The sequence below is a fragment of the Rhinoderma darwinii genome, chromosome 3 (genome assembly GCF_050947455.1).
Source record: "Rhinoderma darwinii isolate aRhiDar2 chromosome 3, aRhiDar2.hap1, whole genome shotgun sequence".
Taxonomy (NCBI): Eukaryota; Metazoa; Chordata; class Amphibia; order Anura; family Rhinodermatidae; genus Rhinoderma; species Rhinoderma darwinii.
The window spans coordinates 304,880,177-305,008,011 of record NC_134689.1 but is presented as its reverse complement, the minus strand read 5'-3'; the positions used below and the strand labels follow the sequence as shown (position 1 = coordinate 305,008,011).

General features: G+C 44.9%; 1 protein-coding gene across 3 annotated transcripts; it reads right to left on the bottom strand.

Moving 5' to 3' along the window:
- Window positions 1-28,300: 28,300 nt before the first annotated feature.
- RLBP1 (retinaldehyde binding protein 1) lies at window positions 28,301-89,195 on the bottom strand. Of its 3 annotated transcripts, none has more exons than XM_075855274.1 (8): window positions 89,120-89,195; window positions 86,205-86,244; window positions 85,210-85,338; window positions 80,197-80,401; window positions 42,439-42,617; window positions 41,586-41,744; window positions 36,755-36,865; window positions 28,301-28,633 (listed from the first exon to the last, which is right to left on the bottom strand). In XM_075855274.1, exons 2-8 carry the CDS (start codon window positions 86,214-86,216, stop codon window positions 28,475-28,477), a joined length of 954 nt encoding a protein of 317 aa, XP_075711389.1. In that variant the 5' UTR covers window positions 86,217-86,244; window positions 89,120-89,195; the 3' UTR covers window positions 28,301-28,474. The 3 variants fall into 3 exon arrangements, with proteins under 3 accessions (XP_075711389.1, XP_075711388.1, XP_075711390.1); XM_075855273.1 differs by lacking the exon at window positions 89,120-89,195 and adding an exon at window positions 88,318-88,405; XM_075855275.1 differs by lacking the exon at window positions 89,120-89,195 and adding an exon at window positions 88,128-88,211.
- Between the last annotated feature and the right edge of the window lie 38,640 nt (window positions 89,196-127,835).

Here is a 127,835-nt window from a genome sequence, read left to right as displayed (position 1 = left end):
TCCATGGCGGATCAGGTCAACACTCCCTTCTGCAATGTCCTATATGACCTATGTGTACAGCAGATACTCATCTGACTCACAGAACTCTTGCCACTCCAGCCAGACCAATCGTCCCGCTCTCGGTACTTCTCGTTGGGCCTGCGTTGCCTCCTCCATTCTCTGGAGCAATAAAATCTCTTGAAACCACTCCGTGATCGTTGGTGCGCTACTAGTTTTCCATAACCGTGGAATCACTGTGCGGGCTGCGATCACCAGAAAGCTAATCAGAGTTTTTGAGTATATTTTAACCGCTCCAGGGAACATGGAAAGAAGTTATACCTCCGGGGTGTTAGGGACTACTTGACTCGTGATTTTTTGTATAAGGTCTACCATAGCTACCCAGAATGGCTGAAGTACCAGGCATTCCCACCAGATGTGCAGCATAGTTCCCCCCGCTCTACCACACCGCCAACACTCATCCGGGACCGCCGGATAGAAGGAATGAAGCACTGCTTGGACCCTATACCAGCGCGACAAGATCTTATAGTTCGTTTCTTGTGCCTTGCATGAGATGGAGAAACTATGGCACAACTTGAAGGCTTTGGCCCAGTCCGCCGGCGAAGGTGGCGACTTAAGTTCTCTTTCCCACCCCTTCACAAAGGACGGTGGATCCCCATTATGTAGTTCCTGAAAACATTTATATAGAAGGGAAATAGCCCGTGGAGGGGGAGAGTCAGCAACACATAGCTGCTCTATCGCTGTTAGGTCTCTGTGCAAAGATAGCCTTTCCCTGCTAGTGTTATAAAAGTGCTGGAGACGCAGAAAGTTCCAACGCCCCCCCCAACGATCTCTCTGGCTCCGGGACAAGCGCCTCAAAGGACTTCAACCCCTTGTCCGCCAGTACATGACGAAACAACAGTTGTGAAGGCCTAGCCGAGAAGGGTAGGAAGGTAGGTAGCCTACCCGGCGGGAAGTCTGCATTATGGGATATCGCCACCAACGGGCCATCCGGAGGAATCCCTATGGCCAGATTACGATAGCGTTTATACGCGAGTACCACTTGTCCCGCCACCAGAGGAAGTCCATCAATCTCCCTCCCCTTAAAGTATCTCCCCCGGAGTCATGGGAGAATTGTGAGAGGAACCGGCGCCAGTTGGTTCTCCAACCTCACCCACAATTTAGAGTCCGCATGGTGGAACCAATCTAGGATCCTAGCACTTACTGCCGCAAAATAGTAGGCCAAACAGTCAGGCAATCCCAACCACCCTTTCTGTTTGCTCTTGAACAGAGTAGTTCTCGCTATTCGCGGTGGTCTGCCTCGCCACACAAACCTGGCCAGTGCTTTGTTTAGCTGTAGAAAGAAACCCCTGGGCAAGACACACGGGACCGTCTGAAAAATGTACATTAATCGTGGCAAAATGTTCATCTTTATCACGCTTATTCTACCTAACCACGAAAACTCCTTCGGCTCCCATTTGTCTAAATCGGCTTGAAGTGTTTGAAGGATAGGCATAAAATTAAGAGAGTAGGAGTCCGCATGAACCACCGGTATCCTAACCCCAAGATATTTCAACGAACCCGTTTGCCATGAAAAGGGATAATTGCTACGCACCTGCTGGGCGACCTCCCCTGGCAAAGATATATTCATAACCTCGCTCTTAGACATATTCACCTTATAGTTACTATAATAGCTATATATTTGAATGGCTTTCATCAGGGACGGCAATGTGATGTGCGGGCTTGTAATATAAAACAATAAGTCTTCAGCAAATGCTGACACCTTAAAATGCATCTCCCCAACTTGCACCCCTTGAATGTCAGCGTTACGTCGCACTGCTACCAATAAATGTTCCATCACCACCGCAAACAGCAGGGGCGACAGTGGGCAGCCCTGTCTAGTCCCATTACCTATCCTAAACGGCGCAGACAGTGAACCATTAACTCGAACCCGCGCCTGTGGATGATTATAGAGGGCCATGATACGTGTCAACATTAGGCGACCTACCCCCATCTGACTCAGAGCCGCCTCCAGAAACCCCCAATCCACCCGGTCAAAGGCCTTCTCTGCGTCCAGCGACAGAAGCATGCAGGGCATTCTATTCTTCGTCACATGATGCAGCAAAGAGAAGGTCTTTAGCGTGTTGTCTCTGGCTTCACGTTGTGGGGTAAAACCCACCTGGTCCGGGTGAATCAGGGATCCCAGATACCCAGCTAGTCTATTCTCTATCAACTTAGCGTACATCTTTGCGTCTGTGTTAATGAGCGAGATTGGTCTATAGTTCGCGCAATGTTGCGCATCTCTACCCCCCTTTGGTATGACCGTGATATGAGCCTGTAAGAAAGAGTCGGGGAACTTCACCTGATCTGAGATGGAATGAAACGAATCTTGCAGCGGCGACACCAGGTCCTCTGCCAGGGATTTATAAAAACCCGCTGTGTACCCATCAGAACCCGGGCTCTTCCCTGTCGGCAATGCTCTAATCACCTGTAATATCTCCTCTCTGAATGGCGCATCTAGGCCCACCACCTCGTCTGAAGACAACTGTGGCAGCGCTGTGTCCCTGAGATATTCCGATAACGAGGGTGGTGTGTCGGGCGGGCCATACCCCGAGTGATGGGGGGCAGGTTATACAGCGAGGCATAGTACTCGCAGAAGGCCGACGCTATATCCTCCGTTTTAAATGCCAAATCCCTTGCTAAGTTTCAAATCGATGGAATGAAGGACGCCGGGGCAGCAATGCCCTTGCCAAAGCTCTCCCCGCTTTATTACCCCACTCGTAATAATAGCGGGAACCCACCTGAAGGAGCATAGCACATTGTTTGTCTAGCAACAGTTGGACCTCGTGTCGAGTTTTGGTCAATTCCTAAGCGTGTTCTCCTGTAGCGTCTGCTTATGCTGGGTTTCTAGGGACTGTACTTTTACTAACAGTTCCTGAAGCTTCGTTCCCCTTTCCCTCTTAAGGCGAGCTCCATGTTTGATGAGAACACCCCTAAGAACGCATTTCAGCGCTTCCCATTTTATCGCTGACGCCGTGTCATCCCCAGCGTGGTCTCCCCTAAAATTCTCCACCGTCTATTTCAATTCTGCTTTACATACTGTGTCCTGCAGCAGAGATTCATTCAACCGCCAAGTACAGTCACCGCGACGCTGCCGTGAAAAGCGCAATGCACAAGACACCGGAGCGTGGTCAGATAAAAGTATACTGCCGATAGAGGACGCTGTCACAAAGGACAGTAGGCTATGATGAATCATTACGTAATCTATCCTACTATAGGAGTTATGGGCGAACGAGTAAAAAGTGAAGTCCCTATCGTCCGGGTGGGTCAGCCTCCATACATCGCAAAGCCGCATATCCCTAAGCCTCTTCCTCAATTTGTTCAACTTATTGTATGCCAGGGAAGTATGCCCAGAGGACGTGTCAAGCAACGGGTTAATGGCCAGATTAAAGTCCCCACACAGGATAGGCGCTCCTGACGAGAACTCGCTCAGAGCTGCCAACATTTTTACAAAGAAAGGAACCTGGTAAGTGTTGGGGGCGTAAACATTGGCTATCGTGACCGTGTGGACCCCCACCTCACACTTCAGAAACAGAAAACGCGCCTCTTCATCAAGGCATGTGTCTATCACCTTTCCCTGGAATGACTTATGTAGAAAGATAGACACCCCCCTAGTCTTGCCCTGTGGATTACAACAGTGGTATCCCACCGGATAATACCTGATCCGACCTGAAGTAGGTTTCCTGCACACAAAGCACTTGGGTCCTCTGTTTGTGTGAAGCATACAAGATCTGTTACCTCTTCTCCGGAATATTAAATCCCTTCACGTTCAGGGATGAGATGGTGAAATCAGCCATTATCCCTGAAGTCAAAGGAACTCCAGATGCATCTGTTCACAAAGTACCTGCATTCGCCAGAAACTGCCGCCATGCCCACCGCCCTGTCCAAGATACCACGGACCTCGCACTCCGTCCAAGTATACATTGCATTACTACAGCATTGCCTAAAAAGTAGAAAATGGATGGTAAGAGAAAAGAAAAAACAGTAAACACATGACAAGTAAAACATCCTGTCACCGCACTATACTAAGTTGTGCCCCTCGGCACTTAAATCACTGGTTAGAACCAGTCCAGTCGCAGCGATAAACCTATGTGGGGGTTACAGAGGTCTACCGAAGACTATTACCCTGATACTTGGTAACAACAAATATAGAGACCTCGCTCACTTCCACTTCCTTTCATATCCACCCCTGCTGAAGTACTTACATAAAGGGACAGACTCTTTATTTGCTCATAGAGAACCAAGAAGGGTGGATCCAGCGTTGCTGTGAATAAAAAGGAACTTGTTCCAAGTTTAATGGTATTGTTTAAAATAGGATTGTTAGGGATCTGCCAGGTACTACGTCTAGGTATACTCCTGGGATTAATCAATCCACACCTGAGGCCAGACCTGTTCGACTGACACCATCTCCCACCAACCAGGGTGGCAGGCTCAGGAGTGGGAGAGCCTATCGCGGCCTGGTCAGTCGGAGTTAGCTCCGCCCCCTGTCCTTTATTACCTGCCGTGTTCTCTTCCTCAGTGCTTGTAATTCTTCTGGATTCCTGGCCTCACTGCTGCTTGCTCCAGCCTGCTTCTTCCGTGCTTCTGCCTTGCTGCAGTTCCGCTTAACCTGCTTTGCTTTGCCCCTGGCTTGCTTCCTTCTCCGTGCTCACTTTGGTATACTCCACTTCATCCTGGTCCTGACTACTCATTCACCGCTCCGTTTCCTCGCGGCATTCCGTGGCTACTGCCCCTTCCCTTGCGTGTTCCCTGTTTGTTCTCCCGTGCACTTAGACAGCGTAGGGACCGCCGCCCAGTTGTACCCCGTCGCCTAGGGCGGGTCGTTGCAAGTAGGCAGGGACAGGGCGGTGGGTAGATTAGGGCTCACTTTCCCTTCAACTCCTTCCTGCCATTACATAATTACAAGCCCCTACCTAGTCTACCATTTCTCCTACGCTGACGCTATCATGGACCCCCTTGAGACCCTGACCCAGCAGATGCAGGGCCTCTCCCTACAGGTCCAGGCCCTGGCCCAGAGGGTTACCAGGGTGACGCGGCCTTAGTAGTACCCCTCACCTCTCCTCTAGAACCCGACCTCAAGTTACCTGACCGGTTCTCAGGGGACCGTAAGACATTTCTCTCCTTCCAGGAGAGTTGCAGACTGTATTTCCGCCTAAAACCCCACTCCTCAGGTTCCGAGAACCAGCGGGTGGGTATCATCATATCCCGACTCCAGGAAGGGCCCCAAGAGTGGGCCTTCTCCTTGGCTCCTGACGCCCCTGAACTTTCCTCTGTTGATCGTTTTTTCTCTGCCCTCAGACTCATTTACGACGAGACTGACAGGACTGCTTTAGCCGAGAGTCAGCTGGTGACCTTACGTCAGGGTAGGAGACCGGTTGAGGAATACTGTTCTGATTTTAGAAAGTGGTGCGTAGCTTCTCGGTGGAACGATCCGGCCCTAAGGTGCCAGTTTAGGTTAGGATTATCTGACGCCCTGAAGGATCTGCTGGTTAGTTACCCCTCTTCTGACTCCCTTGACCAGGTTATGGCCCTAGCAGTACGACTTGACCGACGTCTCAGGGAACGTCAGCTTGAACGCTTCAATGTGCTCCCCTCTGACTTTTCTGCGATCCCCCCCGAGGTCCCGTCTCCTCGCCCCTCCACGGAGGACTCGGAGGTACCTATGCAACTCGGGGCCTCCATGTCCCCTCGACAACGTAGGGAGTTTCGCAGAATGAATGGTCTCTGCTTCTACTGTGGGGACGACAAGCATCTACTGAACACCTGTCCCAGGCGCAAGAATAAGAAGCCGGAAAACTTCCGCGCCTAAGTGATCATCAGGGAGGTCACTTGGGCGCACAGGTATTTCCCGTTAATGTGAAACGCAATAAAATTTTGCTTCCCTTTCAGGTCTCGTTTGCTGGCCGGTCTGCCACGGGCAGTGCTTTCGTGGATTGTGGCTCATCTGCTAATATCATGTCTGTGGAATTTGCTATGTCTCTAAAGATGCCTTTTATTGATTTACCTTATCCTATCCCTGTAGTAGGTATCGACTCAACTCCCCTTGCTAATGGTTATTTTACTCAGCATACTCCTGTTTTTGAACTCCTGGTTGGCTCCATGCATTTGGAGCAGTGCTCTGTACTGGTGATCCAGGGATTATCGTCTGATCTGGTATTAGGTCTTCCCTGGTTGCAGTTGCATAATCCCACGTTTGATTGGAATACTGGGGAGCTTACCAAATGGGGTAATGAATGTCTTATGTCATGTCTTTCTGTTAACTCTATTTCTCCCCGGGAGGAGGTAAGCAAGCTTCCTGAGTTTGTTCAGGACTTCGCCGATGTGTTTTCTAAGGAGGCCTCCGAGGTGTTGCCCCCCCATAGAGATTACGATTGCGCCATCGATTTGGTGCCTGGTGCCAAGCTTCCTAAGGGTAGGATATTTAATCTTTCATGTCCTGAACGTGAAGCTATGAGGGTGTATATCCAAGAATGCCTGGCCAAGGGTTTCATTCGCCCCTCGACTTCTCCTGTAGGTGCTGGCTTCTTCTTCGTGGGGAAGAAGGATGGTGGTCTTAGGCCGTGCATTGATTATCGTAACCTGAATAAGGTCACCGTAAGGAACCAGTACCCACTTCCTTTGATTCCGGATCTTTTTAATCAGGTTCAGGGAGCCCAATGGTTTTCTAAGTTCGATCTACGGGGGGCATATAACCTTATCCGCATCAAAGAGGGGGATGAGTGGAAAACTGCGTTCAACACACCCGAGGGTCATTTCGAATACCTGGTCATGCCCTTTGGGTTGTGTAATGCCCCTGCTGTCTTCCAGAATTTTATTAATGAAATCCTGAGAGATTACCTGGGTAATTTTCTTGTTGTGTACCTTGATGACATACTGGTGTTTTCCAAGGACTGGTCCTCCCACGTGGAGCATGTCAGGAAGGTGCTCCAGGTCCTTCGGGAGAATAATCTGTTTGCTAAGACTGAAAAATGTGTCTTTGGGGTACAGGAGATACCATTTTTAGGGCAAATCCTCACTCCTCATGAATTCCGCATGGACCCTGCCAAGGTTCAGGCTGTGGCGGAATGGGTCCAACCTGCCTCCCTTAAGGCGTTAGAGTGTTTTTTAGGGTTCGCCAACTATTACAGGAGATTTATTGCCAACTTCTCGGTCGTCGCTAAGCCTCTTACGGACCTTACTCGCAAGGGTGCTGATGTCCTCCATTGGCCCCCTGAGGCCGTCCAGGCCTTTGAGACCCTCAAGAAGTGCTTTATCTCGGCCCCCGTGCTGATTCAGCCCAACCAAGAGGAGCCATTTATTGTGGAGGTTGACGCATCCGAGGTGGGAGTGGGGGCCGTCTTATCCCAGGGTACCAGCTCCCTCACCCATCTCCGCCCCTGTGCTTACTTCTCTAGGAAGTTTTCGCCCACGGAGAGTAACTATGATATTGGCAACCGCGAACTTCTAGCCATTAAATGGGCTTTTGAAGAGTGGCGGCACTTCCTGGAGGGGGCCAGACACCAGGTAACGGTCCTTACGGATCACAAGAATCTGGTTTTCCTAGAATCGGCCCGGAGGCTTAATCCTAGACAAGCTCGGTGGGCACTATTCTTTACCAGATTTAATTTCTTGGTTACCTATAGGGCTGGGTCCAAGAATATTAAGGCTGATGCTCTGTCACGTAGTTTCATGGCCAATCCTCCTTCCGAGAAGGATCCTGCTTGTATTTTACCCCCTGGTATAATCGTTTCTGCCACGGATTCTGATTTAGCTTCTGATATCGCGGCTGATCAGGGTGCAGCTCCCGGGAACGTCCCTGGGGACAAACTGTTTGTTCCCCTGCAATACCGGCTAAGGGTACTCAGGGAAAACCATGACTCCGCTCTATCTGGTCATCCTGGCATCTTGGGCACCAAACACCTCATTACCAGAAACTATTGGTGGCTTGGGTTGCCTAAAGACGTTAGGGCTTACGTCGCCGCTTGTGAGGTTTGCGCTAGGTCCAAAACCCCTAGGTCCTGACCTGCGGGCCTACTACGTTCCTTGCCCATTCCCCAGAGACCTTGGACCCATATCTCCATGGATTTTATCACCGATTTGCCTCCATCTCAGGGCAAGTCGGTGGTGTGGGTGGTAGTAGACCGCTTCAGCAAGATGTGCCACTTTGTGCCCCTTAAGAAGCTACCTAACGCCAAGACGTTAGCTTCTTTGTTTGTGAAACACATCCTGCGTCTCCATGGGGCCCCAGTCAATATCGTTTCTGACAGAGGGGTACAATTTGTTTCCTTATTTTGGAGAGCTTTTTGTAAAAAGTTGGAGATTGATCTGTCCTTCTCCTCCGCCTTCCATCCCGAAACTAATGGCCAAACGGAAAGGACTAACCAATCCCTGGAACAATATTTAAGGTGTTTCATCTCTGACTGTCAATTCGATTGGGTCTCATTCCTTCCCCTTGCTGAATTTTCCCTGAATAACCGGGTCAGTAACTCGTCAGGGGTCTCCCCGTTTTTCTGTAATTTCGGGTTTAACCCAAGGTTCTCCTCCGTTTCCCCTGGTTGTTCCAATAATCCTGAGGTAGAGGATGTTCATCGGGAACTGTGCACTGTCTGGGCCCAGGTTCAGAAGAACCTTAGAGGCGTCCCAGAGCGCACAAAAGATTCAGGCGGATAGTAGATGTTCTGCTAACCCCCGGTTTGTCGTCGGGGATTTGGTCTGGTTGTCGTCCAGGAACTTGCGCCTTAAGGTCCCGTCCAGGAAGTTTGCTCCCCGATTTATTGGACCTTATAAGATCATTGAAGTCCTCAACCCTGTATCCTTCCGTCTGGAGCTGCCCCCATCCTTTCGCATACATGACGTCTTCCATGCCTCCCTCCTTAAACGCTGCTCCCCGTCCTGGTCCCCCTCGAGGAAACCTCCTGTTCCCGTTCTCACCCCTGAGGGGGTGGAATTCGAGGTGGCCAAGATTATGGACAGTAGGATGGTCCAGGGCTCCCTCCAGTACCTGGTCCATTGGAGAGGATACGGGCCGGAGGAGAGGACTTGGGTACCTGCCCGTGATGTTCACGCTGGGGTATTGATCAGGAGGTTTCACCTTCTCTTCCCTACTAAACCGTGTCCTCTTAGTAAGGGTCCGGTGGCCCCTCATAAAAGGGGGAGTACTGTTAGGGATCTGCCAGGTACTACGTCTAGGTATACTCCTGGGATTAATCAATCCACACCTGAGGCCAGACCTGTTCGACTGACACCATCTCCCACCAACCAGGGTGGCAGGCTCAGGAGTGGGAGAGCCTATCGCGGCCTGGTCAGTCGGAGTTAGCTCCGCCCCCTGTCCTTTATTACCTGCCGTGTTCTCTTCCTCAGTGCTTGTAATTCTTCTGGATTCCTGGCCTCACTGCTGCTTGCTCCAGCCTGCTTCTGCCGTGCTTCTGCCTTGCTGCAGTTCCGCTTAACCTGCTTTGCTTTGCCCCTGGCTTGCTTCCTTCTCCGCGCTCACTTTGGTATACTCCACTTCATCCTGGTCCTGACTACTCATTCACCGCTCCGTTTCCTCGCGGCGTTCCGTGGCTACTGCCCCTTCCCTTGCGTGTTCCCTGTTTGTTCTCCCGTGCACTTAGACAGCGTAGGGACCGCCGCCCAGTTGTACCCCGTTGCCTAGGGCGGGTCGTTGCAAGTAGGCAGGGACAGGGCGGTGTGTAGATTAGGGCTCACTTTCCCTTCACCTCCTTCCTGCAATTACAAGGATCAACCAAGATGATGTCCTAGAGTGCGAGGAGAGGTTTGAAGAAAATAGAGGAAGCCTACGCGTTTCAGACGCTTCCTGCGTCCTTAATCATGGCTAGGATTTATTTGCTCACCTGAAAAAAACAAAAAACAATGGGAACTCTAACTCACTGGCATAATCCCACTCCGGGCATTGGCTAATCGCTCCTGACCCTAATTCTGCAAATGATGTCTATACCCGGGTTCTATATCCCCTCATCAGTAAAGCATAAAGCATAGCATTACAATACCCAGACAAGCGAACTTAGCGGGTTTGGGGTTCCCCGCCTCGGTGAGCACCTGTAAAACAACGGGATTAAAGACACATCAGAAAAATCACATCACATCACTTCACCGCTCCCAAAATCCGGGCGGGGACCCTCTCGGACGCCTGTGCGGTCTTTGCGGCAATGGCGATCCTTCTCTCTCTCGTCTCCAAGGCGCGGCCCGTCCAGGCCCCGGCGCCCCCGGTCTTTGTGCCACCTCTAGTTGGAAGGCCTCCCAATGCGGTAGGGGGATATCAGGCAATCTCAGGGCCTTCAGAAATCCCGGAAGTTCCGCATGTGTATGTAACGAGACAGTTCTGTCCTCCACTCTCACATGCAGGGAAAGGGGAATCCCCATCTATACGCCATCCCCCGCTGCTGCAACACCGAAAGTAAAGGACGCATCATCCCACGCTGCCGCATGGTGCGTCTCGCCAGATCCGGAAACAGGAGTATCTTGGCCCCGTCGAAGTCAATCTCCGCCTTCAACCTCGCCTTTTGCAGAATCTTTTATTTTAGGCCGTAGTAGTGTATACGGCAGATGACATCTCGTGGTCTCGTCGCAACCGCACTTTGTGGTCTCAAGGCCCTGTGAGCTCGGTCAATCTCGATACAAGTGTCCACTGGACATTTCAGTAGGGTGTTAAAGATCCCCGTCAGCGTCGGCATTAGGTCAGACGTTTTAGTTGCTTCTGGCAGGCCTCTCAGGCGTATATTGTTTCTCCTGTTCCTATTTTCGAGATCATCCAGCTGCCCTTGTAGTTGTCGCTGTTGTGAGCCTGAGACTCTCTGTGCCTCCGTGATCTGTTGAATAGTGTCTGACACCGAATCTTTCCAAGCTTCCAGTGCCCCCACCTGAGCTCGTAGGGTCGTTACTTCTGTTTGAACCACATGTAGATCTTTGCGCCACGCTACTTTCAAGTCAGCTGCCATCTCCTCCATATCCCTTTTAGAGGGAAGAAGCGCCAAGAGGGCTTGCAATTCCGGGTGACCCCTGAGTGTCTGTGCTGCCCGGTCCGGCGGCGGTAAATCTCCCCACAAACTGCTTCCTCCAGAGGAGAGTGGGGAGTCATTCTCTCCCACTCTTACCCTATGTCCCCATCTCTTGCAGGTCTCCGGGGTTTTCCCCCGCTCTTCTGAGGAGTAATCCTCCCCCTCCTCTTCCCCAGGCGTTGCCGTGGTCTGACCTGGCTCCAGCTCGTGCCTCTTCGCCTGGCTCATCGTTGGGGCCACTTCTGTCAGGTCCCTCCAGGTGATCTGCATCAGGCTATCTGCCGACACACTTCCTCTCCCCTCCTCGGCCTGTGTCTCAAGTGCTGCTGCTACACTCCGGTCCCGGCCGCCATCTTGAGCCCACCACGAAGAGCCGGTAGATACAGGTAAGTGGCTGCCTCTGCTCTCGCCCATGCACCACTCCACCGTCTCCTCCTCCCTCCTCTGCCTCGGCTGCTCCGCACCTTGGGCCTGTTCTCTTCCCGGGGAAGCCCCGACATCCGCCATCGCTGGCAGCAGCTCACCTCGGTCCCGGGCGACGCCATCTTGGAGCCGCCTCGTGGTCCGGGGCACATCGGCCAAGGGCGCCCGCACTCCTCCTCTCTCCTGTCTGTCTCCCTTAGTCAGGGGGTCGGGGACCCCTTCCTCCGTCCTCTCTGTCTCCTGCGCAATCAGCGCTTGCAGACTCCGAGCTAATTGCGTGGGGCTGCTCACCCCTCTTCCCGCCGCCGGATCTCTCAGGGGCGGTGTATCAGCTCCTTCGGAGCCGGAATCTCCGGCTGCCAGCGGCTGAAAAAAGTTAGAAATCGGGGTATCTGTACCCCCATGCGTCTGGGTACCCCGTGGGGTCTTTTTGGAGCGAGTTTTCCCCATTATTCTGCCCGGTCTGTCTCTTATTTGCTCAGGCTGCTGGAGAGCTCACTCACACACGTCTGCTCTCCAGCTCGTCCAGCCACGCCCCCGTCTACTCTTTTCTTTTGATCCTATTTTGTCTCATGTTGCTCTTCATACTGAGAGACATATAAAGAATTCTTATATATGTGTTCCAGGAGATCAGCCATGTTAAATCTCCTCACAATCCTGTGTCTGTCTGTAAGACAATTGGCTGCAGCAGGAGCCTGTGCCCTGTCTGCAGTAGGGCACAGGGGTCATTAAGCCCCACCCCTTTGCTAAACCCAATCCCTTAGCAGAAAATAGACAGATCAGCAGGAAATTAACTCCTTTGTTCTCTGCAGGATTTCTACAAGACTATTTGTTTCAGTAACATGCAGAAGATTTTGCAGACTGACAAACAGAGGGGGAAAGTTTATCTGCGGTTTATTTTTTTAATTATTTCTAGGTTTAGTGTTCCTTTAACTAGTGGCTGCTTGTCACTCACATAGCTGGATCCTGACTATAGAAGAAACTGGTAAGAAGCCTAAAAAAAGAAATCTTTCAAAACTAAAAAGTTTGTTAGCTGTTAGCACTAATTTTTTGGGGGTTAAGCTAAGAAACTGGAGAGATAAGGGAAATATGAAGACAGCCAGTGGCGTAACTACTGCTGTAGCAGCCATAGTGGCTCGCGGCATGAGGGGGCTCGTGCTGCCCGCCGGCATGCGCCACCCAGGTCGGTGATGCGGCTAGCAGCCGCTATGGCTGCTACAGCGGTAGAGACGCCACATTCAATAGTATCTGCGTCCTTAGGATGCAGAAGGTATTGAACACTATGACAGAGCAGGGAGGTATCTCCCTGCTCTGCCATTTAATAGGCTACAGGCTGTTCGGCCTGTATTAGGCCTATCAGGCGCAGGGACAGGATCCCTGTGCAGGCTGGCGTGATGATGTCATTGGATCACGCCAGCCTACACAAGGATCCCGTCAGCATTGTGGGGCAGCTCCGTTTGTTGTGGGAACGGGGCCTAGGTGAGTATAATTTTTATGTTTTATTTGTTTGTGGGGCGCTATCTACATGGGAGAGTTGGGGGCTGTATGGCACTATCTACAAGGGGGAGCTGGGGGCACGGTCTAGAAGGGGGAGGTGGGGGGCTGTCAAGCACTAGCTACAAGGGAAGGTGTGGGGCACTATCTACAAGTGGGGCTGTATGGCACTGTCTACAAAGGGGGAGGGGGCACTGTCTACAGGGGGGCTGTGTGCACTGTCTACAAGGTGGGCTGTATGGCAGAATCTACAGGGGGCTGTATGGTACAATCTACAGTGGGGCTGTTTGGCACTATCTACAGGTGGGCTGTATGGCACTATTTACAGGGGTGCTGTATGGCACTATCTACAGGGGGGCTGTATGGTACAATCTACAGGGTGGCTATTTGGCACAATCTACAGGGGTGCTGTATGGCACGATCTGCAGGGTGACTGTATTGCACAATCTACACGGGGGCTGTATGGCAGTATCTACAGGGGGCTCTATGGCAGAATCTACAGGAGGGCTGTATGGCAGAATCTACAGGTGGGCTGTATGTCTACAGGTGGCTGTATCGCAGAATCTACAGGTGGGCTGTATGCCACTATTTACAGGGGTGCTGTATGGCACTATCTACAGGGGGGCTGTATGGTACAATCTACAGGGTGGCTGTATGGCACAATCTGCAGGTGGGACTGTATCGCACAATCTACAGGGGGGCTGTATCGCACATTCTACAGGGGGGCTTTATCGCACAATCTACAGGGGGCTGTATGGCACAATCTACAAGGGGCCAGTATGGCATAATCTACAGGGGGCTGTATGGCACTATCTACAGGTGGCTGTATGGCAGTATCTACTGGGGGCTGTATAGCAGAATCTACAGGGGGTCTGTATGGCACAATTTACAGGGGGCACTATCTACAATGGGGGCTGTGTGTGGCACCCAGGGGAAGGGGGGTGTAATGGCCGGAAGGAGGTGAAGGGAAAGTGAGCCCTAATCTACCCACCGCCCTGTCCCTGCCTACTTGCAACGACTCGCCCTAGGCGACGAGGTACAACTGGGCGGCGGTCCCTACGCTGTCTAAGTGCACAGGAAAACAAACAGGGAACATGCAAGGGAAGGGGCAGTAGCCACGGAACGCCACGAGGAAACGGAGCGGCGAACGGACAGTCAGGACCAGGACGAAGTGAGTACACCCAAGCGGGCAAGGAGACAGAAGCAAGCCAGGGGCAAAGCAAAGCAGGTCAAGCAGAACTGCAGCAAGGCAGAAGCACGGCAGAAGCAGGCTGGAGCAAGCAGCAGTGGGGCCAGGAATCCAAAAGAATTACAAGCACTGAGGGAGAGAACAGGGCAGGTAATAAAGGACAGGGGGCGGAGCTAACTCCGACAGACCAGGCCGCGATAGGCTCTCCCACTCCTGAGCCTGCCACCCTGGTTGGTGGGAGATGGTGTCAGTCGAACAGGTCTGGCCTCAGGTGTGGATTGATTAATCCCAGGAGTATACCTAGATGAAGTACCTGGCAGATCCCTAACAGTACTCCCCCTTTTATGAGGGGCCACCGGACCCTTACTAAGGGGACCCGGTTTAGTGGGGAAGAGAAGGTGGAACCTCCTGATCAATACCCCAGCGTGAACATCACGGGCAGGTACCCAAGTCCTCTCCTCCGGCCCGTATCCTCTCCAATGGACCAGGTACTGGAGGGAGCCCTGGACCATCCTACTGTCCATAATCTTGGCCACTTCGAATTCCACCCCCTCAGGGGTGAGAACGGGAACAGGAGGTATCCTCGAGGGGGACCAGGACGGGGAGCAGCGTTTAAGGAGGGAGGCATGGAAGACGTCATGTATGCGAAATGATGGAGGGAGCTCCAGACGGAAGGATACAGGGTTGAGGACTTCAATGATCTTATAAGGTCCAATAAATCGGGGAGCAAACTTCCTGGACGGGACCTTAAGGCGCAAGTTCCTGGACGACAACCAGACCAAATCCCCGACGACAAACCGGGGGTTAGCAGAACGTCTACTATCCGCCTGAATCTTTTGTGCGCTCTGGGACGCCTCTAGGTTCTTCTGAACCTGGGCCCAGACGGTGCACAGTTCCCGATGAACATCCTCTACCTCAGGATTATTGGAACAACCAGGGGAGACGGAGGAGAATCTTGGGTTAAACCCGAAATTACAGAAAAACGGGGAGACCCCTGACGAGTTACTGACCCGGTTATTCAAGGAAAATTCAGCAAGGGGAAGGAATGAGACCCAATCGAATTGACAGTCAGAGATGAAACACCTTAAATATTGTTCCAGGGATTGGTTGGTCCTTTCCGTTTGGCCATTAGTTTCGGGATGGAAGGCGGAGGAGAAGGACAGATCAATCTCCAACTTTTTACAAAAAGCTCTCCAAAATAAGGAAACAAATTGTACCCCTCTGTCAGAAACGATATTGACTGGGGCCCCATGGAGACGCAGGATGTGTTTCACAAACAAAGAAGCTAACGTCTTGGCGTTAGGTAGCTTCTTAAGGGGCACAAAGTGGCACATCTTGCTGAAGCGGTCGACTACCACCCACACCACCGACTTGCCCTGAGATGGAGGCAAATCGGTGATAAAATCCATGGAGATATGGGTCCAAGGTCTCTGGGGAATGGGCAAGGAACGTAGTAGGACCGCAGGTCGGGACCTAGGGGTTTTGGACCTAGCGCAAACCTCACAAGCGGCGACGTAAGCCCTAACGTCTTTAGGCAACCCAGGCCACCAATAGTTTCTGGTAATGAGGTGTTTGGTGCCCAAGATGCCAGGATGACCAGATAGAGCAGAGTCATGGTTTTCCCTGAGTACCCTCAGCCGGTATTGCAGGGGAACAAACAGTTTGTCCCCAGGGACGTTCCCGGGAGCTGCACCCTGATCAGCCGCGATATCAGAAGCTAAATCAGAATCCGTGGCAGAGACGATTATACCAGGGGGTAAAATACAAGCAGGATCCTTCTCAGAAGGAGGATTGGCCATGAAACTACGTGACAGAGCATCAGCCTTAATATTCTTGGACCCAGCCCTATAGGTAACCAAGAAATTAAATCTGGTAAAGAATAGTGCCCACCGAGCTTGTCTAGGATTAAGCCTCCGGGCCGATTCTAGGAAAACCAGATTCTTGTGATCCGTAAGGACCGTTACCTGGTGTCTGGCCCCCTCCAGGAAGTGCCGCCACTCCTCAAAAGCCCATTTAATGGCTAGAAGTTCGCGGTTGCCAATATCATAGTTACTCTCCGTGGGCGAAAACTTCCTAGAGAAGTAAGCACAGGGGCGGAGATGGGTGAGGGAGCTGGTACCCTGGGACAAGACGGCCCCCACTCCCACCTCGGAAGCGTCAACCTCCACAATAAATGGCTCCTCTTGGTTGGGCTGAATCAGCACGGGGGCCGAGATAAAGCACTTCTTGAGGGTCTCAAAGGCCTGGACGGCCTCAGGGGGCCAATGGAGGACATCAGCACCCTTGCGGGTAAGGTCCGTAAGAGGCTTAGCGACGACCGAGAAGTTGGCAATAAATCTCCTGTAATAGTTGGCGAACCCTAAAAAACACTGTAACGCCTTAAGGGAGGCAGGTTGGACCCATTCCGCCACAGCCTGAACCTTGGCAGGGTCCATGCGGAATTCATGAGGAGTGAGGATTTGCCCTAAAAATGGTATCTCCTGTACCCCAAAGACACATTTTTCAGTCTTAGCAAACAGATTATTCTCCCGAAGGACCTGGAGCACCTTCCTGACATGCTCCACGTGGGAGGACCAGTCCTTGGAAAACACCAGTATGTCATCAAGGTACACAACAAGAAAATTACCCAGGTACTCTCTCAGGATTTCATTAATAAAATTCTGGAAGACAGCGGGGGCATTACACAACCCAAAGGGCATGACCAGGTATTTGAAATGACCCTCGGGTGTGTTGAACGCAGTTTTCCACTCATCCCCCTCTTTGATGCGGATAAGGTTATATGCCCCCCGTAGATCGAACTTAGAAAACCATTGGGCTCCCTGAACCTGATTAAAAAGATCCGGAATCAAAGGAAGTGGGTACTGGTTCCTTACGGTGACCTTATTCAGGTTACGATAATCAATGCACGGCCTAAGACCACCATCCTTCTTCCCCACGAAGAAGAAGCCAGCACCTACAGGAGAAGTCGAGGGGCGAATGAAACCCTTGGCCAGGCATTCTTGGATATATTCCCTCATAGCTTTACGTTCAGGACATGAAAGATTAAATATCCTCCCCTTAGGAAGCTTGGCACCAGGCACCAAATCGATAGCGCAATCGTAATCTCTATGGGGGGGCAACACCTCGGAGGCCTCCTTAGAAAACACATCGGCGAAGTCCTGTACAAACTCAGGAAGCGTGTTTACCTCCTCCCGGGGAGAAATAGAGTTAACAGAAAGACATGACATAAGACATTCATTACCCCATTTGGTGAGATCCCCAGTATTCCAATCAAACGTGGGATTATGCAACTGCAACCAGGGAAGGCCTAAAACCAGATCAGACGATAATCCCTGCATCACCAGTACAGAGCACTGCTCCAAATGCATGGAGCCAACAAGGAGTTCAAAAACAGGAGTATGCTGAGTAAAGTAACCATTAGCAAGGGGAGTTGAGTCGATTCCTACTACAGGGATAGGATAAGGTAAATCAATACAAGGCATCTTTAGAGACATAGCAAATTCCGCAGACATGATATTAGCAGATGACCCTGAATCCACGAAAGCACTGCCCGTGGCAGCCCGGCCAGCAAACGAGACCTGAAAGGGAAGCAAAATTTTATTGCGTTTCACATTAACGGGAAATACCTGTGCGCCCAAGTGACCTCCCCGATGATCACTTAGGCGCAGAAGTTTTCCGGCTTCTTATTCTTGCGCCTGGGACAGGTGTTCAGTAGATGCTTGTCGTCCCCACAGTAGAAGCAGAGACCATTCATTCTGCGAAACTCCCTACGTTGTCGAGGGGACATGGAGGCCCCGAGTTGCGTAGGTACCTCCGAGTCCTCCGTGGAGGGGCGAGGAGACGGGACCTCGGGGGGGATCGCAGAAAAGTCAGAGGGGAGCACACTGAAGCGTTCTAGCTGACGTTCCCTGAGACGTCGGTCAAGTCGTACTGCTAGGGCCATAACCTGGTCAAGGGAGTCAGACGAGGGGTAGCTAACCAGCAGATCCTTCAGGGCGTCAGATAATCCTAACCTAAACTGGCACCTTAGGGCCGGATCGTTCCACTGAGAAGCTACGCACCACTTCCTAAAATCAGAACAGTATTCCTCAACCGGTCTCCTACCCTGACGTAAGGTCACCAGCTGACTCTCGGCTAAAGCAGTCCTGTCAGTCTCGTCGTAAATGAGTCCGAGGGCAGAGAAAAAACGATCAACAGAGGAAAGTTCAGGGGCGTCAGGAGCCAAGGAGAAGGCCCACTCTTGGGGCCCTTCCTGGAGTCGGGATATGATGATACCCACCCGCTGGTTCTCGGAACCTGAGGAGTGGGGCTTTAGGCGGAAATACAGTCTGCAACTCTCCCGGAAGGAGAGAAACGTCTTACGGTCCCCTGAGAACCGGTCAGGTAACTTGAGGTCGGGTTCTAGAGGTGAGGTGAGGGGTACTACTAAAGCAGCGTCACCCTGATTGACCCTTTGGGCCAGGGCCTGGACCTGTAGGGAGAGGCCCTGCATCTGCTGGGCCAGGGTCTCAAGGGGGTCCATGATAGCGTCAGCGTAGGAGAAATGGTAGACTAGGTAAGGGCTTGTAATTATGTAATGGCCGGAAGGAGGTGAAGGGAAAGTGAGCCCTAATCTACCCACCGCCCTGTCCCTGCCTACTTGCAACGACTCGCCCTAGGCGACGAGGTACAACTGGGCGGCGGTCCCTACGCTGTCTAAGTGCACAGGAAAACAAACAGGGAACATGCAAGGGAAGGGGCAGTAGCCACGGAACGCCACGAGGAAACGGAGCGGCGAACGGACAGTCAGGACCAGGACGAAGTGAGTACACCCAAGCGGGCAAGGAGACAGAAGCAAGCCAGGGGCAAAGCAAAGCAGGTCAAGCAGAACTGCAGCAAGGCAGAAGCACGGCAGAAGCAGGCTGGAGCAAGCAGCAGTGGGGCCAGGAATCCAAAAGAATTACAAGCACTGAGGGAGAGAACAGGGCAGGTAATAAAGGACAGGGGGCGGAGCTAACTCCGACAGACCAGGCCGCGATAGGCTCTCCCACTCCTGAGCCTGCCACCCTGGTTGGTGGGAGATGGTGTCAGTCGAACAGGTCTGGCCTCAGGTGTGGATTGATTAATCCCAGGAGTATACCTAGATGAAGTACCTGGCAGATCCCTAACAGGGGGAGTGCAAAGTTTGCTATGCGGCCCAGTCTTTCTTAGTTATGCCCCTGAAAACAGCCATGCCCAGACCACTGACTTTTTCTGGGGTAAATTCTTCTATTCTACATCAGGTCACAGCATTAAAGCAAAGGATACAGATACACCATTAATAAGATCCCATACCATACAGGTCCTGCAGCTAAAGAAAAAAAACCTACCGATGGCATTGGCAGACAAGGATGAGAAGGTAAGACAAACAGACGGTGGCAACTGATGCCTGTGGAGTGTAGGCTCCATGACAACATCAACCATCTAAATGCCTTATGTCATCACATATAGGTCTACAAGCAATGGCCGTAGAAACTGGAGACTCTGTGTGCAAAATGATGCTGCTGGATGACCGAGATGCTCAGAAGATAATAACTCTGCGCCTTCTGGAGAATGGGCTAGAAGATGTACAGCTAAAATTGCAGAATGCAGAGCGTCTGTCAGAAAATCATAATTTTGGCAACATTTCAGCCACAAGCTGAAAGATCTTAAAGAGGCTCTGTCATCAGATTATAAGTGTCCTATCTCCTACATAATGTGATCGGCGCTGTAGTGTAGATAACAACAGTGGTTTTTATTTTGAAAAATGATCATTTTTTAGCAAGTTATGAGCAATTTTAGATTTATGCTAATGAATTTTTCAATAGACAACTGGGCGTGTTTTTACTTTTTACCAACTGGGCGTTGTACAGAGGAGTGTATGTCGTTGACCAATCAGTGACCAATCAGCGTCATACACTTCTCATTGTTCCAGCCCAGCTTCTTTCACTGCACAATCACACCGTCCTGTGGATCATGCTGGGCTGGAACAATGAGAAGTGTATGACGCTGATTGGTCACTGATTGGTCAGCGTCATACACTCCTCTGTACAACGCCCAGTTGGTAAAAAGTAAAAACATGCCCAGTTGTCTATTGAGAAACTCATTAGCATAAATCTAAAATTGCTCATAACTTGCTCAAAAACGTTCGTTTTTCAAAATAAAAACGACTGTTGTTATCTACATTACAGCGCCAATCAGATTATGTAGGAGATAGGGCACTTATAATGTGGTGACAGAGCCTCTTTAAGATCCTAAATATGGACACAGCCCAGGTAAAACATAACCTGGAGCAGTACTATTAGGGTATGTTCACACGTAGTCAACAAAAACGTCTGAAAATCCAGAGCTGTTTTCAAGGGAAAACAGACCCTGCTTTTCAGACGTTTTTTTACCAACTCGCATTTTTCGCGGCGTTTTCACGCCGTTTTCGCGGCGTTTTTTACGTCCGTTTTTGGAGCTGTTTTCATTGGAGTCTATGAGAAAACAGCTCCAAAAACGTCCAAAGAAGTGTCCTGCACTTCTTTTGACGAGGCTGTATTTTTACGCGTCGTCGTTTGACAGCTGTCAAACGACGACGCGTAAATAACAGGTCGTCTGCACAGTACGTCGGCAAACCCATTCAAATGTATGGGCAGATGTTTGCCGACGTATTTGAGACGTATTTCCAGACGTAAAACGAGGCAAAATACGCCTCGTATACGTCTGAAATTTGGCCGTGTGAACATACCCTAAGTGTGACTATTATGTGACTGAAAATCAGCAAGCCCATTCATGTGTCACATACATTTTTTCTACTAATCTGCCATCTCCGATTATACCCATACAGCTAAATCAGTTGGAAGGAAAGTATCCGATATAATTCTAAGCATCAGGCCAACAGGAGACACCTAGCAGTCAATATCGATATCGAGGAGGTCCCAAATTCACAAGATCAAAACCATAGTATCTGGTGACCATGGAAAAACAGAGGCCTCGAGTGTAATAGAAAAATGGTAAGCGGTGGAACACTTCATTTCCTGGGAAAAAGAAGAGCATCCCTGAAAGGACTTGAACCAAATTTTTCATTTACCATACATAATTGCTTATTTTTTAGTGTAAACAAATATAAGCTACTCTTGTCTTGCTCTCTGGATATGTCGCCTTGTTGTTGTCACTCTGGTTTTGACCCCTGGCCTGGACTTATGACTCTGCATCTGTTTCTCCCTCTGGATTTGTTGTTTCCAGTTGATCTCCTGGTTCATACCCACAGCTCCGTCTGACTACTCTTTTGTGTCCACATCGCCAATCAGTGACTAATCTGAGGACCGTGACCTGGGGATCTGACTGGTTAAGTACAAACTCTATTTCACTGAATATCACCTATCTAATCGGACAGGTATATAGACCCATAAATGCACATTACTTCACCGATAACGGCCCACATAAAAATTATGTTTTACTATATATCAAACAATAAAAACTAGATATAAATCACCCGTATAGTCAATAAAGTGATATACAGTACATTTGACTAAGTATCAGGGACATAGAGAATAAATACACAATTTGCTATGTAGCCCCTTACCATCCTCAGATGGACTTCTTTATCTTCACTGGGTAATTGATGTTTCCAACCAGTATTCCATTCGCAAAAGTAGATTCCAGAATTAATTTATTAACAGCTACTGGTATAGATCTCAGGACATCACTAGAGTTCTCACTAAACCACTTCAAAGACACTACCTGCTTAACCCTACTGCAGTTTCGCTTAACGTAGCACCCACCCTGAAAGTTGCGGCCCTGCAAACTGTCCCTCACTAATGCCCTATATCACCTTAAGCGACAAAAATAAACAAAACAGTGGTTAAATCATGTAAACAAGTGTTAAATAATACCGTGAACAATAAAATATCCCTATATGTCCTATATACTGTTTCATGTGGGGATATCAAAGCACAGGTTCAAAGCTATATGCAAGTTGTAGCTTATGTCTTACCCGCGTGACCTCCAAACCTGAGTGTGAATCCTACTTTTATGTGGGCCCTTGTCGGGGCAGTATAGAGTACAAACTTCCTTACCAGTGTCCCTGGTGAAGAACGGGAGGATCTCTGCACCTCAATTTAGTCAGACTAATTACAGAAACAAGGTTCTACTTTTTAAGGTACGTCTAACAGCCAGATTTCTTAGTACCAAGAAGTATTCATGGTATTGGTGCCCACAGGTTACCACCATGTCTCTAACAGTCTCTCCCCTGTGCCAATCTGTGTTGCATTTAACCATAGTGCTTTGAAGACATTGTATTAGGAAACGAAAAAAGAGGAGCAATTCGGACATCAGGCTGAAAACGACATGTTGGGCTATATCAATAAAAGGTGCCCACATCACCTCAATAACACAGTTTCTGAGCACAGTGCAATACTTTTATCTCAAGATGTGTAACAATATTAGACAATATTAGACACTGTACACATCTTTGGTTGACAGTAGCAGTCTTTATGTGACCGTTCTGATTTTTAGACTGTGGTCAGACAGAGCTCTGACCTAAATAGGGTGCCTCTAAGCAGAATTTGGGTATTTGTAAATGCCCATTTAGGCTAAGTTCATACAGGGCGGATTCGCTGCTTAAAAACACACAGCGTATCCGCCCTGTGCGCCGCAGGGAATTCCGGACGAAAAACCGCATTAAATTGTGGTGCAGCTTTTCAGCCAGAAGGTCCACTGCGGAAATCCTGCACTCGAAAAAAAAAAAGGATACTTAACATGGCAACGCGTCCCTCCGACGTCCGGACTTTCTGCAGCACTAGGATGACGTTTCATCCCATGTGACCGCTGCAGCCAATCACAGGCTGCAGCGGTCACATGGGATGAAACGTCATCCTAGTAGGCCGGCCTGGATGAAGAAACACAGAATTCTGGGTAAGTATAATTCTTTTTTTTCTGCGTTGCATTTTTTTTCGGTGGAATCACTGATTTTCCGTCACAAAAAATGCAACATCTGCTATTTGTTTCGAATTTTACCTCTCCATTGAATTCAAGGGAGAAAACCTGCAACAAACAAGCAAATTCAATTGACATGCTGCAGGTTAAAAGACTGCACCGCAGGTCAATTTTGGAGTGTTTTTTCCGCTCAGCATTTACGCAGCGTGTGTATAAAATTTGTTAAAATCTCACCCACTTTGCTGCTGTATTATGATGCGAATTTTCGTTGCGTAAAATCCGCAGTATTTACTCTACGTGTGAACTGACCCTTACAAGGAACAATTTTTCAAACCACCAGCAAACAACTGGGGTCTTAAAAATCTGTCTGAGTATCTAATGGACATTTCCATAATAGCAATTATAGAAGGGAAGTTTGCTCTCCCCGCCGAGAAGCGTCACTATTGCTTAGCTGCGGGTTCTCTGAAGCTACTAGGCTTGATATCTGTGCTGAGATTATAGAAAATAGATTTGAAGTTACCATTTATAGTGCAGATTTTTTTCCTCATTTAAATTCTGGCATGAATATTGTATACACATTAGAAAATGGTTCAACACCATAAATCACTGGGATCAGTTAAATTTTTTTATGTTTTACGCAATAACTTAACATTTGAAGTGTTTTTAAACTTTTCACTCAATTTACACTTTTCCACACTGAACGCCAGATTTCCATGGTTCCTTGAAAAACATAATAGAATGCCTGACTTTTTCTGTATGTACCACACCTGATTAATTGATCATCTTTCTACTAATGTCCACACCAAAGTGTTTCATTTAGTTTATTTTTATTTGTAGACTCCCTAAAAGTTGTCATGTAAGTGGAATTTACCCAGAATTCCCCCCACCTTGTTCATAATTCTGTTTCTTTCACATTGCCTGCACATTACCTAAGGACACGGAGCATCATATATAAGCATTCTATTGCACAGACATAAGAAGATGCCCATCCCCCACAAGTTGTCCTATTTAACCTTTATGATTTTTTCCATGTGTATATAATTTAAAGCAACTGTACAATGTGTCTGTAAAATATCTAGTGAATTTTAAAATAAACAAAAACACATGGAACTAGGCTGCCACTTAACTAGTTTAGACTTAGAGTACAAGTGTCAAAAGTTTTTCTAGAAAAAATATATTAAATATGTTTTAGATGCAATACCTCAACCAGTTAGTATCAGCTTATTCCTATCTTGTACAACAATAGGATGTCGCCATCTACATTTAAGTGGCGCAGTCTTTATTCTCTTAAAGTTATGACATTTTTTAGTGTAGATGTTGCCCAGGGCTGGATTAAGGTTGGTCGAGACTAAAACATTTAGTGGGGTGCCACCATCTCACCTCTGGAACACAGACTCCACCTGACCCCCTAGCACAGTAATATGTAGCAGAGGTGGCCATGAATACATGTGGGCCTCTCTACTGAAGTTTTTTGGGAGTTATAGAGACAGTCGAGCCAGTGACACCTAGAACATTTGGCCACCTTTTCACCCTTTCTCGGCTGGATAGGTTCGCTGAATGGCCATCAGAGGACCTCCATTTTTTGTGCCCACAATACAATGGCCTGCTGTTCATATTTATATAGCATTAATATGATATCCTCAAAAATAATGATGCCACACAGATGGCTCAAAAAATGTATAGTTACACCACAAAAAAAAGTGGAACATAGAATAGGATTAAAAATACAAAAAAGGCCATACTCACGAATTGGGCAGGTATAAGCCCAGCAGGACGCAGCCAGGTCAAAAATGCTGCTGAAGGAAAGTGCTCAGGTGTGTTAAATAATAATAGCCACTGCCACTAACCTTGAGGGGAGTGGCGTGTGGGGCATGGATATAAATGTGTAGTGCAGAAAATAAATACAGTGAGTAATACACAAGTGATAATAATGTATACCGAATATAGGGGGCAGTAGTGCATAGCTGCCCAATTTGTGAGTACGGCCTTTTTTGTGTTTTCAAAAAATAATAGTGTCAAACACATACTATCCCAATAGTGCTACACATTGTGCCCACAATAACAGTGCCACACATGCATGGTGGAGGCCCTCAGGCACACGACCCTTGCGCCCTACCTATATTTCGGCCCTGATGGAATCTATGAACAACTTGTACTAAATTTTAAGCATGTTTGTGTGGTATTTAATAAGCGGCTTATTCAATCATATGTCTTTGGTCACTCATTTGTGATACGTACAGGACAGCCCACACAGTTTCACAGACTTCTGAGAAAAAAACAAAACAAAAGCCAATACATACAGTAAATTGAAAGACTTTATTTCAAGAATGAGCCCATACAAAACTTAAAATCTTGACTATTCTCTAATATACAGATCTAATAAGTAGTTGAGTTCGAATTACAGTGTTTGGTTGAATGAGATCACCAGGGTAAAGTTAATAATCATACATGTCAGACACATACTTCTAATAAAGGCTGATGTAAGCCCTTGTATATGTATGCTGTAACACAATAATCTGATTGGCCGGATTCATTTTGTACAAACACTGTCATCCAGCTTAAGAAACACCCAGCACTTACATCACTGCTAATAACACTAAATGAAAACCAGAATCTATTATCTGCTACAGTATGGATGTGCATGGAAAGCATTAAGATTATAAACTAGGCTATAAGATTGAAACCATTATATGTCACAGCTGCTACTTCTCTCCTTTATATTACTTGATGTGAAACAGATGACTGCGGAACCTCTTCAAACCTGTCCCTTATAGCACCGGTCATTCCACAAAGCCAAGTGATTCATCTACTGTCACAGGCGTGCAATAAACACTCTCATAACTTTCATATGAGGAAGTCTGGAGCTCATTAAATCTACTGATTTAGTCACACGTCATGACTGTCCGCATGAGTCGTAGCTAGACTTTGCTTCACCCGGGGCAAAGATGCCATTTTCTGCCCTAGCCCTGTATCTGAATACCCTGTCCAAGGCATTATGGCTTGTTGGCCCCCCTTAGGACCCACCTAGCTATGCGGGTCAGCATATGACAATATAAGACTAAGGCAAGTAACCTAAATAAACTTTGGCCCTTTTTTGTGTTTTTGCTGAATCCTGCATAATGTACATATCTTTTTATATGAACTTTATATGTAATACACAAATGATAATGAAATATGCAAAAACAATGCCTGGTAAAAAACACCTTTATACGACTTGGTTCACTTTGTCTCACTCCATCTTTTTGTACCACATAGAGGTAATAGAACCCAGGCCAAAGGAAAGATTTCATGATGTTATGCTTCTATTCCATTTTTGGTGAAAAAGATGGATGGGAGGATCCCAAAAAAGCGTGAGGCCTCATGCACATGGCTGTAGTTTCGCGAGCAGCCTGCAATCACTGACAATGCACACAAAAGATGCATTGCATTCATTTTAATGGTGAGAGACCGCAATTGCGGACCGTAAAATGTTTTTAGGGCCCACAATTGCGGCCCCTACACGGTCCATGCAAACAACAGTCATGTGTATGGGCCCATAGAAATAAATGGGTCCGCAATTCATCCACACTTTTGCGGATGAATTGCAGACGCAAAAACACGTTCTGATATTTTCATTTATGTGGAGGACCATGAACTGGGCTCTTGAGATATCCAAGCTAACAGCCAAAGGAGCACAGTGCTTGTAAGAGGGCCATAAACACCATCATTCTGGCAGTGATGGGGGACACGAAGCTTATGGATTCCCACAGTTGATATATTCTTAATGACATATGAGAATACATGTATATGTGAACTTTTATTGTGATAGCAAGTTCTCATGTCATTATTGGTAAGCTGTTGAGTATTTTATAGGATAATACCACATTTTAACAAATAGTGGAAGTCATGTGGGATTTTTATGACGTGTACAAAGGTACCTGGACACCGTTTTTGACCCATAAAGGGGAATTTCATATTCAATTGCATGTACCATAAATGTCTGATTGGTGGGGGTATGAACGCTCGCACCCCAATTGATTGGCAGGATGATCATGGGGGTTGATCATAAGGGTCCCAACAGTCAGACCCCGTATGATGAATATGCCATAAATTTCATTGCTAAAATATCTCTTTAAAATAATCTCATAAGTCTAACATCACTTAAAATGTATAGGAAAAGATGTATTATATATATGTGTGTGTGTGTATATATATATATATATATATATATATATATATATATATACAGGGTGGGCCATTTATATGGATACACCTAAATAAAATGGGAATGGTTGGTGATATTAACTTCCTGTTTGTGGCACATTAGTATATGGGAGGGGGGAAACTTTTCAAGCTGGGTGTTGACCATGGCGGACATTTTGAAGTCGGCCATTTTGTATCCAACTTTAGTTTTTTCAATGGGAAGAGGGTCATGTGACACAAACTTATCGAGAATTTCACAAGAAAAACAATGGTGTGCTTGGTTTTAATGTTACTTTATTCTTTCATGAGTTATTTACACGTTTCTGACCACTTATAAAATGTGTTCAAAGTGCTGCCCATTGTGTTGGATTGTCAATGCAACCCTCTTCTCCCACTCTTCACACACTGATAGCAACACCGCAGAAGAAATGCTAGCACAGGCTTCCAGTATCCGTAGTTTCAGTTGCTGCACATCTCGTATCTTCACAGCATAGACAATTGCCTTCAGATGACCCCAAAGATAAAAGTCTAAGGGGGTCAGATCGGGAGGCATTTCTTCTGCGGTGTTGCTATCAGTGTGTGAAGAGTGGGAGAAGAGGGTTGCATTGACAATCCAACACAATGGGCAGCACTTTGAACACATTTTATAAGTGGTCAGAAACTTGTAAATAACTCATGAAAGAATAAAGTAACGGTAAAACCAAGCACACCATTGTTTTTCTTGTGAAATTCTCGATAAGTTTGATGTGTCACATAACCCTCTTCCCATTGAAAAAACTAAAGTTGGATACAAAATGGCCGACTTCAAAATGGCCGCCATGGTCAACACCCAGCTTGAAAAGTTTCCCCCCTCCCATATACTAATGTGCCACAAACAGGAAGTTAATATCACCAACCATTCCCATTTTATTTAGGTGTATCCATATTAATGGCCCACCCTATATGTGTGTGTATATATATATATGTATGTGTGTATATATATATATATATATATATATATATATATATATAGTTATATATATATATATATATATATATATATATATATATATACTGTATAGGTTGATAGATATGATATATAGATCTGATAATTACATGGATATCTTAGATACCATATGTGCTTTGATGTTTTGTATTGTTTATTTGGGGATTTATGATCACTAACAGTAGGAGACATAACAGATTTACAGCTTTTGTACTAACTTTTTCATACATATGGTAAATTGTATAATTGTTTCTAAAGAGCTGTGTCTTCTGATTCATTTCTTTGACCAAAGAGCTTGTCCGCTATTATTCGTCCATCATATTTTGGCAAGTTTCCTCCAAAGTCGACTGGCAGGATGTCAGCATCGATTTCCTTATTAAAACTCTCAAGGTCCTCTCCGTGTACAAAAACCTGGTTAGAAATTACATTCCAAAATTAAAAAAGCTAAAGATCCTAAAGTTTAGTCCAAGTGCCAAGGCAGGAACAGGATCAATGTGCTGTTTGGTTAGTTACAAGGAAAATATACTAGGAATAAGTAATGACATTATTTCCAGACCCTTCAGATGATCACCAGGGTCTGAGCTACAAGACAGTGACTTAGGGACGAACATTCATATGTCAATCACAGTTATCATGATTTAGTAGATTTCGACTGTAGTATTATTAGCCATCAGACTGGGGCAGTATATGTGGCAATATTGTACCAGTACATTTCATATAACTTACAGTTTCATGTTTTGTCTACTATTATTGACAACAATGACAGAAAGGAACTCCGTTATATTAAAAAGAGGGTGGGCACTGGAGCCGGCGTGTAGTAGTGCCGTCAGTGCTCTGTAGTTGTAGTCGATAGCTGCAGAGCACTAACTGAGCGAGGGTGGGGTTTTGACATATGCTCGTGCTGCTTCAGGGGTATGGAGCAATGGTTATTTTTCCTGAAGGGGAGAGACCATACAGGCAGTATAGTGTAGAGAGAGAGGAGATTACCTGAAGCAAAGGGAGGAGGGAAAGATCACACACAGAGAGCAGTGTAGAGGGAGCGATGAGAGAACACACACACACACACACACACACACACACACACACACACACACACACACACACACACACACACACACACACACACACACACACACACACACACACACACACACACACACACACACACACACACACACACACACACACACACACACACACACACACACACACACACACACACACACACACACACACACACACTGGCGTAGCTATAGGGGTCGCAGCGGTCGCAATTGCGACCGGGCCCAGAAGCCAGGGGGGCCCACGGCCCCCCGCACCACATCAATAAAAAGTTACTATAGTAACTCGGGCCGCGGGTCCCTGTTACTATAGTAACATACTTTACTTACCTTCCTGGTTCCGGATCGCAGCGGAGGTCCTGACGTCAGGCGCTGTGCGCAGCGCATGACGTCACAGCGCTATGCCGCCGCGCACAGCATCGAGACTACAGAACTCCCGCCGCGGCCGAAGAGGAAGGTAAGGTTTGCCCTGACTGGCGGGGTCCGACTCCCGGGACCCGCCAATCAGCTGTTTTGAAGGGGCCGCAGCACTCGTACGAGAGCTGCTCCCCTTCATTCCTGTCACTTCATTCCGGTCACACTGTGAATCGGTGTCGGCGATTCACAGTGTGAGCGAGTAGTGAAATGAAGGGGAAGCAGCTCTCGTACGAGTGCTGCGGCCCCTTCAAAACAGCTGATTTGCGGGTCCCGGGCGACACATCAGCTATTGATGGCCTATCCTGTGGATAGGCCATCAATGTTTAGTGACTGCACAACCCCTAAGCCTACGATGTATCAGGCTTAGGGGGCCCATGAGACAGGATCACAGATTGTGTGATCCTGTCTGCTGGGCCCTGTATCTAAGCCAATCACATGGTAGGCTTAGATACATGGCCCATGCGTGATCCTGTCTGCTGGGCCCTGTATCTAAGCCTACCACACTGTAGGTTTAGATACAGGGCCCCAGCACACAGTAATCTTATACTGTATAAGATTACTGTCTGCTGGACCCTGTATCTAAGCCTACCTTGTGGTAGGCTTAGATACAGGGTCCCACAGACAGTATCACACATGGGCCCTGTATCTAAGCCTTAGGGTATGTGCACAGACACTAATTACGTCCGTAATTGACGGACGTATTTCGGCCGCAAGTACTGGACCGAACACAGTGCAGGGAGCCGGGCTCCTAGCATCATAGTTATGTACGATGCTAGGAGTCCCTGGCTCGCTGCAGGACAACTGTCCCATACTGTAAACATGTTTTCAGTACGGGACAGTTGTTCGGCAGCGAGGCAGGGACTCCTAGCGTCGTACATAAGTACGACGCTAGGAGCCCGGCTCCCTGCACTGTGTTCGGTCCAGTACTTGCGGCCGAAATACGTCCGTCAATTACGGACGTAATTAGTGTGTGTGCACATACCCTAACACGTGTTACTAATCATTTTTTGTGTGTTTTCTTACAGGTTCGGTCGTTGGACTACGGCGGATTCCAGGACTACTTCGATGACAGCTTTTTTTTTATTAATAAAATGGTTAATGAGGGTTGTGTGTTTTGTTTTTTTTATTTCAATAAAATATTTTTTCTATGTCTTTGTGTTTTTTTTTTAAACTATATTAGTACTGCCTTAGTAATGGCCGCCGGGTGATTGACAGCATCCATTGCTAAGGCGGGGCTTAGTGTTAGCGGATGCAGAGGCTAACACTAACCCCCTTTATTACCCCGGTACCCACCGCCACCAGGGGTGCTGGGAAGAGCCGGGTACGATCCAGTACCTGACCATCTGTAGTGATTGTCGGCCACTGGGGTGGCCGCAGGCTGGTATTATCAGGAGGGGAAAGGCCAAAAACAGTGGCCCTTCCCATCCTGGTGATGCTGCCTGCTGCTGCTTTATTGTATCTGGCTGGTTATGAAAATGGGGGGGACCCCACGTCATTTAAAAAAAAAAAAAATAATAATTGGAAAGAACGATTTCGGGTCCCCCCCAATTTTCATAACCAGCCAGATACAACACAGCAGCAGCAGGCAGCATTACAAGGGTGGGAAGGGCCACTGTTTTTGGCCTTCCCCAGCCTAATACTACCAGCCTGCGGCCACCCCGATGCCTGCCCGTCACTACAGATGGTCGGGTACTGGTTCATACCCGGCTCTTCCCAGTACCCCTGGTGGCGGTGGGTACCGGGGTAATAATGGGGGTTAGTGTAGCCTCTGCACCGGCTAACATTAAGCCTCGCCTTAGTAATGGAGGTTGTCAATCAGCCAGCGGCCATTATTACTAAGGCGGTGATAATAAAGTTTAAAAAGATACAAGCACATAGAAAAATATTTTATTGAAATAAAAAAAACAACCCTCATTAACCATTTTATTGAGAATAAAAAAAACGCCGTCATTGAAGTCCTCGTATCCGAAGTCCAACAACCGAACCTGTAAAAAAAACACAAAAATAATCAGTAACACATAAAGAAGCAAAATTATTATTCTTACCTATCCTGGGTCCAGCGCTGGAGACGCAATGTCAGCGAGCTGAGCCCTGTATCTAATCCAATCATGTGTGATACAGTCTGCTGAGCTGTGTATCTAATCCAATCATGTATGATACTGTCTGCTGGGCCCTATATCTAATCCGATCATGTGTGATACTGTCTGCTGAGCCACTGTATCTAATCCTATCATGTGTGATACTGTCTGCTGAGCCACTGTATCTAATCCTATCATGTGTGATACTGTCTGCTGGGCCACTGTATCTAATCCTATCATGTGTGATACTGCCTTCTGAGCCACTGTATCTAATCCTATCATGTGTGATACTGTCTGCTCAGCCACTGTATCTAATCCTATCCATAGTTTATAGGGTCGTAGTGCTATAGATATGCTATGCTGTCTCATATACACACTTTTTTTTGGGGCGGACACATATGTATTGGGGCTATTTCCCGGACATTTTAAGCCCTGAGGGTATGTTCACACGGCAGCATCTGTTACGGCTGAAATTACTGTGCTCTTTTCAGGAGAAAACAGCACCGTAATTTCAGCCGTAATGGCAAGTGCAGGCGTCTTTTGCTGCGTCCATTACGGAAGTAATTGAAGCTGGTTTTCCATGGAGTCCATGGAAAACGGCTCCATTTACGTCTGAAGAAGTGACAGGCACTTTTTTACGCGCCGCCTTTTGACAGCGACGCGTAAAAAAAAATGACCGTCGGCACAGAACATCGTAAGACTCATTCAAATGAATGGGCAGATGTTTGCCGACGCTTTTGAGCCGCATTTTCGGACGTAATTCAATGCTAAAACGCCCGAATTACGTCCGTAAATAGTGTGTGTGAACCCAGCCTTAGTGACGCCCCCGGCTGCTAGTGCTGCATTGTTGGGTCACTTAGGAGACCCAGCGATGCAGCTGAAAGCGGACCGTCGGCCATGAGAAGTTTGCGGGGGGGGGGGGGGCCCAGTAAGAATTTTTGCATCGGGGCCCATGAGCCTCTAGCTACGCCCCTGCACACACACACACGTTAAGACTCATGAGACCTGGTGGAGTAGTTCAGCTTGCGCCCCCTTTCTGTACCCACCACCTACGACAAATCTCACTCTATACATTTGTGTATGCATCATGTAGATGAAGTTGTACAATGCTGTAATATGGCTTTATGGGGCTCTACTCTACCTCTGTATGCATCTAATTTCATATGGAGGCAGGTTTTTTTCTGTCAGATTCTATATGTATCCGTCAGTAAAAAAAATTGTGGCTACTGCATCGCAATATGTATCAGCGAGGTATTCTAGGGGAAAATACCTCTGTTACACAATGGCACACATACCAGAGATTACAGGGTTCTGTACCTGGACATGAAAGGACCTGATTTAGAAGCGAGGAGGGTAAGCATATGGAGAAGTTACTGTAGTAACAGAGGATAGTGTAGTGTCACCTAATGTAAACTAGACCCCAGTTACTAGAGTAACTTTGTTGACAGAAGTGGTGCGGGTGCCATGGTCCCCACTGGCTTTAGTGCCCATTCGCAACTAGGAGCGCTGCGACCCTTTAGTTACACCACTGCACACACTAACCGCATCAGTGTCTGTGCCAACTTAGGAGAGGAGATCACACAGGAGTTATATTAGAAGAAGAAAGCAGTACAAGAATGAAGCTGTGCTGATACATGGGAGCTAGTGAAGGCAGCAGCATTCTGGACACACAAACCTCACATCCAGCATGTATTACTGGGAGAAATGCACCCACATGAGAAACGGCTAACACTAGGAGCAGTTTGCAAACTAAATATCAGGTTTGTTTGTTTTTAAAATCATTGAAGAAATGTAGTTCACAGCCTGACACGTAATTCAAGGTAACCACTAACACATGTAAAAATTATTTTTTCCATGTAAAAGTTTTTCATAGCCGTTAAGTGGGATCCATTTGCTAAAATATTAAGTTGACACCCTAATTTTACTTTAACCCCTTAAGGAAGCAGCCTAGTTTGGGCCTTAAGGCTCAGAGTCCATTTTTCAAAAATCTGACATATTTCACTTTATGTGGTAATAACATCGGAAGGCTTAAACCTATCCAAGCGATTCTGAGATTGTTTTCTCATGACACATAGCGCTTTATGTTACTGGTAAAATTTGGTCGATATATTCAGTGTTTATTTGTGAAATATAGCAAAATTTAGAGAAAATGTGAAAAAATAGCATCTTTCTGAATTTAAATGCATCTGCTTGTAACACAGAGGGTTATACCACTCAAAATAGTGACCAGTTCACATTTACCTTATGTCTACTATATGTTGGCATCATTTTATGAACATTCTTTTTTTTTCTAGGACGTTACAAGGCTCAGAACATAAGCAGCAATTTTGAATAAAATTTCAAAAGCCTCTTTTTTTAGGTACCAGTTCAGTTCTGAAGTGGCTTTGAGGGGCCTATATATTAGAAACCCCTATCAAACACCCCATTTTAGAAATTAGACCCGTCAAAGTATTCAAAACAGCATTTAGAAAGTGTATTAACCCTTTAGGTTTTTCACAGGAATTTAAAGCAAAGTAGAGGTGAAATTTACAAATTTCATTGTTTGGTCAGAAAATCCTTTTTATTCAATTTTTTTGCTGTAAAACAGAAGGTTTTACCAGAGAAACGCAACTTAATACTTATTGCCCATCAGTTTTTATTCAGTTTTGAGAAATATCCCACATGTGGCCCTAGTGCGCTAATGGACTGAAGCACCGGCCTCAGAAGCAAAGGAGCACCTACTGGATTTTGAGGCCTCTTTTTTATTAGGCATCATGTCCGGTATGAAGAGGTCTTGTGGTGCCAAAACAGTGGAAAACCCCCAAAAGTGACCCTATTTGGAAAACTACACCCCTCAAGGAACTTATTGAGGAGTATAGTGGGCATTTAGATCCCTCAGATTTTTTGCTGCATTTTGTGGAATTAGGTTGTGCAATTTAATTTTTCCGATAAAAGGTACGAAATTTTAATTTTAACAAGAAATAAAGGAGAAAAAGCAATTTCTCCCGATTACGGCAATACCCCACATGTGCTCATAAACTGCTGGTTGGACAAATAGCAGAGCTCAGAAAGGCAAGAGCTCTATTTGGCATGTAGATTTTGCTGGATTGGTTTCTGGGCGCCATGTCGCATTTGCAGAGCTTCTGAGGTACCAGTACAGGGGAAACCCCTTAAAAGTGACCCCATTTTGGAAACTAGACCGCTTTAGGAATTCATTGTAGTTTTCATGGAGTGCAAGCGACTTTTTGATCAGTTTTTATTCTATTGTTAAGAGAAAACAACAATTCTACTATTGGTTTTTATTCTATTTTTTTTTACAGCGTTCACCGTGCGCTATAAATGACATATTCACTTTATTCTGCGGGGCGATACGATTACAGCCTTACCATATTTTTATATTTTTTTTTATGACTTATGGTGTTTGCACAACAAAATAGTTTTTATAAAAAATCATTTGCTTTTTGTGTTACCTTATTCTAAGAGCCATAACTTTTTTTTATTTTTCCATCAAGAAAGCCGTGTATGGACTTGTTTTTTGTGTAAAGAACTGTAGTTTCGATCAGTACCATATTTAGGTACATGCGACTTGTTGATCTCTTTTTATTCCATTTTTTGGGATGGGAAGTAACCAAAAAATTGTGATTCTGGTATGGTTTATTATTATTTTCTTTTATGGTGTTCGCCGCGCGGGATAAATAACAAAATACTTTTGTAGTTCAGGCCGTTATGGACGCGCGATACAAATTATGTATAGTTTATTTGTTTATTTATTTATTAAATATTTAATAATATATTTATTTAATATTTATTTATTTAATAATAAAGAACTAATAAGGCAAAAAGGGGGATTTTTACTTTTATTACTTTTAAAACTTTTATTTTTACACAACGTTTTTTTACTTTTTTACACTCTTTTACTTTGTCCCACTAGGGAACTTGAAGGCACAAGGCCCTGATCTCTATTCTAATACACTTCACTACATGCGTAGTGCAGTGTATTAGAGTTGTCAGCTACTCGCTGACAGCAAGCATAGTGGGTCCTGACTTTGTCAGGAACCACTAGGCTTCCGTAGATGGCATAGCCGAACGCCATTATTAGGTCTCCGGTTGCCATAGCCACCATCGCCACCCACTATCATATAGCGGGCTGTCGATGGTGGTTTTATCCCTAAGAAGCCGCGATCGCTATTAAACGCGGCTTCTAAGGGGTTAATCAACGGTCCCCGCTGTAAGAGCTGAGGCAAATTCTGTACGAGACAGCAGTTGTCACAGCTTCTGTATGTGTTGGGAGGACGGCTGATATGGCCGTTCCTGCCATGACGTACTATTCAGTCATGGAGTGCGAACAATATGGTTACCATGACGGAATAGTATGTCCAGGAGCGCCAGGAGAGTGAAATCATGAAATTTACATACCTTATATGTATCAGTTTACTTTTTACTCTGATTTTCAAAAACATTTTTTAAACTGTAAGGGTATATTCACATGGCAGATTTGTTGCAGAAATTTCTGCGACTGCAAAATCAGTTCCACTTATCTAAATGGGATTGTTTCTGCAGCAAGTGCATGGATTTCTGCAAGTGCGATTTTGATGTATGAGATCGTTACAGAAATTTGTGCAACAAATCTGGCGTGTATGAATTCACCTTCAGTCGTCCTGTAATTGTCACCGATTTTCAGTACAGAAATATGTGATGATTTACAGTGCAATACACGTGAATGGGATTTTCAAATACCACATTGATATGTACCAGGGCATAATGCAGATTTTCAAATTCATAGCATGCCCATTCTGTTGCGGAAATGCTGAGTATTTTTACCATACATTTCAACCTTTGCAATGCTAAGGGTAAAATCTGAAGCAAAATCTCGGACAAAATCCACATGTAACACATGCCCTACTCTTATTGTCCGGGTATACACAGATACGATACAGCAACAAATCCTCCAGACATTCAAAATAAAATATAGGGAATCTGTTTCAAGAAAAACTCACCCTCTCCAGTAGTTTGCTCTTCAGAAAAGGCTTTACAACATTGTAGGTTGTGGTGAAGTACCATGGCTGGTGTATGAAGTGAACAGCCTTAAATCTTGCTGGAAAAGAGTCCTGATGGTTAAAGACAAAGAAAAATTACCCAATCTATCCTGACATAACAGATAGATAGATAGATAGATAGATAGATAGATAGATAGATAGATAGATAGATAGATAGATAGATAGATAGATAGATAGATAGATAGATGATAGATGATAGATAGGTAGATAGATAGCAGGGGCGTAGCTAGGGGTTGCACTAAATTGAGTTGTATTTGTGCTGGTCTTGTATTTATGTACTGAGCTTGGTTCTGGTGTTGTATATAAGTACTGAGCTTGGTACTGGTGTTGTGTGTATGTATATATATATATATATATATATATATATATATAGAGAGAGATCCAAAAATAGGCAGCACACCATAGAATTAGTGAAAAAAGAGGGTACTTTATTGGTCCCAAGTGCGACGTTTCGGCTCTATCCACTAGAGCCTTTCTCAAGCCTTGAGAAAGGCTCTAGTGGATAGAGCTGAAACGTCGCACTTGGGACCAATAAAGTACCCTCTTTTTTCACTAATTCTATGGTGTGCTGCCTATTTTTGGATCTCTGTGGATATTGAGAGCTTGGCCTGCTCCCTGAGGCTTGCACCCACATCTTCCTACATCTTTCCACCGGTGCTGCTGGATCTTTTTTGTTTGTCTATATATATATATATATATATATATATATATATTGAGCTCGGTTCTTGTGCCGTATTTATGCACTGAGCTTTGTTCTGGTGCTTTATATATATATTGAGCTTGGTTCTGGTGCTGTATTTATGTACTGAGCTTGGGCTTTGTTCTGGTGAGGTATTTATGTACTGTGCTTTGTTCTGGTGCTGTATATATGTAGTGAGCTTGGTTCTGGAGTTGTATATAGAACTATATTGCATGTAAAATGTACAAATGGTTTTATGCTTGAGTTGCACACAAAAAAATGTGGAAAAAAAAAAGACACATCATTGATTGGTAGAGAAAACAAACATGACGAGGGGGAAGGAGATGTCGTGAAAAAGGTTTGGGGGTGGGCGCCAAACTGAATTTTTGCACCGGGTGCTGGAGAACCTAGCTACGCCTCTGTAGATAGATAGATAGATAGATAGATAGATGTCCAGTTAGGCAATGAAGTGAAACTTCTTTAGTTATATCCTAAATCATATCATATGTATTGAGTATTAGGCTGGGTTCACACGAGCACATTAACGTCCGTAATGGACGGACGTATTTCGGCCGGAAGTCCCGGACCGAACTCAGTGCAGGGAGCCGGGCTCCTAGCATCATAGTTATGTACGATGCTAGGAGTCCCTGCCTCTCTGCAGGACAACTGTCCCGTACTGTAATCATGTTTTCAGTACGGGACAGTAGCTCTGCGGAGAGGCAGGGACTCCTAGCGTCGTACATAACTACGATGCTAGGAGCCCGGCTCCCTGCACTGAATTTGGTCCGGGACTTCCGGCCGAAATACGTCCGTCCATTACGGACGTTAATGTGCTCGTGTGAACCCAGCCTTATAAGTACAACTAATAATTTACAGTGGCTATATTGCATACTTAAAGTGAACCTGTCACCAGCATTTGACCTATTAAACCAGCAATACATGGTGGGAGTGGATGAAAAATAATTTTTATGTAACCCATAATTATCTTAAGTATGCCCTGTATCTTTAGTATTTAGTTTTTTTAGTGTTCCTGTGCCGTATGCTAATGAGGACAAGAGTCATATCTTCGTTTGAAAATAGTCATATTTTCAATCCTCAAGCCTTTCCGAGTTAACTCTGCCTTCTTTATTTTGATTGACAGCTCATAGCCTCCCCCCAGCACACACAAAATCCCGCACTTAAGCATCAATGCCCTTTTCTGGTGCGTGCGCACAACGGGACACCATAGCGGTGCATGTGCAGTAATTAGATTTGAGACCCGGACGAAGCAGGGAAGGGTGTCGGATCATATATTGCGGGCGCATGTACGCTATGTCAGACGAGATTTTGGCATTCAGGGCGGGCCGGTTTTTGGTGGTGGGTGAGCATAAGAAGAGGAACAAACGAGCATGCCGAATTATTACCATAAAAGGAGCAAAATGTTTGCAAACCGTTATTTACGTTCAGATGAGGAGTTTAGAAGAGGGGATAATGGCAATGATCTTTTGACAGTAATGGCCAGCGAGGGGTGAGTAGAGTTCAATAGGCGAAATGTTGGTGACAGTTTCCCTTTAATACCTAGTTGCCCCATAAAAACTCTACCAAAGTATCACGAGGCCTAGATCCATGCACACTGCCCTGTTTTCTGCATTCCATCCCCTAAATCAAGCACACGTCCTCCCAACTTATCCAAGGACTCTGAGCTATTTTCCATAACTGCTTCTGGCCTCATGGGTGACACCTCCCTGTCCTCTTCTCTCCCAGGCCCCTATGTGAATTATTGTCCGTGACCATTATTTCCTAACACTGAGACCGGAAGTGATGTCTTTTGATGGAAAGATGCAGACCGAAATGACACCAAAATTTGCATTGACACGTGTCCACACACTGAAGAGCAAGACATGGTATGAAGAGCAGGTAGACATGGGGACTACCTCACCTTGAATGGTGCATTGTGCGGTACCCTTTGTTAGCACCCCCCTACAGTCTACAAATAACGATACCATATAGTGCATTCACTTCCATACAGATGCATATATAACAAGGCTATACAGTGCTGCAACCACTATACACTACAAAAATACACTGTACAGTGACTAAGTAGTAGTGCCACACAACCCCTATGTAAATACCAAAATAAAATGCTCTAAAAAAAACACTATGCGGTGATCAAATAAGTGCTCCATAAGCTACCAAACAAACAAAATTTACTGCTGTACAACTGATATTAAAAGTCTTGGGTTTCAGGACATCGGTGGTGCCCCTTAAAGAGGCTCTGTCACCAGATTATAAGTGCCCTATCTCCTACATAATGTGATCGGCGATGTAATGTAGATAACAACAGTGATTTTTATTTTGAAAAACGATTAATTTTGAGCAAGTTATGCACAATTTTAGATTTATGCTAATTAGTTTCTTAATAGACAACTGGGCGTGTTTTTACTTTTTTACCAACTGGGCGTTGTAAAGGGATGTGTATGACGCTGACCAGTCAGCGTCATACACTTCTCTCCATTAATTTTTAACAGTACTCGCAACACAGCGTGACCTCGCAAGATCACTCTATGCAGTCACATACATACATTATGCACTCTATGCAGTCACATACATCAACTTTACCGAAGTGCGATTAGCTCGCGCTATCAGGAAGCCAGTTTTAAATTGCTCTCTCGGTGGTATAGGACCCCGGTTCGCCTACACCGTATTTTCCCGACTGTATCTCCCCTTTGTTGGAGGTGCGGATTGGACAATGGCACCTTTCGCCATACCTTTTGGTCCTGTCCTCTACTCACAGAGTTCTGGGAAGGGGTTAAGAGGGTGATCTGCGAGGTAACAGATACCAGTCTTGACATGGATGCAACCTTCTTTCTCCTTCATCACTGCGACATTCCAGCACATATTTATAAATGCTCCTTGCTTCACATTTTAGTGATGGACGCTCGAGTTCCTTTCCTCCCACTTTGTCCCTCTGGGTATCAAGGGTTAACGATCTCATGCATATGGAGGATCTGACCTCTTGCGTTCATGACACCCATGCTAGGTTCTGCCTAACGTGGTCTCCCTGGATTAGTTTCCAGGACTCTGACTGCTACAAAGACATTCTTCGAGAGATGGACACTGTTCATTAGCCCGTTGGGGGCTCTCTCTGGAGATGAGGGGACTGCCTCGGTGGGAAGTGATGTCTTTCCTCCTCCCTTCCTTACACTTTCTCCCTTTCATTTATTGCTATGTCTCCTTTTTCGTCTACATTTTGGGGGTTGTTTCTCAGTTAATTTAGATTTGAATAATATTGTCCTATCTACTGATATGTTTACAGTGCGCTGTTCAGTGAAATCCATCTTCATCTCTGTATATGTGTTTCAACCGCCCTTATGTACATGCTGTATTTTTATTATGTGGAAAATGTGGCTGTTGGTCACGCAAATAAAGAATTAAAAAAAAAACAACTTTACCGAAGTGTCTTGAGAGTGAATAGACATTGCCTCCAGTCAGGACGCGATGTCTATTCACACTCCCGACACTTCGGTAAAGTTTCTGTGAATGACAGCACAGCGTGATCTCATGAGATCACACTGTGCTGTGTGAGTAAATCCCCAAGAAACTTTACTGAAGTGTCGGGAGTGTGAATAGACATCGCGTCCTGGCTGGAGGCGATGTCTATTCACTCTCAAGACACTTCTGTAAATTTAATGTGGGAGTATGTGACTGCACAGATTGATCTCGTGAGATCACGCTGTGTTGCGAGTACTGCTAAAAATGAATGGAGAGAAGTGTATGACGCTGACTGGTCAGCGTCATACACTTCACTTTACAACGCCCAGTTGGTAAAAAAGTAAAAACACGCCCAGTTGTCTATTAAGAAACTAAAAAGCATAAATCTAAAATTGTGCATAACTTGCTCAAAATAAAAACCACTGTTGTTATCTACATTACAGTACATAGGAGACAGGGCACTTATAATGTGGTCACAGAGCCCCTTTAAGCATCAACGGATGACACACCAATTCCATATCCAACACCTGCTACATTCACATTTTATTTAAGAGAAGAATACTATCGATTTGTTTTTATTAGAAATACATTGTTTTATAACATTTGCTGTGTTTATTTTACCTGTAACATGTCCACCATTTTTTTCAATTCATAAGGTTTAATACCCGATGCTTGTTGCATTGTGAATCCTTTAAAGTTCTCTATAATGCAGAAGCCATTGATCTGCGTCTCCTCATTCTGTAAAAGGTTCTCCAGAATAATGCAGTATGCACGGAGAATCTGAAAAACAATATTAGTAGCTTAAATACACCATAGAAAATGAACATGAATGCAGCCTGAGGTATATTTCAAAGCTACTGAACCCCAATTCAAAATCTGTAACAGGACTCTACAGCTATCATGTGCCCTTTGGTTTCTGATGTATTTTTATGTGACAGAGGGGCCTTTGGGCTACCTCTGGCACCAGTGCCTGGTGGTGACTGCTACCTTTGCACCCCTATAACTATGCTCCTGAATGTAGTTGCTCTGCTTGGCATATGGCTTTATAGTCTACTAAAGGGCAGTGGCAAAAAGGAAAACAGAAACTGTGCTAGCAGTTTATTGGGGTCAATGGGCTTGGCAGGATTTCAATAGTCTGAGGCAATTTCCTCCTGAACTGAAAACATTTTCCTATGTAAAAAAAAAAAGCACTAGGCTCTGATGTCCTCCAAGAATGTTCTCAAGCCTTATATATTCCTTAAAAGTGCCACTTTAGTAACCCTTCATATCAAACTGTCCCCAGCTGAGCCTATGCATGGGAGCCAATAATGGGCTGTATTATTATCATCACAAGAAAAAATAACAAAATGGAATTCAGAGCAAAACCTGTTCATATATTCTGATTGCTAAAATCTAATTAAAGATCAGTGACTGCTAAGCATTTCATTTGGATTTTGGGAACCATTTAAACTGCACTTTATAGACCACCACAAACCTCATCAAATGTGATCTCCTCATAGTCCCAGTTCTCAATATTAAAAAGTAGGATCACTCTGCCATTCTTGTCTCTGCTAGTTAAAATCCCAGGGTAACCAGCCTCTATGGTGCTTCTCACAGCCTCTGGTGTCAGGTTGTCAAACAGCTCAGGGTATTGCTGTCGGAAATGTACATAGCCTATTGGAAAGAATGTAGATAAAAATAATGTGATCAGAATCCTCTTGTTCATGACAGTTGTAAAGATGGGCGTTGTGTACCTTTATTTCTTAAAGGGATTGGCCACTAATAACTAAGTCTTGCTAGATCAATTGAATATAGTCAAATAATACATTTGCCAATATACAGTCTGTACCTTTTCTGCCTTTAGAACTGTGTCTGCATGCCCCCCCCCCCCACGACCAACACTCCAGAAAAGCACAATGAAAGGTCTTCAAAATGGAGTCTACATGGGCATCACGTGACCACATCATTCATAAAAATGCACGATCACGAGTGATGAAACTTCACGCTCTCTATCGGGGCTACTTTGTTCAGTACAGACATATTGCGCTCTTCTCTTTGATGTGATGCCATGCTGCGCAGTGTTTGATGTCTGTGAGAAGAGATGCAGGGTGAGATTTGGAGTTTTTAGGTGAGCGACAGCGCTCCCTATAAGGTGGGTGGCCGCGCACCTTCCACAGTCCGCCCGCTCACTAAAGTTTACAGCCTGTGCACTGTCACGGGCGGCGGGCTGATGCAGTGGCGTCGCTAGCATCGGAGGGGGCTTCGGTGCTAACGACAGCCACATTCACTTGTATGTGTGTCCTCAGGATGCAGATACAAATGAATACTAGAGGCTGCAGGCCACGTTAGGCCTGCAGCCTATAAGGTGCTGGGAGGACTCCCTGCGTAGGCTGGTGTGATGACATCACATCATCACGCTGCTCTGCACATGCGTCCCGCCCGAGAGGCAGTGTAGTACTCCGTCCATCGCGGGGCAAGGTAAGCACAATTTGTTTTTTGAGGGGGCTGTGTGGTAATATACAGGGAATTTCTGTGTGCCAGTATATACAAGGGGAGAGGGGAGCTGTGTAGCACTATACACAAGGGGAGGGTGGATTGCTGTGTCGTTAATATACGGGGGGGATTGCTGTGTGGCAGTATATACAGGGGGGCTGTGTAGCACTATATATAAGGGGAGGGAGGATTGCTGTGCGGCAGTATATACACGGGGGGAGAATTGCTGTGTGGTAATATACAAGGGGGGAAATTGCTGTGTGGTAATATACAGGGGGCTGTGTAGCACCATATATGAGGGGATGGCGGGGATTGCTGTGTGGCAGTATATACAAGGGGAAGGGTGCTGTGTGGCAGTATATACAAGGGGAGGGGGGATTGCTGTGTGACAGTATATACAAGGAGAGGGGGCTGTGTGACAGTATATACAAGGGGAGGGGGCTGTGTGGCAGTATATACAAGGGGAGGGGAGGGGGATTGCTGTGTAGCAATATTTACAAGGGGAGGGAATTACTGTGTGGCAGTATATACAAGGAGAGGGGGGATTGCTGTGTGGCAGTATATACAAGGGGAGGGGGATTGCTGTGTAGCACTATATACAAGGGGAAGGGGGGCTCTGTAGCAGTATATACAAGGGGAGAGGGGGGCTGTGTAGCAGTATATACAAGGGGAGGGGGGATTGCTGTGTGACAGTATATACAAGGGGAGGGGACTGTGTGGCAGTATATACAAGGGGAGGGGAGGGGGGCTGTGTGACAGTATATACAAGGGGAGGGGGCTGTGTGGCAGTATATACAAGGGGAGGGGAGGGGGATTGCTGTGTAGCAATATTTACAAGGGGAGGGGGATTACTGTGTGGCAGTAAATGCAAGGAGAGGGGGGATTGCTGTGTGGCAGTATATACAAGGGGAGGGGGATTGCTGTGTAGCACTATATACAAGGGGAAGGGGGGGGCTGTGTAGCAGTATATACAAGGGGAGAGGGGGGCTGAGTAGCACCATATACGAGGGGAGGGCGGGGATTGCTGTGTGGCAGTATATACAAGGGGAAGGGGGCTGTGTGGCAGTATATACAAGGGGAGGGGGGATTGCTGTGTGACAGTATATACAAGGGGAGGGGGGCTGTGTGACAGTATATACAAGGGGAGGGGGCTGTGTGGTAGTATATACAAGGGGAGGGGGATTGCTGTGTAGCAATATATACAAGGGGAGGGGATTGCTGTGTGGCAGTATATACAAGGAGAGGGGGATTGCTGTGTGGCAGTATATACAAGGGGAGTGGGGATTGCTGTATGGCAGTATATACAAGGATAGGGGGGCCGTGTGACAGTATATACAAGGAGAGGGGGGATTGCTATGTGGCAGTACATACGAGGGGAGGGGGGATTGCTGTGTGGCAGTACATACAAGGGGGCTGTATGGCATTATCTACAGGGGGCTGTGTGATATTATCTACAGGGGGGCTGCGTGGCGCTATGTACAGATGGCTGCATGGCGCTATCTACATGGGGGCTGTGTGGCGCTATCTACATGGGGGCTGTGTGGCACTATCTACAGGGGGCTGTGTGGCGCTATCTATGGGGGGGGGCTGTGTGTGGCAGTATCTACAGGGGGTCCGTGTGGCGCTATCTACGGGGGGGGTCTGTGTGGCGCTATCTACAGGAACAGTAGTGTAAGAGAAGGATTCTTTCATTGATGCCTATAGTTGGTGTTTATAACTGTCTATTTTACTGCTGGACTTGTAATATTATAGTATGTAAAAAAGTAATTAAAACTGATTTAAAATAAGTTTTCTTATTCTCTGATTTAGTATTCTATAGTAGCGTTACTGGGTGTATTATTTTTAGCATCAGATCGCCCACCATTGATTGAGACTTGCCCTGCTCCCTAACTGCTCCACTCAGGAGCTGCCAAGGCGAACATTGGTGAACGATTCAGATCGCTTCCAGTAACTATAAATACCGCCCAAAGAAACCCGTGAGTAACTGTAAACAACCGGAGATAGCGGCATCACGGGGAGAAAACAGTGGGGCTATGTTTTAGCACAAATACATTATTTTGCTTATTTAATTATCTCCTCCACATATTTAAAGAGAACCTTTCACCTCCCCATACATGTGCAGCTGAGTGCAGCAGGTAATGGGGAGGGCTGCACAAACCCTGGGGCACTTTAAAAAAAAATTCTACCTCCCTCCGTTATTTCGATATCGGTGCCGTTATATTTGGCAACCGATATTTAAATAAACCCCTGAACTGCCAACGGGGCGTGTATTGGCAATGGGGCGTGTTACTATGGCTGTGACACTGTCCAATCAGATATGGACAGAGTTACAGCAAGAGCGAGAAGAGAGAGTGTGAGCGCGCACGCTCTGACTCTCACACTTTCAAGATCAGTCTTCTGCCGTACAGGCAAGGGGGCATATCACTGCTACGGACAGTGTAAGAGCTGTGGAGGGCATGTGCGCTCTTTTCTCTTCAGCTCTTGCGAGAGATCAGTCTTGTATTGTCTGCCGAACTGGTAAGGGGGTGTATCCCTGCTATGGACAGTGCAGGCGCTCAGTGAGACGCCCCCTTGCCAGTTCGGCAGACAAAGTACAAGACTGATCTCTCACAAGAGCTGAAGAGATGAGAGCGCGCTCTCCTCTCCACAGCACTGTCCGTAGCAGTGACATGCCCCCTTGCCAGTTCGGCAGAAGACTGATCTTGAAAGCTGAAGAGTGAGAGAGCGTGCGCGCGCACACTCTCTCTCCTCGCTCTTGCTGTAACACTGTCCATATCTGATTGGACAGTGTCACAGCCATAGTAACACGCCCCCTTGCCAGTACACGCCCCGTTGACAGTTCAGGGGGTTATTTAAGGGAGGTAGAATTTTTTTTTAAAGTGCCCCAGGGTTTGTGCAGCCCTCCCCATTACATGCTGCACTCAGCTGCATATGTATGGGGAGGTGAAAGGTTCTCTTTAAGCAATTAAAAAAATGACGTGGAAGCTGGCCAACGACTTTTACATAAAAGCAGTAATAATTAAAAAGTTGTGCTATGTGTTTACTCAGGTTCCCTTTGTTGAATATTAATATTATATTTGGTTACACAATATCAAGGACAAGTGGAAGGGAGCACATACTTTGTCATAATTGTATGTGTAATGTATTTGTATATAGCTTTTATTATACGTGTGTATGTCTGGGATAGGGAAACTAGATTTTGAGGACCTTTGGTGACGGGTGTGATGTGGGTGATACAATCTCTGTACAGCACTGCAGAATATGTTGGTGCTATATAAGCAATGGGAAAAAAATAAATATTGCTGGGTATTCCCACACACAAAAACAATGTTATTGTGATCCCTTCTCTTCCCTGGACCTTCAGCGGCCTCAAGCTACTTTGTGTTCAGAGACTAGGCCTGTACATGGTGGTCTGTGATGTAGCCGCATAGAGCTTGTAAACATGTGACTCATTTGCGGGTGTCTGTGCATCTCTGTCAGTAAACTCAATACTTCATGTCTCATTCTGGTCAATGTCCCATGACTCCTTCAATGTTGGTTTTGTTTCAGTGACCATGTCAGACACAGCAACCACATAGTATTTAGTATGGAGAAATGAATGGATTCTTCCATTGTATAACACTAAGGTGACAGCTACACAAGTGCAAAACAAGGGCTACACATACACTATATGGCCAAAAGTATGTGGACATCCCCTCCTAATTATTGAGTTCAGGTGTTTCAGCTCTATCCAATGTAAGCAGGTACATAAAATCAAGCTGACTGCCATTTCACTGGCACTCAGGGGCGACCATACCATATGGGCGCAGGGGCCTTGCAGACAAGGGGGGACACGGCTACCTTAAAAAATGAACAGTGGTTCCTACTGTCTATTAGATCACATTTAAGGGAATATGCTCCTTCCTATTCATGTCTAACAATTGCTGGTGGATTGGAATAGCGGTTAGCAGATTTTCTGGTGGTCTATTACTATTGCATTACTGTTATCAAATTAACAGTTTGAAATCAAGAAGCTCATATAATGTTATTGCACAATGGCCCTCTGTTGTTTGTGTCTGGCCGATTATAGCTTTTCTGCTGCCTTAGGCGAAATCTGAAATGTCGGCCCCCAGATCTTGATTGGCATCCCCTGGCTGTTCTACATCACTACCAGCCTCCTCCAACTCTTGCGGATGCGTCGTTGCCTTGTATTCCTCTGGCATGCGTGGACACTGATGAAGTACAACTCGCTGCACGGTGTGTGCCCATGCAATGGCGCATCCGAGAAAGCTGGAGGAGACTGGTAGTGAAGTATAACAGCCAGGGGGATGTCAATCAAGCATGGAAAGGTGGGTTTGGAGGCAAGACTATGCAACTCTTCAGGATAGCGGCACCGCCACATGACCCTTTAATGAGTAATTAGCATATAGTGGGCTCCGTTTTAAAAGTTGATTTTATAGATTTTGCTGCATCTGAAAAAGCATTACAAGGGAATGTTTGGAAATATTGTCAGGTCATGTATTACCGCATGGTGGCAGTTCAAGTGGTTAAAATTACCTGTACTGAAATTAAAACAATTCCATCTGCCCTGCAATTTTGTTATTTTAAATATATCCTATATAATTACAGCACCAAAACCAAGCTCATACATATATAGAGTACCAGAACCAAGCTCAGTACATAAATACAGCACGGGAACCAAGCTCTAACATATATAGAGTACCAGAACCAAGCTCAGTACATAAAAACAGTACCAAAACCGAGCTCAGTACATATATACAACTCCAGAACCAAGCTCATACATATATACAGTACCAGAACCAACCTCAGTACATAAATACAACACCAGAACAAAGCTTAGTATATATATACACAACACCAGAACCAAGCTCAGTACATATATACAGCCCCAGAACCAAGCTCATTACATATATACAACACCAGAACCAAGCTCAGTACATATATACCGCACCAGAACAAAGCTATGTACATAAATACAGTACCAAAACCAAGCTCAGTACATAAATAAAGCACCACAACTAAACTCAGTACATATATATACAGTACCAGAACCAAGCTCAGTACATAAATACAGCACTAGAACCAAGCTCTAACATATATACAATACCAGAACCAAGCTCAGTACATAAAGACAGTACCAAAACCGAGCTCAGTACATATATTCAACTCCAGAACCAAGCTCATACATATATACAGTACCAGAACCAACCTCAGTACATAAATACAACACCAGAACAAAGCTTAGTACATATATACAACACCAGAACCAACCTCAGTACATAAATACAACACCAGAACAAAGCTTAGTACATATATACAACACCAGAACCAAGCTCAGTACATATATACAGCCCCAGAACAAAGCTCATTACATATATACAACACCAGAACCAAGATCAGTACATATATACAGCACCAGAACAAAGCTATGTACATAAATACAGTACCAAAACCAAGCTCAGTACATAAATAAAGCACCAGAACCAAGCTCAGTATATATATATATATATATATATATATATATATACAATACTAGAACAAAGCTATGGAGATGCTGATTTCATTTTCCAGCAGGACTTGGCACCTGCCTACACTGCTAAAAGTACCAATACCTGGTTTAATGACCACAGTATCTCTGTGCTTGATTGGCCAGCAAAATTGTCTGACCTAAACTCCATAGAGAATCCATAGGGTATTGTCAAGAGGAAGATGAGAGACACCAGACCCAACAATGCAGACACCCAGCAGCTGAAGGCCACTATCAAAGCAACATGGGCTTCCATAACACCTCATAAGTGCCACAGGCTGATCGCCTCCAGGCCACGCCGCATTGATGCAGTAATTCATGTAAAAGGAGCCCCGACAAAGTATTGAGTGCATATACTGTACATACATTTCAGTAGGCCAACATTTCAGTATTGAATTAATTTTTTAAATTGGGCTTATATAATATTCTAATTTTCTGAGATACTACATTTTGGCTTTTCATTAACTGTTAGCCATAATCATCAACATTAAAAAAAATATGTTGGAAATAGATCACTCTGTGTGTAATGAATCAATAATATATGAGAGTTTTACTTTTTGAATTGAATTACTGAAATAAATTAACTTTTTGATGATGTTCTAATTCAATGAGAAGGACTAGTATATACAATACCAGAACCAAGCTCAGTACATAAATACAGCACCAGAACAAAGCTCAGTACATAAATACCACAACAGAACCAAGCTTAGTATATAAATACAGCACTAGAATTAAGCTCAGTACAAATATACAGCACCAGAACAAAGTTCAGTACATATATACAACACCCAGAACCAAGCTCAGTACATATATAAAACACCAGAACCAATCTCAGTACATAAATACAACACCAGAACCAAGATAAGTACATAAATACAGAACCAGCACAAATACAGCTCAATTTAGTGCAACCCTTGCTGTATAGGTTTCTACGGCGTAAAACTACAGCTCCCAGCATGGCCCGAACAATGGTAAGGATATGCTGGGAGTTGTTGTTTCACAAAACAAATAATAATCATACCACCCATCATCTTGCTGTAGATGATACAGTAAATAAAGTACTGATTAGAGGCAGAATAAACATTTGCATTAAGTAACTCACAGGTGACATCTTCTCAGATTCTAGTTGTTCTTTTTTTCTTTTCTTCTCCATCCGGTCCAGACCTCTATGATGGTTTCTCCCGGCCATGGCCCATTTCTGCAGTTTGCCGCTCAGATATCTTCAGCTTCCCACTTTTCAAACATTTCTGCACCTATAAACAGATAAAATTCTCTTGGTGCCACACACTGCGCCCCTAAATATAATAGCACCATACACTGTGTCCCTGATTATAATAGCACTATACACTGTGCCCCCCACACAGTTTCCCCTGTAGATAGTGCCCCTCATAGGGCCCCCTGTAGATAGTGCCCCCATAGAGCCCCCTGTAGACAGTGCCCCCCATAGAGCCTCCTGTAGACAGTGCCCCACATAGAGCCCCCTATAGACAGTGAACCACTTATAGCCCCCTGTATTGCCCCCACATATAGTCCCTCCTGTAGATAGTGCCCCACATATAGCATACCCTGTAGATAATAAACCACATATAGCCCCCTGTAAATAGTGAACCACATATAGACCCCCTGTAGATAGTGCCCCACATATAACCCACCCTGTAGATAGTGCTCCACATATAGCCCCCCTGTAGATAGTAAACCAGATATAGCCCCCCCTGTAGATAGTGAACCACATATAGACCCCCCTGTAGATAGTGCCCCACATACTTTTAAAAATTTTTGTTTTTACATACTTACCTAATCCCATTCCCACGTCAACCTCTTGCAATGCAGACCTGCTCACTTCTGAGCAGCTCTGCTGGGGCTGAACGACGCAAGCGGCGTTGGAAGGCGCTTATTGGCAGGGTGCCTTGCCCCCGATATTCAACAACGCAAGCGGTGCGATGACCTCATGGCCACGCTTGCATCATTAAAAGGTGCTGAATGGCAGCGCGTATGCATGTAATTGTATCTGCGTACTATAGACGCAGGTACAATTATAGTGCAGGAGGTGGTGGCAACGGCTGTTGTAACTCACAGGTGACATCTTCTCAGATTCTAGTTGTTCTTTTTTTATTTTCTTCTCCATCCAGTCCAGACCTCTATGATGGTTTCTCCCGGCCATGGCCCATTTCTGCAGTTTGCCACTCAGATATCTTCAGCTTCCCACTTTTCAAACATTTCTGCACCTATAAACAGATAAAATTCTCTTTGTGCCACACACTGCGCCCCTAAATATAATAGCACCATACACTGTGTCCCTGATTATAATAGCACTATACACTGTGCCCCCCACACAGTTTCCCCTGTAGATAGTGCCCCTCATAGGGCCCCCTGTAGATAGTGCCCCCATAGAGCCTCCTGTAGACAGTGCCCCCCATAGAGCCTCCTGTAGACAGTGCCCCACATAGAGCCCCCTATAGACAGTGAACCACTTATAGCCCCCTGTATTGCCCCCACATATAGTCCCTCCTGTAGATAGTGCCCCACATATAGCATACCCTGTAGATAATAAACCACATATAGCCCCCTGTAAATAGTGAACCACATATAGACCCCCTGTAGATAGTGCCCCACATATAACCCACCCTGTAGATAGTGCTCCACATATAGCCCCCCTGTAGATAGTAAACCAGATATAGCCCCCCCCTGTAGATAGTGAACCACATATAGACCCCCCTGTAGATAGTGCCCCACATACTTTTAAAAATTTTTGTTTTTACATACTTACCTAATCCCATTCCCACGTCAACCTCTTGCAATGCAGACCTGCTCACTTCTGAGCAGCTCTGCTGGGGCTGAACGACGCAAGCGGCGTTGGAAGGCGCTTATTGGCAGGGTGCCTTGCCCCCGATATTCAACAACGCAAGCGGTGCGATGACCTCATGGCCACGCTTGCATCATTAAAAGGTGCTGAATGGCAGCGCGTATGCATGTAATTGTATCTGCGTACTATAGACGCAGGTACAATTATAGTGCAGGAGGTGGTGGCAACGGCTGTTGTAACTCACAGGTGACATCTTCTCAGATTCTAGTTGTTCTTTTTTTATTTTCTTCTCCATCCAGTCCAGACCTCTATGATGGTTTCTCCCGGCCATGGCCCATTTCTGCAGTTTGCCACTCAGATATCTTCAGCTTCCCACTTTTCAAACATTTCTGCACCTATAAACAGATAAAATTCTCTTTGTGCCACACACTGCGCCCCTAAATATAATAGCACCATACACTGTGTCCCTGATTATAATAGCACTATACACTGTGCCCCCCACACAGTTTCCCCTGTAGATAGTGCCCCTCATAGGGCCCCCTGTAGATAGTGCCCCCATAGAGCCCCCTGTAGACAGTGCCCCCCATAGAGCCTCCTGTAGACAGTGCCCCACATAGAGCCCCCTATAGACAGTGAACCACTTATAGCCCCCTGTATTGCCCCCACATATAGTCCCTCCTGTAGATAGTGCCCCACATATAGCATACCCTGTAGATAATAAACCACATATAGCCCCCTGTAAATAGTGAACCACATATAGACCCCCTGTAGATAGTGCCCCACATATAACCCACCCTGTAGATAGTGCTCCACATATAGCCCCCCTGTAGATAGTAAACCAGATATAGCCCCCCCCTGTAGATAGTGAACCACATATAGACCCCCCTGTAGATAGTGCCCCACATACTTTTAAAAATTTTTGTTTTTACATACTTACCTAATCCCATTCCCACGTCAACCTCTTGCAATGCAGACCTGCTCACTTCTGAGCAGCTCTGCTGGGGCTGAACGACGCAAGCGGCGTTGGAAGGCGCTTATTGGCAGGGTGCCTTGCCCCCGATATTCAACAACGCAAGCGGTGCGATGACCTCATGGCCACGCTTGCATCATTAAAAGGTGCTGAATGGCAGCGCGTATGCATGTAATTGTATCTGCGTACTATAGACGCAGGTACAATTATAGTGCAGGAGGTGGTGGCAACGGCTGTTTTCTTTTGCACCGCCGCCCCCTCAGAGAGGCAGCAGGCTGCCGCCTGAGGTGAGATGCTCATCTTGCCTCATGTACAGTGTGGCTTTACCCCTGGTTAAGCTACTGGGATATCACAACTGTGCTTCTGTCAGGTAAACTCCTGTGGCATCACAAGTGGGTTTTAGTCAGGAAAGCTGCTGTGACTTCACAACTGCCTTTTCAGCAGGTTACTGCTGTGACATCAACTGTTTCAGTCAGGTAAACTATTGTCACACAACAAGTGGGTTTTATGTAAGCTGCTGTGACATCACAACTGTGTTTCTGTGAGGTGCGCTGTTGTGACATTACAAGTGGGTTTTGCACAAGTAACATGCTGTTATATCTATCATACGAGTGTTTCAGTCCGGTAAGTAGCTGTGACAACTCTCTAACCTGCTGTGACATCATAGGCGGGATTCAGTCAGGAAAGCTGTTGTGACATCACCATTAGGCCGGATTCACGTGGCGTTTTGCGCGCGCAAAAGTTCCATAAAAGCTCCGTGTCTCATCAGCATATGGTGCGCGGCTGCGTGATTTTCGCGCAACCGCCATCATTATGACACTCTGTTTTTTTAATGTTTGTAAACAGAAAAGCACGTGGTGCTTTTCTGTTTTCATTCATAGTTTTTACTGCTGCTGCGCGAATCACGCGCGTCACACGGAAGTGCTTCCGTGTGCTGCGCGTGATTTTCACGCACCCATTGACTTCAATGGGTGCGTGATGCGCGAAAAACGCACAAATATAGGACATGTCGTGAGTTTTACGCAGCGGACACACGCTGCGTGAAAATCACGGACTGTCTGAATGGCCCCATTGACTAACATAGGTTCGTGCGACGTGCATGAAAATCACCCGCGTTGCACGGACGTATTATACGTTTGTCTGAATAAGCCCTCAGTTTCAGTCAGGTAAGCTCAAGTACCATATGTACTATCAAATTAGCAGTTGCAAATTACAATGCCCTAAGGGCCAGTTCACACAGAGTTTTTTAGTGTTCATTTTGATGCTGAAACCGCGTCGGAATCAGCATTAAAAAATGTACGAAACTGCTCGCGGGAAAAAAAGCGGCATGTTCTTTATTGCCGTGGTTCTACCTCTAATCTCCCATTGAAATTAATGGGAGGCAGAGAAAGCGTTTTTCGCTGCGTTTTTTGCCCCTGGCGCTCATTGGCCGCGGGTGAAAAACGCATATAAAAAGTGTAGGCAGGTCAAAATCTGCCTCAAAATTCTTGAAGGAATTTTGAGGCATATTTTTTTTCTGCCTGCAAATGCCCGTGTGTGAACAGGGCCTAATCCTATTTCTAGGCACATCGGCCTTTCTGCTGTTGGTGTCAGCACCTGCCTTTTAGTATTTAGTGTATGATGTTCCTACCACCTATTCGATTCCAGGTAATGTCTGTGGCAGTTCAGTTTGCTATTGTATATTTTAGCATCTGTTACACTTAAAACTTCCACTCAATCGTGGCTGGGACAACTTCACTGGCAGCCTTATGTGCTAATACTAGATAACACTTTTGGTCGACGTTATGTAATATTTGCAGAGGGTTTCCTCTGTGCTTCTTTTTTTCACTATTTACCTCTTCTCACGGAATTCATATGTGTTATTTGGCTCTAGCAGTGAGGCAGACTGGGGTGTTCCAATGACTATGTAGACTAGCGATGGAATACCAGTGCTTCATTCTGTGCCTGTAGATAAAGCCATGATTTTGGAAGAGACTAAATAGTATAATTAATAAACTGTAACTATTAGGGCACGTTCAGACGTGGCAGAATTTTTCCACTGCAAATGTTGGTGCAGATTTGGGGCAATTACGCTACGAATCTGCAGCAACATTTGCATATTTGACAGGTAATTGAGACGTTGCAGATATCACAGCGGACTTAACACAGATTTCAGTTTTTGCATTGCAAAGGCTGAAATCTGCAGTGAAATTCCGCTTCTTCTCCGCAACATAACGAGCATGCTGCGGAGGGGAAATTCTGCACTGCAGCCTAAATTCCGCACAGTTATTTTCTGCAACGTCTGAACTAAGTTTTCTAAAAATGTATAGAAACAAATGTAAAAAACAGCTGCTGCAGAATTCCAATGTGGACTGTCCGCAGCGGAATTCAACAGCAATCCCGCCACGTCTGAATGTGCCCTAACTCTAGCTTTCACATCTGTTCTTTCTATATCTCATTTTTGATGTTGTCTATTCTTGAATTTTCAAAAATAAAGTTATTTAAAAAAAACATTTATTTGGGTTTTCTTACTGTGTCCAATTTGGATAACCCATTTTAATACACCTTATTAAGGAATTCTGAGTTAATAGAGGGGAGTCCTATGCTCAGGATCTTCAACTCTTGGCCAAAGTGGAGAGCATTTACAAAAAGCGTCCCTAACTTTGGAGGTACCGTCCTGTATTACAGAGACAACCCATTGATTTGAATGGACACTGCGTAATGCTTTATTTCCCCGGGGTGGCGCTGCAGGGAAATTAAACACTTAGACTTTGTTCACATCTTCGTCAGGGCTCTGTTCCGACATTCCGTCTGAGCTTTCCGTCGGAACGGAGCCCTGACTGACACAAACGTAAACCAGAGGTTTCCGTTTTCATCACCATTGATTTCAATGCTTTTCAGTTTGTCTCAGTTGTGCAGGGCTTCTGTCATTTTGACGGCATCAATATAGGATTATTTTTTATTGTCACTACTAAGATTCTGTTCATAATTTAGATCAATTTGCTTGGATATATTTGTTTGTATTCTTATAAAATCATACTATTATATTTTTGTAATGGCAAACTTTTCCATCTTGAGAAGACTTAAGACAATTTGCTGTCCTGCTAAATTGAAACTTCCATTCAATTTACATATAATATATCTGTACCATGTTATAAATTAGTTATGCCCTATAAAACATTTTTTTATTTCTGCAACATGTACTTTATTTGAGGTACACGACTCCCTGCAACTCTATCTGCCTGTACTCTTTCCATTAAATCTTTACTAAGTATGGGAAGGGTTAATAATTATCAAGGAACAGAGGAAATTATTTCTGAATGAGGAAATCCCTGTGAAGTCGGTCACAGGATGGTAAATGTCTCCTTTTTGCTGTATGTTTGGTTAGTAAGGGAAGCTCTCCATTCCCTGGTCTCTGAAGGGGTGATTGTACCCCTCCCTAAGACCCTCTGCTCACACTCTCTACAAAGTCACTGTGTCTTGCCACTACCACTTGTACAGTAAAGCTTTATATTCAATTCCCTTAGCAAGTTGTGTTTCTGTTTTATTATGTCTAGTTCATAAGTTCTGCTCATAATAACAACTCCTTTGGGCGCCCAATGCCAAGATGCAGTTTAACTTTAGAAAGGAAGCAATTTAGAAAAGCATTATTCTCATGGGACCCGATCTTTAAACATTCAAATACTTAAATTACTTTGTCTTTCTTTATTTGTGGTGTATGGAGTAAATCCTCTGGCCATAAATGTATGTGTTGCATTTGGACACTTATATGTTGTACGTACATCTGATGGCATTATGAATTATTTAAAATGCTGTATTATTTCATAATTGTAATATTCATCATGTGGAACTCCAATAAAAGATCTGAACATTAAATGTACAACTTGTACATTATATAGGGAAATACAGTTCAGTTATTTCTGTCCCCCTTTTCATAATATTCAGAGAATCTCTAGTGACTGGTATAGTGCCAAGGGACTGGCGCAGCGCAAATGTGGTGCCTATTTTCAAAAAGGGCTCTAGGTCTTCCCCGGGTAATTATAGACCAGTAAGCTTAACATCCATCGTGGGGAAAATGTTTGAGGGGCTATTGAGGGACTATATACAGGATTATGTGACAATAAATAGCATTATAAGTGACAGCCAGCACGGTTTTACTAAGGACAGAAGTTGTCAAACTAACCTAATCTGTTTTTATGAAGAGGTGAGCAGAAGCCTAGACAGAGGGGCCGCTGTGGATTTAGTGTTTTTGGACTTTGCAAAGGCATTTGACACTGTCCCCCATAGACGCCTAATGGGTAAATTAAGGACTATAGGTTTAGAAAATATAGTTTGTAATTGGATTGAGAATTGGCTCAAGGACCGTATCCAGAGAGTTGTGGTCAATGATTCCTACTCTGAATGGTCTCCGGTAATAAGTGGTGTACCCCAGGGTTCAGTGCTGGGACCACTATTATTCAACTTATTTATTAATGATATAGAAGATGGGATTAATAGCACTTTCTATTTTTGCAGATGACACCAAGCTATGTAATATAGTTCAGTCTATGGAAGATGTTCATGAATTGCAGGCAGATTAAAACAAACTAAGTGTTTGGGCGTCCACTTGGCAGATGAAGTTTAATGTAGATAAATGTAAAGTTATGCATCTGGGTACCAACAACCTGCATGCATCATATGTCCTAGGGGGAGCTACACTGGCGGATTCACTTGTTGAGAAGGATCTGCGTGTTCTTGTAAATCATAAACTCAATAACAGCATGCAGTGTCAATCAGCTGCTTCAAAGGCCAGCAGGATATTGTCGTGTATTAAAAGAGGCATGGACTCACGGGACAGGGATGTAATATTGCCACTTTACAAAGCATTAGTGAGGCCTCATCTAGAATATGCAGTTCAGTTCTGGGCTCCAGTTCATAGAAAGGATGCCCTGGAGTTGGAAAAAATACAAAGAAGAGCAACGAAGCTAATTAGGGGCATGGAGAATTTAAGTTATGAGGAAAGATTGAAAGAATTAAACCTATTTAGCCTTGAAAAAAGACGACTAAGGGGGGACATGATTAACTTATATAAATATATTAATGCCACATACAAAAAATATGGTGAAATCCTGTTCCTTGTAAAACCCCCTCAAAAAACAAGGGGGCACTCCCTTCATCTGGAGAAAAAAAGGTTCAAGCTGCAGAGGCGACAAGGCTACCGCAGGAGCTGGTCACAGCAGGGACATTAGATGGCTTTAAAAAAGGGTTAGATAATTTCCTAGAACAAAAAAATATTAGCTCCTATGTGTAGAAATTTTTCCTTCCCTTTTCCCGTCCAGTGGCGGATTATAATATGGGCGTTTCGGGCGGCCGCCCGGGGCCCAAGCTTTTAGGGGGCCCATCGCAACCCGAAACGCACATCATTTTAAATCGCTTAAGGTCGGACTCACTAATGACCGTTCACAAGAAGCGCCGCTAATGGCCGTTGAGAGGGAGGGGCGGGCGGACTGCAACAGAGGGCAGCGCAGTGCTGATGAGGAGGAGGGGGATGGATATCAATTGCTGGATAGGACTAACAGACGTGCGTCTGCTAGTCGTGGTAGAACACGCCCCTCTGACGCTTCACGTACCGCCAGTGAGGAACAGACGAGAAGGGCGGTGGTCGAGCAACGAGGAGGTTAGTGTTCATGTTCGTCTCCATCTTAATTTACATCTAAGTGACTCCAGAGGACTACATGAAGGGGGGAATAACCCCCCATCCCATCCCCCATAGAGCTCTCAGTATTTCAGTATTTATTATACAGCAGGGGGGTCTGAGCAGTGTAACTCACTGCAGAGGACTCTATGGGGGGGACAATAATTTCCCTCCATAGACACTCAGCAGTGAGTTACACGCTCAACCCTCCCTGCTGTATAATAAATACTGAAATACTGAGGGCTCTATGGGGGATGGGATGGGGGGTTATTCCCCCCCTTCATGGAGTCCTCTAGAGTCACTTAGATGGTTAGAACCCCCCTCCCCCATTCAGTATAATCCCCCCTTCCCATAGAGCCCTCACTAGTTACTAATATATTACAAAGGTAAGTCAAATTGTCTGACTTCTGGGGGCTGTATAGGGGGGTCTGAGCGACGGGCTTTATGGGGGGGGCTACCCCCTCCCACAGAGATGTCAGAATCAGACACTCAGACCTCCCTATAGAGCCCCCAGAAGTCAGACAAACTCACCTCCCCTTGCAATATAATCCCCCCATACAGCCCTCAGTTTTCCCATAAGGGTATGTTCACACGAGGGCGTCCGTTACGGCTGAAATTACGGGGATGTTTCAGCCTGAAAACATCCCCGTAATTTCAGCCGTACCGGCATGTGCAGGCGCTTGAACGCCGCGTCAATTACGGACGTAATTGGCGCTGCTATTCATTGGAGTCAATGAATAACGGCTCCAATTACGGCCAAAGAAGTGACAGGTCACTTCTTTGACGCGGGCGTCTATTTACGCGCCGTCATTTGACAGCGGCGCGTATATTACGCCTCGTGTGAACAGACAAACGTCTGCCCATAGCTTTCAATGGGCAGATGTTTGTCAGCGCTATTGAGGCGCTATTTTCGGACGTAATTCGGGGCAAAAACGCCCGAATTACGTCCGTAAATAGGCCGTGTGAACATACCCTAAGAAAAATGTATGACATATCCACCATCCGTAAGTCCCATAAAACTGAATGATGGTTACGGAAGCAGTGTCTCTCGCCGACTCCCTCTGATCACTAAAACTAAGCGTCGGAAGCACTCGTGTGAGCGCTGAGCCACTTGGTTTCTGTTTCCGGAAAGCTGAGTAGCTTATGTACGGGCTCATAGAAAGTCAATGAGCCCGTACACCGCTACTTTGGCTTTCCGGAAAAAGCCAAACAGAAATGAAGTGGCTCTTTGCTCACATGAGCGCTTCTGCCGCTTAGTCTCCGCACCCGGACCCCCACCCATCAAAAGTTCTGACATGTCACTATGACATGTTAGAAGTTTGTTAAAAATTGACTTACCCTTTAGGCCTCATTTACACGAGCGTGTGCGTTTTGCTCACGCAAAAACTGCGGCGTTTTCCGTGCGCAAAAGGCACTTAACGGCTCCATGTGTCATCAGTGTATGATGCGCGGCTGCGAGATTTTCGAGCAGCCGCCATCATTATGACTAGAGATGAGCGAACTTATGAAAAGTTCGGTTCAGCTAGTTCGCCGAATTTCACGAAAAAGTTCGATTCGGACCGAACCTGTAATTTCCATGCACCGAGCATGGTACTGTCCAGGGTGCTGATAGAGTTAATGGGCTGCACTAACTCTTTCAACAACCTTGACAGTACATGCTCGGCGCACGGAAAATAAAATTTTAATGTAATAAAAAAAAATAAAAAATACGTTCATACTTACATTCCTCCTGTCCCGCCTTCAGCGATGACGTTTCATCCATGTCGCCGCTGCAGCCAATCACAGGCTGTAGTGGCGGTCACGCACGTCAGGATGACGTCAGAAGGCCGGCCTCCAGGGATGACGCTTCATCCCACGTGACGGCCTCTGCAGCCAATCACAGGCTGCAGCGGCCTCTGCAGCCAATCACAGGCTGCAGCGGCCTCTGCAACCAATCACAGGCTGCAGCGGCCTCTGCAGCCAATCACAGGCTCCTCTCCTGAAATACTCTGTGCTGCCTTAAACTCTGTGGACAGGTCAGGATCCTGTTTCTTTTAAATGCTGCTGGGGAACCCGCTCGATCCACTATATAAGGCTGTGCTACAGTGCAGCATTTTAAAAAAAACAGGATCCTGACCTGTCCACAGAGTTTAAGGCAGCACAGAGTATTTCAGGAGATGAGCGTGCAGATTCAGTGCTGCTGTAAACTCTGCTCTTAGCATTACGTAGCTCAGTCTGTTACCTCTCCTCCACTCCTGTCCTCAATAACACCTTCACATGATTGGCAAGTCACCACGTAATGGTAAGAGCAGAGTTCACAGCAGCACAGAGTATTTCAGGAGAGGAGTGTGCAGATTCTGTGCTGCTGTGAACTCTGTGTGAGGGGGGCCCAAGTTGTATCAACAGCCCAGGGCCCATGGTACACTTAATCCGCCACTGTTCCCGTCCCTTGGTTGAACTTAATGGACATGTGTCTTTTTTCAGCCGTACTAACTATGTAGCTATGTAATTATGTAACAGTGAGGTGGGCTGTGTCCGTCTCCTCTCAAACTCATAATTTTGGAATGTTTTGATGTCAGTCAATTCCTTTTTTCTTTTTAGCATGTACAAAATATATCTCAAACTCATATCAGCAGAGACAATTGTTAGTTTACCCTTTGTTTTCTTATTACAATTTCTATTTGTATACTTTGTAACTCCTAACCCTCTTCCCTTCCTTTCTGTACTCTCCTTCCATACCCCTCCTTTCCTATGTTTAAAAGAAAAACTTAAATAAAGAATTTATAAAAAAAAGAGTAAGGCCTCATGCACAAAGCCGTATAATGCTTTGTATGGTTCTGTATGTGGGAGATGTCCTCCCCTCTCCCCCGTAGGTATTGTTTCTACGGGAGATTTCCTACGTACATGTGGTATCGGATGAAACATGCCACAAATGTTTTTTTTGCCACATTTGTACAGTATCCAACAAAAGGATGTAATGCTGGGTGAAATCAGAGGCACAAGGAGGTACGGTAAAGCCCCATACACCTCTATGGGAGCCCTATTTTAGGTTTGTAAAACATGAATCATTCTGGAAATCGTGAAACTTTCCTTATGTGTAACAAAATATGAGTGAAATTGAGATTGACCAAAGGAACATGTTGTATGTTAGGAGAACGCTTTACACTGACCACAGTGAATAATAATAGACACTAATACTTCCCAAACATTAATAACAATCCTGGCTGCAACCACAAAGTCAGTTTCCCTGATCATTCTCCATAATGCCCCAAATAGTTCATTTTCTTAGATGATAGTGGAAGGATATGTCATATACCCTGAAACATTTTATTGTACGGTATGAGGTATGAAATGACTGTTAGTGAAGTTCTAAGAGTGACAAGAAGTTATAAAATCTGAAAGGGAACCTGTTAGTAGTTTTGGAGCCAGCATGCCGTTATGCAACTGGAGTTTAATGTCACAAACCTGCCTATGTTAAAAACAAAAAACAAAAACACATCCTACCAAAAGGAGATCGCATAAGGAGTCCGGTGGTAAAAGAGTCCGGTGGCATTGGGCGCATGCACAGTTCACCGTCCTCCGCTTCATGTGGGCAATGCACATGTACCCGATGCTGCTCCTGGTCTCATCTTGGTAAGTTGTAAGTTACTTTACTAGCTATTCAGGAAACATCCATTTTTCACGGGGGCATGTTTTGGACACTGAACCTCACCTGCATAACAGCATTCTGGTGGTTTAGTGACTCCAAACCTGCTGACAAATTCCCTTTAAGTCTATAAGATATACTGAATATACTTCTAGAGGGCTGCACATGATCAAATTCTGCACATAATTGTCTGCTTATCCTCTTATGTCTCACAGACAGATTGCGCCTAAGGGTATGTTCACACGCTAAACAAAAAACGGCTGTAAAATAGGGAAAACAGGCTCTGATTTTCAGCCAATTTTTAAGCATCAAGCGTTTTTTTATGTGTTTTTTGCGTCTTTTTTTGGAGCTGTTTTTCTATTGACCCAATGAAAAACGACTCCAAAAACGGCTCAAGAAGTGACTTACATTTCTTTTTACGTGCCGTTTGTAAAAAAAAATGCCCTGTCAGAACGAAACGCAGTTTTTCCCATTGAAATCAAAGGGCGGATGTTTGGAGGCGTTCAGCTTCCATATTTTCAGCCGTTTTTCCGGGCGTTTACGGCCCGAAAAACATCTGAAAATAAGCCGTGTGAACATACCCATTTTTTAGGCCCATAAATACCCCGAAAAATGGCTGAAAAAATTTAAGCTGAACGCCTCCAAACATCTGACCATTCATTTCCGATGGGGCATTTTTTTACATGTCAGTTCAAAAAAAGGGCGTGTAAAAAAACGCCCTGCAAAAAGAAGTGCATGTCACTTCTTGAGCCGTTGTTGGAGCTGTTTTTCATTGTGTCAATATAAAAACAGCTCCAAAAACAGCCGCAGAAAAACAGCTAAAAATCAGAGGCTGTTTTCCCTTGAAAACAGCTCTGTATTTTACAGCCGTTTTTCATCTAGCGTGTGAACATACCCTAAGGGTATGTTCACACGATTAGAGGCATTTACGTGTGAAAAGACAGACTGTTAACAGCTGCCTCGTTTCACACGTAAATGCTCCTCCTCGCATTTTGCAAGCCGTCTGAGACGCTCGTAAATCTTCAGCTGTGCTTCATTGAGTTCAATGAAGAACAGCTCAAATTACGTGGCAAAGAAGTGCCCTGCACTTCTTTGTCGAGGCAGTCCATTTACGCGTCGTCGTTTGACAGCTGTCAAACGACGACGCGTAAATTACAGGTCGTCTGCACAATACGTCGGCAAACCCATTCAAATGAATGGGCAGATGTTTGCCGACGTATTGTAGCCCTATTTTCAGGCGTAAAACGAGGCATTATACGCCTCGTTTACGCCTGAAAATAGGTCGTGTGAACCCAGCCTTACTGTTTAAGTCAGGAGGTGACCCCACATATAATTTTCATGCTATTAACCACTACTAATAAAGAAAATAAAACCTATATAGTTACATAGGTCATTGTCACTGAGCATTGTCATTCAGACCAATATTGGCTTGAACTAAGTACAATTTTTGTAGAAAGATCTTACATTTTTACAATGTAGGGTGTTCCATATTGAATTCAGTAAAGGTACAACATAAACTGTCTAACATTGCTAGGAAATCAATGTTAGATATGTCAAAAGGGAACTTGCTGCCAATTCCACATATAGTGGTCTCTCCCCCATTATAGCCCCTACAGAAGAGGCTGGACGCAGCTGCAGGCTTGAGGGAAGCCGACATGACCGTCCTGGTAGGGAAAGGGTTAATGTTAAGAGGTGAGGGAAAGGTGAAGGAGCTGAAGGAGGGACGGGGAGGAGCTAGGGGGGACGGGGGGGCCGTTACTGCGCTTCCCGCTGTTTCTCGGCATTGAGCCGGAAGCAGCGGGAGGAGTAATACACAAGAAGCAAAGCTCCCCGTTGCCCGGCTTTTTAGTATGGCAGAGGCCCTGATTTTAGAGCGGCTGCGTGCCGCTGCTGTGCACCACGGTCCCGGATGGCTGGAGGAGACCGTGGCTGCATTAACGCGGATCCCGGACGCCGTTTCGCCACGTCGGGCACGGCGTTCGGGGTCTGTTGTAAGGGACAGGCTCCCCTCCCCCGGCCCCCCTACGAGCATGGCTATGGCGGCGGGGGGGGAGTCGGCAACAACCGCTCCTGCGCTGGGCAGGCAGAGAGCGGTAGCAGGGGTGACGGCGATGCAGGCTGTGTCGACCCGTCCCTCTCGGCGGTCCCGACCTCCAGAGCGCCTGAGTCCGGAGGTAGTCCCGCGGACACGGCGTCGCAGAGGGAGCCCGATCCCGGACGCTGCAGGCCAGGCAGCTGGGAGGACCGCCCCTTCCCAGGCCCTGCGTCCTGGCAGGAATCCCAGGCCGCGACGGGGTCCGGCGGTAAGCAGGGAGTCGCAGGCCGGGCTCCCTGTCACCCCTCCCCCATCAGATGGAAGATGTCGAGAGCAAGGTACGGCCGCCCCGCATGGTGATGTTCCGGCCAGGGGGCAGGCTTCGTCAGGATCGTCTAGACGGACGACTAGATCTGCAGCGACGTCGAGGCAACAGGTCCGGTCGGAAGTCTGGGTCCCGGCGGTCGGGCGGCAGGTTGCCGGCCCATCGGTCAGCGCGTCCTCATCCCCTTTCCGAAGAGGTCGTTGGGAGGGACAGTCGTCGGCGAGAGAAGAACTGGAGGAAGGTGAACTGGACGTCTATCGTCGAGGTCAGGATGGTCCGGCTGACGGGAACACAGCGCCTGTGCAGCCCGGTGAGTGTATAACTCCATTATTGTCTTATCCAGCGATTTTTATGTCGGGTGTCGGCGGGGGGGCTGCTAGCATAGCATCGGGGGCCGGTAGTGGCGCGGGCGGACGCGACGGAGCGGGTTTGGCAGATTTAGTGGGTTGCTTACGGGAGCTGGTGGGGCGCCTGGATAGGGCCGCGGCGCCGGTAGTAACGGAAGTGTCCCCTGCGGTAGTTTGGGAAGGCCCCAGGGAAGTGGGATCGTTGCAGGCGCGTCCTGTGGTGGCGGTTAGAGAGGCGGTCGCGGTGTCGGTGCAGACTGAGGCACAGAAGGACGGCGATCGAGTGCGCATGGACGATCGTGCTCGGGGGGAGGTGTATGTTTGTTTTGAGGGTCCGTTGGGGGCGCATTTAAAGCAGGAGGTGCGTGATCGGATCTGGAAAGATGAATATGTTGAAATTTTTTCTCTCTTGCCGCTGGCTAAATTCAATTTGGATAAGAGCAAGCGGGATGAGAGTAAAAAGGACGAGGAGGAACGGCGGCGGTATAGGCTTATCCCGCAGACGTTCGTTAATTGGTCGCAGGCGTTCGCCATATTGGCTAGTGTGATAGGGGAAAAGGCGCCGGAAAATTGTTCGGCGTTATTTTGTTATTTTGATGCTATTGGGGAGGCTCATAGGGCGTATGGGGGTCAGGCGTGGCTGCGATATGATGAGCAATTCCGTCAGCGGAAGGCGGTTCGGCCGGCGATTCGGTGGGACCAGAAGGATATTGCTCTCTGGTTACGGGTTACGGCTCCGGTTAGGCAGCCCTTTCCCGGGAGCGGTGGCCAGGGAGGCCAGACTAGTCAGAGTGGACCAAGCGGCGGGGGAAAGGCGGGGTTTTGCTGGCAATTCAATGAAGGCCAGTGCAAGTTCGGGGCCACGTGCAAGTTCAAGCACGTGTGCTCCGAGTGTAATGGGGCATCACACGGGGCGGCAAAATGTCTGCGGAAAAAGAGGTCCGGGAACCAGCACGGGGCTGGTCAAGGGGGTGTCGCCGGTGAGGGTGGAAAGGATGGCCCCTTATCTAAATGAGTATCCGGATAGGGCGGCAGCTAAGTTGCTTTATGAAGGGTTTAGTGTTGGTTTTGTTATTCCTCCGCCTCCTTATGAGGTTCCGGTTACGCGGAGAAATTTAAAATCGGCTTACTTGCATGCGGAAGTCGTGTCGGAAAAGTTGTTAAAAGAAGTTTCGTTGGGGCGCATGTCGGGGCCATTTGTGGAGTCGCCGGTGAAAGATTTAGTTGTGTCCCCTTTGGGTATTGTCCCTAAACGCGAGCCCGGAAAGTTTCGTTTGATTCAACATTTATCGTATCCCAAAGGTTCGTCGGTAAATGACGGGATTGATCACGAGTTGTGTTCCGTAGTTTATACCTCATTCGATAAGGCGGTGGGGTTAGTGCGGGCTGCGGGTCCGGGGGCGCTGCTAGCAAAAACCGACATCGAGGCGGCGTTCAGGTTGTTGCCGGTGCATCCAGAAAGCCAACGGCTGTTGGGTGGTTTTTGGAATGGGGCCTTTTACGTGGATCGGTGCCTTCCGATGGGGTGTTCTCTTTCTTGTGCATACTTCGAGGCGTTTAGTAGCTTCGTGGAGTGGGTAACGAGGGGAGTATCCGGGGTCGATTCGTTGATCCATTACTTAGATGATTTTTTGTGCGTTGGCCCGGGGGGTTCGCCGGTTTGCGGTAACTTGCTTCATGCCCTGCAGAAGGTGGCGAGGGATTTTGGGATCCCTTTGGCGCCGGAAAAAACGGAGGGCCCGGTAGCGACGATTTGTTTCTTGGGAATCGAAATTGACTCGGTGGCAATGGAGTGTCGGCTCCCGGCGGATAAGCTGGGTGCTTTGAGGCTGGAGGTGCGACGGGCTTGTAGAAGGAAGAAAATGTCGCTGAGGGAGCTTCAGTCGCTGCTGGGGAAGTTGAATTTCGCCTGCCGGATTATGCCGATGGGGAGGGTGTTTGGTAGAAGGTTGGCGGCGGCAACGGCGGGAGTGCGGGCGCCGCATCATTTTGTGAGGCTCAAGGAGGAGCACCGAGCTGATCTTCAGGTTTGGGATGACTTCTTGGGCCAGTACAATGGTCGCTCGCTATGGATGGCCCCAGCGCAGGATACGAGTGATCTGAATATTTTCACGGATGCGGCTGGGGCGGGTGGCTTTGGAGCTTACGGGGGAGGTCCGTGGTGCGCAGGTCAATGGCCGGCTAGCTGGGTGTCCAGTGGATTGACGCGGAATCTGGCCCTGCTCGAGCTGTTTCCCATCGTGGTGGCGGCTACCATTTGGGGGGACAGGCTCAGGGATAAGAAGGTCCGTTTTTACTGCGACAACATGGGGGTGGTGCTTGCCATTAATAACATCACGGCGTCCTCTCCTCCGGTAGTTCAATTGTTGCGACATTTAGTGTTGGTGTGTTTGTCGCTGAACGCGTGGGTGGTGGCGGTGCATGTCCCGGGTGTACGGAATTGTGTTGCTGATGCTCTTTCTCGCTCGCAGTGGGACCGGTTTCGGCAATTGGCCCCGGGAGCGGAACGTCTCGGTTTGGCGTGTCCGGATCATCTATGGGATCTGGTATCGGTCCCGTAGAGCAGCTGTTACAAAGGTCTTTGGCGCGCACGACGTGGAGGGCTTATGCTGCTTGTTGGAGGCAGTGGGAGGAGTGGGTAAGAGAGTTGGGTGATGTTAATACGGATAGAGACAGGTTGGTGGCACTTTTGTATTGGTTAGGGGATGCCTGGGAGGGGGGGTTTTCAGTAGCGAAGGTGAACCGGTTTATATCCGCGGTGGCGTTTGGGCTTAAGTTGCGGGGCTTGCGGGATGTATCGAAGGAATTTCTGGTATCGCAGGCTTTGAAGGGGTTGCGCAGAGGTAGGGTGGAGGCGGATAGTAGAAGGCCGGTGTCGTTTGCTTTGCTGGGCTTGTTGGGCGGTTCATTGGCATCGGTATGTCGTTCTTCAGATGAAATGGATTTGTTTCGGTTGGCTTTCTCGTTGGCGTTCTTCGGAGCATTTAGAATAGGTGAGTTGGTGTCGCCAAGTACTAAACAGGCAGGGGGGCTGAGATCTGGGGAGGTGAGCCTTTTTGCAGATCGGTTGGAGGTATGGTTGCGTAGATCAAAAACTGACCAATTAGGGAAGGGAAAACTGATAGTTTTGTTCGCTCTCCCGGGGTCGGTCATGTGCCCAGTAGAGTGCATGCGGGGTTTTACAAAAAACAGGGGGTCTCCAGATTTGCCTTTGTTACGTCATGTGGACGGGTCGTTCTTGTCCAGGTTTCAGTTTGGAGCTGTTTTTAAAAAATGTTTGACGGCGGTTGGGGTTGCAGCAAGCTCATATTCATCTCATTCCTTCCGGATTGGCGCAGCAACGGAAGCAGGGCGCTGGGGGTTGGATGATGAGGGGGTGAGGCGTATTGGTCGTTGGGAGTCAAAAAGGTTTAAGTCCTATGTCCGCCCCCATATGTTGTAATTTTGTTGTTTATGCTTGCAAATGTTATATGGTGGTGCCTAACTGTGTTTTCCGTTTCAGATTCGCCTCCTTGTCTGGTGTGGTTGATGGGTCATTCGTACGTGCACTGGGGGGCTTTGAGGGCGGACGTCCGCCCGGATGGTCGCCAGTTGCGCATTCCGCGACAGGATGCGGTTGTGCATTGGCTGGGGTTTAGAGGTATGTCGTGGAACAGGGTGTTGGCGGAATTCCAGACATATGTGCGGCTTGATAGGGTTCCGGAGGTTTTAGTGTTGCACGTGGGTGGGAATGACTTAGGAGTCCGCCCTTTTCGTGAGTTGGTGCGGGATATCAAACATGATTTGTTGTGTTTGTGGGTATCTTATCCCAAGTTGGTGGTAGTGTGGTCGGACATAGTCCCAAGGAAGCATTGGCGGTTAGCTAGATCGGTGGAGAGAGTCAATAAGGCTCGGATAAAAGTTAACCGGGCGGTGTCCCGTTTTGTGGCAAAGAACGGGGGCATTTGCGTGAGGCATAGGGATTTGGAGTCAGGATTGGGGAATTTCTGGAGGAGTGACGGGGTTCATCTGACCGAGGTTGGCATTGATATTTGGAGCTTGGCTATAGCAGAAGGCATAGAAAGGGCGGTGGTGGTGTGGAGGAACTCACAGGCTTAAGGTGGTCAAGGCCTGTTTCGCGGTGGCGGGGGGAGTCCTTGAGGCCAGTCAGTACAAAATGGTGGGGGGGTCGCATCGGGGGTATGCGTCCCCCAAAAAAGGTACATGGTTGAAGACTTCATCGGGTGTTATCCCTTTGAAGTGGTCTTCTGGTAGAAGGTATGTCACTTGAAGGCTTCATCGGGTGTTATCCCTTTGAAGTGGACTTCTAGTGGTCGGTATATCACTTGAGGGCTTCAACGGGTGTTATCCCCTTGAAGTGGACTTCTAGTGGTTGGAGCCATCTGCAGAGGTGAACGGTGCTTCCGAGCTGGTTTACGGCTGGAGGTAATTAGTGGTTTGCAGATGGCTAATTCGGTGTGTTCTTGAAAGGAACATCTGAAGGGGCTTCAAGGACTTCCTCTGCTCGGGTTAATGTTAACGTTTAATTGTTATTTATGATTCTGACCCATGTTGGGTCATGTGAATTATTAGGAGGAATTCTCTGGTGGATTCCTAACTAGTTATCCGAATGTTTCGGATTTAAATTGTTTTTATAAAACTGTGAAATTAATAAACGGCTGCTGTGGCCATTTCACATCCAACCTCGGTGTCATGTGTCGTTACTAAATGGGGGTGGGGGATAGTATGGTTTAAGGTTAACACACGACTCTACCTAGGCAGGTCAAGAAGAGGCTGGACGCAGCTGCAGGCTTGAGGGAAGCCGACATGACCGTCCTGGTAGGGAAAGGGTTAATGTTAAGAGGTGAGGGAAAGGTGAAGGAGCTGAAGGAGGGACGGGGAGGAGCTAGGGGGGACGGGGGGGCCGTTACTGCGCTTCCCGCTGTTTCTCGGCATTGAGCCGGAAGCAGCGGGAGGAGTAATACACAAGAAGCAAAGCTCCCACCCTCCCACCCTTGTTTTGTTACTCCTTAGGTCTTCTGTACGTCCGTATATGAGCGTTGTGTTTTATTTTGTGTGTTTATTTAACATGTTTTTCTTTTTTTCCGGAGTAGGTTCTGTTGTCATGGCAGCTGGCGGGGGGAGTCCTTGAGGCCAGTCAGTACAAAATGGTGGGGGGGTCGCATCGGGGGTATGCGTCCCCCAAAAAAGGTACATGGTTGAAGACTTCATCGGGTGTTATCCCTTTGAAGTGGTCTTCTGGTAGAAGGTATGTCACTTGAAGGCTTCATCGGGTGTTATCCCTTTGAAGTGGACTTCTAGTGGTCGGTATATCACTTGAGGGCTTCAACGGGTGTTATCCCCTTGAAGTGGACTTCTAGTGGTTGGAGCCATCTGCAGAGGTGAACGGTGCTTCCGAGCTGGTTTACGGCTGGAGGTAATTAGTGGTTTGCAGATGGCTAATTCGGTGTGTTCTTGAAAGGAACATCTGAAGGGGCTTCAAGGACTTCCTCTGCTCGGGTTAATGTTAACGTTTAATTGTTATTTATGATTCTGACCCATGTTGGGTCATGTGAATTATTAGGAGGAATTCTCTGGTGGATTCCTAACTAGTTATCCGAATGTTTCGGATTTAAATTGTTTTTATAAAACTGTGAAATTAATAAACGGCTGCTGTGGCCATTTCACATCCAACCTCGGTGTCATGTGTCGTTACTAAATGGGGGTGGGGGATAGTATGGTTTAAGGTTAACACACGACTCTACCTAGGCAGGTCATGGGAATTCAACTTATTTCTACTATTTGCAAGCTAGATATGCCGTCCTCCACTGTTTCCTCCCAGGTATTCTACGCTTCAAATGTCATAAACAGCAAGAAGCTAACCGCAGAATGACAACAGGCTACAGTCCTACAAAGAAAAAGCAAGCTGGCATGATCTCTGTAAAAGGGGGCTTCTCGGGGCTCCATATTTCAGGTGCAAAACGGCCGCTAGAACCACAACTGAGCCTTGAAAGCGACGCTTTAGAAGACACTGTGCCATGGCGGTGAAAGGACATGGTGGCACAGAATGGCTCTCAAGATGCAGCTACCGAAAAACCTAGTAATAATCGCAGTAATAGTCATGACGTTTAGAGACTTCCCTCCTCCAGGACACTTTGGAAACCATTTACATGAACCACAGTTCAAAGTAACAGTTTAAAGATACTAAACCTTAAACATGAGAGATAGTCAGTGAGTGATACTCCAGTTGGGTCTGGGCATTCGCTATGTAACCATTTGTCCCAATGTGATGATCAGACTGAAGATTTCACTGTGTATAGGAAGATATTCAGTGCTTCAAATGATCAGAAGCCCTCAAAAGGAATTTCCCAACATTGGGGGTGCTGAGAACATATACGTGGCAGTGAGTAATCTAATCATATATGAGCAGTAAGCAGTGCCAGTATTATGTTCGCCAACAACTCTACGCCAAATTGTTGCCTGTACCAGCATTCTAATTAGTTTCAGGAGGGGGTAAGTGAACACTTTCTAAAGTCAGTTGTTGATTTTCTCTTTTGCATGACATTTCATCTAACTTGTTATTACTACTACCAAGTTCATCTGCTTAATATAATGCAATAAAATGATACTCTATATAATATTCATATCCAGTAGAATCAATGTATAGATAATAATGGAAAAATGAAAAATTTAATAATGTGAGCTCTCTAGTGGTCATAAGTGGTATTGCAGAATGTTTTTCTTTTTTTTTCTTTTTTTTATACAATATTGCTTTTCTAGATAATATTATTGTATAAGTAAAATTTCTGGCACATGTATTGCCCCTGTGACTATGCCAGTACAATAAGGCTACTATGGACAGGTCACTTATAGTCCACTCACTAAAAACTAACTGAAAGGTTAGTGAATTAATATCTTCAACACTTATTTTAAGTAACATTTTTGGTGTGGAATATTCTTTATACATAACTACACAACACACATAGGGAGTTATGAAATTCCCAAGTGTCTGCAATTTCTCAGTAAAACAACCAAGAAAAATTAAATCTGTTAGATGTTATATGAAATAGCTATATCCAAATTCCAAATGTGCTGGCCATTTACGGGTGAAAACCAAGCTGTAGTTGGGGTGGAGGCTGGTTTAATGACTGCTTCAGATGATCTGTAGTGTCCAATATTAAAAATATATATTTTATGATGTTGAAGAATTTCTGTACAATGAACAAGATCCTTTGCCTTTTGTCAAAGAAAAGTGTAGGATGCTTTTCATTGCGGGAATAACATTAGTGTTGCATACAGATAGGGATAACGATAGGCGTCACTGACCCAAACTATAGGGGAAATGCAGTAAATAGTCTATAATCAGGGGGCATAGGAGGCCCTTCTGTTACGTAAGAATACACCAATGTTATAAATGCCATATAATAGGCGGGGGCCCTGTTAAAGATTTTGCATTTGGGTCTTTGAGCTTCACCTTGCTTCTTATAGCAAACTCCTCGCAGCCTCAGCCTGACTTTAATACATCTGCTGGCCCTGCTAGCTATGCCCTTGGATCTGTATATATATATATATATATATATATATATATATAAATCTAAATCTCCGTCAGGGGCAAGTAGGTTGCGGCCTCCGGCATTGAGCTCCGGGGCCACATGTAGCTCCGCCCAACCCCTGCTGGCTGTACTTCCTCCCCCGGAACCGGTGCCTCAGCCCTTGGCAGCGCCAAGGTCCGTAGCAGGGGACATCATACCTCTCACACCAGGTGGCTGAGTATCCTCCGGGTTTGGACGCGGCTCCGTTATGCGGGCCTTAGCCTCGGCTTCTGTGTCTGCAGCTGCAGCTGCTTCTCCTTCAGGGAGTGCGCCCCTATTACTAGCGTCTGAGGGTGGGGGAGATCGTGGGGCGGGTGCTTATGACCAGGGGGAAAGGGGTGCAGAGCAGTTTAGTGGGGCGTGGTTGGACCATTCACCGCCCGAAGATGAGGGGTCACAGGATGGGTCGGAGGTCTTTTTCCCACGGGGCTCCTATAGGTCACCGGTTCGTCAGGCGGTGGCCCCTCACGCTTTAGTGGTTACCCCCTTGCCGGTGCCTCCATCCATGGGCCCGTGTTATTCGTTGCGAGATGGTTCATCTCGGTCTAGGGTTCCTTATGTTCGGAGTGGTGGTAGCAGGTCCAGGTCCCGTCATCGTCTGGATTCGCATCGAGGTCGGTCCCGACGTTCCAGCAGGCATCTGGGCTCAGAGGTATCGGCGGTCTCCTTCTGACTCCTACTCTTCGGATGTTTCTCGGGGGAGTTTGTGGATTGATGGTGGCAATCAAGGAAGCTTTCATGGTGGGTCCGACCGTAGGGATCGTAGTCGCCGTTCTTCCAAGGGAGCTCGGAGGATATTATTGCCTGCACCGGCCTGGTCCCCTGCGGTTCCAGTAACATTGTCTGTGGTGGTGGCTCCATCTACACCGGTTGCTGCGCCTTTTCCTGGACACGGTGAGTCTGACTGCCTCTGGGCATGGAATACTGTAAACATGTCTGATGCTAATTTATTGTCTGCTGTGCGATCTCTGTTAGTGGGTACTGCTCCGTTCCCCGTTGTACCATCAGCACCGTCCGTAGTTGCTAAGGCCATGGTCGAGGCTTACACATCCATTTCGACGCCGGCGGTACCCGCTTTCAGAGATACGTATTTTTGTAGTGTTTCTCCCTTGGGAGCTCATGTGTCTGATGAGGTTCGTGGAAAAATCTGTAAGAATAACTATATTGACATTTGGTCCCTTTTTACGGTCGATTCGTCGATGGTTGATAAAGAGCGCCGTTTTGAAAGGGGCGTTCTAAGTAAGCCTAAAGTTATGAAGTCGTTCAATAATTGGCTGCATGCCTTTGCAATTTTATGGGGTGTGTTTAGTCAGAGTCGGCCCGATTGTGCGGGTCAATTTGTTTGTGTATCTCGATACCATTTTCAGTGCATATAAATCGCATGGCGGAGCTGCTTGGTGGTGGTATGATGAGGATTTCCGGAGGCGGCTGGCTCAAAGACCGGAGGTCGGTTGGGATACCAAAGCCACTGATGTTTGGTTGCATTTGATGATGTTGCAACGGCCCTTTCAGACAGCCGCCCCCGCCTCCTCACCTTCTGACGGTTTGGGGGCTGGAGTCGGGATCGGAGAGTGCGCAGAGCAGGTGCCTGTTGGCTCTTTAACGAAGGGCACTGCAGGTTTTACACCTCCTGTAAGTTCAAGCACGAGTACTCAAATTATGGTGGAACCCATTCTGCCGTTTGATGCTCCCATCGGGTTGCGGCCGTCGCCCGCCATGCGGGTGTTGGTCAGGGGGAGGACTCCAGTGCGGATGTCCGTGATGCTCCCTTGGTTAGACCTGTACTCCAAGAAGGCGGAAGCTGCTCTGCTTAGAGTTGGTTTTTATTATGGTTTCTTCATTCCTTTTACGGCTCAGGTCGCCCCGGTTTTGTTGAGGAATTTGAAATTGGCTTTTGAGTTTCCTGACGCAGTTATGGATAAGGTGGTGAAAGAAGTCGAGCTTGGCTGGATGGCTGACCCGTTTTCTAATTTGCCCTTTTCTAACCTTAGGGTGTCCCCGCTTGGCGTGGTTCCTAAGAAGGAGCCCGGTAAGTTTCACCTCATTCATCATCTTTCTTATCCTAGAGGACGGTATGTGAATGATGGATTTGCAGTGAGATTGCGGCGGTGTCGTATGTTTCTTTTGATCGAGCTGTTAATTTGGTGCGTTGGGCAGGGGCCGGCGCCCTTTTGACTAAGTCTGATATTGCATCCGCTTTTCGGTTGTTGCCTGTTCACACGGATTGTTTTCATGTATTGGGCTGCTTTTTAGAGGGGTTTTTCTATTATGACATGTGTTTGCCCATGGGCTGCTCGATTTCTTGTTACTATTTTGAAGTGTTTAGCTCATTTTTAGAATGGACTGTGAGGGAGGTTACGGGTTGTGCCGCGGTTACCCATTACTTAGATGATTTTCTGTTTGTCAGTCCTTCTTTTGAGCAGTGTCCGTTTTTGTTGCGGTCCTTTCAATTTATTTTCCAGCGTTTCGGGGTTCCTCTCACTGGAGAGAAGACGGAGAGCCCCGTTACGGTATTGTGTTTTTTGGGTGTCGAAATCGATTCCTGTGAAATGATTTTTCGCCTTCCGGTTGAGAATGTCGCGAAGTTGCGATCGGCGTTGGATTTGGCCTGGTCTGTCCGTAAGCTGGAATTGCGTCAGATCCAGTCATTGTTAGCTTTGTTGGTTTTTGCATGTCGGATTATGCCCATGGGTCAGGTTTTTTCCAGGCGCCTGGAACTGGCTACGGCCTTGGTTTTGGTGCCATCTCATCATGTGCGGATTTCTAATTCCATAAGGCTGACTGACGTGTCTGGCGTACCTTCCTAAAAGATTATAATGGTCATACGTGTTGGAGGGCGCCTCCGATTTCCAGTGCTGACCTGGAGTTGTTTACTGATGCAGCTGGGGCATTGGGTTTCGGCGCAGTGCTTGGTTCAGCATGGTGTGCTGATTCCTGGCCTGATTCGTGGCGGGCCAGAGCATGGTGTGCGAACTTGACGTTGTTGGAGGTTTTCCCTATAGTAGTCGCTGTTGACTTGGGGGGAGGTGCTGTCCAATCGTTCTGTGGTCTTTTGGCCTTGATAATATGAGTGTTGTTTTTGCTGTTGATCGACTTACTTGTTCATCAGTTCCGGTTCTGGGTTTGCTTCGCTACCTGGTATTGCATTGTTTACAATGTAACATTCAGTTTCGGGCCTGCCACATTCCAGGTGTCCATAATGTTGTTGCTGATTCTTTATCTAGTTTTAATTGCCAGATCTTTCATTCCCTTTGGATCTCGAAGGGACCAGATTCCCGAACATCTTGTGGAGGCTGCTGGATCGCAGCTAGTCCCGTTGGTGAGGTTGTCTCTTGCGCCCTCTAACTGGGCAACTTACGGTAATGCGTGGAAGGAACGGTTGAGCGCTGCCGGGGATAGACAGTTGGGGGAAGATCCTGTGTTGCAGACAACTGTGGCACTTGAGTATTTAACTGCTTTGTGTGAGCGCAAGGGTTTCAGGCATGGTGGCTCAAAGGTGTCTTGCCGGTGTCGCCTTCTTTTCCAAATTGCGGGGTTGGTCAGACGTTACTAAGTCCTTTTGTATTTTGCAAGTGTTAAAGGGTTGGAAAAAATTGAGGCGGGAGACACGTAGGCCGGTGTCTTTTTCTTTATTAAAACAGCTGATTATGGCTTTATCGTTGGTTTGTTCTTCCCCTTATGAAACGGTTTTATTTTCCGCCACTTTTTCATTGTGTTTTTTCGGGGCCCTGCGTATTTCTGTGCTGGTTCCCATGGGGGCAACTCGCCCTGGGGGCCTCCTGTTTGAGTATTTCGTGGTTTCCTCTGCGAGTGTTCGTTTGCGGATACGTCGCTCTAAACAGATGTCTTTGGGGGTGTTGTTGGGTTTCGCTTAGGTCAGTCCCGGGTGAGGCCTGCCCAGTTGTGGCGGTGACAGATTTCCTGGGTGTGTGGAGACTGGGGGTTCAGTTTTTATCACATTTAGATGGTAGGCCCCTTTCACGGTTTCAATGTTCAAATATTTTTCGTAGGACTCTAGTGTACATTAGTAAACCCCCTGGGGAGTATGGTACTCATTCTTTCAGAATCGGGGCGGCTACGATGGCTAGTGAGCTGGGGTTATCAGCTGCGGAAGTGAAATGCATTGGTCGCTGGCGATCGGATTGTTTTGCTGGTTATGTTCGTCCTGATCTTATGTTGCATTAATTCAATTTTTGTTTTAGGTTCCAGACCATCTGTGTGGATTCTCGGGCACTCCTTTGTGTTTTGGGAGGAGCGATGGGCTGCCATCTGACCTGGAGGACGGTCGTTGGGTTTTGGAAATGCTGAAGTTTATTGGAGAGGTCTCCGGGGTCTGCACTGGTTGCAGGCTCTGCTCGAAGTGGTCGAAATCAGTCAGCATCGGCTTGTGCCCACAGTCTTGGTCTTACACTTGGGCGGTAATGATCTGTGCTCGGTCTGGTTGGGGGAATTAATTTCACTTATTCATTCGGATCTAGAGAGGTTTGCTTCCTTTTTTCCCCGGTTAGTGCTCGTGTGGTCTGAGATTGTTCGTCGATTGGTTTGGCATGGTGCGAGGGATGTTAATGCCATAGAAAGGGGCAAGCGCCTGTTAAATATGAGGGTGTCTCGGTTTGTCTGAGCCAGGGGTGGAGTGGTTATTCACCATCGGAGTTGGAGGGTGAAAACAGGGGATTGTTGTTGCCGGACGGAGTGCATTTGATGGATATTGGATTGGAAATCTTTTTGTCTGGGTTGCAGGATGGGGTGGAGCAGTCATTGCTTTTGTTGGGGGGGGGGGGGGGGTCGGTGAGCCGTGTAGGTAAGGGTTTACATGGTCACCTTATGGCGGTATTTGAAGGGTATTTACCTACATGTCCTTGGAATAGGCAGGCATACAGGTTTTCATTGACCTCTGTTTAAGGTAATTTAGAGTTTAATATTTTGATAAGGTTAATAAAATGTTATTTAATTACTTATTCAAATTAATAAAGCTGTGGCTGCCCCCTGGGTTAACCCCACATTCAAAGAAGTCATGTGTCGGTGTTTAATTATTAGGGGGTTATTTAATTAGCTAGACTACCAGTTGGTTATAATTATTCGTATGCATACAGTCCTGATTTTTAACAAGGCAAAGTCTGATCACAAGTTTGGTAATCTGAATCACTTGCTGAGTCTTAACATTTCTGCGCAGTGATCACATGCTCATGGAGGTGAAATATTAGTCTACAAGGAAAGTGAGCGCAAATATTACAGTAGTCATAAGCTCTGAGTAGTGATCAATAACTCAGGGGAGGACAGGCTGCTTGAAGTACTGCCTCCAGTTGCCAACTGATGGCGTTATGGGAAAAAAATTGAGGTTTTGCTAATTGACACTTTATTAAGAGGAGATTTTATTAAGGGGAGTTATTATAGTCCTGGTGAGCGGTTAATTAACTTTATTATCTTCCCAGGAAATATGCTGATAGAACTTTTACAGCAGTTTTGCTAATGGCTGTAAGTCTAGTGCACTAGCTCCACCTACTGGTCATATTGCTAAATGGGTACAGAGCATACAGAACTATGCAACTATTGAACTTTTGCCTAGTGTTTTAAAAACTTGGTTTAGTTCATTTTATTTTTACAGAAGGATGCTTCATATATAAGAAGTGATATTAGTGCAAAGCTGCGGGATATTAGAATCTGACCTGAATTGCTAAGGAGAAATAACCATTTAGAAACAAATACTAATATATTAGGGGAACTGCATAAATATACTAATCCCTAATATGTTATTATTGGTATTTCTCACTTTATAAGTGTAGGCATACCATTAATATTTTTAAAAGCCTGGCAGGAGCCTTAAAGCCTATGTAAACCATTGAATGCATTTTTTAAAATTTTTTATAAATCAATGTTTTATTTTAAACAACCTTTGAAAAGGGTTTTATAAAAAAAAAAAGTTTACATTTTTAGATACAGCTTCTTTGTATCTTGTATAGATAGAAGCTGTATCTGTCGGCCACAGTCAAATCCGTTACGTCAGCGGACCTGTTAACTGACAGCTTCGGTGAGTGCTGGTACTGCGTTTCTGACTCACAGGATCCAGCTATTATCGATCAGATCTACGTTCATTTCCTTCAGAGGCAATGATTCTGAGTGTGCACCCTCCATCTATACAGAACATGTTCACATCCACTTTTATTTGACCCTGGTGACAAGTGATTGGCTCTAAAGTCAGTTTCAAATGTGGTTTTGTCTTCTGCTGGAGCTTTGGGGCCCTGTTGTATTAGGGGCCCTTTATTGTATCAGAGCCTGGGCCCACTGGAGGATCCTCAGCTACTCTGGTTAAGCAGTTTGACCATTTTTTCTGGTATGCAAGAAATCAAGTGTATCTGTAAATGAAGCTGAACACGCACCCTAAGGATACACAAAGTTTTACCAGATACAGTAAAGTACAGTACTACTAAGTATTATTCTATCAGCATACAGCTACATCACAGCCACATTCACACATTTCAGAAATGCTGCGAAAAATTCACAGCGTATTACAGTAGCAGCCATGTGGATGGGTTTTGTCATCCACATACAATACTGTAGAAATTCCATGCGGTAATTTACCTTCTGTGCGGATTACTTTATGTGCGGATGTCAGTTCCTGTCACAGAGTTAATACGGCTTTGTTGTGGTATTTACCCATTGACTTCAAAGAGTAAGGTAAAATCCACAATCAAATGCTAGCATTGCAGATTTTGCTGCAGATTACCTGCAGATCTTCAGCAAAATCTGCAGGAGTGCATAATTGTTTAAAATGAAAAAGAAAAAGCAGTACAGATGTGTCCATACTACTTTTGTTTGAATTTGGTTAAGGACACAATTTTTTCATAAATCCAATTCAATACAATATTGTGACAAGCTAGCAAAACCCTTGACAGGCTGTAACTCACATCACAACCACTGGGTAGCAACACAGACACATATCATAGACATCTCGTGACAGAGTATCACAAAATCATGTTTACTTTTAAAGCTGATTATTTCGCACCACACATCTCAGGATATGTTGAGATAAGAATAAAAAGTAAGTAAGGACACATTTGTATACTTACTGTACCAATCACCTTGTGCTCCCATGGTGAAACTTCCCTGGTCTCCCGCAGGTCTCTGTTTACCGGCCTCCAGCGATGACGTGTTGTCTCGTAACATGATTGTTGCAGCAGTCAAATGTGTCTACACGTCATTGCTGGAGCTCAGTGAACAGAGTATAGTGGGGGATCAGAGAAGTGTCATTACAGGAGTGCCCAGGAATCGGTAAGGTGAGTATAATGCTTTTTCGTTCACAAAAGGGAAATCTGTACAATGTGGTGTGGATTATACGCTGTGGATTTCTTGCATAAAATTTCTGCAGCAATTCCACTAGGTGTGCAATTTACAGGCCTGTAGCAATTCACACTACGTTAACTATAATCCAACCTTCAGGAGTACTGAATACTTGCCCTAGGCCTTGCATGCAGAATGAGGCTGTCTCTAAGTTTTTCCACTTTCAATGTTGCCTCCTGACCCTGGCTCCATCAGACGGAGATTGAATAGAGAGATGGCAGCACATGTCAGTGTCTCTTGTCTATTGGAAGTACGGAAACAGCAGAGACGAGCTTGGCTATGCCATAAATGTATTTGGAAGGAGAACCCTTTAAGGATCCTACAGTTTTGTATTATGGGAACAGGGGTAATTTGCAGTAATGTACAGTATACACTGAATTGTTTCCTATGGAAAAACAATTTTTCCACAAAGCCTTGGTTCAATCATAGCTGTAAAGAAATCTTGAAACATCTGATTTTCTCACCAAAGGACCAGATTTCTAGTCAACGAAAAACATTTTGTACAACAATAGATACTCGATACTATTTAGAATGCTAGAGTCTAGTAGACGGTAGAATTTCCTTACCTTTCAGAAGGTCATAGGATCGATTTACATCAAATTTTCGGGCCCGAATGAAACGCAGAAAAAAGGTATCATCATTCCCGGCCACCTTCTCTGCAACCTTACTGCAGAGGTCATCGCCAGTGTTTGCTTTCTCCTTCACTAGGTCTCGAAGTTCCTTTATAGCTGAATCTCGCTTCTCATCTGTCTCATTTAATTCATCTTTAGCCTTGAAGCATAATGGGGCAGATTTATTAAATCTGTCCTACATTTAGACAGGATAAAACTATACCAGACAGACAGAAACAGTGCCAAATTTAACACGGTATGACATATTTCGCGCATCCTTCTAGACATGTTAGACAGACTTGTATGACTTACGCTCTCAACTAGCGTACTTTACATCAATATTTTGCGCCAAAAAATTATGCACGCCATTAATATATCTGACGCATTTTACAACTCCTCTTAGCTCATTTTTAAAACTGTTGTGGAAGGTGCAAAAAGTATCTAAAATACATAAAAAATTTGATAATTGGTAATTGAGCAGAGGTCGTAATTGTATGGGAAATTGCTCACCTATACGAGTTGTGCAAACACAGGCACGACTCTGGTGCAGGTATGTAGCAAGGAGATGACAGCAGTACAAATTTACTGCAGCGTGTAGACAGAGATAGTAAAAATGGAAAAATGGGTTTGATAGCGCTGCTGTACATCTATTAGAATGGCGTTGTATCAAACAATACATTTTTATTATTATTATTTTGGTTGACTCTGCGTCTTTATCAGGCCATTAACACACACAAAGCATCAATTTAACTTTTATACACAATAAACAATTGTAACTATAAAAGATAGTGATGTCATCTTAAGTCAAGGGTAAAAAGTGGTGGGCATGACAATAGAATAGTAAGGTAACAGAAACACCATTCTTAAAAAAGAACAATAAATAATAGATAGAACAGACAAATAAAAGAAGGAAGTGCATGGTAAAAATCTTACATGCAGTATATATATATATATATATATATATATATATATAGATATAGGTGTAGATATATATATAGATATATAAATTTAAAAAATGTAATTACATCTTTAGACACCATGCAACGATCAACAAGGGAAAACGCCATAAACTTATTTGCTAGAAAGTGACAGCGATGATGAATACTAACGATTAAATATTCAACAAACAATGATTGTAATATGTGCAATATATTTGTGTTGTGTATACTGGAATTATCGTTATGGTAAGGCCATGTTCAGACGTGGCGGAATTTTTCCCCTGCAAATGTTGGTGCAGATTTGGGGCAATTATGCAACGAATCTGCACCAACATTTGCGTATTTGACAGGTAATTCAGACGTTGCAGATATCACAGCGACTTGCCACAGATTTCAGTTTTTGCATTGCAAAGGCTGAAATACCCAGTGAAATTCCGCTTCTTCTCCGCAATGTAATGAGCATGCTGCGGAGGGAAAATTCTGCACCGCAGCCTGATTTCTGCACAGTTATTTTCTGCAACGTCTCAACTAAGTTTCCTAAAAATGTATAGAAAGAAATGTAAAAAACGGCTGCTGCAGAATTCCACTGCGGACTGTCCGCAGCGGAATTCAACAGCAATTCCGCCACGTGTGAATGTGCCCTAAGACCTGTGTGCTGTTCAATCAATGAGACTGTGCCTTGGGATTATATTGCAGATGCTAGTAGAAGAACCGAAATACAAGAAGAGTACCTGCCCTAAAGGAGTGTCCAGGGCACCAGGACTCTCAATCTACTCCTGAGAAAGTGCACAAGGAGACAGGATTCTAAAATTTGGCAACGGATGCCAAGCTGGGTCAGAAAATTACATTCTCGTTATACTTAGTGGACTTGGGCGGCAACTTGCGTTGTCAGCGTCAGGTAGTGTTGAGACGCATTAGAGCAGCCATGTCAGATTTCATTTAATACATTGTTTTATCAACTAGTAAAGATAAGGTTTACATTATTTGTGTTTTGAATTATTCATTCGTTTTTATTTATCATCCATTACTTGTTTCAATAACATTTTTATCAATATATTTTTAGATGATTATATATACTGTATAAATACTGCATCATATATGATTTTCCCTATATACTTGCTTCTTCTATTTGTCTTTTCAAATATTTATTGCTTTTTTTTTTTTTTTAAGAATGGTATTTCTCTTACTTTACTATTGGTTAGTTGTCATGCCCATCACTTTTTTCCCTTGACCTAAGATGATGTTCACTATCGCATATAGTTCCTGGTCTTTTTTATGTATAAATGTTGGATTGATACTTTGTGCTTGTTAATGGCCTGATGAGGACATCTCAGTTATTCATTTTCACTATCTCAGGGGAAAAGTGACCTTGTTGCCCAGATTAACAAAAGTTCTGTTTTTCTATTCTAAATGGAAAGTTTCTTTGGGCAATAAGGTCCTGTTTTCTGTTACACAATGGCCCAGGGAGTAGGGCTCCAATGTTTGGATCTACAGAAATATATTTTTTGTTATGATGAGGTATTATTACCAATTTATTTGATTCATTACTTTCCCTAAATAGCATTAAAGGTGTGGTCCCATTTTCAAATACCCTATTAGGGAACTCTGTGTTAACTTAATGACAGCAAGCGTGATCTCGCGAGATCACGCTTGCTGTCATTAATTCCCACGCAAACGTTACCGAAGTGTCCGGATTGTGAATAGACATCGTGTCCTGGCTGGAAGCGATGTCAATTCACTCTCAAGACACTTCAGTAACGTTAATGTCTGAGTAAGTGACAGCACATCATGATCTAGCAAGATCACTATGTGCTGTTTACATGAATAGAGAGAAGTGTATGACGCTGATTGGTCAGCGTCATACACTTCTCTTTACAACGCCCACTTGGTCAAAAAGTAAAAACACGCCCAGTTGTCTATTAAGAAAGTCATTAGCATAAATCTAAAATAGGTCATAACTCTGTCAAAATTGATAGTTTTTCTAAATAAAAAAACACTGCTGTAATCTACATTACAGGGCCGATCACATTATGTAAAAGACAGGGCACTTATAATGTGGTGACAGAGCCTCTTTAAGCATAGAGTAGCCACAAAGATCATATCTTCCTCTGGACGACCCTGATTTCAATCGGCACCATGTAATGCTTCATTTCCCCCATAGTGGTGGTACAGGGGAATTGAATAGGTAGTTTATTCCGTCACAAATTACAACTGATCACTTGGGATCCCAGCAGTGTAATATGCTGGTATGATCTTATTTCTGGGGAAGGGGGGCTTCTAACAAAAAGGGAGTGTCCAAAGCGGGCAACCCACTTTAAGGGAATTATTCAGCAGGTTTTCAATCAGTCACAGAGGATGGGTGGGGATTGGCTACGGTAATTTGCATACGCGGGACTCCTAATCTCAGCGATATACGGGTATGTTCGCACGGCTTATTTTAATGTTTTTTGGGCTGTAAACGCCTCAAAAAACGGCTGAAAAAATGGAAGCTGAACGCTTCCAAACATCTGCCCATGGATTTCAATGTGAAAAACGTCATTTCTTTTGACAGGGCGTTTTTTTACGCGGCCGTTTGTAAAACCGGCACTTAAAAAAATGCCTCGTAAAAAGAAGTGCATGTCACTTCTTGAGCCCTTTTTGGAGCCTTTTTTCATTGGGTCAATAGAAAAACAGTTCCAAAAATGACCGTAAGAAACGCATCAAAAAACGCTTGATGCTTAAAAAACTGCTGAAAATCTGAGGCTGTTTTCCCTTGAAAATAGCTCCCTACTTTACAGCTGTTTTTTGTTTAGCGTGTGAACATACTCTAATAGAGGAGATTCCTAAGTGCTTCAGCGTGCAGACCAAATACTGGTGAGTTTCTAGTAAGCAGTCAAACAATATTTATATGTTAAGAATCAACTTCTTTTTTACCCATATAGTGGTTATATTAGGTATGGGTTGTTAAAGGGAATCTGTCAGCAGTTTTGAGGCCTCAAAACTGCAGACAGAGCAATATAAAGGAGGGGGAGGGTATTGAAAACATACTTTTTGTCTCAGTCATGCAAGTTGCATGACCAAGCAGACAATGTTTAATTCCCATGGGGCCGTAATCACAAGTGCCACTAGGGATGGCACTTGATCTGCAATTGCGCCTGCACTGCACTCTGCCAGCTCCACTTCTCTGCTCTGAGTAACGGCTCTAGCGGTCTGCTGATTGGTCGCTAGAGCCGTAAGTCAGAGCAAAGAGTGGCACTTGTGACTACAGTGCTGGGTGAATCAAACATTGGTTTCTCGGTCATGCAACTTGCATTATCGAGACAAAAAGTGTGTTTACAATGCCCTATCCATGCCCTGTATCGTTCTGTCAGCAGTTTTGAAGCCTCAAAACTGCTGACAGATTCCCTTTAAACAATGTGACAAATTCTCTTTAAGTGCCTGTAGAAAGTTTCTCAGTCATGTAAAATATATTACATACAAGCCCTGAATTTCGCACTTTCCACTATCAATTTTATGAAACAGTCTGAAGGTAGTTACAGATATAACAATCTTTCACCTGAGCTTGCGTAACAATAAAAAAAAATGTCTGCTTTTTTTTCCCGAGAAACAGAGAGTTACCCATTTCCATGGGATCTGTCTGGCACGGCAGCTGGGCCTTATTTACTGGAATAAGGCTTAAAGGGGTTGTCCAGGGTTAGAAAACATGGCTGCATTCTTCCAAAAACAGTCCATAGGTTGCGGGTGTTATTGCAGCTCATTCTCATTTAGTTCAATGGAGCCTAGCTGCAATACCAGACACAAATCACGGACACCATGGTGTGGTGCTGTTTTTGAAAGAAAGTAGCCATGTTTTCTAACCCTGGAGAACCCCTTTAACTGCAATACCATACACAACCAATGGACAAGAGTGGCACAGTTTCTGGAAAGAAAGCAGACCCTTCCCATACAGCCCCTTTTAAAATAACAATAAAGGGACTTAGTGATATTGCTGTCTACATAGACACAATCAATGCTTGACACTTCCCTCTAGAATATAATATTTAATTATTACCTTCTGTACTGTGTATTCTGGCAGCTTTTCACATTTGCCAAACACAGGTCCATGGTCTTTGGTTGTCAGACGTTCTAGCTTGGCACGAAGGGACTGTTCCTCTTCCGAAACAATACGATATGTTCCTGTCTAAAAGCAACCAACACATACCATGGCTGATTGAAGATGTCTCCCAATTATAATGACAGAGTTTATTTTAGTTGTCAAAAATAGTTTCAACTTTTAAACTCTACAGTAAATAATAATAATAAAAAAAATATCAAAATCGACATTTTGTTTTTCTTGGGAAAATCTATATTTAGATTATTTTTCAGGGGTGTACATAGTCTCTTCTGCCAGTATAGACTCCATGGGAGATTGCCCCATTGGTCACATCCCCATTCCTAATGGGCAGTGCGATCCTGAGGGCTTCACTTCTTCAGAGGTTCTTCTTTACACCAAAAGGATGAGGGAACAAATGTTGGAATCTTCTTACCCAAAATAGTAGAATGTGGTATAAGAAACCAGCATCAGCAGAGGAGCCCTATTTTGATTGTTGCTATGGCCCCTCTCTCCTCACTGCTTGGTTTTATATATTTTTATATCTTTTGAACGTATTTACTGCTTGTTTACTCCTAATTGCTGATCAAACACCTTGGGGATATACAATTCTTCATTATAAGGACCATTTATTTTTTTCTAGAACTATACGGAGCTTTGGAGCCTGATCCTTAAGTTAAGAAACACATGTCTGAATATGAGTCCCAGTCCTCCTACATTGATCCTCTTGCCTTGGCAGTGTCTTTGTTGCAATTTTTTACAACAACTTAGTATCTGTAGAATCGATCTGTAGCCAGCTGGAAATTTACCATATGAACTCCTAGCCATAAAGGCCAATGGCTCGGAAGACACTGACAGGCATTTTTATCACACAACAGATATTTATTTAGCAAGTAAAAAGTCACAAATGGTAAAAACACTCTGACCCAAGTAACAGAGCACAAGATGATACTTACAATGTCTGACATTTCACTTCTGCTATGTCCACGCAAGTAGCTGGGGAAAGAATTAAAGTAGGAAAAAGTATATAAAACTTGTTACTGGTGAGGATATTGGTCACACATCTTTTTAATAGATGATGTCAATGTTATGTAACTACAAGTATCAGCTGAGTGTCCTCGTGTTGGACCAACACATCACAATGTTTCCCTGAAATTATCACCTAAAGCTGGAAAGTTGAATTCATGTAAAGATACAATAACAAGCCACATGCAACGTATTGGCTTGTGTACATGGTAGGGTATAATAGAACTTGTATTTTTACCACAGCCAGTATATAGAATTTTATCAGCATTTCTATATGGATGCAGTCAGCATGCATGCACAAATTTAGCATTAGGGTTGATTGCTTTAAAGCTTTATTTCTAAATGCACCATAATATTTGTGGTGTGATAACCCATTCTATTTTTTTTCTACCCTCGTCTCCATCCAGGACTAGGAGGAATAGCAGATTCCACAGCAGTTAAGGAAACACAGTAGGGGAGATTTACTAAGCAAAACACGTCAAAATTCTGGCACAAATTGAGCAAAAAAAGTTGTAAATGCCATGCGCCAAATTAAATATGTGTTTTTAGATACTTTTTGCACCTTTCTAGATAGTTTCAAAAGTGTCTAGAAAATTTGGCGTGGCTTAGAGTAGTTGTAAAATGTCCAAGATTAGTTTAATTTTTTTTGGGGGGGGGGGGGAAATATTAACGTAAAGTACGCCAGCCATGAGGTGGCCTAAGTAAGGGAAATGTTTCTAAAATGTCTATCAATATGCGCCAAATTTATCCTACATTGTGATAAATTTGCCACTGTTTCTGTCTGTCTGGTCTACTTTTATACTTTCTATCTTAAGATAGTATTAATACATCTTCCCCAGTATGGGTTTCATTCTTACTTCACAATATGATTTAACTAGTTCTTATTGGGGAGTGATTCACAAATATAATATTGTTCGTTCAGTGTTAAGCACTGTTGTTTTACAGCACTGGGGTCCTGGATTCGAATCCAACCAAGGACAACACCTCCGTGGAGTTTTGTCTGATCTCCCCGTGTTTGCATGGGTTTCCTCCCACATTGCAAAAAACATTCTGAAAAGTTAATTCACTTCCTATAAAATTTGTCCTAGTGTGTGTGAGAAATTAGATTGTGAGCCCCCACTGGAGACGGGGACTGATGTTAATAATGACAATCCCTTTACAGCGCAGCAGAATATTTTGTGGCTATCTAAGCGACAGAAATAAATACATTTTTGAGCACATACAGTCAAGCATGTCAAATGGAAAGATATAATGGTTTTTCCCATTTTATTACTGTATGGTCCCAAGCTCTGCCACCTTCAGCACTTGATAGACTATTCTATACAGACATGGGACACAATGGGCCACATTTACTAATACTGGCATATTTTACGTCAAAGTAAAAAGGGGGATTGTTGAGATTTTTGCCAAATTTAATAAAAGGTGGATTCCTCTTAATAAATTGGGTGCACGACCAGACATACATTTTCACAATTTTTCATTACTCAGTTAATAAATGTGGCCTAAACAACGACTCGTAAACACGTTGATAAATTTTGGCTAATGCCTATCAACTATGATAAACTCTCTATACAAGCATAATACTATCTAATATACTGTATGCAGACGTAGTGAAGTACAAGCTCCAGCTACATTAACTTACATTTTACTATGCTCTTCACATACATAGGACACTATACATCTTATTGTGTCCTGAACAAAAACGTCATCAAACTACAGTTCTCTTACAGGTCCCGAAACTACAAAGGTCATAATCATCCACATGAAAACCAGAGGAGATATGGATAAGCCACATGAAAACATAAAGGCAGTGACTGGAGTCAGTGATATACAAAATGCAATACACAGTCTACCTGGTTTAGCAGAATATACGTTCTTCTTTATAACCCTGACTGATAAGCATGTTATCTTCAAGCAGAAAGGCATCTGCTTCCTGTTCTGCCATGTATAATTATTATCACCGATAATGTGCAAGGACTCCGGAAACTGGTAACGATAAAAAAAACAACCACACACTAACCAGAGTGAATACATCATACTCACCGTTGAACAGTTGTAACTAAAACAGCAAAGTAAGTCAGTGTTGGCTATGTTGAAAAGTAAAAAATTTCAAACCACGGTTTTGATGGATTGTGATCACAATGTTTCTGCCCAGTGGACGCCAGCCCAAAGCTTCTATAGTCATTGGATAGGGATTAGGCGTCACAAGGCATTACTCAGTCAGGCTTATTAATTAAATCAGCACAGAACATTCAGGAGATGCCATTATATGTTACAGAAAATGAGGAGAAAACTAACTGCTTGAGTGGGGCTAGGAACAATAACTCTTTGGCCGATGCCCTGGATTCCTGAGGATCCCTCAGTAATGCAATTACTGAGCTATGTTTCCAGTTTGTTTGGCAGAGAATGTGTTAACAATGCTAGTCTCTAGAATTTAATATAGTGTGTTAATGTGAAAAAGCAGAGCATTGTAAGTAACCATATCACATTGTCTATATCGGACCTCTAATGGCACCGCAGATAGGAATTGTGCTGGTTGTATACAAGCATTTTTACAGGTATATAATATTTGGGTTGGAATATTAAAATATACTTTCGGTGTTGTTCAGATAAGTTGGACGTTGAAGTAATATGTGCAGCATTCGGTAGCAAAGAACTGAAGTCATGAGTCACCAGTTTCCTAACCTGGTAACATCAACTTTGTTCCTCCAAAGACTGCCGGATATGAAATATACGGTAATATTTCTAAACCACAAAAACAACATGTTCATGAACAAAGCCTAAAGTCAATAGATAACTCTAATAACAAAGTGTGGACTATCATAGATTAACCTGGTTCCCTTACCTTGGATCTAATGCCCACAGTCTGGCAGCTCCTCCAATGTCTTGCTGCTGTTCCGTTCTTTGTCACATTCGCTTTCTCTGTATTGCCAATGGACAACCCTCTGCCAATCTAAAAAAAGAAAAGATGAGTAGGAGAGAAAAGAGTCTGGGAGACGCGGTGGGGCTCTCCCAATTCCTATTGAGTCTTTCTCATTTTTTTTTCAAATGAGCTTAGTGTCGTCCACAGTCTATGCAGGCTGAACAACAGACCTGAAGATGTGGTGACCCATAGAGTAACGTTACTGTTTGGTAGATTGACTTTTAACATGTGGTTCTAATCAAAATGAATTTTCTGTGGTGTTCAAGGTCTCCCCTTGGATTTTGCTTGGCACATTATTTCCCAAGAACCGAATTCAATGCAAGTATCCAACTAAACAGGAGCCACAATCCATTATTGGAGAAGGCATAGATAGGCCTCTGTTCACACTGGTGTATTTCCCTTTCCTTCAGGTTTCCTTTGCTTTTTGGCAGCAAAAACAGTGCAGTCTGCAGCGCTAATCTTGCCATTAAAAATACCAGAGCCCTGATGGAAACCATTGTAAGTCAATAGGATCGATCAGGATTTGTTGGGATCTGTCTGAAATGGATCTGTCATAGCCGTCATGGGCATTATGAATGGAAGCTATGGCGTTAGACTTAGCTCAGCTTTTCATGTTTGGTCTAGGTTAAAGTTGGCCTTATATGGGACAATTATACTATGCACCAATGAGCATTCCGACAATTCTTGCTATACATGAAAAGATATTTCTTACAATAAAAATAATTTTCCCCATGAAAAAAAAGCCCTATGATAGGATACATTGTATCTTTTCAATGTCCCATATTTTAATTGGGCAATAGTGTTTACCAGTAATGACAGAGAAAAATGTTAAAGCTTGTGAAATAAGGAAAATGTTTACTGGTCGGATCATTAACTATTAACCCCTTAGTGACCAGCCTATTTTAGGCCTTAATGACCAAGCTATATTTTTAAGTTTTTCCATCGTCTCATTCAAAGAGCTATAACTTTTTAATTTTTGCGTTTACATAGCTGTATAAGGTCTTGTTTTTGCCGGACAAGTTTTATTTTTTAATAGCAACATTTTGGGGTGCATATAATTTATTGATTATCTTTTCTTAACTTTTTTTTTGAGGGAAATAGACAAAAAAAAACCAGCAATTTTGACACTCTTTTTTGCATCCTAAATTTATGTTGTTAATCCGTGTGGTATAAATAACACAATAACTTTATTCAGCGGGTCATTACGATTGCAGTAATACCAAATTTATAGTTTTCTTATGTTTTACTACTTTTACACAGTAAAAATATGTTTTTTTCAAAATAATTAGTTTTTGTGTCTCCATATTTGAAAAACCATAACCCATAACTTTTTTATTTTTCCACCGATGCAGCTGTGTGAGGGCTTTTTTTTTTGCAGAATTTTATCGGTACCATTTGAGTACAAGCGACTTTTTTTTATCACTTTTTTATCACATGTTTTTTAAGGCAGGAAGCACAGAAAACAGCAATGCTTGCATTATTTCCAAATATGTGTTACTTTTTTTCATAATAAAGCATTTTGTAAGGGGAAAAAGTGTGTTTTTAATTTTTATTACTTTGGATTTTTATTTAGTTATTATACATTTTATGAAACTTTTTTTTCTTTTTTCTTAGTCCCACTAGGGGACTTCCGTTATGGCTGCTTCAGCGGGAGCGACACTACTACGGGGCCCACGCCGCCTAGCCTCTAACATTTATAGGTCGGGCAGCACGGGCCACCCCCTCTTGCAGTAATTGTACCTGCGTCTATAGCACGCAGGTACAAATACATGCATTAGCGCTGAATGGCCGGGCCCAACTATTCAGTGCCTTACAATGATGCTAGTGGCTCGATGATGTCATTGTGCCGCTTCCGTGCTTGAAAGGTGCAGATTGACGGGGCAAGTCATTCTGCCCTGCCAATAGAGTGCCTTTCAATGATGCGCCACTTGCGTCGTTCAGCTCCAGCAGACCTGCTCAGAAGAGAGCAGGTCTGCATTGCCATTGGACGGCGCGGGTACGGGATCAGGGTGAGTATGCAAATTATTATTTTTTCTACTAAAACTGTGTGGCATTATCTACAGTGGAGGCTCTATCTACAGGGAGGGTCTACAGGGAGAGCTCTGTAGGGCACTATCCACAGGGGTGAGCTATATGTGGGACAGTATATACAGGGGTGGGCTATATGTGGAACACTATCTATAGGGTGAGCTATGTGTAGGGCACTAGCTATAGGTTTGGGCTATTTGTAGGGAACTATCTATAGGGGTGGGCTATATGTGGGACACTATATACAGGGGTGGGTTACCTGTGGGTCACTATCTACAGGGGGGCTATATGTAGGGCACTGGCCACAGGGATGGGCTATATGTGAGGCACTATAGTGGAAGCTATATGTAGGGCAGCACGGTGGCTCAGTGGTTAGCACTATTGCCTTGCAGCTCTGGAGTCCATATGTGGGCACTATCTATAGAGGGCTGTATGTGGGGCACTATCTACAGGGGCTTCTATGAAGGGCACTATCTACAGAGGCTCTATGGGGGTCACTATCTACAGGGGGCTATGGGAGCACATCTACAGGGGGCACGGTGTGTGTGGGACACAGTGTGTGGGACACAGTGTATGGTACTATTATAATCAGGGACACAGTGTATGGCGCTATTATAGTTAGTGGTGCAGTGTATGGCACTTTATTATATTGAGTGGTGTTAAGAATTTTGTCTTCGTTTATAGGTGCAGAAATGTTTTAAAAGTGAGAAGCTGAAGACATCTGAGTGGAAAACTGCAGAAATGGGTCGTGGCCGGGAGAAATCCATCATAGAGGTCTGGACCGGAGGGAGAAGAAAAGAAAAGAATCTGAGACGTCACTGGTGAGTCACTTAATGTAAATGTTTATTCTGCCTCTAATCAGTACTGTAGTTACTGTATGATCTGCAGTGAGATGATGGGTGATATGATTTTTTTTGTGAAACAGCATCTCCCAGCATGCCATGCTGGGAGCTGTAGTTTTACAACATACAAACTTATACGGCCGGGGTTGCACTAAATTGAGTTGTATTTGTTCTGGTGTTGTATATATGTACTGAGCTTGGTTCTGGGGCTGTATATATGTACTGAGCTTTGTTCTGGTGCTGTATATATGTACTGATCTTGGTTCTGATGCTGTATTTAAGTACTGAGCTTTGTTCTTGTACTGTATATATGTTCTGAGCTTGGTTCTGGGGCTGTATTTATGTATTGAGCTTGGTTCTGGGATGTATATATGTACTAGGCTTGGTTCTATTGTTGTATTTATATACTGAGCTTGGTTCTAGGGCTGTATTTATGTACTAATCTTTCTTCTGGTATTATATATATTTACTGAGCTTGGTTCTATTGCTGTATTTATGTACTGAGGTTGGTTATGGTGCTGTATACATGTATTGAGCTAGGCTCTTGTGCCGTATATATGTAAGAGCTTGGTTGTGGTACTGTATATATGTCAAAGCTTGGTTCTAGTGCTGTATTTATGTACTGAGCTTGGTTCTGGTACACTCTATACGTATGAGCTTGTATGTGCAATTGCCTTTACTACTTGGGGGGCTGTGTGGCACTATATACAAGGGGGAGCTGTGTGGCACTATACACATGGGGCTGTGTGGCACTATCTACTAGGGGACCTGTATGGCACTATTTACAAGGTGGAGGGCTGTGGCGCAATCTACAGGGGGCTGTGTGTGGCACTATCTACTAAGGGGGGCTGTGTGGCACTATCTACTAAGGGGGGCTGTGTGGCACTATCTACAAGGGAGGTGGCTGTGTGGCACTATATATAGTGGGAGCTGTACAGGGATATCTACAGAGGGGCTGTATGGTACTATCTACAAGGGGGAGGTGGGGCGCTATCTACAAGTGGGGTGTTACACTGTCTACAGGCAGGGCTGTATAGCACTGTCCACAGGTGGGCTGTATGGCACAATCTACAGGGGGCACTATCTATAAGAGAGGCTGCGTGTGGCACCTGGTGGGGGCCCAGTCAGAAGTTTGCTATGGGGCCCAGTCTTTCCTAGTTACGGCCCTGACCGGGACAGATATATCCACTGGAAGTGAACCATGAAGGTTCCTATTGAATGACTGAAAAGATGGATCTTGAATACCAGATATACCAGAATTGATACAGAAAATGTATTTGAATATTGTATATATTTTCTTTCTTCAAAATAGAACATGTATTTGCTGAAACCATAATAACCTATTAACTCACAGCAAGTTTTACTATAGTCAATATTCTAAGGCTTCGTTCGCATCTGTGTCGGGGTTCCGTTTGTGGGTTTTGTCAGACCTTTCCATCAGGGGAACATACGTAAACCAAACTGAAACCATAGCTTCCGTTAGCATTACCATTGATTTCAATTATTACCGTTGATATTGGATAATGAATACTAGTGAGATTTGAATTTTTCAAAGAGACAAAAAAATAGCCTTATCTGTGGGTATGTGGACCCACTGGGCTGTCCCGCCTTAGCGGGATAGTAGCTGGCCAAATAGTGTACCAAGTCAATGTCTATATAGTCCAAGCACAAGGGTACCTGTAGCAGTTCGGACAGTAGTAACGGCCAGGCTCAGATGGGACCTTGGCAGCAGACACCAGGCGTGGTGCAGCACAGCAGCCATGACCGATGGCACAACACGACTCCAACTTTCTAAAGCACAGGAACAACAGTAGCACGGGCTATAGGATACAGGTAGCAGGTATGGGAACACTGGGAACTGGATAACACTAAGGGACCATATGCAAGACTAACACGGGTAAACACAACAATGCTCAGGCAAGAGACATTTTTAAAGTCCAGGGTGATCATGGGTAAATTGATGATTATTTTCATGTGCGCGCGCTGGCCCTTTAAGGCCGGGCACGAGCGTGTGCGTGCACCCTACGGGACACAGCAGAATGGAGCAGATTTGAGCGCTGGCGTCTCCTGGGGAGGAGATGTGGGCCAGCGCTCACAGATCCATGACTGTGGCCATTGGGGGCTGAGTAATCCCAACAGTCCACGACCGCTACAGTATCCCCCCTCTTACGCCCCCTTTTCTTGGGACCAGAGCGAGGGAGGAAAATTTTTAATGAGGGCAGGAGCACAGGAACATTGAGGTTCTCTTCTGGCTCCCAGGACCTCTCCTCTGGACCAAACCCCTTCCAATCCATCAAATAAAACGTTCTTCCTCCTACATTTTTGAAGTACAAGATCTCCTTAACCTCTAATACATCGGTAGAACAGCTGGGAGCAACTGCAGGGCTAGGCATTTTTGTGTAGCGGTTCAGGACCACAGGCTTCAGGAGGGACACATGAAAGGAGTTGGGGATCCTGAGGGTAGGAGGCAGCCAAAGCTGGTAAGTGACAGGGTTGATTTGCTGTAGGATCTCAAAGGGTCCGGAGGACCTGGGAGCAAACTTGTATGATGGCACCCTCAGCCGGATATTCCTTGAGGATAGCCAGACCTTGGTACCTGGAACTTACGGACGCGGCTCTCTTCTCCTAGCATCTGCTTTCGCTTCAAGCGATCGACTGCCTGCAGAATAGAGGACTGGGTTTGCTGCCCAACCTGTAGAAATCTCCAAATGAGAATTCAGCTGCGGGTACCAGGGATGTAGCCAGAACAGGAAGCGGAATACGTGGATGTTGGCCGTAGACAATGTACAATGGTGTGGTTAATTCTCTCGACTTGGCCATTAGACTGGGGATAATAGGCTGAAGAAAAGTCCAACTTCACGTCTAGGGGTTTACAGTGTGCTCTCCAGAATTTCGAGGTGAACTGAACCCCCCGATCAGACACGATATGAAGAGGCAAACCATGAAAACGTAAGATGTGCTGGATGAAGAGATTCGCCAGCCGAGTAGCCGAAGGTAGGCCGGTCAGCGGGATAAAATGAGACATCTTCAAGAACCGGTCGACCACTACCCAGACATTATTGCATCCTGCAGAGGAAGGAAGGTCAGTGACAAAGTCCCTTGCTGTAACGTCTATGGCCGAGGGCCGTCGTTCAGACTTACCCTCTGACGGCCCCAGCCATGGACATCTGTGTTCTCGGCAGCATCTCCCTCCAAGGGGCACCAGCACTCACTTCCGGGTTCTGGGTCTGTTTCCCGCAGGGCGCACGCGCCCGCGCGTGCACGGCCTTAAGGGGCCAGTACGCGTCCAGTTGTCATTAATCAGTAATTAGCCCAGAATGCTGCTAGACTATAAAAACGGCTCTGCCCACTTGATCCAAGCCTGAGCGTTGTTGTATACCTAAGTTTGTCTTGTAAGTGGTCTCCTAGTGTTTTCCAGTTCCCAGTGTTACCCGTTTCTGCTGCCTGTACCCTGTATCCCGTGCTACCGTGCCTCTACAGTGAAAGTCAAGTTGTGTCACCGCTACTGCCTACATTGCCTCAGGTACCCTTTCTGGACTATAGACATTGTTTTGTACCTAGTTGACCAGCTGCTATCCCGCTACGCAGTACGGCCCACATCTCGCGCCATGACAATTGCAATATGCTGCCAGGGAGTATTGGGCCCAGGCAAAGTTGGAGCAGACCGGCAGGCATGGAGTGAGCAACTTTGTTGGAAGCACACACAGTGCAGGATGAGACAAAGTCCACAATATCTTTGGGCAGCGTGGGCTACCAGAAATTATGGCCAATCAGATCTCTAGTCTTACGAGCACCCGCGTGCCCATTCAATTTGGAGCTGTGCCCCCAGCAAAGAATTCTCCTCCTGTCTGCCAACCACACAAAAGTCCTCCCTGTAGGGATGTCTCTAACTTGCAGAGGATTAACAGGAATAATACAGGACAGATTAATGATACTTTTCAGAGACTCCACAGTGTCCTCTGTTTCAAACGACCTGGACAGGACATCGGACCTCACATTTTTCACAGCGGGATGGTAGTGGAGCACAAATTGGAACCGGGTGAAGAACAGCGACCACTTGGCTTGATGGGGGTTCAGCCGTTGGGATGACTGAAGATAGGTGAGTGTCACGGCGCAGGGTGTGGACCCACTGGGCCGTACCGCGTAGTGGGATAGCAGCTAGCCAACTAGGTACAAAACAATGTCTATAGTCTAGAACGGGTACCTGAGGCAATGTAGACATTAGCGGAGACACAACTTGACTTTCACAGTAGATGGCTAGTAGATGCAGCAGAAGACACGACTTGACTCTCACTGTAGATGGCACAGTAGATGCAGCGGAAGACACGACTTGACTCTCACTGTAGATACGATAGCACGGGATACAGGGTACAGGTAGCAGGAATGGGTAACACTTGGAACTGGAAAACACTGGGAGACCATTTGCAGGACAAACTTTAGGCAAGGATCAAGTGGGCAAAGCCCTTTTTATAGTCCAGCAGCATTCTGGGCTAATTATTGAGTAATGACAGCTGGACGCGTACTGGCCCTTTATGGCCGTGCACGCGTGGGTGCGCGCACCCTGCGGGAAACAGAGGTGAGTGCCAGCGTCTCAATGGAGGAAGATGTCGCCGAGAACACAGATGTCCATGGCTGGGGCCGTCGGAGGGTAAGTCTGAACGACAGCCCTCGACCATAGATGTTACAGTGAGGTTCTTGTGTTCGGTATATATCAGGATGGGGTTAGCTGCGCCCTCTAGCAGATGTTTCCACTCCTCCAGAGCAAATTTGATGGCCAGTAACTCCCGATCCCCAATAGAGTAACTGCGCTCTACGGGTGAAAAGAATCTAGAATAATAGTCAGATACCACTGCCTTCCCTTTGGAACCTCTCTGGAACAGAAGTGCACCTGCACCAACAGAGGAATCGTCCACCTCCAACGAAAACTGTCGAGATATATGTCAGGATGATGGAGGGTTGAGGCTGTTGTGAAGGCACTCTTAAGGCTATTGAATGCAGATTCTTCCTCTGGAGTCCACACCTTGGCGTTCATACCTTTTTTGGTGAGGGTAGAGATGGGAGCCGTCGGTGAAGAGAAGTTTGGGATAAACTGCAGGTAGAATTTGGTGAATCCCAAAAAACGCTGTATGGACCTCAGGCCTTGAGGACGTGGCCATTCGAGGATGGACTTTACCTTCTCAGGATCCATCTTGAGACCTTGGTCCAAGATGATTTAGCCTAGGAAGGGTAGAGAATTCTTCTAAAAAATGCATTTCTCCAGCTTGGCATACAAACGATTCTCCCTTAAAGAGGCTCTGTCACCACATTATAAGTGGCCTATCTTCGACATAATGTGATCGGCGCTGTAATGTAGATAGCAGCACTGTTTTTTATTTAGAAAAACTATCAATTTTGATGGAGTTATGACCTATTTTTGATTTATGCTAATTCGTTTCTTAATAGACAGCTGGGCGTGTTTTTACTTTTTGACCAAGTGGGCGTTGTAAAGAGAAGTGTATGTGACCAATCAGCGTCATACACTTCTCTCCATTCATTTACTCAGCACATAGTAATCCTGCGTTGTTCACTATGGACAGTCACATACTTATACATTAACGTTACTGAAGTGCCTTGAAAGTTAATAGACATCGCTTCCAGCCAGCGGTAACGTTTGTGTGGGACTTACAGTACAGCAAGCGTAATCTCGCGAGATTACGCTGTAAGCTGTCATTTAAGTCTCACACAAACGTTAGCGAAGTGTCGGGATTGTGAATAGACATCGCGTCCTGGCTGGAGGTGATGTCTATTAACTCTCAAGATACTTCGGTAACGTTAATGTGTGAGTATGTGACTGCACATCATGATCTAGCAAGATCACTCTGTGCAGAGTAAATTAATGGAGAGAAGTGTATGATGCTGATTGGTCAGCGTCATACACTTCTCTACAACGCCCACTTGGTCAAAAAGTAAAAACACGCCCAGTACTCTATTAAGAAAGTCATTAGCATAAATTTAAAATAGGTCATAACTTCGTCAAAATGTATAGTTTTTCTAAATAAAAAAACATTGCTGTAATCTACATTACAGCGCCGATCACATTATGTAGGAGATAAAGCACTTATAATGTGGTGACAGAGCCTCTTTAATCGCAGCAGAACTTGATGGACATGCCTCCGATGAGTCGTCGGATCTGGAGGAAAAAAATCAGAATATCATCGAGATAGACCACAACACAGACAAAGAGGAAGATATCATTGAAGAATTCTTGGAAGACCGCGGGAGCATTACATAGACCAGTAAGGGCTTTACCAGGTATTCATAGTGCACATCTCGAGTGTTGAGTGCCGTTTTCCATTCGTCACCCTGGCGGATCCGTATCAAATTGTAAGCCCCACGCAATTCTAGTTTAGAAAAAATCTTGGCTCTTTGTATGCGGTCAAATAGCTCGGAAATTAGTGGCAATGGATATTTGTTCTTGACCGTGATTTGATTGAGACCACGGTAGTCAATGCAAGGTCAAAGAGATCTGTCTTTTCTCTTGACAAAGAAGAACCCGGCCAGGAAGGAGGATTGTTGTATGAAACCCCTCTCGAGATTCTCCTTGATATAGACCAACATAGACTGAGTCTCTGGCAAGGAGAGAGGGTTTACCAGTCCACAGAAAGCGGACGCATTTGAAACCAGTTCAATGGGACAGTCATAAGCCCAGTGTGGGGGAAGAATCTCAGCCTCCTTCTTGCTGAAAACATACGCAAACTGAGAGAAATGAGGGGGCAATCTTGCCCATGACTGAGGCAGAGGAGGCTGGACAGGATGGATCAGCAACAGACAGAGCCTGCGACATTTGGAGCCCCATTGGAGAACCTCTCTGGAATTCCAGTCCAGGACTGGGGCATGTAGTCGGAGCCAAGGCAGGCCCAGTAGGACAGGATTGATTGCTTTAGGCAGAACAAGAAACAAAATAAGTTTAGTATGAAGGGCTCCAACTTAGAGCTTCAGCGGCTTAGTTTCAGATACAATCGGGTTGGGCAGAGGCAGTCCATTCACCAAAACAACAGCCAAAGACGTCTCCAGAGGGACTGTGGGTTACTGGAGAAGATCCATTAGGTCTTTCTGGATGAAGATTGCTGTGGACCAAGAGTCCAGATAGGCAGAGACCCGGTGCATCTTCTCGTCGGACACTATGGTTATGGGGATGGACAGTCTTGAAGAGATTTTTTTTATTCAGCACCGTTCCACCTAGGGATGTCTCTCCAACCAATCCTAGCCAATGGAGTCCTTTTGGCTTCTAAAGGACACAAACGCACAACATGGCCTCCGAGGCCACAATACAGACAAAGTCCCGAAGTGCGCCTGCATTGTTTCTTCTGGGCTGACAATTTGAGCCGGTCCACCTGCATAGGCTCCTCTGGTGGAACACCTGGTGAGGGCAACAGGGATTACTGGAAAGTAAGAGCAAGCCTGGAGAATATTCTCTCCCGACGAACCTCTTGGGATCGCTCCCAGATCCTCATGTCAATCCGAGTGGCAAGAAGAATGAGGTCATCCAGGGTAGGTGGCAGATCACGAGCAGCAAGTTCGTCTTTAATCTCGGAAGACAGTCCCTGCCAGAATCTAGCCACCAAGGCCTCGTTGCTCCAGGACAGCTCTGCCGCCATACTGCGAAACTGAATGGTGTACTCGCCCACAGAGATGTCTCCCTGGCGAAGGGTCAGCAGAGATGCAGCTGCTGACGAGACTCGTCCAGGTTCCTCAAATTCCGTGCCAAAAGTCTGTAGGAAACACTGGAGGTCACGGGTCTCTGGTCCCTAACGCTCCCAGATAGGATTCGCCCATGCTAGGGCCTTGCCAGTAAGGAGAGAGATAATGAAAGCGATCCTTGCGCCATTGGAAGGAAATGCTCTGGCATGTAGACTGAAGTGGATCTGGCAAAAATCCCCTGCAGGTACTCGCTTCTCCGTCATAGCGAGGAGGTATTGGCAGCAAAAATCGGGAGTCGGCACCGGTACTGACAGGAGGTGTTGTAGGAGGAACAGCCGGCGCAACAGGATCAGGTGCCATAATGACTGCAGCTGTGCATCCAGATACTGTGCAATGGAGTTCACTGCCAGGAGGAGTTGGTCTTGTCGTGACTGAAGGTCTCGCAGGTCTGCCTGCATGGCTTGTGACGTTGTCATGGTCTTGGGTTGACCAGCGGGGTCCATGGCCTGAGAGTACTGTCACGATATGTGGGTATGTGGAACCACTGGGCGTACCGCGGTAGCAGGATAGCAGCCGGCCAAACAGTGTACCAAGTCAATGTCTAGATAGTCCAAGCACAAGGGTACCTGTAGCAGTTCAGACAGTAGTAACGGCTAGGCTCAGGTGAGACGTTGGCAGCAGACACCAGGCGTGGTGTAACACAGCAGGCGTGACCGATGGCACAACACAACTCCAACTTTCTAAGGCACAGGAACAACGGTAGCACGGGATACAGGATACAGGTAGCAGGTACGGGAACACTGGGAACTGGATAACACTAAAGGACCATTTGCAAGACTAACATGGGTAAACACAACAACGCTCAGGCAATAAGTGAAAGGGGAGAGCCCTTTTATAGTCCAGGGTGATCATGGGTAAATTAATGATTATTTTCATGTGTGTGCACTAGCCCATTAAGGCCGGGTACAAGCGTGAGCGTGCACCCTACAGGACACAGCAGAACGGAGTGGAAGTTATCGCTGGCATCTGCTGGGGAGAAGGTGTGGGTCAGCGCTCACAGATCCATGGTTACGGCCATCGGAGCGGGAGTAATCCCGATGTTCCGCGGCCGTGGACGCTACAGTATCCCCCCTCTTACACCCCCTCTTCTTGGGACCAGAGCGAGAGAGGAACTTTTTAATGAGGGCAGGAGCATTGAGGTTCTCTTATGGCTCACACGACCTCTCCTCTGGACCAAACCCCTTCCAAGCTACCAAATAAAATGTGGACGCTACAGTAAAGAGGGCTTTGCACTACCTTGAGCTGGCGTTTGTATTCCAAAAAGAAGTTCTCTTCTATTCAATTTCTGGAACTTTGTTTCATTAGAAGGTTTATTCAAGGGGAACAAAAGATGTCTCTTTATAACGAATTCCAGACATCTCATTTGTATCTGTTGTCTTAGAACGGAGATCGGGGAAACTCCAACTAATTAACCCTTAGGCCTTATTCAAATGAAGGTTGTGGACGTCCGTGTGCTGTCCGCTACGTGAAACTCACTGCATGTCCTATTCTAGTCCGTTATTGCGGACCACGCGCCTATTGAAGTCTATGGGTGCGTAAAAATCACGGACCGCACACAGACGTAATCCGTGTGCTGTCCGTGTTTCACGCACCAGTTGCTAAAGAAGAAAATTATTAAAAAATGTGCACCAATACTGACATAAAAAACTGATGCCACACGGAACACACACTGATGGCCCACGGAACTGCAACGCATGAAAAACGTTGCGATTTTTACATTGTCAAAACAGACATGTTTGTGTGAATCTAGCCTAAGGTTGATGCTTCACTTTAGAATTCTAAGCAAAACAGTACAATTTTTATCTACTTATATCTATATGTCTATCTGTCTATCTGTCTGTCTGTCTATCATCTCTTTAGTTTTTCATCAACATGGCTGTATGAGGACCAGTGGCGGATTATCATTAGGGCGGTTCGTGCGGCCGCCCGGGGCCCCAGGCTCCCGGGGGGCCCACGGCCGACCGAACCACACATGATCGCACGGCCCCCCTCATGCACGGTGTGGCGTCGCTAGCACCGAACGGGCCCCGGTGCTAGCGGCAGCCACATTCACACATCAATGAAAAGTTACTATAGTAACTGGGGCCTATGTAATATACTACACGGGCCCCTGTTACTATAGTAACTGACAGTACTTACCCCTCCTCTTCCTGGAGCGCATCGGAGGTTCTGACGTCACAGCGCTGTGCGCAGCGCATAACGTCACGATGCTATGCGCCACGCACAGCGTCCCGACAGTTGATGGAGTGAGGACCAGCGGCCGAAGAGGAGGTAAGTTTAATTTTATTGTCTTGCTGATGGGTTGGGGTCAGACACCCGGGACCCCCGCTAATCAGCTGTTTTGAAGGGGTTGCAGTACGAGCGCTACTTCCCCTTCATTCCCCTTCATTCCGGTCACTTTCTCACAGTGAATCGCCGACACGGACGTGTCAGCGATTCACAGTGTGAGCAAGTAAGGGAAATGAAGGGGAAGCAGCACTCGTACGAGCGGCTGCAACCCCGTCAAAACAGCTGATTGGCGGGGGTTCCGGGTGTCTCACCCCAACCCATCAGCTATTGATGGCCTATACTGAAGATAGGCCATCAATGTTCAGGGACTGGACAACATTTAAAGCCTATCATGTGTTAGGCTTAGATACAGGGCCCCAGCTTATAGAGCATAAGAATACTGTCTGCTGGACCCTGTATCTAAGCCTACATTAGGCTTAGATACAGGGTCCAACAAACAGTATCACACATGCACATGGGCCCTGTATCTAAGGCCCTGTTCACATCACCGCTGCCCTTTCGTTGAGGGGTTCCGTCTGGTTAACCCCTCAACGGAAAGGAAAATGGAAACCATAGCTTCCGTTTGCATCACCATTGATCTCAATGGTGATGGAAACTTTGCTTAGGATTTCCGTTTGGGGGGATATTCATTTGTATCTATAGGCGGCTGTGTGTAACGCTCTCTATGGGGGGGGTGATATCTACAGGGGGCTGTGTGTGGCGCTATGTATGGGGGGGTGTAATATCCACAGGGGTTGTGTGTGGCACTATGTACAGGGGGCTGTGTGTGGCACTATGTACAGGGGGCTGTGTTTGGCACTATGTACAGGGGGCTGTGTGTGGCACTATGTACAGGGGGCTGTGTGTGGCACTATGTGCAGGGGGCTGTGTGTGGCACTATGTACAGCTGGCTGTGTGTGGCACTATGTACAGGGGGCTGTGTGTGGCACTATGTACAGGGGGCTGTGTGTATGTGGTGTTTTACACGACATATTTTCAGACATAAACTAGGCGTATTATGCCTCGTTTTACGTCTGAAAATAAGGCTACAATACATCGACAAGCATCTGCCCATTCATTTGAATGGGTTTGCCGACGTACTGTGCCGACGACCTGTCATTTACGCGTCGTCGTTTGACAGCTGTCAAACGTCGATGCGTAAATTGACTGCCTCGGCAAAGAAGTGCAGGACACTTCTTTGCAACGTAATTTGAGCCGTTCTTCATTGAAGTCAATGAAGAGAAGCTCAAGATTACGGGCGTCAAAGACGCCTCGCATAATGCGAGGAGGAGCTTTTACGTCTGAAACGACGCAGCTGTTTTCTCCTGAAAACAGTCTGTCTTTTCAGACGTAAAAGACAGTTCTCGTGTGCACATACCCTTATATTCAGGCGCGCAGTGTTTGGTGCTATTATTTAGGGGTACAGTATGTGACACCATGATAACTTTATTTTCATTTATAGGTGTGGAAATGTTGGAAAAGTGAGGAGTCGAAGACATCGGAGTGGCAAATTCTGCAGAAATCGGTCATGGCCGGGAGAAGTTGTCATGTGCTCTGGACTGGATGGAGAAAAAAAGAGGAAAAAAACTACTAGAATCTAAGACGTCGTCACATGTAAGTCACTAGATTTATAGAGAATCTGTCACCTCTCCTGACATGTTTATTATAGGAAATCCTTGTATTTCACAAAAAGTCTTTCTGCAGTCCAGGACTGATAGACAATTCCCCTTGTCAGGAGGATGTGTCCCTGCACAGTGTGATACTGTCAGTATGTAGGGACACAGCCCTGTGAGAAGGGAAATCCGTAACACCCACTTGTTAATGCTTGTCCAAAAAGGTAGTGTTAAAAATAGTTACGGCGCGGCAGGGCGGCGGTGCGCAAGGGGGGCCCAAGTTTGAGTAACAGCCCAGGGCCCATCCTCTACTTAATCCGCCACTGATGAGGACTTGTTTTTTGCGGGATGTGTTGTATTTTTCAATGGCACCATTTATTGTACCATATAATGTACTAAAAACCTTAAAAAAAAATTGTGGAAGGGAATGTAAAAAATTGTTTTGATTTTACAGCATTCACAGTGTGGTAAAAAAAATTACATGTTAACTTTATTATGCAGGTCAGTGCAATGATGGCGATACCAACTTTTTTTTTTTTTTTTTTCTTTAATGTTTTCCTAATTTTACTAAGTAAAAAGACTTCGTTATTATAAAATGTTTCATGTCGCCATATTTGAGACACATATCTTTTTTATTTTTCTGTCGATGGAGCTATCTAAGGGCCTGTTTTTGCGGTCGTTTTTATTAGTACCATCTTGGGGTACATATGAATTTTTTATTACATTTTTTTGATCGTGGCAAGGTAACCTAAAACCAGCATTCTGGCATATTTTGAAAAAATATTTGTGTATATTATTTTAACCTTTAATGTTTTTTTATATTGTTGAAAACTTTATTAAACTTATTTTTACACTTTCTTTAATCCCACTAGGGTACTAGAACATGTGATTGTTTAATTTCTTGTACAATACTTATGTATTGCAGTGTATTATTCTCCGAGCCTGCCCCTGTAAGGCTCTGACTGCCATGACAATCCATCCACACACTGCGAACGCGTCATGAGAAATTAATGGGGTCATAGAGGGGGTCCTCTGTCCCATGGCTTAGATGCCACAGCCACGATTTATCCTGGCATCTAACTGGTTAAACGGCTGGGAGCAGTTATCTCCGATCCCGGCCATTAGGCTGGGTTCACACGACCTATTTTCAGGCGTAAACGAGGCGTATTATGTCTCGATTTACGCCTGAAAATACGGCTCCAATACGTCGGCAAACATCTGCCCATTCATTTGAATGGGTTTGCCGACGTACTGTGCGGACGACCTGTAACTTACGCGTCGTCGTTTGACAGCTGTCAAACGACGACCCGTAAAATGACTGCCTCGTCAAAGAAGTGCAGGACACTTCATTGGACGTTTTTGGAGCCGTTTTCTCATAGACTCCAATGAAAAAAGCTCCAAAAACTGACATGAAAAACGCAGCGAAAAACGCGAGTTGCTCAAAAAACGTCTGAAAATCAGGGGCTGTTTTCCCTTGAAAACAGCTCAGTATTTTCAGACGTAATTGCAGTTATCGTGTGCACATACCCTTAGGGTATGTTCACACGACAGCGTCCGTAACGGCTGAAATTACGGGGATGTTTTCAGGAGAAAACATCCCCGTAATTTCAGGCGTAACGGCATGTGCAGGCGCTTGAACGCCGCGTCCATTACGGACGTAATTGGCGCTGCTTTTCATTGGAGTCAATGAATAACGGCTCCAATTACGCCCCAAGAAGTGACAGGTCACTTCTTTGACGCGGGCGTCTATTTACGCGCCGTCATTTGACAGCGGCGTGTAAATATACGCCTCGTGTGAACAGACAAACGTTAGCCCATTGCTTTCAATGGGCAGATGTTTGTCAACGCTTTCAAGCCGCATTTTTCGGACGTAATTCGGGGCAAAAACGCCCGAATTACGTCCGTAATTAGTGCGTGTGAACATACCCTTAGAGTAAAGTGTCAGCTGTAATATACAGCCAACACCTGCTGCGTATGGAGCAAGCTCAGCTCCTGAGAACGCTCCACGCTTTCATGCATACAGTATATACCTGAAAGGGTTAAAGTCTTTTTTACCAGCAGGACATAATGCCAGTGATAAAATAATTTGACAAAACCAAAATATAATACAAATAAAACATTGGATTGGCAAAACGTGTGGTTGTCTGTTGATGTATGTGATTATTTGGTTGTCCTATACTGGTCTAGAATATACTGAATACACTGCACATATGGATGGACAGATGTCTTTTTCAACCATACTATGTGACTATACAGTGTCATCACATTGAATATTATATGCACTTCTAGCATCCGTTATACATCCTATCTGTGCCATGTTTCCTGTCTTCCTATGAGGAACAGAGCTTGTATTGTGCTCGCTTTGTATAAAGTAGGGTAGTCTGGGCCTGACTGGCTCTTTTGTTTTTGGCTGTACTTGTGTGATTCATCATCAGAAATCCATTGTTCTGGCTCATTTGTCAGCACAATTATGAAAAGGAAATTGACAGGATGAGTTCAGATCTCACCTTTAAGAAATGGACTAATTGGACCATTATTTCCATGTGTCCCTGAGAAAAAAAAAATCAGGATGTAATAACCATGGTCTGTTTTGTTAATTTTACTGTGGGCAAATCATGGGAAACAAACTATTCTAATAAGTAGTTACAATAGAGCAGCTCTGGAAAGAGTATGTAGTGGAGATAAAAGAGATATAATAGATATGTAAGGCTATGTTCACACCACAATTTTTGGCCTAACTTTAGCGTATAACACGAAAAAATCTCCCTATGTATATGTTACATCCGACTCCCACAGCCTACTATGGGATATGTTTAACATATACGTCATGAAAAGCTATTGAAAAGCTCATGAAGTATACGTTAAACGGCTGCCTGTGATCTTTGCCGTACAGTGGCATACATCACTCTCAGGATTCAGTTGTATGGAATAGCGTAGTCCACAACGCCATTCCATTCTTTAAAAAAAAAGGTATACCTATGTATACCAGCCCAACAGATGCCAAAAGGACATTCTTTTGGCCTCCGGCAGCTAATGAAGCATTATGGACACATAAAGGGACTAATTAAATAACCTTTCTATTCCAGTTTTCTGGCATAGAAAAGTCTCAAAGAGCTCAAAAGTCACAATTTGCACTTTTGACTTTTTTGCACCACTTTGTGGAATGGCTTTTTTTGCACCAGCCTCGCCACTTGCGGGAGTGTGTGGCACTATCTACGAAGGGGGAGTGTGGCATTATCTACAGGGGGTGTGGCACTACCTACAGGGGGGCTTATGGCACTATTTACAAAGGGGGGAGTGCGGCACTATTTATGAAGGGGGGAGTGTGTGGCACTATCTATAAGAGGGGAGTGTGGCACTATCTACAGGGGGAGTGGCACTATCTACAGGGGGCTGTGGCATAATCTACAGGAGGCTGTGTGACACTATCTACAGGGGATGTATGTGGCACTATCTACAGGGTGGGCCATTTATATGGATACACCTAAATAAAATGGGAATGGTTGGTGATATTAACTTCCTGTTTGTGGCACATTAGTATATGGGAGGGGGTAAACTTTTCAAGCTGGGTGTTGACCATGGCGGCCATTTTGAAGTCTGACATTTTGTATCCAACTTTAGTTTTTTCAATGGGAAGAGCGTCATGTGACACATCAAACTTATCGAGAATTTCACAAGAAAAACAATGGTGTGCTTGGTTTTAACGTTACTTTATTCTTTCATGAGTTATTTACAAGTTTCTGACCACTTATAAAATGTGTTCAAAGTGCTGCCCATTGTGTTGGATTGTCAATGCAACCCTCTTCTCCCACTCTTCACACACTGATAGCAACACCGCAAAAGAAATGCTAGCACAGGCTTCCAGTATCCGTAGTTTCAGTTGCTGCACATCTCGTATCTTCACAGCATAGACAATTGCCTTCAGATGACCCCAAAGATAAAAGTCTAAGGGGGTCAGGTCGGGAGGCATTTCTTCTGCGATGTTGCTATCAGTGTGTGAAGAGTGGGAGAAGAGGGTTGCTCTTGCCATCTCCCCATCCCTGATGTAGATAGTGCCACCCCCCTGCAGTTAGCAACCTCCCTGCTATAGATAATATTGCACCATCCCCCCACTGTAGATAGCGCCACCTAAACTCCCTCTAGTAGCGGAATCCCCGGTGTCAGATCGCACTGGCCGGTAATTTTGCTTCTAGAGAGAGCCCCTAATGTCACTGTACAGTTGGACAGTGATGTCAGGGGCTACTCCTGAAGCGGAATCCCCGCTCTGGCAGGGGATTCCGCTTTTAGAGTTAACCCCTGATGTCACTGTCCATATATGGACAGAGACATCAGGGGCTCCCTGTAGGAGCGGAATCCCCAGTCAGGAGAATTCCGCTCTTGCAGGGAGATACATTGGTGCTATTTACAGGAATGGGGTGCCATTTATGGGGGGGGGCGCTATCTGCAGGGGGGATGTTGCTAATTACAGGGGTGATGTTGCTACAGGGGGGGTGGCGCTATGTACTGGGTGTGGTGCTATTTGCAGGGGATGGCACTATCTACAGGGGGTGTGGTGCTATCTACAGGGGGGTGCTATATACAGGGGGCATGGCATTATCTACATGGGCAAAGTAGCATTGTATGGGCACTACCTACAGGCAGAGGCGTAGCTAGGTTCTCCTGCACGGGGGCAAAGATTCAGATTGGCGCCCCCCCCCCTCGAACTTATTTCCCGACATTTCCTTTCCCCTCGCCATGTTTTCTTTCCCTACCAATCAATGAGGTGTAATTTTTTTTCACAATATTTTTAATGTAACTCGAGTATAAAAGCATTTCTACATTTTACAAGCGATCTAGTTCTATAATGTAATTAACATAAAAATAAATTAAAAGAAAATAAATTAAAGAGGCCACACACAGCCCCCTGTAGATAGCGCCACACAGCCCCCCTTGTAGATAATGCCACACACAGCCCCCTTGTAGATAGCGCACACACAGCCCCCTGTAGATAGCGCACACACAGCCCGCTTCCCCCTTAGTAGATAGCGGCACACTCCCCCCCCTTGTAGATAGTGCCACACACAGCCCGCTGCCCCTTTGTAAATAGCGCCACACTCCCCCCCTTGTAAATAGTGCCACATTCCCCCCCTTGTAAATATTGCCACACTCCCCCCCTTGTACTTAGCGCCACACTCCCCCCCTTGTAAATAGCGCCACACTTCCCCGCCCCTTGTAAATAGCGCCACACTCCCCCCCTCCTTGTAAATAGAGCCACACTTCCCCCCCTTGTAAATAGCGCCGCACTCCCCCCCCCTTGTAAATAGTGCCACACTTCCCCCATTGTATTTAGTACAACACTGTGAACAGACCGGTGAGTGGTAGCCTACCGCTACCACTCTCCGCTCTGCCTGGTGTGACTTACCGGAGAAGCCGAGGAGGTCATGTGGCGCAGGCAGTGGCGGAGTTCCTTCTGACTAGGGTTGGTGACAGCCAGGGCCGGCCTTAGCTTGGATGGCGCCCTGTGCGGAACTCTCTATTGCCGCCCCCTACACAAACCAAAAATTAACCACATATATGGACATGCTGGAACATATATACTGTACATACACTACCGTTCAAAAGTTTAGGGTCACTTAGAAATTTCCGTATTTTTGAAAGAAAAGCACAGTTTTTTCAATGAAGATAACATTAAATTGATCAGAAATACACTCTATAGATTGTTAATGTGCTAAATGACTATTCTTGCTGCAAACGTCTGGTTTTTAATGCAATATCTACATAGGTGTATAGAGGCCCATTTCCAGCAGCCATCATTCCAGTGTTCTAATGGTACATTGTGTTTGCTAACTGTGTTAGAAGGCTAATGGATGATTAGAAAACACTTGAAACCCCTTGTGCAATTATGTTAGCACCACTGTAATCAGTTTTACTGTTTAGAGGAGCTATAAAACTGACCTTCCTTTGAGCTAGTTGAGAATCTGGAGCATTACATGTGTGGGTTCGATTAAACTCTCAAAATGACTAGAAAAAGAGAGCTTTCATATGAAACTCGACAGTCTATTCTTGTTCTTAGAAATGAAGGCTATTCCATGCGAGAAATTGCCAAGAAACTGAAGATTTCCTACAACGGTGTGTACTACTCCCTTCAGAGGACAGCACAAACAGGCTCTCACCAGAGTATAAAGAGAAGTGGGAGGCCCCGCTGCACAACTGAGCAACAAGACAAGTACATTAGAGTCTCTAGTTTGAGAAATAGACGCCTCACAGGTCCTCAACTGGCAGCTTCATTAAATAGTACCCGCAAAACGCCAGTGTCAACGTCTACAGTGAAGAGGCGACTCCGGGATGCTGGCCTTCAGGGCAGTGTGGCAAAGAAAAAGCCATATCTGAGACTGGCTAATAAAAGGAAAAGGAAAAGATTAATATGGGCAAAAGCACACAGACATTGGACAGAGGAAGATTGGAAAAGAGTGTTATGGACAGACGATTCGAAGGAAGGCTATCACTCCATTTTGCAACGCCATGTCATACCCTGTGGACAGCGCTTGATTGGAGCCAATTTCATCCTACAACAGGACAACGACCCAAAGCACACCTCCAAATTATGCAAGAACTATTTAGGGAAGAAGCAGGCAGCTGGTATTCGATCTGTAATGGAGTGGCCAGCGCAGTCACCAGATCTCAACCCCATAGAGCTGTTGTGGGAGCAGCTTGACCGTATGGTACGCAAGAAGTGCCCATCAAGCCAATCCAACTTGAGGGAGGGCCTTCTGGAAGCATGAGGTGAAATTTCTCCCGATTACCTCAGCAAATTAACAGCTAGAATGCCAAAGGTCTGCAATGCTGTAATTGCTGCAAATGGAGCATTCTTTGACGAAAGCAAAGTTTGAAGGAGAAAATTATTATTTAAAATAAAAATCATTATTTCTAACCTTGTCAATGTCTTGACTATATTTTCTATTCATTTTGCAACTCATTTGATAAATATAAGTATGAGTTTTCATGGAAAACACAAAATTGTCTGGGTGACCCCAAACTTTTGAACGGTAGTGTACATAAAGACAGATATTTAGACATACAGGCAAATATACATACACACATCTGGAGTATATACATACAGGTGAATATATAGATGTACAGACACATATACGCACACACACCGGTAGATAAATACACAGACAGGGACATATACAAATACATAAAAGGCACAAATATACAAGCAAAAAGACACATTCACAAACAGACCCATATATACGCACTCAGGCACATATGTACACAGCACAGATAATGTAGTAGATGTTACCTGCAGTCCTATGTAACAACACAGATAACACAGTAATAACTGAGTACAGATAATGTAGCAGTGTTACCCGCAGTCCTTTGTAACACCACAGATAACACACAGTGATAAATCTCTGAGTACAGATAATGTAGTGGATGTTACCTGCAGTCCTATGTAACACCACAGATAATGTAGATGTTACCTGCAGTCCTATGTAACATCACAGATAACACACTGTGATAACTCTCTGAGTACAGATAATGTAGTGTTACCTGCAGTCCTATGTAACACCACAGGTAACACAGTGATAACTCTCTGAGTACAGATAATGTAGTAGTGTTGCCTGCAGTCCTATGTAAGACCACAGATAATGTAGATGTTACCTGCAGTCCTTTGTAACACCACAGATAACACAGTGATTATCTGAGTACAGATAATGTAGTAGCTGTTGCCTGCAGTCCTATGTAACACCACAGATAACAGTAATAACTCTCTGAGTACAAATAATGTAGTAGATGTTGCCTGCAGTCCTATGTAACACCACAGATAACACAGTGATTACTCTCTGAGTACAGATAATGTAGCAGATGTAGGAGACAAACACATGCAGAGACACAGACAGAAAGAGACACACTGTAACATATAGACATACAAAGACAGAGACACACACACCACTGTATTCACACTACATACACATACACACACAGACACTCACCATGTCTCCTTGCAGACAGCATCCCAGGTCAGGACGGGCTGTGGGTGGAGCTTCCTCTCTGCTTCTCGGCACAGCAGAGCACAGAGTAGAGGCAGATGCTGGAAGGCTGCAGCACGGGAGTGGACCTGTCCCCTGACCTGAGTCTCATCTGACCTCATGTCACTGATGTGAGGTCAGGTGACAAGTCAGGTGACTGGACTGGTCCATTCCCTGGCCGTCACAGACCCCAGTCAGAACGCCGTAATTTCCTGGCTCTTCCTAAGCTGCTGCAGGTGTCCAACATACGGGGCGCCTGTCAGCAGTGATCAGCTGCTCTTCGGCGCCCCCCCTTTTCCTACCACCGGGTTGCGCCCGGGGCACATGCCCCGCCTGCCCCCCCCCAGCTACGCCCCTGCCTACAGGGGCCACTGTGGCGCTATTTACATGGGCACTGTGTGTGGCACTATGTGGGCCCTATCTATAGTGGGAACTGTGGCACTATGTGGGTACTGTGGCATTATTTACAGTGAGCACTATCTATGTGGACACTGGCACTATGTGGGAAATGTGGCACTATCTACAGTGCTATTGCGTCACTATCTACATGGGCACTGTGGTGTTTTTAGGGGGTTGGGACAAAAAACCCTAACAGTTAAAATTCATCCATTTTTCTAACGTCCATGAAATACGGAAGGTAATTGCGGTTAAAAACAGTCAGACGGCCGGGAAATGGATTCAAATTTTGAGACACATTGACGCAAAACAGCCATGAAAAACGGACAGTTGATCCGTCATTATATATATATATAAGCCTGCATATAGTATAGATAAATACATTTTTTCCACATGCATAGTGATTTGTTTGCTCATAATAAAAATGAAAAACACAGAATTATTTAAACTAACCTAGAAAATGAAAGCCTCATAAGTTTTGTAAAAAAAACTAAGTAAAAACAGTTGTGATATTCAAAGCGGTTGTAAAGATATTATCGTTTAAAGAAGAGCATATCAGACATTTTAAATTTGACCTGTACACAGGGTCATGAAATGGTTAATATTAAAATTTTCGGAGACACTAAATTTTGGGTTTTCATGAACTGTTAGCTATAGTCATTCAACATTAAAAGAAAAAAATGCTGGAAATAGATCACTCTGTGTGTAATGAATCTATATAATATAGGAGTTTAACTTTTTGAATTGAATTACTGAAATAAATTTACTTTTTGATAATATTCTAATTCTAAAATTGTATTTACAGTATAAACTCAACAGTGCCTTATTTCTTCAGTACAGAGGACTAATTCTTCAATGACGCCATTTCACAACAGCGACTGAGGTCGCGAGCGCTGTATGCTACTAACCGCATACGCTATCCGTATCGGAGGAAGGTCTGGTGTAAGACCGAAACTTAACTTTGGATTACTACCAATTGTATGATTTAATAAAATACTCATTTTGAAAATCATATTGGAGTGCAAAGTTCCTATTATTACAATACCTTGGTGTGGAAACCTACTAATGTACCCAGAAGAAATAAATGAAAATGTTGAAATATGTACAGAATAATTATTTCTGAAAAAATTCTATATAATATGTGTGTTACATTTATTTACCTAATTTCTGTGTTATGATTTTGTAAGCACGTGTTTGATATTCACAGTTTACTTCCAAACTGAAGCTGGATATACAATGATCCTACAGCTTAGCCTCCCCAATGTAATAGGTGGACACATTTCAATGGTAGAAGCGTCACTCTTACTAGACCTCTATTCAGATAATACCCAAGCTCCTTAGACACACTCCTTAAATCAGCTCTGGTAATAAAAGGGCCCTCTTGTTCGTAAGAATTAACCTTTGTTTCTTTCCGTATAAGTAGTTTATGGAAAACTGTTACCCAAGAAACATGTGAGCTTTAAACCAGAGGCAAGTGAATACTCAGAGCTGTACTTAACCCTGTACTGGATTTAACAGTAATATCACAATAAGCAGCACAGCAATCCTCAGGGGTTCTAGCAGTCTTTTATTGCTGTATCTTATTCTATTTTACTGTTCCCTGTCTACTGACACTAGAACTCTAAAATATAGGAAAACACTACATCCACAGCAATGCAATACATCAGTGATGCTCTGTAGATACACGGGTCCAGCATCTGTATGTTCAGAAGAAGATCTATGCTTTAGCATTTCATACTACATGAGCTGCTTCTTCAGCCTTAAAGTGAAATAACCCATTAAATATGAATACGAAAAATTGTCATAAATCAGATTTTTGTGTGTTAAGAACCATCAGACATTAAAAAGAAAAATGTAAATGCTCCACTGAGGCATACAATGCGGAGCAGGCAGACTTCCAGCTTTCCTAGAAAATGATCTGCTTATTCTGGGACAACAGCCGGCAGCTTCTTGTAATTAAAGGGCAAAGTCAGGAATCTTGTTCTGTAATTTCACAGAGATTTGAAAACAAAATAGACCATTCAGTAGCACAGAGCAGCTTTGTTTCTTGTCTGTTCCTCTGGGATTTGGCTGCTTTTGTTCAAGCCTCGCTTGTCTATTTGCTTAACCTCGGAAGGTGTGACACAGATTTAGCAGCTCCAGCAGGAATAAACCCAGCGACATCAATGATTGGGCAGTGAAAATCTGGAGGAGATTGCAGGAAGATCAGGGACCGTGTAGAACATGAGACTCAGGAGGTGACACAAATATGTCACCAGGTCTACATGTGTGTATCAATGATGAGTTATAATATAGTCGTGTGTAAATATAGGACTTGATGGCGCAAAAATATACTGGGAAGGAAATTATAATAATTATAAAATCGGTTTATACAGCAGCAACATAATCCGCTATTCTTCACAATCTGGGGAACCAGCAGACATATAAAAATGACAAGAAGATCTTGCAATAGATATGACAATCAATCTGCTGACAGCTACGTACCTTTAATTTATCATAAAACATGTACGCACAGTGAGGGGAATATACCCAAAGGTGTATGCCAGATTTCTAGTATAAAAAAGTCCAAAGATGCGCCAAATTTATTAAGAGTTGTGCCCATTTTCCACCGTTGTGAATTAGTTTACGAGCGGCGTATAAACGCCAGTCTAAATATATTCAACGCTTATCTCCAGGGGTACAAAGGATTGTGCATGTAGAAATCCAACATGCTTTATCTTTGTTTACCCTGACTGCTTACAGACTGCCCCATATGCTACATTAATAATAAAAATACTATATCTATAAATATTAAAATGGACACAAAGCCTGTGGAAAATGATGGCTGCAGTGCTTTATTAAGGGAAATAAAAATGATAACATTAAATTGAATAACAGAGCTCAGCCATAATATCTCAAGCACCTATACCATAAACCATATAATAAACAACAATGGATATCCACTCATTTATTAAGCTGGGTGACACAACCATCTAACACAACCCTCCAGTACTCGACAGGGAAGAAAAGACCATAAAGCTGAGAGGGAGGGAAAGGGGCGGGGCCTCTTTACATTATCCAGGTAAAGCTTACACTTCTGACCCCTTTTCCGGCCACTTAACCCCCACTGACCAATTAGAGCAGCGATGGAGAAAGATTCTTCTAGAAGTAGCGCGTACGCAGTGATGCCCAGATAGCTCATTATGGACTAGGCAAAAGAGTACAATAATGTGGTTTAGTGACCTTAAAATAAAGAGTAAACAGAATAAAGAATGGTCTCAATAACCCTATGTGCCCCTATATTTGCCTAATGGCAAGTGGGGCAGTCATTACATTATTGGCAATGGCCAACCTTTATCTAATGTGTATGTTTTGGATATTACAATCTAATGGAAATGGCAGAATAAGTATAAAGGGCTTATTGTATCCAGTGGCCCTGCCACTTATATGTACAATGAGGAAATGTAAATAATGGCGCATGAGCCAATCACTCAGTATTTGTGTCAAGGTAGATATAAAGTGGAAGTTTGTCCTCATTGGTTCAGCTCCTGTTTATGGCAAGAAATATACAGATGAACAGATCATAAATAAAGCAGTTCTGATGTCCAGAAAGGATAGTAGCAAAGGAAAAGTCGAGCAGTTTCCCATAGCAAGCAGTTTGCATCTATTATTTTTTAGAGTTCCAACTGGATTGGTTGCTATAGGCAACTGCTCTACTTTTCTTTTCCATCAGTTTAAAAAAATCTATTACGTTTAGGTACGTTCAAAAATGAAGGCAACAGAACAGGGTTTTTGAAGGAGAGCAGAAAATAATTCACAGGATGAAGTGTATTGAAAAACAAGCCTGCAGATAGTATTTCCAACTCAACCTTAGCATCAGTACTGAACCCAAACGAAGAAAGGATTATGGAGTATAGCTGGCCATACATATAACATAACTGTCGACCCAACACTTGTTCGGCCAACAGCTATTTCTCCCAAGTATAGCATGCCTGTTTATTCCAATGAGCAGAGGGGAATAAGCTGCTGTCAGACAGCTCTACAGCTTTTATCCTGCGGGATCAAAGGGACTGTCATATAAAAATCCATCACTCCCGATCTTTCTCCTTCCCCAACATCCCCAAATCATGAGTCAATATTACAAAAATCGATAGGCCTGTGACCGTGGCATGATCAAAGGGAACTCCCCTCTTTGATTGGAGACTGGGGGCACCCTCTGTAGTCAGCCCCTAGAAAGGACCCCAAGGCTGTCTGCTCAGTAAGACCCCATGCACACGACCGTAAAAAATCTCCGTAATTACGGACCGTAATACGGTCCTCAATTACGGACACATTCAGTTCTATTGGTCGCGGACAACTTTCCATATCGATACGGATATGTGTCTCTGCCATAGAATTGTGCCGGGAGTTATGAAGCATGTCCTATTTTTTGTATTTTACGGGCCGTGCTCCCATACTTTGTATGGGAGAACAGCCCAAAAATGCGTGGCAGTCGCTGGCCGGCCATACCTGCAATCGCGGGCCGTGATTACGGGCACGGCTGTGTGCATGAGGCCTTAGGGTTCACACAAAGTATTTTGCAGGCAGGAAACTACCTGCGGCCCCCGCCCATAATCAATTTGTTTTGCAGTTATTACAATTTGTTCTTGAAAAAAATATTTTTATCTTTGAAGACAAGATCTTTCATCAGCAATGTGGCACTGCAATGGGGAGTCCTGCTGCTCCCACCTATGCAAATTTATTTCTTGGCTGGTGGGAGGAGACAATTGTCTTTGGGGATAATTTTGCCAAATGGACTTCATCCGTTGGATTATGGATTAGATATATTGATGACGTGCTGCTTCTTTGGAACTCTACAGCAGAGGAGTTCCATAGTTTTGTAGCAGCCCTCAATACAAATGATATAGGGCTTAAGTTCACATGTGAGATCAGTGAAAAAGAATTGTCTTTTCTGGATTTGAAAATTATAAAAACAGAAGAGGGCACAATTCGTACCAAGGTACATCGGAAAGAAACAGCAACCAATAGCTTCTTGCAATGGAACAGTTGTCATCCTTATCCCCTCAAACGTGGCATTCCAAAAGGCCAATTTATGAGAGTACGTAGGAATTGTAGCTCTATGGGTGATTTTGAGTGTCAGGCTCAGGAACTCAAAATAAGATTGAAGGATAGAGGTTTCCCCAAGAGTGTAATCAGAAAGGCCTATGAGGGAGCAAGGGACGCAGACAGGCAATGTCTCCTGGTTCCTAAAAAACGTAAAGAAGAACAAGTTACGAGACTCATAGGCACCTATGATTCTAAACAAAATGATATTATGCAAATCCTGAAAAGGTATTGGCGTATTCTCAGTTCTGATACAGATTTGGTTGATCAGATCACACAGTGGCCTTCTGTCACGTATCGGAGAGGGAAAAACATTAGGGACAGAGTCATGCACAGTTGCTTTGACCCCATTATACCTAGGGGTACGTGGCTGGAGAGACAAATACCGGGCACCTTTAAATGTGGTAGCTGTAAAGCTTGTGATTTTATTCTCAAAGGGAATAGCTTTACTAGTGTTGCAACACAGAAAAAGTACAACATTCGGGATTTTGTCAATTGCAAAACAGCGGGGGTGGTTTACCTTATTACATGCCCATGCCCCCTTAATTATGTGGGCAAAACGGCACGACAATTTCGGCGCCGGATAAGGGAGCATGTTGGAGATATTATTCATGCTAGGGACACCCCAATATCCAAGCATGTGCATGCTAAACACCAAGGTCATGCAGCATGTTTAAAGTTTCAAGCAATTGAACTCATTAGACCCCCTAAAAGAGGAGGTGACTGGGACAATTTAATTCTACGCAAAGAAGCCCAATGGATCCATAGACTGGCATGCATACAACCAACGGGTTTAAACGAGCAGACTAATTATACATGTTTTATTTAATATGCAATACCATTCCTCTTTAGGTGGCCAATATTTACCTTGGGTTGCCGTTCTGGGTGGGTGGTTTTATTTTATTTTGCATAGTGTACTATGTTTGATATGGCCATATTGGCCAGCCAACATATAAAGAGATCTTTTGTCATACTTTCCAAATAGGAGGGACCCCTCAATCTTGTCCACCTAATATGTGTTTATAAACTAAAGAGTTGCTTTGTGAGGTAGTCCACTTGCGGTGGGTAACTGTCCCGCAAGACATACTTACAAAATAAATTATCGTTTTGCTCTTACCTTCCTCTTACTTGGCAGTCCGGGCGATACGTCCTTGGCTTCTACTGCGCCTGCGTGTTCGGCTTGATGCGGTCGATGATGACCCCTGGCTGTCAGCTGACGGCGGGGGGTCACATGGGCAGGTGTCACGAATCGAGAGGGTGCGGTGATTGGTCAGTTCATGTAGCGCCGCCAAATACGAGGGGTGGAGTTTTGGTGCTTATAGTAACCCAGCGCCTGCAATGAAGTATGCCGTTGACATCGATACGAGCATCTTCCCGTGACGCACAGCAGAATATCTGCTGTTGAACATTATTATCGCTGGTGATGAGGCCAGAGTGACCAAGATACGGACCCCTGAGGATGAGTATTTGAAACGCGTAGGGTCGTTCATTGTATATGGAATGTCTGCATAGGGGACAGTAGCATTGTGTTACACCCAGCGCTAGGAGATCCGGTGATTGTTTACGGACACTGGTGCTTTTTGGGGATTGTACTATTGTTGTGCCCAGGATAAATGCTGGTTCCAGTAAAATATTGTTACAAACACTGAGATATATTTATCATAATGACTCAGTGTTTTTTGTTTAATACATTTTTTAATTTTCACGGTGGGGCTTACTTCACAGTGGTGTGTTACCCCTGTTTTTAAAACGAGTTACTATTAAAAGGTATATTTTACTCAGTTTTTCACTTCAGTGAACCATCTAATTTTCTCATATTGTGGGAGCACAATTATATTTATATCAATTTATACAGTGAATTTATATTTAGTCCATACAGTTAATACTTTCATTATATCTGGGTATGGCAGCCTTTGCACTCTCTGATTTAAACACGGAAGGGTGGATGAGCGAGGCAAAAAGTGTCTTTTCTGAATGTGAACTGGTGTATACAGCACAGGGTGCATCTCTCAAATCTACCTTTAAAAACCTTAATAGATTGCATAAGGATTATACTAGAAGCTGGTGGGAGATTCAGAGTCTGGAAAACTATTTAAAAAACAATATAGTTCCCAGAGGTCTCAGGGTCCCCATTGTTCCAGCATCAAGATTAAAAACCACCAATATAAAAGAAAGGTGGGAACAGGAGATCACAGGGAGTTCACTTAGGCTGATGCAGATTTTAGTGGAGGAAGAGAAAGTCCAGTTTGACTTTATTAGTGCTGAGCTCAAAAAAGAAATTGAGGCAGCTAAGTTTTTGGTAGATACCCCTGGTTTTGATAAAAAAGACAAAATCCTACAACAAACTCTAGAAAGGTTCACTAATCATTTAAAGGAACGTAAACACTTCCAGTTCCAGAGAGACCTACAGGAATTTAGGGAGAAAAAAGCTTACGACTTCGTTAATACCCAACAACAGCAATATCAACAGACTAATAGGGGGCCGAGGGAATCTGACCCTTCCACATCAGAGAGTGAAACTACAGACTCTGAAAGAGTGGGCCCTTTCTTTGGTGGTAGTGGTGGGAAACATAAATACAGGGGAGGAGCTAGAGCTAGAAATAGAGGCCGTGCTAGAGCCTCTTCTAATAGTGGCAATAATTTTTTAGCCAACAATCCCCCCATTTCCCGCTACATGCTGAGGGGACAAAAGGATTAGTGAAGGGAAATAATATGGATAAGCTACGAATCATAAACCTATCTGAATATATTTTGAGTGCATCAGAGAGTACGCTATTAGAAAAGGGACTTTCCTTTGTCCCCACAGTAAAGTTTGACTCATTTTCTTGGATAAAGGATCTTAACTTGTTTGCTCGTAAACTCAAATGGATCAAATTTTTCAAACACCATAATAGGAAAAAATGCATGGAATTGGGGCTAGAAGAATCCGATATGGAAGGCCTTGTGGCCTTAGAGGGGTTGCTAGAGGAATCGGGTAGAACCCCAGGTCTAGGTCCTTTCACCAATCTTAAAATGAAGAGTAGGAAGCTGCCACCTATAGGAGATTTTACCAATGTGGATTTATTTGTGGATATGGTGGGAGATGAGATCAAAAATCTTAGTCAGGACATTAAGGGCATAGATAACAACTTGTCTTGGTCCGAACGAATGGCTCTGACCACTTTAGAGAAAAAACAAAATATTGATCTAAAGGCATCTGATAAAGGTGGGAACATAGTGGTCATGAGTAGGGATGACTATAAAAAAATGTGTGAGGACATTTTACTCAATCCTGACTGTTACACCATTTTAAAGGACAACCCCACAGCACTGTTCAAGAAAGTGTTGCTGGGCATTCTGAGTGATGCAAAGAGCAGATCTTTGATCAGTGCGAGTGAGTTTGGGTTCCTGTTCCCACAATTTCCCATCATGGCGTGTTTTTATAGCCTGCCCAAAATCCACAAAGGGTATCCCCCCTTACGTGGCAGACCTATTGTTTCAGGCATTAATAATTTAACTCAAAATGTGAGTACATATGTTGATCAGGTGTTGCGCCCTTTTGTCTTGAGTCTCACATCATATGTACGTGACACCATGGATGTTCTGAAACAGGTTGACGGTATTACTTTGGAGAAAGACACACTGTTGGCTAGCCTGGATGTTGAGGCGTTATATTCATCCATACCTCACAATTTGGGCTACAAGGCGATCGAGTACTTCCTTGGATCAAGGGGCACTCAGTTTGCAGCCCATAATCAATTTGTTTTGCAGTTATTACAATTTGTTCTTGAAAAAAATATTTTTATCTTTGAAGACAAGATCTTTCATCAGCAATGTGGCACTGCAATGGGGAGTCCTGCTGCTCCCACCTATGCAAATTTATTTATTGGCTGGTGGGAGGAGACAATTGTCTTTGGGGATAATTTTGCCAAATGCACTTCATCCGTTGGATTATGGATTAGATATATTGATGACGTGCTGCTTCTTTGGAACTCTACAGCAGAGGAGTTCCATAGTTTTGTAGCAGCCCTCAATACAAATGATATAGGGCTTAAGTTCACATGTGAGATCAGTGAAAAAGAATTGTCTTTTCTGGATTTGAAAATTATAAAAACAGAAGAGGGCACAATTCGTACCAAGGTACATCGGAAAGAAACAGCAACCAATAGCTTCTTGCAATGGAACAGTTGTCATCCTTATCCCCTCAAACGTGGCATTCCAAAAGGCCAATTTATGAGAGTACGTAGGAATTGTAGCTCTATGGGTGATTTTGAGTGTCAGGCTCAGGAACTCAAAATAAGATTGAAGGATAGAGGTTTCCCCAAGAGTGTAATCAGAAAGGCCTATGAGGGAGCAAGGGACGCAGACAGGCAATGTCTCCTGGTTCCTAAAAAACGTAAAGAAGAACAAGTTACGAGACTCATAGGCACCTATGATTCTAAACAAAATGATATTATGCAAATCCTGAAAAGGTATTGGCGTATTCTCAGTTCTGATACAGATTTGGTTGATCAGATCACACAGTGGCCTTCTGTCACGTATCGGAGAGGGAAAAACATTAGGGACAGAGTCATGCACAGTTGCTTTGACCCCATTATACCTAGGGGTACGTGGCTGGAGAGACAAATACCGGGCACCTTTAAATGTGGTAGCTGTAAAGCTCGTGATTTTATTCTCAAAGGGAATAGCTTTACTAGTGTTGCAACACAGAAAAAGTACAACATTCGGGATTTTGTCAATTGCAAAACAGTGGGGGTGGTTTACCTTATTACATGCCCATGCCCCCTTAATTATGTGGGCAAAACGGCACGACAATTTCGGCGCCGGATAAGGGAGCATGTTGGAGATATTATTCATGCTAGGGACACCCCAATATCCAAGCATGTGCATGCTAAACACCAAGGTCATGCAGCATGTTTAAAGTTTCAAGCAATTGAACTCATTAGACCCCCTAAAAGAGGAGGTGACTGGGACAATTTAATTCTACGCAAAGAAGCCCAATGGATCCATAGACTGGCATGCATACAACCAACGGGTTTAAACGAGCAGACTAATTATACATGTTTTATTTAATATGCAATACCATTCCTCTTTAGGTGGCCAATATTTACCTTGGGTTGCCGTTCTGGGTGGGTGGTTTTATTTTATTTTGCATAGTGTACTATGTTTGATATGGCCATATTGGCCAGCCAACATATAAAGAGATCTTTTGTCATACTTTCCAAATAGGAGGGACCCCTCAATCTTGTCCACCTAATATGTGTTTATAAACTAAAGAGTTGCTTTGTGAGGTAGTCCACTTGCGGTGGGTAACTGTCCCGCAAGACATACTTACAAAATAAATTATCGTTTTGCTCTTACCTTCCTCTTACTTGGCAGTCCGGGCGATACGTCCTTGGCTTCTACTGCGCCTGCGCGTTCGGCTTGATGCGGTCGATGATGACCCCTGGCTGTCAGCTGACGGCGGGGGGTCACATGGGCAGGTGTCACGAATCGAGAGGGTGCGGTGATTGGTCAGTTCATGTAGCGCCGCCAAATACGAGGGGTGGAGTTTTGGTGCTTATAGTAACCCAGCGCCTGCAATGAAGTATGCCGTTGACATCGATACGAGCATCTTCCCGTGACGCACAGCAGAATATCTGCTGTTGAACATTATTATCGCTGGTGATGAGGCCAGAGTGACCAAGATACGGACCCCTGAGGATGAGTATTTGAAACGCGTAGGGTCGTTCATTGTATATGGAATGTCTGCATAGGGGACAGTAGCATTGTGTTACACCCAGCGCTAGGAGATCCGGTGATTGTTTACGGACACTGGTGCTTTTTGGGGATTGTACTATTGTTGTGCCCAGGATAAATGCTGGTTCCAGTAAAATATTGTTACAAACACTGAGATATATTTATCATAATGACTCAGTGTTTTTTGTTTAATACATTTTTTAATTTTCACGGTGGGGCTTACTTCACAGTGGTGTGTTACCCCTGTTTTTAAAACGAGTTACTATTAAAAGGTATATTTTACTCAGTTTTTCACTTCAGTGAACCATCTAATTTTCTCATATTGTGGGAGCACAATTATATTTATATCAATTTATACAGTGAATTTACCCCGGCCATTGAGCGCCTCAGGCAAAAACTGCCATAAAAAACGCGATCTCTGTCTCCCATTGATGTCAATGAGAGGTCAGAGACGGAAACGCCCGAAGAAAGGGCATGTTACTTCTTTTTCCCACGAGCGTTTTTTAGCGCTCGTCGGAAAAAAAACGCCTCCGCCTCCCATTTAAATCAATAGGAGGTGATTTCGGGCATTTTTTGGCGCTGTTTCCGATTCTATCAAAAACAGCGCCAAAATACTGTGTGTGTGAAACCTGCTGTTATCGCATATTATGTGCTGCTCTAATAGAAGCCTGTGTCATAGTGACATAGTATAATGTATTAGTATACAGGCGTATGCTCATACATTATAAGTAAAAATAAATAAAATTATCTCTTCATGGGATTGAAAAAAGCCTTATTTTGCATAAAGTATATTTTATTGCCCATACATTACATAAAAACAAAAAACCTACACATATTAGATATCTACATCACTGTAATAACCCGAAGAATTAATATAGCAATTTATTTAGTGTGAAAGGTGAACAGGATAAAAATGAAACAAAAAAAAACAATGCCAAAAATTGCTTTTTCCTAAGACAGAGAGGCAAAAACTGAAATGTAGCTGTCATTAAGGGGTTAAAGAAATGCTAAAACTAGAAATGGCTGATAAAAATACACAGAAGATAAACTTGCTCATGCTATTTGCCAGTCTGCAGGAACTTCTGCATGTTCCTGAAAAATCAGTCTGGTAGAAATCCTACAGGAAACACAGAGGCGTCTGGTGAATGACTGAGGGTGAGGCTTGACAAGGGGGCAGGGTTTAACGATCTGTGTGTCCTACTGCAGTCAGGGCAGAGGACAGAGGTTAGTGATGCAGCCAGTTGTCTTACAGCCAGGCACACGATTGTGAGGAGAATCAGGGGGAAAATGGCTCATCTCTCAGAATTATAAGAATTCTTTACATATTTCTCTTTATTAATTGCAATATGAGACAAAAAATAATCCAAGGAAAGGGAGAGATTAATGGAGGAATTTCTGGGTTATTTAAAAAATGTTGTGCATTATCTACAGTATGTTTAGTGATCCTTTAAAGATGGCCATACACAATACAATTTGCCCGGGATCCTACCAGCAATCTGATATTTTTCACTGTCAGGATGGTGGTCTTTCTAGGAGAATAGACTACAAGATATCTTTAATGATGGGGATGATTCCCATGTGGTAGATTGTTCTGACTTGAAAATATGTTTTTTGTCCATTGCTGCAAATCCATAGTCTCATAGCATAGCTGATTAAACACTGCAATAGCACATAATCAGTAGTGACCACAAAAAATGTAAAGAAAGTCCTCGAACTGTGATGATAGCTGGAACAATTTTACATTGAGATTATTTTAGTAATATACACATAACATTCATTAACATTCATCTTTTGTGGTCATATGTATAGGCAGTGGATATGAATGCGGAGTCAGAAAGAAAGGATGAAAACTAAGATAGAGCACCGAACTTCAAGCCAATGGAGCAAGAAGGGTTTAGGGAACAGGAATGATCTACTTTGCAAAACACAATTAAGTCCAGTAGCAGTCACACATAGGTCCTGGTGTCTGAGAAGCCCAAGAGCCCCTCTGCCACATAACTACTATTAACTAAATGCCCGAAGGCAAAATGAGCCCTAACTTGCCAACTACCTATGAACAATAATGAATAAAATAAGAAAAAACTTTATTAATGCTATTGTAAGCAGTTTAACGAACCACAATGATTTAAAATGATCAATACCAGCTGCTAGAAGGGGAATTCCTAGGCACGTTGCCTGTGAGATAGATATCAATAGCATAATTCTATCTAAACCAGTTTTCTCAATTGGTGTCAGCGGCTACAGAGTTCTGAATCTCCACTAACTAATAGAGACAATTGTATCTAGCGGCTGAGCATTGTATTAAAAATAAGTAGCCCCCCCCCCCCCGCCGACATGTTTCGCTACATATGTAGCGTCTTCAGGGGTTTCCGGGGCTAGTGATGGCACGCTGCAAACATCCCCTTATTTTATAGAGTTGGAGTGACGAACACGTGGGTTTGTCCGTATGGCTAGCCAATCATAATTGTTAACGACGGTCGAGCACCTCACTAGCGTAATGGACATGTAAATTGACCTATCAGAGGTAATACCGGCTAGGCGGTCCTCTGTTAGAGATGGCACATGCGCCCAAGTAAGGAAAAATCAAACTCGCGTCTAATTATAGAGACGCCGGAGTACTTAGAAATTTTTCAAGCCAAGGTTGTTGTGCATGCGCTGGGACTTAGTCCCTGAGAAGGAAATGTATATAAAGTAAAGTATAGAGGTTAAATCTGAGTAAGAAGTGTATCCAGCGTCTATTTGTGAAATAATTATAATACTTAGTCGTCTAGGGAGCTGAGTGTATTGCGCATGCCGTGGGACGCAGTCCCTGAGATGAGAAAACTATCCCTAATGAAACGTATCTAAGTATATTATTTTTATAGTTACGATTGGTGAAGCACTTAGTTGCTAGGTAAGGTATACAATACATATCCTAGGGCTATGGCCACGAGAAACTATTTGTATCATTTAGATAGCACCAGAAGTGAAATTAAATGAAAAAGGGGGAAAATTGGCCATCATGGCTCATGGTTCGAGCTACGGTCTCACTGGACTCATGAAATATCTGAAGTTTGAACATAAATACAGTAGGATGATCGTAATAGATTAGGAATATCATCAAAAGTGAGAGGGCAGGTATAAAAATAAAAATATCCTATAACATGTTCAAGTGATTAAGTCAAAAGAAAATACATAAATAAGTTGACACTATAAGATAGGTATATTAAAGTAAGGCCACTTAGGTGAATCCTTCATTAAGACCATTTGGTCTAGATTTCCAGGCCTGGTGCCCAATTTCAATTGGGTGATGCACCAGAATTGGTGTAAGCGGCATTGCCATCATGCATGGATCGGATATGTCTTGGCAACGGTGTGTCTTCCTTTTTGTTAATTGTACCGATCTGCTTTGAGATTCTTCTCCCCAATTCTTGAACAGTTTTGCCGATATAAAGTTTGGCACAGGGGCATTTTGCTATGTACAGTGAAGGAAATAAGTATTTGATCCCTTGCTAATTTTGTAAGTTTGCCCACTGTCAAAGACATGAACAGTCTAGAATTTTTAGGCTAGGTTAATTTTACCAGTGAGAGATAGATTATATTTTAAAAAAAAAAGAAAATCACATAGTCAAAATTATATATATTTATTTGCATTGTGCACAGAGAAATAAGTATTTGATCCCTTTGCCAAACAAGACTTAATACTTGGTGGCAAAACCCTTGTTGGCAAGCACAGCAGTCAGACGTTTTTTGTAGTTGATGATGAGGTTTGCACACATGTTAGATGGAATTTTGGCCCACTCCTCTTTGCAGATCATCTGTAAATCATTAAGATTTCGAGGCTGTCGCTTGGCAACTCGGATTTTCAGCTCCCTCCATAAGTTTTTGATGGGATTAAGGTTTGGAGACTGGCTAGGCCACTCCATGACCTTAATGTGCTTCTTTTTGAGCCACTCCTTTGTTGCCTTGGCTGTTTGTTTTGGGTCATTGTCGTGCTGGAAGACCCAGCCACGAGCCATTTTTAATGTCCTGGTGGAGGGAAGGAGGTTGTCACTCAGGATTTGACGGTACATGGCTCCATCCATTCTCCCATTGATGCGGTGAAGTAGTCCTGTGCCCTTAGCAGAGAAACACCCCCGAAACATAATGTTTCCACCTCCATGCTTGACAGTGGGGACGGTGTTCTTTGGGTCATAGGCAGCATTTCTCTTCCTCCAAACACAGCGAGTTGAGTTAATGCCAAAGAGCTCAATTTTAGTCTCATCTGACCACAGCACCTTCTCCCAATCACTCTCAGAATCATCCAGATGTTCATTTGCAAACTTCAGACGGGCCTGTACATGTGCCTTCTTGAGCAGGGGGACCTTGCGGACACTGCAGGATTTTAATCCATTACGGCGTAATGTGTTACCAATGGTTTTCTTGGTGACTGTGGTCCCAGTTGCCTTGAGATCATTAACAATTTCCCCCTGTGTAGTTTTCGGTTGAGCTCTCACCTTCCTCAGGATCAAGGATACCACACGAGGTGAGATTTTGCACGGAGCCCCAGATCGATGTTGATTGACAGTCATTTTGTATGTCTTCCATTTTCTTACTATTGCACCAACAGTTGTCTCCTTCTCACCCAGCGTCTTACTTATGGTTTTTGTAGCCCATTCCAGACTTGTGCAGGTCTATGATCTTGTCCCTGGCATCCTTAGAAAGCTCTTTGGTCTTGCCCATGTTGTAGAGGTTAGAGTCAGATTGATTAATTGAGTCTGTGGACAGGAGTCTTTTATACAGGTGACCATTTAAGACAGCTGTCTTTAATGCAGGCACCAAGTTGATTTGGAGCGTGTAACTGGTCTGGAGGAGGCTGAACTCTTAATGGTTGGTAGGGGATCAAATACTTATTTCTCTGTGCAAAATGCAAATAAATATATATAATTTTGACTATGTGATTTTCATTTTTTTTTATATA

What these genes read in the sequence shown, in the direction of transcription:
- RLBP1 (XM_075855274.1), bottom strand. An exon ending in CAGAATACACAGTACAGAAG is followed by an intron (nt 80,402 to 85,209) that starts GTAATAATTAAA and finishes TTATGCTTCAAG; the next exon opens with GCTAAAGATGAATTAAATGA. An exon ending in AGGAGATCACATTTGATGAG is followed by an intron (nt 41,745 to 42,438) that starts GTTTGTGGTGGT and finishes ATTGTTTTTCAG; the next exon opens with ATTCTCCGTGCATACTGCAT.